The 144,179-nt window shown below is 36.7% G+C and overlaps 2 protein-coding genes across 3 annotated transcripts; both read right to left on the reverse strand.

Annotated features, from left to right (window-relative positions):
• Positions 1–68,048: 68,048 nt before the first annotated feature.
• LOC131060007 (protein TPX2) lies at positions 68,049–94,739 on the reverse strand. 2 transcript variants are annotated; one of them, XM_059209921.1, is made up of 19 exons: positions 94,322–94,739; positions 92,137–92,216; positions 89,900–90,492; positions 87,913–87,986; positions 87,564–87,756; positions 87,294–87,396; positions 86,436–86,567; positions 84,726–84,824; positions 84,531–84,595; positions 84,313–84,391; positions 84,104–84,166; positions 83,922–84,005; positions 83,747–83,829; positions 80,348–80,429; positions 79,951–80,175; positions 69,135–69,214; positions 68,898–68,979; positions 68,574–68,668; positions 68,049–68,475 (listed from the first exon to the last, which is right to left on the reverse strand). In XM_059209921.1, the coding sequence occupies exons 1-19, from the start codon at positions 94,470–94,472 to the stop codon at positions 68,391–68,393; spliced, it is 2,448 nt and encodes an 815-aa protein (XP_059065904.1). In that variant the 5' UTR covers positions 94,473–94,739; the 3' UTR covers positions 68,049–68,390. The 2 variants fall into 2 exon arrangements, with proteins under 2 accessions (XP_059065904.1, XP_057849071.2); XM_057993088.2 differs by having other exon boundaries at positions 83,747–83,832.
• Positions 94,740–119,255: 24,516 nt separating this feature from the next.
• Positions 119,256–120,418, reverse strand: LOC131060025 (uncharacterized). Its single transcript, XM_059210313.1, has 4 exons — positions 120,239–120,418; positions 119,945–120,169; positions 119,500–119,647; positions 119,256–119,311 (listed from the first exon to the last, which is right to left on the reverse strand). Exons 1-4 carry the CDS (start codon positions 120,416–120,418, stop codon positions 119,256–119,258), a joined length of 609 nt encoding a protein of 202 aa, XP_059066296.1.
• Between the last annotated feature and the right edge of the window lie 23,761 nt (positions 120,419–144,179).

A 144,179-nucleotide genomic window follows, 5' to 3' on the forward strand; every position in this document is an offset into this window, starting at 1 on the left:
AGCTTCCATTCTCTATTATGTTGCTCCCCTTATGGAGTAGCATCCTTCAACACATCAATCCTGAAAGATTTGACACTATAGTTCCTAACTAATGCAGAGCACACAACTTTAGTTGACTTCATGAAGGGGCAGAACCCCTAATTCACCTCTTAAATAGGTAAATATAGTCTTCGGTAAGGGCTTTGTGAATATGTCTGCTAGCTGCTCCTTATTGGAAACATGTTGTAGTACAACCTCCTTATTTTGAACTTTCTCTCTCAAGAAATGATACTTAAGCTCAATGTGCTTAGTTCTAGCATGCAATACCGGATTCTTGGAAATATTTATTGCACTTCTGTTGTCACAAAATATATTCACCGGTTCAGATACAGGTACTTTGAAACCTTCCAATACATGTTTCATCCAGATTACTTGAGTGCAGTTCATAAATGCTGCCACATATTCTGCTTCAGCTTAGACTGGTAAATACAACTCTTCTTCTTACACGTCCATGATATTAATCTTCCACCAAGAAAGAACGCTCCACTGGTTGTGCTCTTCTAGTCGTCCACATTACCTGCCCAATCAGCATCGGTATACACTTTGAGATTGAAGTCACCATTATATGGTTACCACAATCCATAGTCAACTATTCCTTTTAGATATCTAAGAATCCTCTTGACTGCTACCAAGTGGGATTCTCTAGGACATTTCTGAAAATGAGCTACTATGTCCACTGCATGAGCAATATCTGGTCTGTTGTGCACCACATAGTGTTGCTTAGAGATCATTGACCAGTACTCCTTTTCATTCACCAACGCTGAATCATCTTCCTTAGTCAGTTTACAACTAGTCACCATCGGTGTACCAACTGGTTTGCTCTCCTCCATGCCAAAAGTCTTCAATACCTCTTTGACATACTTGGACTGGGTAATAAAGACACCCTCTTTCATTTGCTGAATTTGTAGACCAATGAAGAATTTTATCTCCCCTATTAGAGACATCTCAAACTCTTTCTTCATTACATCTACAAATGCATGGCTCATTTCATCATCTCCTCCAAAGATTATGCCATCTACAAATACTTCACAGATCAGAATCTGATCACCTTCTGATTTCAAGTAGATGTTGCTATCTTCACTTGTTCTCTCAAATCCAATCTTCACAAGATGAGAGTGTAATCATTCATACCATGCCCTTGGTGCTTGTTTTAATCTGTACAGGGCCTTGTGTAATCTACACACCATGTCACTATCTTCTGATAGGGCAAACCCATCAGGTTGCTTTATAGATATTTCCTCTTCAAGGATTCCATTCAAGAATGCAGACTTCACATCCATCTGATATACCTTGAATCCCTTAAATGCTGCAAATGCAAGTAACATTCAATCACCTTCTAGTCTAGCCACAAGGGCAAAGGTTTCTCCATAGTATTCTTCCTCTTCCTGAGCGTATCCCTTGCATACAATGCTAGCCTTGTTCCTTATAACTATACCTTCTTCACTCAGTTTATTTATGAAGATCCATTTGGTACCAATGACACTCTTGTGTTCAGGTTTGGGTACCAAAGACCATGTTGCATTCCTTTCAATTTGATCTAGCTCCTCTTCCATTGCCTTAGTCCAATATTCATATGTAAGCGCCTCTTTAATAGTCTTAGGCTCCAATTTGGAGATCATGCAAGAGTTCTCCTTCACCTTTCTTCTCATGAGTATCCCTACATCTTTATCTCCTATGATCTACTTTGGATCATGATGTAATTTCACATATCTAGGAATGACTCTAGCTAGTTCTTCTTGCTTTTCCTCTTCTCCTTCTTCTCCTACCGCAACTTCTACCAGTACAGGAACACTAAGATCTTTTCTTGTTTCTTTTGTAATCATTTCCCAGAAAGTTATTCCCGGTTCACCTTCCACTTGCTTGCTATTGGTTCCCTTAGATTTCTTAGGAGATTCATCAACCTTGACATTGATGCTCTCAACAATCTTCTGAGTTCTGTTATAGAACTTGAGGGCTTTGCTCTTAGTGGAATATCTTAGAAATATTCCTTCATCACATTTAGCATCAAATTTGCTCAAATGCTCACCTCTCTTGATATAGCCCTTACTCCCAAATACCTTAAAGTAACTCACAGTGGGAGTCTTCCCGGTCCAATACTCATAAGGGGTTTTATCTTTGCCTTTCTTGATAAGTACCTGGTTCATTGTATAGACTGCAGTGGTCACCGCTTCTCTCCAAAAAGTGTGAGAAGCCTTTCCTTGGATCAGCATTGTTCTTGCCGCTTCAACTACAGTCCTGTTATTCCTTTCTGCTATGTCATTCTATTGTGGTGTCCTAGGGGCAGACAATTGCCTCTTGATGTCATTCTCTTCACAACACTTTTTGAATTCATCAGAAGTGAATTCTCCTCCTTGATCACTTCTTAGGCACTTGATCCTTTGGCCACTTTCCTTTTCTACTAATGCTCTAAAGGCTTTGAATTTTCCAAATGCTTCAGACTTGTCTTTCAAGAATGTGACCCACATCATTCTTGAGCAGTCATCAGTAAGAATCATAAAATACCTATCTCCCTGAATACTTCTAGTTTTTATAGGACCACACAAATCAGTATGCACAAGATCAAGTAAATTCTCTATTGAAGAGGAAGACATCTTCCCAAGTTGACATTCTCTGCACAAAGAATTCTCAGGTTTGTTCAACAAAGGCAATCCTCTTACCACCTTGATCTTATTGGCTTTAATAATATTGTCAAAGTTCATATGACAGAGTCTCCTATGCCATATCCAACTGTCATCAAACTTAGCCATCAGAAACTGACTAATCTTGGCATTCAACTGAAATAGGTTACCTCTGGTATGCTTACCAGTGACAATAAGTTCACCACTCTTTCCAATTATACTGCAGATTCCACCTTTGAACTTCAGAGTGAGTCCTTTGTCATTCAGCTGAGCAACACTTAAAAGGTTATGCTTCAGACGTTCTACCCAGTAGACATCATCTGCACTGCTTTTTCCATTCAGTGAGATGGATCCTTTGCCTTTTACCAAGCATGGTGCATCATTGCCAAACCGGACAAAACCTCCATCATATTCTTCCAGAGACATAAAATTTCTCTGGTCACCAGTCATGTGGTGAGAACACCCACTATCTATAATCCACTCATTGGAGTTGTCAATGCGAGAGACAAGGGCTTTCTTGTCAGACACTTCTTTCTTTACAGCTACAAACACTATAACTTCACTCTCTTCATCCTTCAATTCTTCATCAGTAACACCTTCATCCACATCAACAAGACAATTTCTTCTACTTCCTCCTTTATACTTTCTAAACCTCTTCGATTTATCCTTATTATCACTATTAGGACAATTAACAACTATATGTCCTATCTTGTTGCAGGAGAAACATTTTAAAGGAAGCTTACCTCTATATTTACCAGTTCCTTTTGGAAGTCTTTTAGCAAGAAGAGCTTCAAACTCCATCAGAATCTCTTCATCGTCCATATCTCTGCATTGTCTGGATTCATAACTAGTACTTGCTTCTTTTCCTTTTCTGGTTGGTGCATCAGATGCTCTAAAAGCTGACTCAGTATTCTGAACATTTCCATCATAGCTATTCAACTCATATGCAGTCAACTTTGCAATGATAAAGTCTAAGGATACCTTGGTTTTATCAATAGACCTTAGTTCCTGGATAGTAGCAATTCTGATTGCATAGATCGGTAACAATGATCTCAAGACTTTACTAACAATGGTGGCATCCTCAATCATTCTACCAACACTTTTGATATCTCCAACCACAATCTTAATTCTAATGCCATATTGTTGAATGGTCTCTCCTTCAACCATCCTCATGTCTTCAAATTTTCCTCTAAGGCTCTCTTCCTTAGCTTTCTTTACATGCTCATCACCACCATAAATGGTTTCCAGTGTGTCCCATACATCCTTAGGAGTTTCCTTGTCTTGTACATCAATAAACTCAATATCTGACAGGATGCTGATAAGGGCTTCCATGACTTGCCCATTTTCCTGAATCTCTCTCTTCTGATCATCGGTCAGAGTGCCAGTGGGAATCACATAGGCATTCTCAACATAGCTCTAGTGTTGAGCACCCATAATCTTGATGTAAATCTTCATTTTGTCCTTCCATATCTTGAAGTTATCTCTATTGAACTTAGGACCTTCCCTCTTCATCATTACAATAGGATATTTTACCTCAAGCAGTTAAGCTTATATCACCGAGGACCTGGAGTTGCTCTGATACTAATTGATGAATAATGATGAACAAAAAATACCCTAATCAGTACTAAGAGGGGGGGGGGGGTGAATCAGTATAGACAAAAACTTTCTCAACAACTTATCAAGTTAAAACAATACCAATCGGTTGTCTTCATCACTGAACTTAACCATGGCAATACCGGTTAAACACAATAAGACTTCAGACAACATAAACTGATAAGTCTGATCACTTCAAATACATTCAATACTTGATAACAACTTCACCCATAAACATATGCATGTGGTATACCAGTAATACCATAACCTATTAGCTTTGCATGCATAATCACTAAAACACAAAATACTTAATCATCACATGAAAAATGCACAACTCATGACACACAAATTTTTCACTTGGAAACCCAAATGGGAAAAACCACGGTGGGGATGAATACCCACAAGCTTGTTTTGAACTCTTTTGAAGCTCGCTTTGTTCGGAGCCTAGTCCGGTTAAAGACTTTACAATAAGGTTTTGTTAGGAACCAATCCTGTTAAAGATCACCCGGTTAAGGGATAGCTATATACCTTGTTAAAGGTTGAAACCCTGTTAAAGGTTACCTCGCTAGAGGATTTGAAGAACTCAATGATCTTGAGTCACCCAGTTAAAGGATTTACAATAAGCCTGTTAAAGCTACCCAATAAATGGATTTTCCAACTTTTGAAATGGTTAGAAGACAACAGGTAAAACTTTGATCTGATAACAACACTACATGCCAAGGCAGATCCTTTTCATTTCCTCTCTTCTGCAATCACACTCTACAGTTTTCCTCTTACTAGTCTGGCAAGTATCTCATCACTCGGATACACACACAACATTTTCCAACAAAAAACAATAACAAACATCATCGACCTTATAGACAACAATTAGGTCAGTAGCATAAACCCTAAACCCTAAGCATTTAGGTTTACAATACAAGCGGTCCAATCTTGACCATCCAAACACTTTGCATAGAGCAATACAATCTTAAACAGATCACAAGACAATTTGCATTGTTCATTCTTCACTACATATGGGAATCAGTAACCCATCATGCTCTCTTCTCATACCGCTAAGAAGAATGATCATTCCCAAGGTAGACATTTAATGCAATCGATCTTCACATGCAAGATCCTCAAGGAAATCTTTCACGCACACAAAAAATGACGTGACACCTCGATCTCATTCACATCTCTTAGCTAACTCATCACAGGATGTCTTCGGTTGCATTGCACAAGCTGGATTGCCAAACCAGAAACCCTAGAGCTGGGACTACCAACCAATAGTTACACTTAGTGAAACCCCGACATCGGTTCACTACATATCTTCATACCGGTTCACCGTCTTCTTCCAATCTGCATACCGGTTCACTTTCACTTATTGACATCAATGACAACATGCATTATCATCATATCATCATACCGGTTCATCATATGCCAACAATATCCAATAGTGAAACACAAAATAATGGTTTTAGTTATACATAACCCGTACGGGTTTTGTGAAACACAAACAAATGGTTTTAGTTCTACATACCCGTACGGGTTATGTAGAACTGTGAATAGTACTTTTTGTTTTTCAAAACCCGTCTGAGTTTTGGCTTGGTAAGAGGGTTGGAAAACTACCCCAAGGCTTGGAAGCCCATTTCCCCCCCATTTTTGTCCCTTTACACATTTTTTCATTGTCCAACATGGTTTCTCGACTTCGTCGTCATCAGGTTTACAAATGATCAAGTGGGTATCTCTAAAATTACCACCATAATCTCACACATCTTCTTAGTTTTTTGACCATATAAATTTTTCTATTTTTGGACAACATTAGCATAGTAAACTTTAATTTTCTTTATCAGTGCCTTGACAGTCCTCATAGACATACATCTACCATTTTTTAAATAAATTTTGATATACATGACCAAATTCAAAATAAATTACATATTATTGTTCTACACTAGATTCTATACACTTAATTTTATTTTTTTTGCATTTTCTATTATTTTGATGCAAGTTATGCCCAGTGCACAAACAGGTACCAAATTTTTCAGGATGCAGTCACTTCAAAAAATTATAAGAAAAAAATACTCAACGAAAAATTACAAAAAAATACACAACTTCTGATCTCACTCTTACCTATCATCCTACCAAAGGGTTTTGCAAAATACTAAATCTAACTATATATTTTGTGCAATGCACAAAAACAACTATGTTATGTTTTTCTAAAAAAATCAGGAATAGTTTTTCGTGCGTGAAAGGTTTGACCCTCTTAATCTTATCCAATTTTTTAAAAAGTTAGTAGTTTAGAAACTAGATTCAAAGTACTACAATTCTTATTCTTTTCTCAACTCCTATTTTTGAGTGCATGACCTTCAAATATCTCTTTGAAGTCCAGGTTTACCTATTTTCGAAAAAAAAGTGGCCACTTATACCCCCCTTTTTGTTCACCATCTTGGTGCACTTACCTTTAGATCTCCATGAATCTGACACTGCTTGCATTTATTAATAAATTGGTATGAGTCTTTCTCCATTGTAGGCTAGTAGTAACCAGTCCTCGTAAGTTTCTAAGTTAAGGTTGAACCACTAGAGTGAGCCCCACATATACCTTCATGGACTTCACGCAATACAATTTGAGCTTCCTCACTCTCTAAACATATAAGAAGAGTACCATCGAGACCCCATTGGTTAAGTGTATCAGCTAGGATGATGTAATGGGAGGTTTGGTTGATGAAGGTTTGACATTGGTTATTGGAGAGGTTAGATGGAAGGGTGTTATCATGGAGGTAGGTGAAAATATCATTGTACCAAGGGGAATCGGGACCAACAACACATTAATTCTGATGGAGTGATCTCATATGCGGGGACCAAAAGGTTATCCACCAAGAACTCACAACGGGTCTCATTCTATGGCATGTCGATCAAGGAAGCAATGGTAGCCATAACATCTGCAGGTCAATTGTTATCTCTTGGTATTTGCTCAAAGACTATCTCTATGAAGTATTTTTTGAAGTCAACCACCTTTTTCTTGTAAGGCATTAGTTTTTCATCCTTGGTTTGATAGTCATCGTTTGTTTGACAAATGTCCCCAAAAGCATGAAGTTCTTGGATCTTCCATTGAACAACAATTCGTAGACCTATTGTCAATGCCTCATATTCTTCAATATTGATCGTGTAAGGGAAGGATAACCGATGTTATTTAGGGATAGAATCCCCTTGAGGTGTGATGAAGAGTATGCCTACTCCTGCTCCATGTTGTGTAAATGAGCCATCAAAGTATTGTAAGAAAACATGTATCCAACTTTATGACAATTTTCACATAACCCAATTGAGCTTTCAACAAAATAATCACATAGAATCCACATACAAAGAATAGACAACATAATCATAAAAGATAACATAAGATATACCCTAGGAAAACCCTCACGAGGGAAAAAATCAACCTCCAAAATCATTCATCATCCATGTATTATTTAGCAATGCAACCATTACAAATACAACTATGAAAGCTTTGGAAACCCCAACCATCAACAAACACTCCATGTGAACAAGCATGTAACCGCACATCCCATGCCATGCTTCCAACCTCCATAAGTGCTAAACCTAACTAATTGGCTTTCCCAAACAACTACCCTTGTGGTTGCTTTTATAGACACAAGCTCCCACAAAACCACCAAGTGGTATTACATCAAAACCATGTGTAAATACTATGGGCTAACTACCCCATTGACCCCACATCTAATATTGGGTACTTTATTAAATTACTTTCCCAAATATTAAATAAATAAAATATAATAATCCCATGTTACAATACAACTCATTAAGTGGTCACGAGAATATTACCAAGAAAACTCTACATGTTACACGTCCATGTGCAATATCAAATAAATAAATATCACATTACATGTCCATGGGAAACTCACATAATAAATAAATATTACAATTATAAACATTATTATGCAAGGTGTACAACACCTATTTTCCCAACATTCTCCCACTTGTTGTATACATTGCATAAGGGACAATAAGTAACCTTAACATGAACAAGGGAACAATCCCTCTAGCACATATACCATCATGGAATCAAAGTCTTCATGTGCTCCATCAAGATACCTACAATGATAAACAAAGTGACCACCATCTCATACATGAATGCTCTCACCCTCCACCATGCCACTACCACTAAACATAGAAAAGGCCATCCAAAGAGAAAGCCACACAATCTATCACAATGAATGGTAAGTTCCATCTCAATTGATATCCAAACACAAACACTCAATCCAATGGTTCAAATGCAAAGGTAATGCCAAGAACCAATAACCATAGTTGAAATAACACCCACAACAAGTGCTAACACATCCAACTATCCATATCTCCAAGGTATACAAACATATCAAGTGAATTCCATATCATCAACATATACAACTTGTAACATGCAACCATGAGCTCCAAATGCAATACCTGTCATATACACACCTAGAAACTCCCACTGCATAGGTAATGTCAAATTTGAAATGAATCCACTAACAAAATATCATAGAAAGTGTAATAATAACCATGTAGAATCAAGGAACATCCACAACAATATGAATAACATGTAAACCGATAACCTGCAAATACAATTCTCACCACAAGTCTCCATAACTCTTCCATGCTCTCCACAACCAACAAAAGAAAGAGATAAAGGAACCTCCATGTCATCTCCCACATGGCAACACATGAACACAAACTAGTGAACACATAGCTCCAAACAACCTCAAATCTAATGTAATGTTAAACTAAACATTCAAGAAGATAACCAAGACCAAAGAGAGAAGCACTACAAATCAGAACCTGTAGCATGTCCTTCTATATACACCTCTAAATGCCAACTGTGTCAAGTATGATCTCCTCCATAAAACCCCAAATGAAAAGCCATAACAACACCCAAAATCATTCAACCCCTTGGACCAAATAAACATATATAACATGTAATCAACATGGATGTAAGCCTTGTTATCCATTTTATATTTTAAATGACAAATTGTATTACTAGGGGGGTTCGTGTTTTGAATTTTATGTTTGCCTTAGTTTTTATCCTAGGTCTATAGGTGGATGCAATTTTCCCATGAAAAGAGTTTTAAATTATTTATTTTATGACTTTGAAGTCTAAGGCGAGGGGGGGGGGGGGGGTACTTTTAAGGGGTTTTAAAAGGTACTCATATTATATAGATTTTTTAAATTAAATTAGGATTATATTTTTTAAATATATATATATATATATATATTTACTATAATATTTATATTATATTATAACTAATCATACTATTTTATTGAAGTGTTCGTTATAGTTAATATTATATAAATATAAAAAAAAATTTATCGGTAATAGTAATGTATTTGTATTAAAATATCAGTTAAAGTAATTTACATTCAAGTTCAACAACAATAGAAATTACTACTTCCTCCCTAGTAGCCCCCAACTTTAACACCTACCATTACCAAAACAGTGAGCATAGGCTCCCCATTTTCAAATTCAGAGACATGCTCCAACCTCCATTTCATTATTTACTCCTACCCCATACAAACAAACTAAATCTAAACCCGTATAAACTAGGGTTCATAAAAAAAATCTAAATAGCAAATTCACATCAAAAAACCTGTGAACATGACCATGCCTTGTCAATTACTCATCATGTTTCACCACCGGACTACAAGGCTCTAGGAACGCCTACCCAAATTTGGGCTTTCTACCATGTAAACTCTCTCGCTCCACTTGTTCCGTCTTTCACTCCAGCTCTCGAGCATTCAAATACTCCTTCAAAGACACCCAACCCATCTGGGCCTCTACTCGACATTCATCCTTGATCCTGAAATCACTCCAAACTAGAAAGGGCTGCACAAAGGTCTTCACATACCCAAACTGCCTCCAATCTCCATAGTGCGCCCACAAACCAACACTAGGCTTTGGCATCACCAAGATGACTATCATACCACCACACCACTTTGACCTCACACATTCATGCATAGCTCTTAGAACCTCCTCTTTGGTCTCCAATTCCAAGCCCTAGACCATAAAGGTTGAGGCAATGTTGATGTTGGAGTGATAATGATGTTCTGCCTTCAAGAATCCCCCCCCCAAAAAAAAGAAAAAAGAAAAAAAGAAAAAAAGAAAAGAAAACCCACTCCATAATTTGCCACAATATTGGGTCATCAATCTTGAACACATTGTGAAGACTCCTCTCTGTATTTTTTCCATGGAAATATTGTTGTACTACCTCATAGTGACTAGTGTAAAGTTTGCCTCCATGACACCTATCACCCATTCTTTCTCCAAGGCATTAACCCTCACAGTAAAAATGATGTTGCCACAAGGGATATTAAGGGATTTGATCACCACCTTTGTTATTCTGTTAAATGATGGTATGAGCCGTCACCTCCAAAATTACCAATTCTTGATTGTGTATCCCCCTAAAATACTCAAAAATCTCGAAGCCATTTAATGATAATGATGACACAGTTGTCTTAGACAGTGTGTCTGCCACTTGATTCCCACTCTGTTTCATGTGAACACTTTGAATGTGGAAAGGATCAATAAAATTAATTTAATAAATTTATTCAAACTTCAGGCTATTGCTTCCCCTTTCACTAGATCATTTATCACCAATAGTGAATCCCCTACCAAGTGTAATTGGGTAACATTCAAATTTTTTATCATTTGAATGGCTTCCCAGGCAACCTATACCTTTGCCTCATTATTGGTCCCATCAACAAGTCGTTTCACACCAATAGCCAACAAATTTCCCAAAGAATCTCTCACCATGACCCCCGATCCGACAACCCAAGGTTTCCCTTTGAGGCCCCATCAAAATTCAATTTCGTCCATCCGACATAGGATGTTCCCAATGCTCCTTCAATTCAGAATTCTCGGGATTAACCCGAGAAGGCCCATAAACAAGCCTACATAAATATAAATAAAGTGATATAATTTTAAAATAATAATAATTTAAAATTATAATAATTATGAATTACAATGAATATGTTTATTACAACACCATGAAGGCAAGCACTCGTTAGTCGCCACAACATGGCACTTGTCATATTATCATATCATTATATATATTTTATTTTATATTCATTCTTATCCTTGAGAAAAAAGTGGATTTTATGTAGGGACAATTTCAATCCCCCATAATCAATAATATTAAATTGAGGTAATGATGAAGTTAACTAATTGCATGATGGAGATAAACAAAATTGATTGATCAACTAAGCTTAAAGTGAGTGGTAGTTGAGAAGAGAAAATAAATAAAATATCTTTTTTGGCTTTTCATGCATTTAAGTGTCACAAATACGTCAAATTAAATGCTTCTAGTTTTTTTGACAGATGTTTTTGCATCCATATGTGAGTTTAATATGTCATTGACAAAACTATTAAATAAAAAAATATAATTAATTTTTTTATTAAAATATTAATACAAAAGATGTTAAGTCATAATAAAAGATAATTTATTTAAATTGAGAGATTAGAGATACATAAAATTATTCTACAATAAATATATTTCTCTTCCAATTCTCATGGTTGCAACACATTACTATTTTTAGTAAGTGTAATCTTAGTCATTCATCTTCAGTAAGATTAAATACAAACTCTTCATTTTTCCCTTGATCTTATGAAAGTATTCACATTCACTCTCCACCATAGATCTCATCCTCAAATCTTAATTGTCCACCCCCCTTCCAAAAATCTATATAGTGACACATTACTATGTGCAAATGAATCATTCATCTCTTGCATAGATATGTTGTAGGATTTTTGAATTAAATCCTAACCCCTCAGAACAAAATTCACTTTACCATGGAATTCACATATGAAAAATTTATTTTTCTTTGTATTATTTAAATTTGATTGTTTGTTGTTTGTCAATCTGATCCTAACAAATAGGGCCAACAAAGAGATATATATTTTTTAAATTCCTTATCAGTGGAGTCTAAAAATACATAAAAATATGCTACAACAACATAAATACTAATAAAAATCCCTTGTTAATGGGATTGGGAATGTTCTGTACTATATCAATCGCAACATAGTAAGGTAGAAACCACTACAATTTGGGTGGTTCAAACTTAATTTTCATGGAGTGCAAGAGGTAATCTAGGCATTTTTGGTGTGGGTGTATGGTTTGGGATCACAATAGATCAGTTATTTGCATGACATCAAGGATGCTCATCAATAGAATGAACAAAAAAGTGGAACTACAAGCCCTCATCTTTGGTATGACATTGTGTCTAAAGATTAAATTGCTAAATTAAAAATTGAAGAAGGCTTGGAGGTTATAATAAATGCACTTAGATGTAAAACATTTCATGGATGAAGCATAAGGCCCTTCTTGAAATAGCTCTCAAGTTGATCTCTAAATTGGAGGGTCATATTGCAAATTACACATACCACAAGGATAATATTGAGGTGGACAACCTCACCAATCTATCTACCAATGAGCTCGATTAAATCCAAATGGTGTCTAGTTGGCATACCCTCGATTTGCATTCCTTTTAAGAGGATCATGCAGAGTGTGGAGCATTTATATCAAATTATGTGGTCAAATGATAATTGGGAATGTGCACTTGACACATGCATGTTGGATTTCTCTCATTGTTTGGTAGATGTTAGTTAAAGGCAATAAATCAAGCCATGCGATGTGGCCTTTGCATGTATGATTATAATACAATTGATTATAACATATAATAATATTCACTTTTTATCCAACTTGAGCATGTAACATGGTTGGCATAACAATTTAGAGGATGCAACGATATCATTTTGCATCCTCAATTCGGATGGATGGCAAACAACCTACATCAACAAGGAATGTTAGGAATAAAGCTATATATCAAGTACTATAAAAGATTAATTGTAATTTCAGAATGGATAGCTTATTAAATTTGTATGCTCTTAATTGAAAATACCTTTCTTAGTGAAATAATGAATAAAAGGTTAAAGATAGTGTTTAAATCCACCCATAGCCTCATTTTGATGATGGTAAAGTGGGTGCTTGGAGATGAATACATGGTCATTGATAATCGTTATAGGGTAAATACTAATATTTCCTCTCATTTCATAGCTTCCTTGTTGGATCTGGGTGAGTTAAAGGATATTTTCCAAGCTCTCACCCAAGTATTACTTAAGATTTTTTTGGAAAATTTGGAGGATGTGCTTCAATTTATGAGGCTTGGGGTTGTACTAATATTTCTTCTCATTTTCTATATTCCTTATTGGATTTGGGTGAGTTAAAAGACATTTTCCAAGCTCTCACTCAAACATTAATTAATAATTTTTTGGGCAATCAAAAGGAAATTTGCTTCAATTTATAAGGCTTGGGGTCAATATCCCTCTATCAAGGGACATTTAAAGGCCGTTAGAGGTAGAGGTTACCATGGAATGGTTTCCTTTTCTAACAAACTCTGGGACCACTACACCGATGTAGCATCTATTGGAAACTTGCGTTGTTGATTTTTGTTGTCATTGATTTCAACCTATCTAGTGTTCTCATTGATGTCACTATGCAATGTGGATGGTCTAGAAGTGAGTGTTTAGATGTTGATGTGTGGTCTAGTGGTGATGTTGAGGTTTTTCCAGAAGACTAGTGTAGTGGAAATTTTAGTATGTAGGAAACATTATTTATGCATAAAAGAGTATTTAATGTCCCATTGGAAGAATGCTTTGTGAAGATTATGGAGTGCGACTATGGATATAATGTTTATTATCTATGTACATTACACTATCAAGTTTACAGGTCCTTTTCTTCTCATATGGTAGAGTCAATAATTGTTGTTTCTAATAGTGGGGTGTCTATCATATGTGGTCCAAAGAAGGTAAAAGCACAAAATTGTGTGACGTTTCAAGCCAACTTATCAGCACAAGTGAATTTAAGTAATTCTAACTAAAATTAATTTTAGTCAAACATATGGTCTAGAGATTCATTATAGCTATCTTATAAATGGGCCACAACTTTTCCAATTGAAAGTGTCTACTAAATGTATATTTTATACCACTTTGGGTCTAATTACCATTTTTTTTTTGAAAAACTCTATGTTTCAACAACTCCTACTCTTATAAATATATATTTTTTGAAATGTGAAAATACCCTTTTATAGATCTATAAGTGAATTTTCCAAAATATATATATTTTAATATTTTAATTATTTTTATATTATATATATATATATTGAAAGTAGGTCATTAACACTAAAATATTGTAAAGGAAAAATACTTATATTTATTTTATTTTTTTGAAAAAAACTGATGCACGAGAGAAAAGATTCTATGTCAAGATGATATAATTCTTTACTAATCTGGATAAATAAATAAGAAATAAGATGACGCCAAATGGAAAAAGATATTTTAGTACACAACTTTTCAAATTTATTGAAAAATATATACATAAAAAATACTAAAATATATATATATGCACTAAAGTTTCAAGTTATCAATATACACAAAAGAATTGAAGGAAAAAAGATGGACTTTACTATATAAAGTGTGATGCCTTGTGTAACTTCAATTTTAGTATTTTAGCAACAACTAAATTATAGTGTCTACTTTTAAGAAAGCATATTCAAATATACACAAAAAAATATACATTTTATTAGTTTACATCATTTCAAAATTGAAAACATATATTTCACTTTCTATTGATTCAATTTAAAAAGTTGAATTAGCATTGGCCATTTCCTTTATAAAGGTGTGACACAACTTTGTGCTTTTACTTGAGAATGCTTGGCGGTTCTCTAATATGTGGTTTTCTAGTGTTGTGGCTTGGATAACATGTTCATTTGGTTTGTTTATTGTTCCAATTCAATTCTATAGTGATGGGTTGATTGGCAAGTGAAGTTATGGTATTCTAAGTTTTGTGTTGTCAGTTAGTCTGGTTTCTGGTTGATTGTGGTGGTGTATCCTATCTGGATCGTGTCTTTTTGGTCTGGATATGCTTTGGTGGTTGAGTTTGGATGTTGATATGGGTCTCACTATGGTGTGTGTAGATTTGAATTAAGCTATATGCATTGAAGAATGTTTTGGGCCGATTGGTTGGCATGCTTTATTGTTTATCTACACGTTTTGTTTGATGTTGGCTTTGGATCATGTGTTAGCGTGTGTGATTTGTTGAAATCATTTGGGAAGGATGTGTTGTGATGTGTTTGGTTCCCCTTTATCTCCTAGAGTGGACCGCAATTGATGTTATTAGTCTAGGTGGCCAAATTTATGCAACATTGTATATTTTGTTTGTGGTTGACCTAGTTAAGGGATTTAATGAATTATCTTGAATATATAGATGTGTGGATGTGTGAGTTGATGTATGGAGTGTGTGTGAGTTTATGTGAAAGGGATGTGAATGGTATGCAAGTAAATTTGGTTTGAAAATCATCTTGTGAATAGCTTTGATGGTGATATCTTCTGTATGATAGTGTTGTGAGGCAATGATTGAAGTCAAATGTATTTATCATGATATTGGTCACTTGACATAGAGGTTCAAGAAAAATTTCATGATTAGGAGATCTTGTTCATTTCAATTCATTGATACTTTACACCTATCGAAAGAAGGTGCCTTCCTTTTGGAAATTATTGCATTCATTTGTATCTTCCCTAAAGTTGTGTGCCTTGGTATTGCAAGTCCTATCAAGTGTTGTGAACTCCTTGGCCTTGAGCCTAAAATATTGTAACTAGTTATTCATATTGTGAGTGTGATTCTCGTTATGGTTTTCCATGTAAATTTGGTCTTCATTTGTTCAGTGGGCTTTGTGGTTTCATGTTGATTAATTATAATAATAAGGTAATTTTAATCTGAAGTTTTAAAGATCAAAAGTAAAGTATTTTGAGGTCTAGACTGATTCACCCCCCTCCCAATCCTATGGTGTGTTCAACAATTGGTATCTATGATGGTGAAAAATGAGATCGGGTGGTTTAGGAACTTAGCCCACTTTCCTCCACACATTGGAATATGAAAGAGCCTAAGGAGATGATTCACTTTGACTACTTCTTGCAAGAGAGAATCAAGGAATATCTTTAGGGTTTATATTCCTTTGCAACTATGAAGAGGAGATGTGCCAAATGTAATGCAATGATCAACTATGCTAGGAGATGAGCAAAGATGCAGATATAAGCTAAAAATACTAAAAATTGCAGATCGAAAACTAAGAGATTTAGTACAGAGCAAGAAAAGGAACTTAGAGGTGCACCTTTCACTTAAATTGGAGGTTGAATGAGCAGGACTAGGATGCCACGCCCTGGTCCCTGATATCACAGAGAGTTGTACTTTTGGAAATTGTTGTCTGAGAATCTGCACTGCTGAACTACCACAAAAAGTTGCAAAATTCAAAGGACTACGGTGCCACACCTTGGTCCTGGACCAGGGCGCCACATCTTAGTCCTTGAAAACTGGGATCTTCTTCTAAGGTTGAGTCTACACTTATGTCTTCGACCAAATCTGAAGATTGTGCGTTTGTCAGATTCCTGCAAATGTGCATGCAAGCTATAAAATGGTGTATGGGTGGCTATATAGGGTTTTGCCTTATTCAAACCCCTTGTTTTGGTGATTTCCACCTCCACAAATAGCCAATGATGTATTGAAAATGTGTGTGCAATAATCTTGTGCATGTGCAAGATCCTAAAATGAACAAGAAAGTAAATCTAGAGTTCTACCCTATGCTTGAGAGTAAACCCTAAATGAATGTAAATGCTTAATATCACAAATGCAATAATGGATCTAAATCATGAATGTAAATCTAAAAATAAGTGTTATAAAGCTCATCCAAAGATATGAAAATAACATGAAACCATACCAAACCCTAAGGGAGAGGTACAAGTGAATCAACTGTCAGTGACCTCTTATTAGTCTTCAATATCTTCAAAGCTCCAATTGATGATGATAATAGTTGATTAAGACTTGATAGATGCTTGATTTGTTGATTGAAGACTCCACATAACCTACACTTTCACTTCATGAGAGGCTCCTTCAATTGATTGTAGATGTATCTCTCAAATGAGGAAAGGAAAGGCTATATGTATGAAACCCTAACTTTGTTTTTTTTTTATCATAGGCTGACCTAGAATCAATATAATTTCAGAATCATTTGGATTTAAACATAAAAATACAACCAAAACATGCTCCTGAAATTTGGGGAAGAAAAGTAGGGACCAAGAGGCATCACCCAGGTCCGACCAGCTTTTTTCCAAATTTTTAGGAAAGTAAGGTACCGTGATTCTAAAGTCAATTCTAGAAGGATGCAATGATTCAAGGTGTTTATATATGCAAAATCAGGCCTTGAAGGTCGAAATAGGACATAGTTAGGGATTTTGATGAATTAATTAATTGAAAGAATAAAATAAAAAGGGGCACACTTAGGGTAAAGGCCCCAATTTTATGATGTATGGAGGGATAAAATGAGACTTTAGATTAAATTAAATTAAATAATTAAATGTTTAAAGGGAATTTAAAATACAACATGCAAACACACTAAGGCAGGTGCTAACCTAAGCATGGAATTGTACCACCCAATTAAGGGTTAACAATTTATGATGCTACAACATCAGAGGTTGGTTCCTCTTCGAGAAGTTTAACCACTTGAGGAAGATTCAGAATGATGCAAGAAGTTAATTTCAAGGCACTCAAATTTGATAACACAAATTACTCCTATTAGAAGGAAAGGATGGAATGCCATTTGTAATCTTTGCCGATTGGAATATGGAAAATTGTCTAGATTGGACACATTGCTCCGGAAAATGGTCCCCAGACTCTGAATGAGGTTAAGGGACATGAGAATAATGCAAAGGATAAAGTAGTTATTATCAGTTGTTTAAGTGATCCAATAATTTCTAAAGCTATGGGGTTGAAGTCTACTAAACTAATCTGGGAGAAGTTGAGTAGTGTGTATTCAGTTCCCTTCCTCCCCCCTCATCCTAGGAAACATGTTGATAGGGAGCCTAATATTATTGAGAAACTTCATGATATCTTAATTAAGATTTCCCTTTGGGATTTGATTCAAACTTCAACTTCACATTATAAGTTAATCTAGAAGGAGCCTTAAAAAGGGTGGTTCCTCATTCTTATTCTAAACTAAATGATATTACATTCTCACAAGACAAATTGCCTTCTATAGAGGTTAAAAATTGAGATGATCCCTTTATGATTACTCCTTGTATTTATGAACAAAAGATAAGAGGTACTCTAATTGATAATGGGTCAACACTTAACATTTGTTTTTCTACCTTATTAGATAAGATAAATTGGGAATATTCTTCTATTCAACCCAATACTCTTTGTGTTCGTGGCTTTGATAATGTTCCTAGAGAGTCACTTGGTATGGTCATATTACCTATCAAAGTAGGACCCATAACTTTACCTACTCCTATTCATGTCATGTCCAACAATCTTAATTAAAACCTTCTTCTAGGTAGATTGTGGATTCATGCTACGAAAGCAATTCCTTCTACCCTTCATCGTACAATCAAATTAATATATAACAATAAACTTCACACAATAAAGGCTTATCCTAATCCTTATTGTTTCATTCTTGATTAAGTGAGATGCATTCCCCCGTTTAATGCTATGATTTATTCCATGACACAATCTTCTATCAATGATGCTTCCTTAGCAAGGAATTGGGGTACATTACACTTTACACCCTCCTTCAATGGGTAGAAGATCCCTCAATATAAGAATGAAGCCTTGAAGGAGCCTTGTGTGTCTTTTATCCAAGCTTATTCTAAATAAATTCCCACCTCTCCCTCCAATATATGTCTTGATAATGATGGGGGACCTTTAGATTTTGATACTAAGAATGAACCCTCTCCTCTATACATTTCAACATCTACACATGGATACAATGGACATGGTTTAGGATGTGTGCAACAAAGTTTTTATGAACATAAGAAATCTACATCACACTTTTCCAAATAAGGTATAGGTTTCCAAAGTCCCCCTTTGTTGGAATCCCCTCCTCCATTATCTAGTGAGTCCATATCTTCTTATTCCAATATGACATTACCACAAGATAATGTTTTGACCAACCTCCTTCATGAAAAATTAACTTCTCTTCTTTGGCCTAAACAAAGAATGAAATGTAGACAACATCTTGAAAATTCTACTTTTTGCAAGTATGATAAAATTTGTGACCATTCTACTAATGAATGCCAAGATTTTCAAACTAAAATACAACAATATATTGATTTAGGTATCATAAAAGTAACATATGACAACAAATGACATATTTATTATGATAATTTCAAATAACATTCAAGTTCCTATTATGTTTCTCCTCACTATATGACATTGTTAGCTTACCTATCAATTGGGGGCTAATTGCCATTCATATTGGTACAATTTCAGGTGCAATCATACTTAGTGAGTAGCATAATAGTTTATTTATTCTTGTCTCTACACTTGGGGGTCAAGAATAATTTTCTCTCTCTTTCCTCTTTTTAAGGATTCACTTTTTCCTTTATGAGTTGCATTTTGTATAACATGGAGTCCTTTCTTGCATAGAATTATCCTTCATGTGACTACATGTGTGTTCCTTGGGTAGGACCTATTCCTTGCTTGAAATGGTATATCTTTTATGAATAAATCTCTCCTTGGAGGTTGTGAAATCCTTCTCATTTTCCCTATGCTTGAAGGGAATTGATCTTTCTCTTATCCTTTCTAAGGATCCACTTTTCTTTTGTTGAGTGGTGTTTGCTTACGATACGACCTCATTCCTTATGTGAAGTTGTTTGTTTTCTCAAGGATTCTCTCTTATGAAACAGATGTGTATCCTTTTCTAAAACCTCTTCTACACTTGGAAATGCATATATATTTTAAACAAACCCTTCATTTTGGTTCAAAATTGTTTCATCCTTCATCAAGAATCCATTTCACTTAGCAATAGGGGGAAGCTATGCATTCTTGTTCTCATTTGACTCTTTTGGTCGATGATGATATTTTTGTTCAAGGACTCTTCATGGAGGTAGATGTCTTTTGAGAAGAGATCTCTTCCCCTCCAAGGATTCCCTTTACACTTGTTGCAAGATATCTCTTTTTCAAATAGCTTTTCCTTTCTTATAAGAGTAATGCCTCTATAGCTTGGATTTATGAACATTTTTTCCTAAAAGGATATCTCCTTAGTGTTAAAGGTGTGTATCCTTGTTTCTAGCTTTCTTAAGACATCAACATAGGGCTATGTTGACATCTTAAGGGGGGCATAACATATCACCCTCTTTGTACCATATTGTACTATATTTTTTAATGTCTTGTATGGGGTGTTCATACTCTAAACTAGATAGAACAAAGTCTTATACAAGATGCTACATGCCTAAATCCAGACAAAACATTTATATATGTATTATATGGGGTACACATTCTCAAAACCATACAAAAAAAAGTATTATAGGATATTTTATTAAACTAAGGCATATATTTGTCTTATATGAGGTGTTTAGACTCAAAACCAGACAAAACAAAGTCTTATACGAGATGCTTCATGCCCGAAACTAGACACATTTTTGCATTTTCAATTCATGTCTTATACAGGTTGTTGCATGCTTGAAACCAGACAAAATAGTCTTATATGAGATGCTTAATTCTTGAAACCAAGCAACAACATATGCAACAGGATGAGTGGAACTAGCAAAACACAACTCGAATATTCTAACTCTCCTCCCCAACATGGATCATCTAGAATAACACAACTTGCTAGCTTGTGGAATCCATGTACTCTCTCTTTTCTCTTCCTCATAAGCTCATAGATTTTCTATTTATGGAGCATGGTTCATCTTTTGATTCATGCTCATGCTCTTTTTATGTGATCATTGGGTTCTTGTGATAGCTTTCCGAGAATGATATTAGTGGCTAGGACATTTTGATTAGCAAGATCTCTTCAACTAGTTGACTTGAAGCCTTTTTGTGTTTTGTGGTGTGTGTCTTTTGTCTTTGTTTGCCTTTTTTTTTTTATCTTTGTCTTGTTTTGTGTGTCCTTGCATAAGATTTTGTGAATTAAGATCCTAAGGTTGGGGGCTTGGTTCCTCGAAATCAGTGATGTCTTATCTCCTTGTGATCTCGCTCCTAATTTCTTATTTCTCATATTTCTACTTTACCACAAGTATTTGCATAGGCTCATACTCCTATTAAAATTGGGACTAAATGTAGCATCTTAAATTGTAACCATTCCAATTTACACCTCATGTTTGTGTTCCCACTTTAGCGTTTCTTATCCCCATCCCCTTTCTAGGTCTAGTTTGACCCTATTCTCCAACTTTGATGTCTTGAAAACCCTTTGGTGGGTTCTATCATGGGATACCTTCCCCCCTAGATATTTATATTGGTCTTTTCTGTAGAAGGACCAGGGGGTGGGATGCCCTGGTCTAGACCAAGGCACCCCAAAATGCCTCAATCCCTCTCAAATGGGCTCCAATTTGAAATGGGGCAGGTTCTATATCTCCCTAATAGCATTTGATTCTCAAGGCTACGATTTTTGGAGGTTGTCCTAATTGATAATTTACCTAGGAAACCCTATATAAATAGATCTATAAGCTACCTAAAGTATTCGTGCATCCATGAAGCCTTCACCATCAAGCATTTTTCAGAGATTCTAAGGCTACATATTCATCATTAAAGCATCATGGAGCGAAGTTACATCAATATTCATGCAAGCATGTCTGTGTGATTAGGGTTTTTCATGTTCATGTGTTTTTCATGCCATTACATTCAACATTTGTGATTGCATAATCATCAATAATTGTAGATTTGATGTATATCTCTTTAAGATTTTTTTTAGTATTCACAAACCCTTATCCCCAACACTTTTTCCTCTCTTTTTGTGTGTAGGAAACAAGTGCAGGAGTTGTACATGGGAATTTTGGTAGAGTCAATAGTGAGGAACAGGTCAACTTTCAGTAGAGAAAAATTTGGAGGACTAGGGAAAATTTGTGCAACTTGGTCTCGAAAAATTAGGTTGAACTTTCAAGAACATGTTCTAAAAATCTTCTTTTTCCCAGACCTCAGTTGGTGGCTTCGTGGGACACGTGTAGCTTCCTATTTCTACCAGTTTAATTAAAGTATCCATGGTTTTGCCCGAATTTCACAATTTATAATCTATTTAAATCTAGAAAGAGGGAACAAAACCCTAACTAGTGAGTCTAATTATATTTCAACTCTTTCCTTATTTGGATTGAGGCTAGATCTATTAGGTTCATCCCTCTTTCAATGTATTGTATAATTTGGTTAGTTAGTGGTCTTATCCTAGTTCCAAATCACACCATTACAAGTCATTCATGGCTAGCAATTGTAGGTGCTTTTATAACTACTAATCTAGGGCTATGTCAATCTTTAATGGTAATGTGACAAAGCAACTAGTCTTGTATCACCTACACAACCTTTCACTGAGATAAAATAACTAGTTTGGCTAGATCTTGGTGATAATGATTTAAATCCTTACAAAAATTAATGACCATGGAATGGAAAGGACCCCCATGCTTAAGAAATCCAAGGATATAATGATTTCTAACATCATTCAAAATAATTATTAAAGGGACCAACAACAAAGCTCTTGCTTAGCCTACTTATCTTGTCCTCTACACATAATACTTCTAGCAACATTATTGATTAATTATATTTTTTGTACATGCCTACTTCATAAGTTGTAGTACCATAGTTGTAACATCAATGTATCATTCTTAAATGTTTCCTCCATGATAGTCCTAACTAAGAAACTAGAGATAACACCAAGTAGATTTCTCAATATCAACAGTCAACTAAACACAAAATAGGAAACAAAGTTTACCTCTATATTATAGAATCATAAGGTAAAAAATTTAAGGGGCTATCATGACATGAAAGGTGTAGATCCTAGCTCATGTACCCATATGATATAAATAAAGGAGCAATGCAAAGTTCAATCAAGCAACCCTAGTGAAGGATGAACCCTTATGTCCATGAAATAGTCAAGAATCAGTTACAAAAGCTCTTAGATGATGGCTTCATTTACCAAATTTCATATAGTCATTGGGTCTCACTTCTGGTATAATACAAAGAAATGAGGTAAATGATGATGTTGTGTCAACTACAAAGAATTGAATTCAACAACAAGGAAGTATCATTTTTTGGGCTACCCTTCATAGACCACTTGTATATGATTCCCTAGTAGGTAAGAAGTAATTTTTATTTTTACATGGATTAAGTGGTTACAATCAAATTAGAATTGTACCATAAGATCGAGATAAAATAATATTTACTTGTTCATGAGGCACATATACTTATGAAGTCCTTCCATTTGGGCTATGCAATGCCCTTGCTACATTCCAAAGGGCTATCATAGGAATATTCTTTGATTTGGCTTATTGATTTTATGGAAGTCTACATGGAAGTCTACATGGATGATTTTATCACATATGGTATACTTATGAGTAAGCATTGTGAATTTTGTAAAGAGTATTGAAATGACACCAATATCTTAAATTGTTCCTTAAAAATGAAAAAATGTTTCATGATGATGGAAGGATTAGTCCTAGGACACTATGTTTTACAACATGTTATTTAGGTAGAACCCAAAAAGGTTGAAGTAATTATAAACCTACTAATTTCATTAAATGAAAAATATTTTAAAATCTTTCTAGGCAATATAGGATACTATAGACATTGTATTGAGAATTTTAGCAAAATTGCATCACCTCAGTTTGTTCTAGTGACCAAAGATTCTAAGTTTGACTTGACAACAACACGTCTAGAAGCTTTTCAAACCCTTAAAGATTCTTTCACAAAAGTACCAATTCTAGGATAAACTCATTAGAATTTACCATTCTGTATACATACAAATTCCTTTGATTTTGTTCTTGTGGAAGTCTTGGGCCAAAAGGAACAAATGGTGGAGTATACAATATATTATGCTAGCAAGAATCTCTAGCTAGTAGAGTTGAATTACACTATCCCAAAAAAAAATGATTGTTGTAATCTACACCATCAATAATTTTATGCATTATATTACAAGCTATCCAATATATTTGCACACTGACCATTCAACAATTAGGTATCTTATGAATAGGCCTATTGTTAGCGGTAGGTTAGGTTAAAATTACTCCTATAAGAATTCAATATCACAATAATGGATAAAACTAGGAAAGCAAATGTTGTAGCAAACTTTCTCGCTAAGTTGTCTACCTTGACATTTGAACCTATTATAGATGACTCAAGTTTCTAGATGAACATTTGTATGCATTAATAGTGTAAACACCATGGTATGTAGATATTGTTGATTTTTTGGTCTCAAGAAAGGCATCGCCTCACTTCTAACCAAGGGAGAAGCACCGTTTAGTTGAAAGAAGTTTTTCTTTTTCACGGATGTTTTATTACCTTTTCTACAATAGCCTTGACAATGTTATGAGAAGATGTGTGAGAGAAAATGAAGTTTATGACATTCTAAACACATATTATGATTAGCCTTGTCGAGGACATTTTTTTGTGAAAAGAATTGATTTGAAGATATTAAGAGTTATTGTTAGCCTACTTTACATAAGTATGTAGTTAAGTACACTAGGTGGTGTGATAGATTCCAAAGGGTGGGCCTCCTAACCTATACCGATGAGATGCCTTTGCAACCACATTTGGTTTTCTGACCTTTTGATAAATGGGGGCTTGGTTTTATATAGCCTCTAGATCCTCCTTCAAACAATAGGGAGTATATATTGGTCTACACTGACTACCTCACCAAGTGGGTGGCAGTTCATGCCATGATGCATGCTAGAGATACTAAAGTTCCTAAATTCTTGTACGAAGAATTTTTACCAAATATGGAGTACCTAGAGAAATTATTTGTGATTGTGTAACTTAATTCACATCAACATTGATCCAAGTAATAAATACAAAATTAGGAATAAGAAGTCTACCCCTTAGTGTCCCTAATGTAATGGCCAGATTGAGGTTATCAATAGAGACATTGAGGCCATCTTAACTAAGATAGTTTCCCTACACTAGAAAAACTAGGTAGCTAGATTTCCCAAATCTATACTAGCCTATAAAACAACTTGGAAGACCACAGTAAGATTAACATCATATTAAATGGTGTATGAGAGGAAGTTGTCCAGCCTATTGAGTTTGAACATAAAATGCTATGGACTACACTAGAATTGGGGATGTACTTATCAGTAGCCCAATATACTATTACTTCATTAACTTAAAATAATTCCAAAAAGGTGTATGAGATATCTTATATGATTCTAGGTATACAGATCACAAAAGAAAGTTGCAAATAATATGGATAGGCCCAAGTAAGATTGGTGAAGTATATACAAATGGTACAGTCCAATTGGCCACCAATGACCAAATATTGTTTTCTCTTTTGGTCAAAGGTCACTGATTCAAGTTGTATAAGAGGCAACTGAACAAAGATACTTTCATGGCATAATTCACATCAATATCAACAAACAAGGTCCTTGCAACCTCTAGGTTTGAGTGTAATTTCTCACACCTCAATGCGTTTTAGGTATGATTTCTACATCTCTCATAATACTAAAGTTATTCAATGTTTCCTTCTACATTATGGGGACCATCCATTCTCACAAAAAATTTAGTAGCACTAGCCTCCATTCCTATTGAACACATAGTCATTGACCACAATATTAATGGGATATGATCATGTAGCCACTAGCACATGTGACTTGTGTAGCAATATGAAAGGGCATATTTTCAAAGTTGTCACATAACCAAAAATACCACATTATCATTGTCATTAAATATATCTTTTACATTGATCCATGTAGTATCTACTTTTTATAGGCCACTCTCTTCACTGCCACGACTACTTCTTCACACGATCATCAACTTTCACATCACTTCAACTCATCAAATATATGACTTAAGTAAAAAATTTTGGGAACTTGATCCTGATACATCATTTATCATGCTTTTTTTATTGCTAGACAATTCTCATTTGTTATCAAGGGTACACTAGTTCTAATAATGATAATTCATGATTATTAGTTCCCGCCACAGTAGGATATTAATGCATTCATTGAATTCACTTTTCTAATTAGTTCAACCAATCATTTTATAGTATTAAATTTTTTGAGTAACAACTTTTTAGTTTACATGTAGCTAGTCACATAACTAACATGAAGTGATGTCATTGTATGACATCAATAATTCAAACAAAGTGTGATTTGCAACGAAAAGTACAAAAAATTGAAGAATTAAAATTCTCAAAGAAGGTAAAAAGGATTAAAGAGTTAGTATAGGCGAAAGGAAAAAATAAAATCATTCAGGAAAGAGTGAAAAAGAGAGGCATGCGAGATAGAAAGTAGAGTAAATTTTGAGTAAAATAGGTGGAAATCTTTTTAAGAAGGAACCAACAAACCATTCTACAATATTAAATGAACAAGATTGTGTGCCTATCCTTTGAGAAGCAGGATGGTTGGATAATTTCTAGAGATTGATGAGTTACAATAAGTAGCCCATTAATTTTCTTAAACATTGAAAGATAATGTAGCCACTATTAAAGATAATGTAGCCACCATGAAGGGCCTATGTGTGGATATCTTAGTAGTGACCATTATCAAGTTTATAAGGTTAATAGCTAAAGGGGAAGCATTTCTAGAATAACATTATGTAGTCTCTACTCAAGTAAAGTTCACAAGATTAGATGACTTGCAACTAGAATCTTCCTCTCAAGGAACAATTTTTTTTCCTTACCATGGAGATGGGCATGTGCTACTATCTATTTCATTGAATACTTGACTTGTGAAGGGATAATATTTATATTATTCTTGACCCATTTAAAGCAACAACCACTTGAGGAATACTCACCATGTCAATATTCTTGATTACCTCTATCACTTATTATCTCATTTAGCCCTAGAGTTTCAAAAATATAATGCTACAACTTTGTCTTATTTTTGTTTGATTCATTTGTTAGTAAACTAAGTTTAAACATTCAATTTCGTAGTATGTCATGGGATGAATTTTTGGTAAAGAAGAAAGTAAAATGGGTGAATATGGGATCCCATGGTCAAACTAAAACATTTAAACAAACCTCTAGAATGAGTGTTTATGGAATGGGTATAAAGAAGGGAAAAATAGAAAACCTATAGCATCCCACGATCAAACCTCTAGAACGAATGTCCATGGAATGGGTATAAAGAAGGAAAAAATAGAAAAACTATAGCATCCCACGATCTTGAAGTTTTTTCCTCTCACATTGCCTCTCCCATGTGGGAAACAACCCCTAAACAAATAGAATCTATTGATTCCATGACTCCTAGTGAGGATGTTTCTCAAGAAAACCCTAACTCTAAAACTAAGTCATCACACTCCTCTTCTTGAGCTTCATTTACTTTATACCTATGGCTGTTACTAAAGCAAGAAGACATAAAGTAGTCTAAGTTTTTTCTAAAAGTAGCAAGAAAATAAAATGGGCCAAATCTCCTGAAAAACCCAAAAGAAAAGAAACTCTACCTCACCTACTACCACAAGAAAGAAAATGAGAAGGGCTTCCCCAAAATCCTCTAGGTGATTCCACTACCTAAAAAATAATGGGATAGCTGAAAAAAAATCTACTACAAAGATGTAAGCATTGCTTATGGATTCAAAAAGTAGTTTCAAAAGGGAAGATCCCTTTGTTTGGCAATGTGTGTCAAGCTCAAAAAATAGAAGCTTCTTCCTTCAAAACTATTGAGGAGCATTCATTAACAAACCAATTCATAATTGGGAAGATCAACTTAAAGTTGGAAAGTAGGAAAGTAGGGACTAAATGTGTAGCAGGAAGAGTAGGGGAAGGGTGTGAAACAAGAAGAACAAGAGCTAGAAACACAATAGGAAAATAAGGAAATCAACATGTATCAAGAAAATGGGATAGAATAGCTAGCAAAAATGGATGTTATGGAATCAAAAGAAGAGATTAATCTCCTAAATTCACTTGGTCGACCATCACCCTAAAACTGTGGAAACAAGAGTAGCAATTGAAGTTGTAGGAAGAAAAATGGAAAAAAGAAAAGGAGGAATTAAATGCAAAAATTCAAAAAAAGATATAGAAATAAGTAAATTGAAGGTAAGAATTGAGTATATCACTCTAATAGTTCGTAAGATCATTCAATATAGACCACTTTCAAGGGTATATGTTCTATTTTAAAGAGAAAAATTTCTCAATTTTTAGATTATGCAAATGTATTGTGATAAGCCATTTTCACTTGTCATCGCAAGGTAGTTTTTTAACATTGTCCAAGAATCAAATCCAAAACTACAAAATTTCCTGTATAAATTTTACTTCTATACTTTTGTAGTCCTCTATGATACGTATGGAATCCACTTCTTTATGGAGGACATTTGCAACTACAAGACCTATCTTTATTCACTGAAAATGAAATTAATAGAGGGCAACATATGAGGAGTTATAAAGAGATGGATAAATCAACATCATTGACTCTTGAGACAAAATTAGGTAGTCCATATCATATATTAAACACTTGGTTTGCAATCAATGGACAACTTGATACTAAAAAATGTGTATGCTAACCAAATGTTTGATTCATATTATATTTGGGAAATTAGCACAAACTATAGGAAGGGAAGCCTTTGGATTCCTTACTACAATGTGACATAAATTAATAGACAAGTTGAAGAAGAAGGAGTCACACTATGTTGAAGAGGAAGGAGTCACACTCCCTCTACAACTATCATTCCATAGTACAAATGACATTTTCATATACATTTGGCTAAAGAAAATGAGGCGTTATAGGTGCCTATAATGTTTTAGCCACCATTGGTGTGGTGGCTTGTTCACATTGGTAAGGAGTATCACCTTACGATATAGAAACATAGGAGTCTCATGGGAGTAGAATAAATAAGATGAAGGGGTTCTGATGGAGCTTTAGAACCTATATGATGGTATCACCACCCTGGTGATCTTTGGAGAGTTGGCATTAATGCATAACCAAATGCCTCTTCCTACTTGAGGACAAGCCAAAAATTAAGTTGGGGGAAAAATGATGTACCTTTTAATGCATTTTAAATTGGTATGTTCTTTTTTTAATCCTCCAAAACTACTAAACTTTCATATGAATTACATAATACTTTCTTATGTTTATAACCTTTATTAAGTATTATGACATGATTATTAATGGAACAACGAATACTTATATGCATGTATATTTTTATTGGTAAAACATACATTAAAATGTTATAATTATATTGACGTTGAATGTTTGTGAAGGCTAACATGCATTATCGTAAGCAATGATCAAGAAAATAATGATGCAGACTTCTTCGTGTAGAAGCAACAATTTGTTCCCGTAGCTAAGAAGAGCATATGCCTACAACAACACAAGCAATGAAAGTTGAGTCAACCGTTGAAGTAGCAACACAAGAACCCTATTATTAATAGATGGCGAAAACATTAGGAACTCATTTTTTGCAATTATTAATGTTATTATTCTATTGTACACTTGTCTTGATCATTAAGCCCCATTTTATTATGATTAGAACAATTTAGGACTCCTTTTCCATCTTTTAGGCGATTCTCAAGATCGCAAGTCTACTTCAAACTATTGCTTCTCACTTGGTTCCAATCTAGTTTGTTGGTGAAGCAATAAGTAGTCTACAATTGCACTTTCATTGACATAGGTTGAGTATTGAGGGACAATTAATGCCACCACTAAGGCTATTTGGCTTTATATTGTTTTTCACTAAGCTTGGTTTTCCAATTAGAAAGCCTACAATCATATTTTGTAATAATTAGAGTGCAATAAATATCTCAAGGAATCATGTTCATCATCAAAGGATAAAACACAATGAGATTCATAGGTGTAGACACCTAAAATTGTTCAGTCTAATTAAATAAATATTTTATTTCTTTAATCATTTTATCCTAATTCTTCTATTAATTAAATAAATCCTTATTTATTTAATTAATTCATTTATCCTCTTCTAGCCTTATTTCTCATTTAAATAAATAGATTTATTTATTTAAATTATCCTTTTCCTAAATTAAATAAATATCTTATTTATTTAATTGATCCCACTTCTTCTATTAATTAAATAAATCTTTATTTATTTAATTAATTCATTAGCCTTTTCCACCTAGGACACATGTTATTCATCTCTTAATTCATACACTACCTACCCCTTTCATTATTTTCTTATTTTCTCTACCTACCCTCTAATCATAGCCGACCATTTATCTTTTACACCTCTTTATCTTATCCCTCTATTTCATATAATGTCTTCTATATAAGGAGATGCTTCCTTCATTATCAACCCTAATCAATCTATGCATCTTAATCAATTGATTACACTCACTATGCATTCAGCCCCAACTATGCCTTTGCACTTTCATATGCGATCCTACTTACAACCACATTTCCGTTCTTTGTTGAGCTCTTGTGCACACATAAAATCTGAGAGCAAATATATCAAGCAAGATCAATGAAGATAAGAAGAATGGAGATTCAAACCCTATTGGACATGTGATGGTATAATCTTTGTGATTTCATTTGATTTGCATTGTCTTAGGTAATCTTCATATGTTATGGTGGATCTTTGTTGTTGTTAGGCTAGGGTTTTGTGGTTGAATTCATTTAGTCTTTCATCATTGTTTCCATTTTCACCATAACATTTTGGCATGCCCGGTGGGACATGGATTTTTGTTAGATCTGTATTTTTTGCAGATTTTTCTAACCCTATATTGCTATTTTGTAAAACAATTTGGAGAATAACCTTGTGCAGCTAGGGTTTTGGACACAAAATCAAGATCTTGGAGAGATTTGATCATATCTCACAAACAGCTTGGAAATTTTGCACCAAATTGTTTTTGCAGGTTGAAGAAAGGATCAGGAGCTCTCAATCGAAAATTTAGAATTTTTGGAGTACATTTTCATTTTCAATGAATTTTTTATGATTTTTCATAAAAAAATAATTTTGAGAGAAAATGAGAGAATTTTTTGTATTTTCTTACATTTTTGGAAATCTCTCATAATTATACACAGGATCTGTTCTTTGTGATTTTAATTTTAATGTAAAATATTTCTCTAAAAATTAGATCTTTAAAAATTAGGGGTTTTCCTTATTTTGATTTGTTGGTGTAAATAATTATTCATCATGGATATTATTACACTTACTTAAGTTTACTTAGGATAATGCATTACATAGTAGTTTGGATATGAGACACTTGGGTGTTTGTGCCTCATTGGGATAGTGTGTGTAGGAGAAATTCCACCTCTTATGGTGTTGATCTTGTTATTACACTATCATATCCACTTATTGTGGAGTGATAATTCCACCTTCGGTGGGTGATCCACCTCATGTGGAATATTATATTATTTCTCCTACCTACCCACACCTATTTCCTACCTACCCTTGTTTCTCATTGAGCCACTTGTCATATTTGTGTGCTCATACATCCATATGGCCTTGCCTATATAAGCGGGCCTCTATTCATTGTATTGGCTAATCCAGTTGATCATTTTTATATTGATGAGAATACAGTTTGTTCTTGTCATTCTATTGTCTCTTTTATGCTTTTCATTGTGCCCTTGATCTTGGCAAAATCCAACATGGTATCAGAGCTATTGGGGCTTCGTTGATCAGTTTTTGGAGACATCGTGGAAGGCTTCTATTTTCGGATTTGGGGATCTTCATTTTTTGGAGGCATCTTACAGCGATTTGGACATCACCGTTGAATCCGGGAGGCCATTTCCATAAATTTTGACTATAAAGTCGACCTATTTTGGTGAGGAAAAAAGTTTTCCCCAATTTTGCTTATCGTACGGATTTTTCGAATATTAACATATATTTTTCAAAAAAAAAAATTTCCATTTTTCTGAAATATTCTTTGAAAAATCGAAAATAAAAAAAAATTAAAAAAAAATCGAAAAATTGGAAAGCAAAAAAAAAAACAAAAAAAAAACAAAAACTTTGGTTTTTGGGGGGTCCGCAGACCCCCCCCCGTACACACGTGACCTGCAGGTTGCAGATCCGCAGTGTACCCTCCGCCACCGAAGATCCTGCCTGTGCGCCGCGTGTACCCTGTCTGCCGCAGATCGTACCTCGACCCCGGCTTCCGCTCCCGGCTGTACCGTCACCGCGCAGCCGCCACGCTCGCCTCTCCGCCAGCGCCCCCGGCACTGTGTCTGCAGCAGCTTCCGGCGTCACCAGCGGCGACCACCGCCCGCCTCCCGGGTCTGCAGACGCTACCTCCCGCCCACCGCTAGCAGCTACCGACCGCCTCCCGGCCTACGGCGCCGCTCCCGTCCCTGCTCTGCTGCAGCGCCTCCTCGGCGCCCCGCCTCCTGGCCTACTCCGCCTCCTCCCCGGACTCCGGCGCCTGCGGCCTCCAGCTTCCGGTAACACTATGGCCGCCGGCCTCAGACTCTGGCGAAGACATCTCCGGCAGCCACGTCACCCGAACACGCGGACAGAGACAGGTGGACCACGCCCGCCACGTGGCAGGCGGCCATTGGCCCGTGGATAAACACATCCGTACGCCACGCAGATCACCGTACGCACAGTCAGCAGTACGGACAGCCACATCACCCTACACAGTCAGCATTCCGTACAGTACGGACTGCACAGTCAGCAGTCCGCATCATCCGTCCGTACGGTACGGACGCCCAGTCAACCAGGCAGCGAAGTTTTCATGACGGTCATACGGCCGTCAAATTTAACACAGTGTTTTTCTGACGTCAGCGCCACATCAGCATTTTTTGAAAATTTTTAAACCCCTCTCCATTGGGCTTTTCAGTTTTGCAGTCCAACTTTGGAAGGCCATATCTTGCTCATTTTTGCTCCTTTTTTGGTGCAATTTTTTTTGAAATGGGCTAAAATTTCGTGATCTTCGCAGTGGTGTGGTTATTTTCTGATTTTGATGCACAGGTTTTTCGGAATTTGCGGATTCTCTCAGCTGTACCTGTCCAATCCTCAATTCTGCAACTTCAAAGGCCTCGTTTGAGCTCATACGACCTCCTTTTCAGGTGCCGTTTTTTTTGAAAGTGCTTATTTTTTCGTCTACTTTCAGAATCTATGATCAGATTTCAGAGATTTTGAGTGAAAATTGTACTTTCAGATATTGGTCTTATTTGGCCTATTAGGTACTTGTAAATTGCTTGGATCTTAGTTAGATCTCTTGCATTTTCAGTTGAGTCTCTTTTGGCCTTCTTGAGGCAGTTGTAAAATTGTAAATCAGAAGTCCACTTTGCCATTTTTTGCAAGTGGCCCATTGTATACGCACTACTTATAAAGTGCCAAAATCATCACATTTGGGGGGGTTCTTTGATTGAGTGAATTTGGGTGGGGTGTCTTGTGTGATTGTGCCTCTTTTGTGCTCTTTCCATTCTTGTTGCAATGAGTCCTAATAAGTTTCCACCATTAACTCCACATAATTATGCATCATGGAAAATTAAAGTATGGAGTAAACTAATGGAAAAGGGTCTCACACACTACATAGATGGAACAATAACAACACCACCTGATCCTAAGGCTGATCCAAATGCTCACTTAGAATGGCTCACTAAGAATTGCATGGCTCTTGGAACCTTACGCAAGTATGTATCAGATGACCTCATTTTCCACATTGAGAAGTGTAAAACAATTAAAGAGGCTTGGGATATGTTTCAGAAATTGTATGGACAAGTTGATGAAATCAGAGGCTATCAGATTGATAATGAGCTCACCAACTTAGATCCCAAGAATTTTGATACAATCCAAGATTATGTAACCAAAGCAAATGAGCTAAGAGCAAAGCTAAAGGATTGTGGAATAGACAAAAAGGATGCTCAATTGATATTCAACTTGTTGGACAAGCTTGCACCAGAGTATGCAGCATTTGTATCAAGCTTCCAAACTCATCGTTTGACAGTGGGGAGTTCTTATGTTATGCCTTCTTTTGAAGCTTTCACAGAAATGTTGATATTGGAACAATCCAAGTTGTTGAACATGGGGCTTCTCAAGTCTTCAAAGTCCAAGGCTTTGGTGGCAAATCAAGGAAATCAAGGAAGTCAAGGCAAAAATTCCAACAAGAAGAAGAAGCAATCTAAGTCTCAACCACAACAAGAAAAGGGACAATCATCCTCTCCATCACAAGGCAATCAACAATCCTCTTCCAAGAAGGGGACAACACCTAAGAAGGATAAACCAACTTGTGCATATTGCAAAAAGTATGGTCATGATGAGCATCGATGCCACGCAAAGCAAGTTGATGAGTTAACCAATCTTCTCAAGAAAAACAACATCAACTTGCCATCCGCCTACACAAAGAAGGATTCATCTTCTTCCTCCTCACAGTCAAAAGGAAAAGGGCAAGCATTTGTGGCTAAAACAGGTTCTTCACAGCAATGGATACTTGACTCAGGTGCCTCATATCACATGGGTTCTAGAAAGGAGCAGTTTTCTACATTAGAGCCATCTAAGGTACCTCACATTTACATAGGTGATGATACACAAGTAGAGGTTGAAGGGAAAGGTTCAGTTGACATGGATGATGGAACATTTGAGAATGTTCTCTATGTTCCTAACTTGTCTACCAATCTTCTCTCCATCTACCAAATCACTCACTATGGGAATGGGAAAAAGGTTGAGTTTACACCAGATTCAGTTGTGGTAAAGGAACTTGATGATGATGCCTTGGTAGCAGTGGGACAAGTCAATGACAACTCAAGGCTTTATTCATTTTCTCACTTTGTGCCAAGTTCACCTTCTAGGGCCTTGCTTACTCATTCAAATTCAGAAAGTAAGCTATGGCATGAGCGGTTTGGTCACCTCAACTACCGCTATCTACAGCAGCTCAGCACTAAAGACATGGTCACAGGTCTTCCTCGAATCAGCTTTTCAGAGGGTGTATGTTCAGGTTGTTCCATGGGCAAGCATCCCGAAGAGAAATTTGATAAAGAGAAAACTTGGAGAGCTTTGGAAGTTCTTCAACTTGTTCACAGTGATGTAGCAGGTCCATTTCCAGCACCTTCATTTAGTAAGGCCCGCTATGTTCTTACCTTCATTGATGACTACTCCCGCTTCACTTGGGTCTACTTTCTCATTCATAAGAGTGAAGTATTTGACAGATTTCAGGACTTCAAGGCTCGTGTGGAAAAGCAATCAGGGAAAGTGATCAAGATTCTTCGTACAGATAATGGCAGGGAATATGTGAACAAGAGACTTGAGGACTTTTGTACATTTGAGGGGATTGATCTTCAGCATTCTGTTTCATACACTCCACAACAGAATGGGGTTGCAGAATGCAAGAATCGAACTCTCAAAGAAATGGCTAGCTGTATGATCCATGCACGTTCTCTTGATCCCGCCTTTTGGGCAGAGGCTATCAGTTGTGCCACACACATCCAGAATCGGGTTCCTCACAAAGCTTTACAAGGTATTACTCCTTTTGAAGCTTGGGTTGGTCGGAAACCGATTGTGAGACATTTCAGAGTCTTTGGGTGTCCAGCATGGGCTCGCATTCCTCCACAGAAACGCAAGGCATTGGAACCACAGAGTCGGCCTTGCATATTTGTTGGATATCCTGAGGGTGTTAAGGCATACAGATTGATGGATCCAGAGACACATGAGGTATTCATTGAGAGGAGTGTTCATTTTGAGGAAAGCTCTCCTAGCTTAGCCTCTCTACCTCCTCCACCTTCCTCCATTGTGGATGGTGATGTTAGTGATTCAGATGATGAGACTCCCTCAACTCCGACTCGCAGGGTTACACCTCCGCAGGGTCCATTTGTAGTTGAGGTGCCTCATTCTCCACCTCCACCTAGACCTCGTTGGGCTCGACAAACACTTGAGTCCGCGGGTTCTCTTGTTGGGGATCCTTTGGATACACGGAGAACACGATCACAACATCAGGATCATCCACATGCATTTATTGCTACCGCTTCCGATCCACAGACATTCAGGGAAGCCTCAGGGGTTCCTGAGTGGGACCAAGCTATGGAGGAAGAGTATCGTTCCTTGATGAGGAACAACACATGGGATCTAGTACATCTCCCTAAGGGGAGAAAGATGGTTCGATGTAAGTGGATCTATCGAACTAAGTTTGCAGCGGATGGTAGTGTGGATAAGTATAAGGCTCGGCTTGTTGCCAAAGGTTTCTCACAGGTTGCAGGTGTTGACTATACTGAGACCTTTGCACCCGTAGCTAAGATGAACTCCATTCGTTTGACACTTGCTATTGCTGCAGCTCATGGTTGGGCTGTACATCAGATGGATGTGAAGAGTGCCTTTCTTCATGGTGACCTTGATGAGGAGATTTATATGGAGCAGCCACAGGGTTTCATCCAGGATACTTCCTTGGTTTGCAGACTAAGGAAATCTATCTATGGCCTTAAGCAGGCCCCCAGGGCTTGGTATGCCAAGATGGATTCCTTTCTTCTCTCCGCAGGTTTCACCAGGTGTCATTCCGATCCAAATGTCTACATTTTGCGACAGGATGACTCTCACTTGATACTAGTGCTCTATGTTGATGACTTGATCATTACAGGGAGTACTGCATCCATCATTAGCAGGGTCAAATCTGCTTTGCATGACAGATTTTCTATGACTGACTTGGGTCTTTTACACTACTTTCTCGGGATTGAGATTTCACAGTCATCTTCCAGGATTACTCTATCGCAGCCCAAGTATGCTCTTGATCTACTTGCACGCTTTCATATGGCTGATTGTAAGCCTGCACCGACTCCCTTTCTTTCAGGAGTCAAGCTTGAGGCTCAGTGTTCTTCTCCACTAGTTGATGCCACTTTGTATCGTCAGCTTGTGGGTAGTCTCATCTACTTGACTAATACACGCCCTGATATTTCATTTGCAGTTGGCATGGTTTCCCGCTTCATGCAGGAACCACATGAGCTTCATTGGAAAGCCGCCAAACGCATTCTACATTACATCCAGGGTACACATCACTATGGGATTCACTATGCAGCAGGCATAGGACTTCGCTTGGTTGGTTACACAGACTCCGATTGGGCTGGCGATCTAGTTGATCGTAAGTCTACTTCTGGTTACAGTTTTCACCTTGGTTCGGGCCCCATTTGTTGGCAGAGCAAGAAGCAACATGCTATTGCTCTCTCTTCGACTGAGGCTGAGTATCGAGGCGCTGTTAACGCAGCGACTGAGACCATTTGGCTCCAGCAGATTCTCACAGAGTTTGGATTCACTACTCCACGGCTGACAGTCCTATACTGCGACAATCAGAGTGCCATTGCCATCTCGAAGAACCCGGTCCAGCACCAGCGGACCAAACACATCGAGATTCATATGCACTATATCCGAGAGCTCATCCAGGAGCAGGTCATTGATTTGCAGTATTGTTCTACAGCAGAGCAGGTTGCTGACATATTCACCAAACCTTTCACCGAGAGTAAGTTCCAGCAGTTGCGAGCTCTCTTGGGGGTGCGGGATGTGTCATTAGGGGGGGTCAGCTGACTTCTCCTTCCTCTCTTATGGGGGGGACTTTTTCCTCTTTGAGGTTTTGTCCTTCTTCCTTGAGATTCTTTTGTACATTCATCTCTCTTTTGGGGGGGAGTTTTTTCCCACTGGGTTTTCTCCTTTTCTCCGGTTGTGAGAGATTGCATTGCCTTGTTTTGCTTGCATTTGCATGTTGTACATGGGTACCTATCATGGCCTCGTAGCCGGGACCCATCTTGCATTGCTCAGTTGCATTGTAGACTTAAGTGCATTCCCCTAAGTTGCACTTAAGGGGGGGTGTTGGTGTAAATAATTATTCATCATGGATATTATTACACTTACTTAAGTTTACTTAGGATAATGCATTACATAGTAGTTTGGATATGAGACACTTGGGTGTTTGTGCCTCATTGGGATAGTGTGTGTAGGAGAAATTCCACCTCTTATGGTGTTGATCTTGTTATTACACTATCATATCCACTTATTGTGGAGTGATAATTCCACCTTCGGTGGGTGATCCACCTCATGTGGAATATTATATTATTTCTCCTACCTACCCACACCTATTTCCTACCTACCCTTGTTTCTCATTGAGCCACTTGTCATATTTGTGTGCTCATACATCCATATGGCCTTGCCTATATAAGCAGGCCTCTATTCATTGTATTGGCTAATCCAGTTGATCATTTTTATATTGATGAGAATACAGTTTGTTCTTGTCATTCTATTGTCTCTTTTATGCTTTTCATTGTGCCCTTGATCTTGGCAAAATCCAACATGATTAGATCTCACAAACAGATTTGAATTTTGGTATCACATTTTTTTTACAAGTCAGGAAAAGTATTAGAAGGATTCAATAAAAATTTTAGATTTTTTGGATCAAATTTTCATTTTATATGAATTTGTTATGAGTTTTAATAAAAAATTAATTTTGAGAGCAAATTAGCAAATTTTTTAGATTTTCTTACATTTTTGGAAATCTCTCAAAATTATACACAGGATATGTTGTTTGTGATTTTAAATTTGATGCAAAATAATTCCTCAAAAATTAGATCTTTAAAAATTAGAGTTTTGCATTATTTCACTCATATCTCACAAACTGCTTGGATTTGTTGTAGAAATTTTTTTATGTAGGTTTTAAAGACCATTAGGACTCTCCAGTAAAATTTTCAGATTTTTTGGACCGATTTTTCATTTTATATGAATTTTTTATGATTTTTCATAAAAAATTAATTTTTGGAGCAAATTAGCAATTTTTTTGGATTTTCTTACATTTCTGGAAATCTCTTAACATTTTACAGGTGATATTTTTTTATGATGAATCAGATCTTTGAATCGGTCAACAAAATGCATTGTTGAAGGCCCCAATTTCACAAAGTCTTTTGGATCTAAAATTTACTTAACTTGTGTGCTTGCAGGAAGGGGTGATCATTTGAAACAATCCAAACTACTAACAAATCTTTGTTGCAGGACCTTGGCAAGGGTTTTCGATCTTTATTGTGTGTCTTGTTCTCATAGACTAGCAAACACTTCAATTGGTGCACTAAAATTGAACCATTGTCTTTTGTGTCTTGAACAATAGGCTCTTTTTGTTTCATCTTTAGAGGGCCTGTCTCCCTGTGTGGTCATTAGGACTACTAATGAGGAGAGAATGACCCAAGTGGTAGCAAAAGAAAAGCCATCTTCTTCCAAACCACTATAAATAATTGTATTCATGGTGAAAACTATGAATAATGTGTGTTGATTAGTTCATACCGACACTATGTCTCCCCATAAACCCGTTTGATCAAATGTATTTGATCATTTGTAGGGCATAACCCCTACCGGCTGGGAGCCTTTTTATTTATAGAGCTGAAAGTGCCACATTTATGGCCACACGAGCGGATGCCCTTACTAGCACCTTTTTGTTTTAGAAGCCAAAATTCTTCTAATTGTTGGGGCAGGAGGTCGGACCTCTGGTAGCGGCCCACACACATACGGTTCTTAGTAGAGATACAAAGTTCGCCACGGGGAGTTTTCGTGGGGACTGATGCTTGGCTGCCCTGAGAAGTGAGTGCCGAGGGTAGAGCCAGTTGGCTCAAGCATCTAAGTATCCGCTCTGAATAGCGTAGGCTCGGGGGAAACTCCATGTGGGGTCAACAACTATTGGCCTGGCCAACCATAACAATTGTGCTTGTCTTATTTTGAACTATCAAACATTCAAGACCAAACATTAAAACATTGTGTCTTTTGTGTCTTCAAGTGTATGCAAAACAATTTTACATCAAACAACACACTTTTCTTGGAGTCATTTTGAGTCTAAACACTTGCAAACATTGAGTCTTCATCATCATTGTGTCCTCTTGTCATGAAATACAGTCAAAATTTCAGATTGGGTCACAACAAAACAACTTCACAAATTGCAAAATTTTACAGTCCAACAAACAAGAGCAATCAGTTTCAGAATTCTTGAGCTTCCTAAGCTATCTCTTCAGGTTTTCATCTAGCATTCAACCTGTCTTTGGGTCTCATAAAATCCATCATTGCTTTACATCTTGCATTACATTCACATTTGTCTAAAATTGAGTCAAAAGGTCACTTGCTTGTCCTCATCTTACTTTGTCAACACACTACATACAACAACATTTTGCTAAGTGGTCCCTCATCAAGGTCTATTACCTTTGGGTCTCATTTGGTCCTACTTAGAGTCAAGGTCAACTTGCCTCATCAAGAGAAACTATCATCTCTTTGGAAGCCACACCTACTCTACTACATACATACTTGGTCTTACACTTTGCACATTGCAAGTACACCTCAGATTCATTTACATTACATCCAACTCTTGGTCTTCCATACTCTTTTCATTTTCATCTAGTCTCCCATCTTGGTCAAGACCTAGTTCATGGTTGAAACCCGTTCCCAAAAATCTAAGAGAGAAACTAAAGAGGCTCAAGAATCTGCAAACATGAGTGCCTATGAGTATGACAATGATGTATTTTTCAATTCTAATCATACTACATTACCTAACATGGATGCCTATAGAAACATTCCAAATGTTGAGCACATGGACACTATAAACAACAATGATACACACAATGACAATATGGACAACATTTCAATACATTCAGCAGAAGTGGAAGACTCCATTATGGATCCCCGTTTCAATCGATTGGTTGAGAAAATAATGAGGAGGGATAGACAATATTTCTTACAAATGATGGCACAAAGTGGAGCCAAGATACCTCATGATTTTGACATGTCTCAAATAATGGAAAATCAACCTTTGCAACAACCCCACCTCAACATGGATCACAGAAGGCCTAATAGTGGAGGCAATAGAGGACCACATATGGTGCCTGAATCACCATCATCTTTGTTTCAAAAACCAGAGGTCTCATACACACATGGTCAAGCATATGATACTCACCTTCGCAAACCATTATGGAAGTCTTATGCAAAAAAATATGCTCAATCACATACAAATGCTAAGGATCAACCACCAAAGCAATTGGATATTCAAAGGCATGCTCAAAATTTGGACACAAGGAAACCCCGTGTCAAATTTGGGGCAACACACTAGAGCAAACTCATGACATGCCTATAGAGTATGGTATACATGGACAAAACAAATATTCCATTCCTCACCATGACTCTATACCAAGTGGTCCATATATGCAACATCATTATAGACCTCCTCCATATGAACATGTGTATGATCAATATCATCCATATATGCAACATGCTCCTCCTCCACCCAATGGTTCAGGCATGGGGTATGGTCCAAGAAGTTGGTCTCCACTAAAGAACAATTTGGAGCAACAAATCAGGGACTTACAAAAGAAAATGGAGGACATAAATACACAGAAGCCAACATACACAATGAGAGACATATGTCCTTATCCATTTGACAAGAGCATTCCAATGCCTCTTTTTCCTACACACTTTGTGACACCTAAGTTTGATAAGTATAAAGGAAAAGGGGATCCTAAGGCACATATAAGACAATTTTTCACAGCTTGCATTGAGGTAGCTTCAGAAGAGACATATTTGATGAGATTATTCCCACAAAGCCTAGGTGATCAAGCTATGGAATGGTTCTCCCAACTTCCACCTGGTATTAAGTCATGGGGTGACTTAGCAGAGGCATTTATTCAACATTTCTCCTACAACATAGAGACAAACATATCAGTCACTACTTTGTGCAACACCAAGCAAAAAGATGGAGAGTCTTTTTCATCATTTTTACAAAGATGGAGGAATCTAGCTAGCAGATGCTCTTGTGAAATTCCACAAAAACAAATGGTAGAGATGTTCACCCAGAATGTTAACAAAGACATTGGTTATGATCTAAGGAAAGCTTGTTTTTCCACCTTCAAGAACGTCATTGAAAAAGGCTTAGCGACAGAGAAGGTCCTAATTGAACAAGGAGTCATTAAGATATTCAAGGAAAACAAAGATGACTTTAAAGGAAAAGACAAGCCAAGATTTTGGAATAAAAACAAGAACACAGTCAATGATGGTGTTGTTGATGCCAATACGGTACGACCCAAAATCATTTTTTCTGGATCAAGCTCTACAAACAATTAAGTGAATACTCAAACAACTTCAAAGTCACAAATGAAGTACACTCCATTGGGAGAACCACTTGAGTCAGTTTTCAAAAAACTAGTGGCAAACAAGATAATCACAATTTCAGATTTGCCTCCATATGAGCCAAAGGTTAAACCAAATTGGTGGAATGATGATGAATATTGTGAATTTCATAAGAGTAAGGGTCATAAAACAGGAAATTGTCATCGACTGAAGAACATCATACAAGATGTCATTGATAGAGGTGACATTGAGATTGAAGGACACTCATCCAATCAAGAACATGAGATGTTTAAGGAACCATTCCCAAAACATGACAAAGGAAAAGCTAAAGCCACAGATGACCAAACCAACTATACAAGAGCATCCTATAACTATGATTCAACTATCAATCACATTTCAATGGATAATTATGTCTCTACTATTATCATCAAGGATAAAACCCCTGAGAATTCTACCCAGAGACCCAAGATCGTTCTAAAAGGAATTGGATCTTCTTCCGAACCTACCTTTGAATGTAATGTTACAACTCGTCGAGGTAAATTCACTTTGCAAGGTGCTCCAGCTAAAAACATCGCTTCCTCATCAACCAAGCCTAAGTATGACCTTGTAGAACAGTTAGGGAAGACACCCGCACTCATCTCCATCCTTGAGCTTTTACGCATATCTCATGCACATAAAGCCATTCTTGATAAAATCTTGAGAGAAACTGTTGTTCCTACTGATCTGAACGTGGACCAGTTTCAAGCCATGGTGGGATACCTTTCCATTCCACACTCCCTTACATTCATAGAAGCTGATGATGCCTCCGTAAGTCAGCCACATAATGCACCTTTACACATTGAAGCTTTCCTACACAAACATCGAATAAAATGAGTCCTAATAGATGGAGGAGCAGGTTTGAACATTTGTACATTGAGCACTATTAAACAATTGGGATATTCTGACAAAGATGTGAATTCTACAAACAAAATTACCATCAAGGCATATGATGATGAAGAGCGTTCATCCAAAGGCACAATCACCTTACCTCTCAGAGTTGGGCCAGTTACAAAGGATGTGGTTTGTCAAGTCCAAGACCTTGATCTCACATACAACATATTGCTAGGACGTCCATGGATTCATGAGATGAACACAGTACCATCTACATATCATCGATGCATCAAGTTTCCACACAATGGAGTTCAAGTGATTGTCAAAGCTGACCCAAATCCATTCATATATTGCAACAATATGTGACCTAGATCAGAACTAACAGTCCCAGTCAATAGAGAAGCAATTCCATCATCATCATATGTGGATCCAGAATCCTTGAAAGCTTCTATATCAAAACAAGCAGAGCTCAAAGAAAAATTCAAGATTAAAGACCTGGGATGCAGTGAGTATATCTTTCATGTTGATCAACTCCCACTATCTCCTAAGGTATTCAGTCAACATGAACAATTTATAAACAATTTGAAAGGAATTGGGTGTGAACCACCTAGTGTTTTGGCTACTAAGTCTGAATGCAAATCTCCTCTAGTGGTGCAAGCATCTCTTGATATCAACAGTCCTAAGAGTGGTTCCAACAAAGAATCTATTGAGCGTATTGCCAGCCCTCTTGAGAACTCACATAGCCTTACCATTTCATCCACTCATTCCATTTTCACTCCATTTCTAGACTTGGATCAACAAGAATTACAAAAGCCCTTACTCATTGGGGATCAAAAATCAAGCTTTGAAAAGAAAAATCTAAAAGTCAAAAATAAAGATAAGGCCTTTAGTCCAAATCAACATCAAAAGCTATTGGACTCTGCAAAAATCAAAGTCAAGGATAAAAATCCTATGAACAAAAAAGAGCAAGAGTTGATCTCCCTTAATACCAAAATAACTGGGGGCAAAAGTTCTACAATTTCAAGTAAAAAAGAACACTTGTTGATCCTAAGTCTCCATCATGCTATCCTACTTTCACTTCTTTTCACAGTCATAAGCCTTCATAACTCATCCACTTGTTCCACACATCCATCCCCTTTTGGCGATACATCATGGACCTTTAATGGAGCTTCCTTGAAGGACTTTGTTATCAGGGATGCCCAAACTTCTTCAGGTGACACGCATACGGGCCTGTGTAGTCCACACACTAGTAATTCCATCTCAATTTCTTCATCAAGGAAGACAGTCACTCGAGATACACATCATTCAGTCAAAGAATGTTGCAATTACAATCATAAGGTTAAGCCTCGCACATTCGGGGTAGGTGACTTAATTCTCAGAGAAAATTTTAAAAATCAGCAAGACAGAGAGAAGAAAGGCAAGTTCAAACCAAATTGGCTTGGTCCTTACATCATCACAACAACATATGGATCTGGTGCATATCAGCTCTCAACCACAGAGGGTGAACCTTTGGAGGATCCTATCAACAACATGCACCTTCGTAGGTTTTACACATAGCTCTTCAGAGTATCCTAATTCAAAAATACAAAAAAATCAAAAAAAATCAAAAAATTCAAAATACAAAAAAATAAAAATAAAAACATAAAAATCGTTACTTGGTGAAAACCTGGCAAATAGGCGCCTTGTGACAACAAATTTTTTTTTAAAAAAAACATTTCGTCCAACGGTGAAAACCACTTTGGTGGTGCCCTGGGCAAGTACCATGGTGAAAACTGGGTCACTGGCGCCATGTGTAGAGACATTGCTCCTCCCTCCTTCAGGATTCCATTTCATCCTTCACTTTGCACACACTCACAGCATATACATTCATAATAAACTTTACACATTCCCATCATGGCTTTTATTGATCTACCCAAGATTGGTTCACCATTCATAATAAACATTCATTTTCACCCCTTTCCATCCATAATAAATCAGCTCCTATCTGTGGCTAAGGCAAATCCTATGTCTAGTAATGGGTGTGGAACTGAGAGCATCACATGTTTCGAGGAGTACAATTCTTCCAACTTTTCTTCAGTCTATCCATGCACAATCCACAATAAAGCAACACTTTCATCGCCGATCCGCAATAAAGTTTCATCTTCTCCGCAATAAAGTATCAGTTTCATGGATTTAGCCAGTTTTAGATGAGACACAACAGTAACAATAGGCTTCAACAAATCAAATCTTTCAACAGACTCAGACAACATTATGGTTCAATGCTATCTATCCTTTTTGTGAAAGTAAACATTGTGACCACAATCAAATAAGACTTATACAAGTGACAAGAGACACTAAACTTGAGGACTACAGTGGATGTTGGTGTCGAGTCTTGGTTTTCTTTTGATTTTATCTTTTTGGTGACATGTCTTTTAGCTTTTCCAGGATGTCTCTGACTAGAGATTTTTATCTCCAGGATGTCTTTGACTAGAAAGGCGAGGATGGGGTATTGTCACCTATTTTTCTTTACTGTCTGTGGATTGTCTCTTAGTAATGCTATGACTTGTCCAAGGATATGAGGACACTGTGAGTCTAGTGTGAACTGGGGCATTCCTTGTTTGTGACTTTCTTATCTCCATGCAAACTGGTACAATGACTTTCTGGGTCGAACATATGCCTCGATTGTCATAACCTATTTTCCCATAATAAAGCTCAATGATGATAATGCACAAGAAGCTCTTTCACTTTCATATCTTCTATCTTCCATCCCCATTTCTTGATTGACTTCCATTGTCCTTCTTGAGTCCGTATAGCCTGCTATCACATGACTGAGTATAATGACACGCCAAAAATGTCTGCATTTCATGTAGTTGCACCTGCATTATCACATATTAGCATTTCATACATACATATAGATATCACAATTGCATCACATCTTGCACACAACACATGTCAGCACATTTTACATTCTCATCATGAAAATAATCATTTGCATTATCATATTCATCTGCATTTCATACATTCACATTTGCATTGGCATAACATATAAAAACATAAAAGAATAAAAAAAAAAATTGCATTTCATCATGTACATATTTATATCCATATCATAACCATCACATAGAAACATACATCATGAAACATCTCATCACATAGGTATGCATGCATATAGCTGCCGCAAAGATGAATCATCTCATATATATAATCATAAGTGTCATGATACAATGATGTCAAAATCATATGGCTACAATCACCCGAAGGTGTCTACATCATCATACAAAATGGTACAAAATTGATACATAGGGAGCCCTCTATGGCTATGATGAACTCCCTCCCTCGGAGCCGGTTGGCCTCGACGGAGTCTAAGCCCTAGAAGGACCTACCCCAAGATCATCCCTCGTGGCCCCTGTGTCCTCTGCAGCCACCCCTCGTGTCGCCCTATCCAGACAAAGGAACCCACTGATCACTCCTACCAGCACTGCCGCTAGCGCTAATCCTGTCTATGTTATCGTGTCCCAAGCCACGTGTCCAGCCCTCATCTCCAGTCCCAGATCCTGGAACACTCGTCTCAGTGCATCCCTGTCTCTGTCTCGATCATAGGGTATCAACTCCCCGTCGATCGGTATCCTCAAAATCCTGTACACATCCTCTAAGGTGATTGTCATCTCACCCATCGGCAAATGAAAACTACAAGTCTCTGAGTGCCATCTCTCAGCTAATGAAGTCAGCAATCCCATGTTCGCCCAAATTCAAACACATACATAATGTATCGCAAGCCCATGGCCTCAACTGTCGCTCTATCCTTGAATGTCATCTCTGCTCACAACCTCTGAGTCGATGGGAATCGCTCTCGAGACTCCAGCATAGGTAGGTACTCCTGCAGTCAAACAAATCAACTGTGTCAGTCAAAGTGGAATTCCCTGTTCATCACAAAATGTTGCTTATTATCTTAGTGCTTATATCTATCATATGGCGCTTTATCCTAGTGACACTCATTGTTCATCACAAAGTGTTGCTATTTATCCTAGTGGTACTCCCTGTTCATCCCAAAGTACTACAAGTTTTGCACTCCCTGTTTATAACAAAGTGTAGTCACATAAATCTGTCCATTTTAAATTAAACGAATATTTCATATTTATTTGATTAAAAATCCACTAGCCACCAATTAATTAAATTAATATTTAATTAATTCATCCCCAAACATTCTTCTATTAATTAAATAAATTATTCAATTTATTTTAATTAATTCATTAAATCAAATTCCCATTAATTAAATAAATAAATCTATTTATTTAATTAAATCCCCCTTTTCCTCTTTTAAATAAATTAACATTTATTTAAATCATTATCCTCCCCCCCCACTTGCATTTTCCTACAAATGCAACTTGCACATATTTATTGAAATAAATGAATTTTTATTTCAATAAAATCCTATTTTCCCTCACCCACCAAATCCACTTGCAAAATCTAATCCCCTTCTAGATTCTTCTAAACCCTTCCTAATTAGCCTAAACCATTTCCTAAATATTGTCACATTCCTAAGCAAAATGGAGTCACTTCTCAAATGGCCCAAAGTCTTGGATAACCATTGAAGGTTTTCAACCTTCAACCACCAAAAACCCCAAAGTCTTTGAAAACCATTAAAGGCTTCCAACTTTCAACCACTTAATTCCCCAAAGTCTCCAATAACCATTAATGGTTAATTCAACCCTCCCACATGGTTAAAACATTTGTTTGACTCAACCTCTACCCAACCACAAAGGTCTCATCAAGCATTTAATACTTTGACCATGATTATCTCTTAATCATTTGCACAAAGGTTTATCCTGGGATTAACTCCTAATTCAGTGGGTAATCCTAATTTAGGCTTGACCCTTAGCCTTTAGATAACCATGAGGTCTTCTCAGGCCTTTAATGCCTCCAACCTCTTCTTTCAACCCAATCCTGTGTTGACACTTGTCACTATTTTATTGGTGCCAATTGTGCACATGGATCCCCAACTTTCAAGCTTGACCCTTGATTAAACCATTCAATCTTGGCCATCCATTGCTCCATTTTTCCTATAAATAGAGCCCATTCCTTCATAATCCAGATCCTGAAAACTTGTAAGCATTTAGACTATAGCCATTTTAGAGAGCATTTAGCATAGCATAACTAAATCTTTTCTTTTTGGTAAAATACTTCATTTTAGCATTAAAATAGCTTTTCATTTCATGTTTGGAGCTATTCTACAATCTCAATCCTCCATAAGCATCCATAGTGCAAAAAGCTGCTGAGAGCTACACTATTTTGGAACTTGGAGAGGAGAGGAACAAGGGAGAAAGGAGCTAATATCATGTTAAGAGATAGTTGGAGATATCTCATTGTCTTACTTCTTTAGTTAGATTCATTAGCATGTGTTTTTAGTGTCTCCTTTGGAATGCCTTCATTTGTGTTTAGTTTTTGATTGACTAACTCTAAACGTCTTGTGTGTTTTGTGTTCTTTGATCTTAGACTAACATTGTGCCATTTAGGAGGGCGTCATTTGGTGAACCCGACGTGAATCGAACACGCAACCTTCTGATCTTCATTTTTGAAATTAACATTTTTTCTTGTTGAAATTGCCACACAGGTCGCGCTTCGTCGCTATTGAACGCGTTTTAGCGCTATTGAAAAATTTCTTTTAGCGCTATTGACCATAAAGTAGCGCTATTGAAAATGTTTCAGCGCTATTGGAAACATTCTAGCGCTATTGTCACAGTTTCAGCGCTATTGACACACTTCTAGCGCTTTTGTCTTCTCGGATTTTTCTCTTCTTTCAGCGCTACCGTTTAAATTAGCGCTTCTGCTCATGCAGACTAGCGCTATTGCATTCAGGATGTTTGAGAGGGGTTTCAGACCTCTAGGAGTTGAAATGCAAAATCTAGTTTTTGGAAGATCCTCCAAATTTCAGACTTAGTCAAATTTCAGGGCATTTCAGGATCAGGATTTGTAAAATTTGTAACCGAAAAATCAAAAATTAGGCTTGTGGAAGCCCCCCTTTGAGCATCGATTTTATTAACTTGTTTCTTTTCTTTGTGCAGGTTAAACAACACAACAAAAATCACAAATTTTTTTATTTTAGTGCTTAAAAAGAACTTAAAAACACAAAAAAAATAGTTTCATTGTTTTCTAGTTAGGGATACATTTTGTTTTGGTGCTTAAAATCAACCAAACAAACTTTATTTCTTGCATCAATTGGGACTTAAAAATCACAATCCACACTTCAAATTTTTGGTGCAAATAAAATACACAATCTACTTGTTTTGATTTTTGCAAGCGATTTTTACTTCATGCAAACGTGTTTTCCATTAAGTTGACCAGGACTTTCAACTTCTAGATTACAAAACATATTGCTTTGAAGTTAAAATGAACACCATGGCTGTTGGAGCAACATCTCCAAATAGTTAGATCACATTTGCAAATGCTGGATTAAAAGGAACAAGTGTTTTACGTGTTTGGCACGCTTGTGCACAAAAGTCAGTCGAGTGGTCCTACCTCTAACACACACTATCCTCTCCCTTGGCTCTCGTGGTCCTAGGTGCAAGAGAAAAGTGTTAGTAACACTCACATTTTATCTTTTTAAGAGAGGCCTGCCAAGGGATCGATACTCTTGGGAACGACCTCGAGCGGTAAATCCTTCGAGCCGCTATAGAAATCAGGTGAGAGCGAAAGCTGTAGCCTTGGGTATAGCTGTTCCTACAGTGTAACTGGCCGAAAGGACAAATGGGCCCCACCACCAGTTTCAAGGCTCTTAAGTGAGTCACTGCAGAATGAACTTATGTCCAAAGCCATCGAACATGACTAAACACCTTTAAGTAGTAGCCCACCTGTTCTATTGATTGAGGATATTTGAGATATAATTTAGTGCAAGAGCATAGACGGTTTTGCTCCCAAGATACTCACCATACATATTTCCTTGAGTAGAAACATAGCTTTTTGAAAAGTCACTTGTGACTTGATAAAAGTGGTGACTCCCCTATCATAGGGATCATCTATTTGTTATGCTCGTGCAAGACTTAGTATATCACATCCTTACCTGCCACGGCGGGATTCATAAGGTATGTAGTACCAAAGTCGAAGAAATATCAAGATGTGGGCTAAATTTATCACAACTGGCCATCTGACCATAGGGATAAAAAGTGTTTGAAGTGTGTTCGTTTTACAGACCTAGTGCAAATTGAGCCGACTTCAGGCTTTGGAATTACACCTTAAAATAAATCTAAGGGAAGGGTCAAAAACAAGTCCAAGGATTGGGTTGATCTAGACCCATACTCATTTGTGCCTTTGAGGCTACAATCTTGTGTTTGTGTGCTTGCTTTGTTTTCTTGTCAAAGAAAAAAAAAAAAATCAGAAAATCAATCCCAAAAACAAAGTATTCATCCAACATCTGTCAACACAACCAAAAATACCAAAAACAAAGTGCAAACAACACAGAGTCACAACTTTTATGACCATTCTTCACATCTTGCGAAAGAAGAAGGGTCATCAGAATATTACCTTGAAAAGAAGACCATTAAGCTCAAAGGCTTTGATCAAAAGGAGGAAATTCTTCTATCTCAATAGACAAATCTTTGTCTCACATAGAGTCTTTCTACATCGCATGCATCTATACCTTCAAGGTAAAACAAACGAGTTTGATTCCAAATCATTGAACCACAGAGCTTTTATGCAATATAGAGCTCTGAGTTATCACAAAAATCAAGGAGGAAAGATTAATCCCAACTTCTTCCCAAACATCTGTATCACCTACAACACAGCTCGAGAAGTGCCACCAACGCCCGAAAGGGAAGAGATAGAGTTTGTCCCATTTGTGACACAAAGTTTTTATTGAAAGATTGAAGTTGAAAACAAAAACATCCATCATCTCATTCATACATCATCACTTCATCATCAATCCATCCCAAAACTCTCAAAACATTAAGAGGTTCTTGTCCCAAGATTCCCTTTTAGATATTGCTTGAAATCAAAACACATCACATCACTTTTTAGATTGTTTCTACATCTAGGATAAGCTCATCCTAAGAGACACATCTACGCAGGTTAAAACTAGTTCATGAGTGAATCCTCTCATTACTAGGTAGTCAAAATCTGTAACACATCTCAGATTTCTCTACACCTTATCACATCCAAACTCCTCAAACAAACAAGCAATTCAAAGAAGGAATTTCGGTTGCATCTACCTTAAAGTGCTAGAGATCTACATACCACCAATCCACTAAAATCATCAATCCTTCATCAAACAACTCATCATCATCTTCAATCAACTTCAACACAAAACTTGTAAACAAAATGGCTCAAACTCGATCACGGTCAAGGCAACGAGAAATTGGAATTGAAGGACATGACCCAAAAACAACCAATAATGATCATCAGATGTTCAAGGATCCACTTTCATCGCAAGATCAAAGGGGTCCTTCCACTTCCAGACGAGGTCCTGATACCACTGATTATACGCAGGCTGCGTATAATTACACTGTAAATCACCTGTATGATGCCAGTGAACAAATTGCAACCATAACCTTCAAAAATCCCACCTCAAATTGCAATGTTGTTACACGTCGTGGCAAGGTCACCATCAAGGCAGCTCCACAAGGCACCACCTCCGTCCCAAAGCAGTATAATCTTGTGGAACAATTAGACAAAACCCCTGCGCTTATATCCATTTTGGAGCTTTTGCGTTTGTCACCCTCTCATAAAACAATCTTGGATCAAGCACTCCAAGAGGCGTCAGTCCCTGCAAACTTGAATACGGACCAATTTCAAGCCATGGTTGGAAGTCTAAAGTCATCACCTTGTCTCACTTTTTCTGAAAGTGATAACTCTTCCTTCCAGCAACCTCATAACGCCTCACTCCACATTGAAGGCTTTGTCAACCAACACAGGATCAAGCGAGTCTTGATTGATAATGGAGCAGGCCTAAACATTTGCACACTACAGTTGGTCACAGCATTGGGCTATGCAGTAGAATCAGTGGATCCTCGCAAGAAGATCACCATCAAGGCCTATGATGATGCAGAACGTTCATCCAAAGGAGCTGTGGTACTACCAATCCGAGTGGGCCCTGTGGTAAAGCACATCACTTGTCAGGTTCTGGACCTTCCTCTGCCATATAATCTATTATTAGGGAGACCTTGGATACATGCCATGCAAGCTGTTCCATCTACCTACCATCAATGTATCAAGTTCCCACATAATGGTGCAGAGATCACAATCCTGGGCGATGCAAATCCCTTTGCATTTTGCCATAATATCAGCCATCAACCAGAGATTACTGTTCCTAATAATAGGGAAGCCATTTCCTCCACATCATATGTAAATCCCGCCTCTCTTGCCAGTTCGAACACCCCTATACCCAAGCAAGAAAATCTTAAGATGAAAGTCGCAGAGGAAGGTCCTGGAGAATACAACTTGAGTCAGCTCTTTTGTGTGGGACAAATGCCCACTTCTCCAAGAACACATGGTAAACCACAACAGTTGCTCCAGCAACCACTAATCACGCCTGCATGTGCCTTAACGCCTTTCATCCTTGGAAAGAGTCAAGAGGAAGAGACACAAGATGAGGACCTAGCGGACTGGATCTACAAAGATCCCATCACCACCGACATACCGCGAGCTACACTTCCTACGGAACAATATGGCAAAGGCCTCCTCATTATGCAAAGAATGGGATATGATGGTCAGAGTGCTTTGGGATACTGCAAACAAGGACAACATGAACCGCTGCTGCCAGAGTTCAAGCCCAAAGGTAATACAGGCCTAGGCTTTGAAAAAGAGATCCTTCCTAAACTCAGATTTAAAGGAAAACCTAGCAAACCATTTTTCCCACCTACTGTAAAGAGGACACCTTTCATAATCAAAGCACCATCAAACACTATCCCCACTGCCCCATCGAGGCTCACAAACCCACCGCAACCATCACCAGTGCCAAACATACCACCAATCGAACCAGTAATCCCGTCAATAACACCAATAGCAGCAGCAATTGTATCCAAACCCGCAGCGACATCTATGGCACCAGTAGTTCCAACAAAAGTCACTGAGTCACCATTACCAATACTTCCAGTGACAGATCCTTTAAACCCCATCACGGTTCCTGCAGCATCGATCACCACAAAAGTACATAAACCAATCACGCCTGCAGTATTTAACTCCAAAGACATCCCAGTATGGTATAGCAATCGGATGCTGGAAAGTGATTCAGAGACCGACTCACATGAGTGGGAATTCGATTCAGTGCAACTTAACACTTCAGATGAGGAAGACACATCACCACCTCCACCACGCAAAGACATCCCTGTTTACGGAGAAGCACAGATAAAGACCACTTGGGTACCTGAGCTGGAAACATCTTCCACAGACCCTACGTCTCATCCTACGCCTGATTCTGACAGGGAGAGTACTATCAACGACCTTCATCACACCGTCTTAACCCTCACTGATACATCTCCCGCACTTAACTTAATCGATGAAGTAATGCCCATTATCCACCCTGAACTCATTGAATGGAACCAACCAAATCCCCCATGTCTTGACCTCTTCCAAAACGATGAGGCTATCATTGACTTTTTGGAATTAAGGGATAATCTACCAAGCGGGGATCACAAAGCTGGATTCGCCATTGAACTTAATAGCGCAGCATACTTCGGGGCGGATGCCAAACCCTTCAGCTGCAAAAATATAACAATAAAACATGGATCTTCCAGTGAAAACCACACTGTGGCACTGTTTGATCCAACAAAAGTAAAAAGAAAGAGCGTATCCAACGGTGAAAACCTCTCTGAGGCGCCTGAGGATGAAGGGTTTGACATTCTCCCTGCGAGTACACAACAGGAACGATCGACAATTCTCATTGAGGAGACTAAAGAATACAATGTGGGGACTCCTGAAAACCCTCATATCATACATCTGGCATCTCTGCTCACTCCAGAGGAACAGCCTCAATTTATAGAGTTCTTCCAACAGCGTCAGATCAACTTTGCATGGTCATATGCAGACATGCCTGGGCTTGATCCTGATTTAGTCATGCATCATCTCACAGTAGCAAAAGGAGCCAAACCTGTCAAGAAAAAGCTTCGTAAGATGCATCCTCAGATTGCCGTGCTAGTCAAAACTGAACTCAAGAAACTCCTGGATGTTGGTTTCATTAGACCAATTGATTATGCAGAATGGATCTCCAACATTGTACCAGTTGGCAAACCAAAAGGGGGCATCCGCATTTGTACAGACTTTAGAGATCTGAATAAGGCATGTCCTAAGGATGACTTCCCTCTACCAAATATCGACATCATAGTAGATTTGACAGCAGGACATGCCATGCTTTCACTCATGGATGGCTTTTCGGGATACAATCAAATAAAGATCGCACCAGAGGACCAACATAAGACAGCCTTCACATGTCCATGGGGCACATACTGCTGGAATGTAATGCCTTTTGGTCTAAAGAATGCAGGAGCGACCTATCAAAGAGCAATGACCACCATCTTCCATGACATGATGCATACTATAATGGAAGATTATGTGGATGATTTACTAGCAAAATCACTTACTAGAGAAGGACATCTTCACATCTTAGATAAAATCTTTGATAGACTGGAACAATACCATGTTCGACTCAACCCAAAGAAATGTGTCTTCGGAGTGACCTCCGGGAAGCTTCTAGGATACATTGTCTCAAGCAAAGGTATTGAGGTCGATCCAGCAAAGGTTAAGGCAATCATGGACATGCCACCTCCAAAGAATATCAGCCAGCTAAGGACATTACAAGGACGGCTTCAATCCATCCGCAGGTTCATTGCACAATTAGCCGATAAGTGTCACCCATTCACACACCTGCTACACAAGAACATCCGCTTTCAGTGGGATGACAAATGCCAGCAAGCATTTCAGTCACTCAAAGACTATCTCATGAATCCACCATTGCTGATGCCACCAGATCCAAGTAGACCATTATTGCTCTATATCTCAGCAACAAGTACAGCATTGGGTGTACTACTGGCACAACATAATGCAGAAGGAAAAGAGTGTGCTATTTACTACATCTCTCGCACACTGGTTGGCTATGAACTCAATTACACACCTATTGAGCGAGCTTGCCTAGCAGTAATCTTAGCAGCCACTAAACTGCGGCACTATCTATTAACACACAAGGTACAACTCATTGCAAAGATTGATCCACTCAAGTACTTACTCAGCAAAGCAGCATTGACAGGCCGCTTGGCCAAATGGGTGATGATTCTAAGTGAATTTGACATTGAGTATGTGGACCGTAAAGCTATCAAAGGTCAAGTTATTGCAGATCAGTTGGCCGATGCACCACTCATAGGCGATCATCCCCTCATTTCCAATTTTCCAGATGAAGAGATATTCATGCTCACAAAAGTACAACCATGGAAGCTATATTTTGATGGTTCATACACTAGGTACGGCTCGGGGGCAGGCATTTTGTTTATCACACCTCAAGGTGATAGCATCCCGAAGTCTTATAGGCTCACATTTCCATGCACAAACAACATAGCAGAATATGAGGCTTTGATCACAGGACTCAGATTAGCCATACAATGGAAATTAAAAGAATTGCAAGTATATGGCGATTCCCAACTGGTCATTCGACAAGCAACAGATGAGTATCAGACCAAGGATGATAAACTCATGCCATACAAACAAATGGTGGACACTCTAAAGACATCATTTACTATTATCACTTTTGAGCAGATACCAAGAGATCAGAATAGAGCTGCTGACGCTATGGCTACTATCGCATCTCTCCTAGATCTTCCCCAAAATTCAACACGCTACGAGTTCTTGGTAGAACAGCTTTGGATTCCCGCTTATGATATCCCCGAATCCGAAATAATATGTCGCCTTGTCGGTTCTGAATCCCCATGGTACGGTGAGTTCTACACCTATCTTCGCGATCATACCCTTCCTCCCAACCAATCAAATAACCAACGTAAAACCTTTATTCGCCAAACTGCTCGATATACCATTATTGCCGAAACCCTATACCGACGCGGTCTTGATGGTACTCTCCTTCGATGTCTGGAACAAGATGAGATAACAAAGGCTTTGGAAGAGGTACATGAAGGAATTTGTGGGACTCACTCAAGTGGTCCATCACTAGCCAAGAAGATCATGCGAGCTGGATACTATTGGCCATCTATGGAAAAGGATTCCTACTACTTTGTCAGGAAATGCAAGAAATGTCAAGTTCATGGCGACCTGATACATGCACCGGCCCAGGAACTGCAACCAATCACCACACCATGGCCTTTTTGTCAATGGGGCCTTGACCTTATGGGTAAGATTCATCCATCTTCATCCAATGGCCATAAATTCATTATTACCGCCACCGAATATTTCACCAAGTGGATCGAAGCTGTTCCACTTACCCAAGTTACCGGCAAGCAGATCGCCTCATTCATCCTCAATTACATCATCTGCCGGTATGGTGTGCCCATGTCCATTGTCACAGATAACGGTCTTCCTTTCAAAAATCAGGATGTCCGTGAACTTTGTGAGAAATTTCATATCCAACACCGCCTTTCCACTCCCTATTACCCACAAGGCAATGGTCAGGCCGAAGCATCCAATAAAAACATATTGAGAATCCTAAAGAAGACAGTCAATGATGCCGGTCGTGATTGGCATGTTCAATTGAATCCAGCATTATGGGCATATCGAACTAGCATTCGAACCCCTACAGGTGCAACTCCTTACTCATTGGTCTATGGTGCAGAAGCTATCTTACCTATTGAGGTTGAGATACCATCATTACGAGTTTCATTGCACAATCTCATCGATGATGAAGCATACAGAGTATCCCGTCTTCAAGACTTAGAGTTACTAGATGAGAAGCGACAAGCTGCATACAATCACCTCGAAGCCTATCAGCAGCGCATGAGCAGAAGCTACAATCACCGAGTTAGATCTCGTACATTTGAGGTAGGTGATCTTGTTCTTCGAGAAAATCCTCGCAACCAACCAAACAGAGAACATCAGGGTAAGTTTGAATCAAACTGGCTGGGCCCATATGTTGTCACTGCTGTATTCGGGTCTGGGGCATATCAGTTGGCTACATCAGACGGAGAACCGCTCGCAGATCCAATCAACAGCATGCACCTCAAACGGTTTTATACCTAAGGTATACAGAGCATCAGGCTCCCCTTACATATCAAGAAAATATCAAAAACATTCAGAAAATGTCCTGAAGAAAATACAAAAACATTCAAAAAAGTAAAGACAATTCATGCATCCAAACGGTGAACAAACACTCCGGTGGCACCTTGGGTAAGTGCGATGGTGAAAACCTGGCAAACAGGCACCACTCGTAAAGGCAATGGCTCCAGTATCTTTCAGGCTCGTTGCGATCACATTCATGCACACACACATCCATCCATCAACCATGGCTTGTTATTCCTCTGCAATTATGATAGTACTCCATGCGTCTAGCATCCCACCTTTTCATAGTCAGGTCTACAAACTGGGGGCAATACCCTTACCCTCGTAATGGAAGTGGATTCTACATTTTCTTATATATCATTACGCTCTTCATTCAAGCAATCATCAGAAAATATCAAAAACATTCAAAAATGTCTCGTAAAATCCAAAAACATTCAAAAATGTCTCGCAAAATCTAAAAACATTCAAAAATGTCTCGTAAAAATCCAAAAACATTCAAAAATGTCTCAACAAAATCCACAAACATTCAAAAATTGTTTCACAAAATACAAAAAAACATCAGAAAACATTGAAAATCACACAAAAACATGACAAAACCTTGTACATATTTATCCAATCAGATACAAAACCAACATTAACACAGTACTCACACAATGACCATTTATCACTCGACCACTCAATCCACATCCAACAAATCACAAACTGTCTTTTCAACAAGGATGCATCCTTCCTTACCAAAACAAAGACAAGATGACATTTTCTTTGACAAGAAAATTCTGTTAAGCTATCAAATACTTGGTTGATTTGTGAGTTCAATTGTTTGTTTATCTGTATCGGAATCTTTTAGCATTGTTTTGTATCGTTTGTGCATTATTTCCGATGAAGTTCTGGGGCATGTACTAATGGTGTCTACGTGGGAAGTTCACTAAGCTACGTGATCCTATGCAAAATGCAGTCATAGATCACTACGGCTTGCTGACTACAGCGTATACCTCGACCATATGAGCATGAGCCATTACCAAGGATCCTTATTCTTTATTCTTTATGTAAATATGCTGTTTGGTTGCAGGTACAATGCTCATCCTTTGGTTCCTCTTCCTCCAAATTGGATCAAGGTTTTATTTTTTAGTACGGTATGCACTTGTCTCAGGATCTGATCAGCCTAAGATCAAGGAGGACGATCCAAGTCATGCACGAAAGGAGATAATCCTTGTCTGTTCCGCAAGCAATACTCAGGTCAACTTGATCCATTATATCAAGTTGCTTGTATTAACTTGCTATATAAAATCCATGAAAGGAATACTCAGGTCATCTTGAATCATTATGTCAAGATGCTTGTATTCTCTTCCAACATTTTAAAAGCTCAATGATGAAAATAGAGCACTATGGATCGTCATTCCATCTCATCTGTATATATTGCATTTCATTGCATTCCATCCATCCATACATTCATAAATAGCTGCATATCATGCATACGTAGTCATAATAATGCATACTCTATTTTCCTCTTCTTCCATAGGAATGAGTCATAGGTTTTCCATATCCTCTATCTAACATCAAATCCCCCCTCACCCTCCCCATCTCGATAATCACCATCACATACCCTACATCGTTTCTCAATCAACCTAATCAAGCCACGTTCATCACCATCCATCTCTAAATAGGAGGGATTGTGTTTCCCATCCTCAGTCATCCAATAAGCCAAGCAAGTTACTCTGTCTGCATAGGTACATTGACTCACACACACCTAGACTATCAACAGATACTCTGATCAAGTATCTTCGGGTCTCAACAGGTAATCGATCATGGTAATCCTAGACTACAACAGGCATTTATCATAATGACCTAGTCTCAACGGGGCTGCTATGATTCACCACAACCATCCATCACACGCACATACTATCAATTGATCAACCAATCAAACACAATCCATCGGACAATTACATCAATTGTCTAAGTCTCAACGAGTATTTTTGTTTCATATACCTTGACTTCATCGGGCAATTGCATCAATTGCCTAAGTCTCATCAGGTCACTTTGCTTCACTTACTCAGACTTTATCTTGTCCAAGCGACCAACTGACATCAACTGTCACGCTTTGACTTGACCGGGGCAATTAAACCGATTGCACCAGATTGTCCAACCAATTTTGATCAATTGTATAGCATCAATCCAAACCCCACACTACATCTACTATGTATCTCTTGCATGACCTCAGGGTACTCACTGGCTTGTTGTTTCTTCATATTCACTCCATTTTCTCCCATTCTTTCATCATTAGTTCTAATTTCTTCTATTCTACCTCCCCTCCACTTTTCATTCTTTTTCGAGAGATTGCCCGATTTTTCAAAAAATTTCGGCCCATCTCTCGAGGGGGCATACCACCCATTAAATTTACATTTTATGAGGCATTTCTTCACACCAGTTTTTCTTTCTTTGAAACGATGCGATAAACCGCACCGTCTCAAAGAGGGGCAAATGTAGTCACATAAATCTGTCCATTTTAAATTAAACGAATATTTCATATTTATTTGATTAAAAATCCACTAGCCACCAATTAATTAAATTAATATTTAATTAATTCATCCCCAAACATTCTTCTATTAATTAAATAAATTATTCAATTTATTTTAATTAATTCATTAAATCAAATTCCCATTAATTAAATAAATAAATCTATTTATTTAATTAAATCCCCCTTTTCCTCTTTTAAATAAATTAACATTTATTTAAATCATTATCCTCCCCCCCCACTTGCATTTTCCTACAAATGCAACTTGCACATATTTATTGAAATAAATGAATTTTTATTTCAATAAAATCCTATTTTCCCTCACCCACCAAATCCACTTGCAAAATCTAATCCCCTTCTAGATTCTTCTAAACCCTTCCTAATTAGCCTAAACCATTTCCTAAATATTGTCACATTCCTAAGCAAAATGGAGTCACTTCTCAAATGGCCCAAAGTCTTGGATAACCATTGAAGGTTTTCAACCTTCAACCACCAAAAACCCCAAAGTCTTTGAAAACCATTAAAGGCTTCCAACTTTCAACCACTTAATTCCCCAAAGTCTCCAATAACCATTAATGGTTAATTCAACCCTCCCACATGGTTAAAACATTTGTTTGACTCAACCTCTACCCAACCACAAAGGTCTCATCAAGCATTTAATACTTTGACCATGATTATCTCTTAATCATTTGCACAAAGGTTTATCCTGGGATTAACTCCTAATTCAGTGGGTAATCCTAATTTAGGCTTGACCCTTAGCCTTTAGATAACCATGAGGTCTTCTCAGGCCTTTAATGCCTCCAACCTCTTCTTTCAACCCAATCCTGTGTTGACACTTGTCACTATTTTATTGGTGCCAATTGTGCACATGGATCCCCAACTTTCAAGCTTGACCCTTGATTAAACCATTCAATCTTGGCCATCCATTGCTCCATTTTTCCTATAAATAGAGCCCATTCCTTCATAATCCAGATCCTGAAAACTTGTAAGCATTTAGACTATAGCCATTTTAGAGAGCATTTAGCATAGCATAACTAAATCTTTTCTTTTTGGTAAAATACTTCATTTTAGCATTAAAATAGCTTTTCATTTCATGTTTGGAGCTATTCTACAATCTCAATCCTCCATAAGCATCCATAGTGCAAAAAGCTGCTGAGAGCTACACTATTTTGGAACTTGGAGAGGAGAGGAACAAGGGAGAAAGGAGCTAATATCATGTTAAGAGATAGTTGGAGATATCTCATTGTCTTACTTCTTTAGTTAGATTCATTAGCATGTGTTTTTAGTGTCTCCTTTGGAATGCCTTCATTTGTGTTTAGTTTTTGATTGACTAACTCTAAACGTCTTGTGTGTTTTGTGTTCTTTGATCTTAGACTAACATTGTGCCATTTAGGAGGGCGTCACAAAGTGTTGCTCATATTTTAGTACTCCCTGTTCATCACAAAGTACTATGTCTTGGTACTCCATGTTCATCACAAAGTGCCTTGATCTATCCTATCCTAGGGCCTCTGCTTTAGTGAATCCTCTTGAGTAGTTTCCTAATTGGCAACGTATGTTCTATCACAGAATTGTCAATCCTAGCCCTATTTGCTATCCTAGTCTTCCCTAGAGGACCTGCTTGAGTGTATCTTCTCAGCAGCTTATCCAATCGACAACATATGTTCATCACAAAACTGTCAATTTGGCCTAGAAGACATAAACGCGCTTACATATTGCACATACGCGCCTGGCACAAACACAGACGCACCTAATCATTTTTCGACCTTGTTTGACATATTCTAAAATGTATTTATTACGCTACCTAGCATGCATTTATGACAACAATAAATGCGACAAAGTACAAGGAGGTTTTGTGGTACTCAACAGCTCTCCTGCATCTGCTGGCCTCTGAAATCGGTGAACGCGATTGAATCTGTGAACCAATGCCATCGCAGCTGACTACTACTGCTCTATTCTCTCTCTACACTCTGATCTCTTAGATGTGTGGATGACAATGAGGATGTTTTTCCCCTCGTGGTCTATCTTATAAACTACCCTAGCCCTAGCCCTCGCCCTCGTTTCCCGAGTTAGTCTTCATTATCTCGTGACTCTGTCACTCTATCCTATCCGGTCAATCCATTCTAGCAATTCTTTCTTATCGAGAGATTGTCTACGATCTTTTCACACATTTTCATCCAATCTCTCAAGGGGGCATATCATTCCCATCTTGGGGCAACTTTGTATCAGTTCATCTTATCTTCTTTGAAACAACGCAACAAGCTGCATTGTCTCAAAGAGGGGCAAAATGTAGACACATAAAATTGTCCAGTCTAATTAAATAAATATTTTTATTTATTTAATCATTTTATCCTAATTCTTCTATTAATTAAATAAATCCTTATTTATTTAATTAATTCATTTATCCTCTTCTAGCCTTATTTCTCATTTAAATAAATATATTTATTTATTTAAATTATCCTTTTCCGAAATTAAATAAATATCTTATTTATTTAATTGATCCCACTTCTTCTATTAATTAAATAAATCTTTATTTATTTAATTAATTCATTAGCCTTTTCCACCTATGACACATGTCATTCATCTCTTAATTCATATGCTGCCTACCCCTTTCATTATTTTCTTATTTTCTCTACCTACCCTCTAATCATAGCCAACCATTTATCTTTTACACCTCTCAATCTTATCCCTCCATTTCATATAATGTCTTCTATATAAGGAGATGCTTCCTTAATTATCAACCCTAATCAATCTATGCATCCTAATCAATTGATTACACTCACTATGCATTCAGCCCCAACTACGCCTTTGCACTTTCATATGCGATCCTACTTACAACCACGTTTCCGTTCTTTGTTGAGCTCTTGTCCACACATAAAATCTGAGAGAAAATATATCAAGCAAGATCAATGGAGATTCAAACCCTATTGGACATGTGATGGTATAATCTTTGTGATTTCATTTGATTTGCATTGTCTTAGGTAATCTTCATATGTCATGGTGGATCTTTGTTGTTGTTACGCTAGGGTTTTGTGGTTGAATTCATTTAGTCTTTCATCATTGTTTCCATTTTCACCATATACAATAGGCACTATTTTTGTGAGCTAATTCAAGAAGGTATCACTAATCTTAAGTACTATTCTACATCAAACTAGGATGTAGACATTTCACCAAACCCTCTAGTAACAAAGTTCCTTCTTCTATGAGCTTTGCTTGGGGTGCCACAAGTTTTTACTTCAAGAGGGGCTTCTTAGTCCTTCATTTTCTCGCTCTAATTTGGGGGACATTTTCTCTCTGTATTTAGGGGGTAATCCCTCTTATGGGGGGGCTTCTTATTTTGAGGGGATCTCTATGTACATGGTACCTAACATGGCTTCATTTGGTAGGACCCATCTTTACACCCACCTAAGCTATGTTTAAGGTGGGGGGGAGTTAGTGTAGGTTTTTTATTTCCCTTATGTTGGAGGGTATTTATTTTTTCATACACATTATTTAAGCATGCTTGGGTTATTAGGAGTGGTTAATATGAGGACATGTGGTGAAATACTTTAGCTACATGTGTCACTCTCCCACACATGGCTGGTTGAGTTACACATCCTCTTTTGGCTTTATGTGCAACCTTTCATAACTTTTTTTATGTCTTCATTTAACGAGGTTATGTGACATGTTTTGGCATTTACCAAGTAGGTCAATCCTCCCATATTTTATGGGAAGTATGAGTTAATGCACCTCTTGGATATGCATGTTGTTATTTTTCTATATAAAACACTCTCCTCTCACCTTTACTAGTTATGTGATAGCTCACTAAGAGTATTGAGAGTATTCTCGAATTCTCATGTATTGTCTCATTTTTTCTCATTTCATATTTTTCTCTTCATTCCACAATTTTTATCTTTGATCAGTTGTTGAGTGGAGTTGTATGTGATCAATGACCTACATCAAATATTGTCTCAGTTCTTGCTTCTCACAAAATCTAACAATATGAAAACATACTCATGTTTCACATTTCAAGCCCTAAATTATGAGATAGGAGATTCACCTATCATGCCACAACCATCTCCTAAGTCAATCATTAAGGAAGAGGGGAGGAACACTATTGGAGAAAAAAGCACTTGTTTGGTTGTAAATATGCCATAAAAGCAACACCTACTATGCACATTACTCCAAGAAGGTGGGGAATGGATGAGGGGTTCTCAATAGTGCATTATATTTATTAAACGATTTTAAAAATGTCCATAACCACATTGACCTTTCATTTTTGCTATCCTTTAGGGTTCAAAGAATTTCTCCTATATTGTTTCAACCTTTTTTGTTGATGCATCTACTTGTGTCTCCATTAATGGTAAAAAACCAAAAAAAAATTGGAAATTTCAATCCATCAAAAAAGGTTGTCCTCTTGTAATTTTTTGTTTATGTTATGGTTGCACAAACATTTGACTGTATCCTAGTCCACAAAGCTACACAAGGTCTCATTAAAAGGATTTCCCTTCCCAATTCAATTAGCTAGCTAATTAATTATTTTCCCTTTGCATGAGTGACTTAATCAAAGTGGAAATAGGTCTCAACATATTATAAATTGAGTATTTTTCCTCTAAAAGTGCATCTCCAATCTTTACAATATGTTCTACAGTGAGTGGCAAAACATATTTCTTGTTAAATAACCAAGTCTTTTTGTTTCCCTAGTAATCATTGTTTATATCAAATTTCTTGTTGCAACTAATGTCTATTAGTCCTCTTCCTAGGCTCTATTTAAAGTAGCCTATGAAAAATTCACCAAACTCATGTGGTGGGGTTCAAAGAATTTCTTGTCTATTGTTCAAATCTTTTTTGTTGATGTATCTACTTGTTTCTCCATTACAGTCATAGTCATAGAAAAATTCACCAAAGTCATAGTCTTGGACTATTCCAATCCATTACACATGTTTGTTCCTTTGTCCCTTCTCTTTATATTATTATTATGCTATCCTATAAAGTTGTATATGGTCTTGTTAATGAGATTTTCCTTCTTAAATCAACTACCAAAATAACTAATGACACTTCACAATTCATTATTTTCTCACCCTTCATGAGAATGAAGTCTCATTTAAGAAGACAATGATGTGCCTCAACCTTTTATAAAGCTTCTAGTTTGAGATTATAATGGAGTAAAATCCAAAGCATTTTCCTTCTATAAGAGTGGCTTAATAATTACTTTAAACGATGGGAAAATATTAAAATTTCTTGTTATTCCTTAAGCCTATGCAAGCTCACCTTTCACTCTCTAACAATACACTCTAGAATGGTTGAAGTTAGTTTTCTTACTAAATAACCAAGACTCTCTCCTTTCCTAGTAAACTCCATATTTGCATCTCACATCTATTATTTCTCTTTCTAGGTTTTATCCAATGTCACTTAAGATGAACAAGCCAAATTCATATGTGATCTCCTCTAGGCTAATACCAAGCAAACCCAAGGGTTTCATAAAGCCGATTGGCATATATATTACTTATGAAAGATAAAGAAGGAAAGCCTTAAATGCTTGAGTTTGGATTCATAATCTTTTCTTATCCTTTCATCATGAATCTTTCTCTTAAATAATTGCTTTGTTTAGGGATATAGGTCAATGGCCTTCTTAAAATGCTTTTGTGAAATTTAATTAGAGCTTATGTTCTCTTTTACGTTTGAAAGTAAAAGAATAATGTTATTTTTAAACTAGAGAACATTTCTTTTTTCTTGTAACATGAAAGTTCATGTTATCTTCTCTACTTATTTTCATATCTAGAATCAAGGCGAGAAGGTTGCTCTAGAATTTTAGTGCACATTACATCTTGGTAGATTTTTATGAAAATTTATTCTAAGACCTACCAATACCTATACCCAAATGAACAATCTAATTACAAGGTCACAAATGTTTATTGCTTCCTCATTACCAAAGGCACTAGATTCCTTTGCGACTTGACAAATATATTGGGCCTTGCAATTGGCCCTTTCCAAACCAAGGGGCATTAACAACATTATCATCATGCATATACTACCTAGGTAAGGAATGCTTCTACCTCTTGTTATCCAGTACACACAAGAGGGGTTGATTGTTTGTGATACTCTCTCTAAATAACCCTCCACAGGGCAATCCACCTCCATCTTTTGTGTCAATATATGCTTAGTGTGGTGGTCTTCTTTTATTTCTAATCTTTTTCTTGTGTTTCTTTTATGTTGGTCCATACCGACCAACCATCTTTTCCTATAAACCCTCGTATGTACTTTATCTATATTTTTTTATTATTAATGCATAAGGTTATGAACCATTTCTAATGAAACTTATAACAAATTCTATGACAACTTCTTTCTTTATTCATTTTCCAATGTAGGAGTTGATTGGTGAATCCTCAACACTCCCAAGAATCCTACAAGACCAAATAACTTCCACAAGAGAGAAATGACAAGAATCACTTGCTTGATTATGAATGTACATGAAAGATCTTACTTATAAAGGCAAGGTGAGAGGTAGGATTAGATAAGATGTTGAAATGTGTCTTAATCTTATACAATGAAATAACTAAAGTGAAAAATATTAAATATCTAGGTAACTAAAAGTAGTTGTCAAAATATATGATCATGTGACAACTAATCAATCTTCTAAAATGACACCTAGGATCTAAGTAAACTTAAGTCGTGTGAGTAACTCCTCTACTAGGGATTTATAAAAGTTTGGGAAAACGCCTTTACTCTCTCTATTATCTTGAGGGCTATCGAAAAATTAAGACATTCCGTCAAGGTAATAAATGATCTCGACTACCTTAGAAACCTTAAATGGTTACGTGGATCTCCCTTCCTGAATCTCAAAGCCAATTGTCTATACAAAATCCTATCATACTTTAATGAAATATTTGATCATGTGAATGAAAAATGCAATTCAAACTTGAAACATAAAGACTAGTAAAAAAATTTTTTTTGGTCTACTAGAATTGATCCTAAGAAATGTTGCTTTAGATGGCAGTTTATCATTTAGAAATTGTCATAAACATAAAGCATGTATAAACCTTGTCGACTGTATGTTATGTGATTGCTTGGAAAACTATTTTCATATTTTTTATAGTGTATCATTTAGAAATTGATCCTAAATGTTAATTGCATCAATTAGAAATTGATCCTAAATTGGTCTACTAGAATTGATCCTAAGAAATGTTGCGATGGCATTTTATCATTTGGAAATTGGTCATAAACATAAACCTTGTATAAACCCCTGTTGAATGTATGTTATGTGGTTGCTTGGAAAACTATTTTCATAATTTTTACAGTGTAAATATGTTGTTGTCGAGTCCCTGTTTATGGGAAATATTGTTGGTTGGAACATCACAGATAAGGTGTCATGGTTTGAAGACCCGGTTTGATCCTTTTAGTTTATTTTGACTACTAAAATCTTGTGATTTTTGTTGAAGAAAAGGAATGTGTAGGTTTACCAATGTAAGGAGAGAATCCTAATTGTAGACTAACAATATTAATGATAATAGTCAACTTTCAAATTTTTTTTATGTTTTTTAAGTACTCTACTAGGAGCTAGCTAGGTGCAATGCCTTACCAAGTACAAAACCTTATCCACACCAACAACCAAATAATAGTTGGTAACATAATTTACCATTTCATTCGCTAAACTATCTGCTCAATAAAATCTAACATATGACTAGAACAAGCTCCACTCCATGTAATAAAGTAATGAACCCTAGTTTTTGTCCTGGTTATTTTAATTTAATATAAATGTCCTTCATATATATTACATCTTAGTATTTATCATTCATATATTTTTTCCTAATTGCAAGATAAAAACAACAATTCATTCAACATTATGCATATTGCCAAGCAAGAGATAGGAAACCAAAATAGCATACAAGACCATTAAGAAAAAACAATTAAGTATTCAAACTTAGAATTACTCTTAAATTTTTATGGCAGCTTGTTTGGTAACTTCCCTTCTTAAATCGAAGGTTGCAACTCCACATTGTCAAATATGATGCCATATCAACATGTTTTGTTGAGGTGTCATAAGAGATCCCAAAAGAAAAGTTAAACGGATAATTAGACATTTAAGTCATATTTTTTAGATAAATTGATGTGGCATTATATAATTTATTCCTTTTGTATATAATGAACATAAATCGTTCCATTATTGATAATAATAACTATTCAAACCTTAAAATCCAACCTAATAGTACTATACTATTAGAAATATAGATCTTTAAATCTAGGGTCCATCAATGCCCTCAATCAAACCTCAAACGATATTTTTGTAGATTCAATGCAAACAGAAATATCACAGAAAAACGGAGCTATATGACAAATAGAACCAAATGAGCAATGTTGCTTTGCAAAGCAACTAAAATAATAAATAATGAAATACATGATTAAATGTGGTGAAATCTTATAGTAGACATTTCATTAGAAACGTTGGAAATTGAAAATCTAAAGGTACATCTCTGGATATCCATTTGGTTGGCGTATGTTTTAGTCGCTTACAAGCGACAAACTTTTTACTTAAACTGAATGTCATCTCATATATTGAGGAACTGACAAGGAGGTCTGACTATCTTGCTTTGCAGCATCTTTTATTTGCAGAGACTCCTTCGGATACCTGCAACAGAAATCATACTATTCCTTTGAGACACATGCCAAACTTTTTACTTAAACTGAATGTCATCTCATATATTGAGGAACTGGCAAGGAGGTCTGACTATCTTGCTTTGCAGCATCTTTTATTTGCAAAGACTCCTTCGGATACCTGCAACAGAAATCATACTATTCCTTTGAGACACATGCTAAATCATAAATACCAGTCTTTTACAAGCTGTCAATTAGCATGACATTGAAATGACTTACCTAGAGAAAGAAAAGTTTTGGGCAGATACTGGAGGAGATTGATCGCAGAAAGCATTTCCTTTCAATGTAAATGGTGCAGGTTCACAGTTATTTCTCTGCCAGTTTTAAACCCACAAATGAGACAATAACCAGAAAAAGGGTTGGTTGCCTGTATATTTTCAAGCACCGCGATTGGTTCGGATTTATTTGCCTGCCACTTTTGAAGTCCTTCATGAAGTTTTTTAATCTTTTCATATTAAATTAGTTTTTGCACATCAGTTTTCTATATTTGAGTTCAACATGCTACCCATGTTGAATGAAAAATAATTAAACCAGAAAACATGCCTTTGAGCCAAATTGAGTTGGTTGGGGAGTAGAAATCTCAGAAAGGGGTTTTCTTTTCTTCTCAGAAATATGTGCGTTCTCCCTGCATAATGAATCACAATTAAACGTAAAAAAAAATTATGACAAGATGACTAGTAATAAAAATTGAGTTGCATTTAATATTTCCATATTTATTAAAAGCAAACTGACCAAACAGAGTCATTTCTAACCCTATTTGAAGCGCACAAAATAACATACCTGGAAATTAGAGACATCAACTCAGATTTAATTGTTGCTTTTGACAACGTTTTGAGTTCATGTGTTGAATCTGGGACGATCTGTACAGCTCATCACACATTTAATCGAACATTAAGCCAGCTCCACATAACACAACAACATAAAAATAAAAGTATCACATTCTTCAACAAATGGAACCCATCAAATAGAACATCTGTGATTTCTTTCTTTTAAGAGGGTCTTTATTACAAACATGCAAAATGATAAGTTCCATGTCTAAAATTTCCGTATTTCTAATGTTACCAGGACAAGAGTGTGCAGAGAAAGTTTCAGGGACATCCCAAATTTTAGCAATGACGAGGGAACAGCTATAAAAAGAACAAAGTAAGAGCAGCTGAATTTGTTGAAGTTGCAATGGCAATCCTCTCCTTTTAGCTTATTAACAATTTTTCCTTTGAAACGCTAGTTCTTTTTATTTATTTGCCAAATGTTGCAGGCTCTCTAGTTTTTAAAAGGGGGTTGTCCTCTCAAAGTCTCTAAGTTAGTGGGACGTTTGTAACATTAGGGACGTCAACCAAACTCCGAGAGACTTGTCCCAATGGAACACTGAAAATTTGAGATTTTTGATACCAAAATTCAGCAAGTTGAGAATTCTATATTCTAATAAGGCATTCCACAGAATAATTGACTACAATATGTAAGCCAATGTGACCCCAACGTTAGCCTACAAAGATGACAAAGGAAATAATTATTGGCATGGCTTGAGGAATGTCTCAAATTTGTGCCACAACATACGAAACTCCAAGTTGGTGTGATTACTTCTCTTGCTGAAAAAGATCCAAAAAATTGCCTCAGCCCCGTCAGCTTCAGCATGACTACTATCATAGTCATCTTCCTGTCCATGGCATTCAATGTATCACCAAACAAACCCACCTTATCAAGGAAACAACCCAATGTGCAATGCATCTGTATGTGAATGAAGTTCTTTTGGCAAACAATTGGCAACCTTAAATGGTATTTCATTGCTATGCTAACAAATATCTAAAATCCAATCATCATGCATTCCTTCCACTATCCGATGGTTAATCTTTCCTCTCTCACCTTAATTCGATTTAATGGGCCACCAAATTCAGAAAAAGTTAAAAAAACTGCTGCTAGATAACCCTACTGTTTTGCAATGATTGTATTGATTGAGCAACAAAATTCAACGAAGTGAAAAGAAAAGCTTCTCTCCATGCCTCCAGGGATAGGGCATGAATGCAACCTTTGGAGGAAAGTTCATCTGATAAGACTATTCATCAATCCCGTGAATAGTTGAAAATATTCAATAAGTACTAAAAAAAAATTCGAGCAAACCAATCAATGTCAAAGCATTGCAAGAAATTTGGCTTCTATTCCATCCAGAGCTGTGCTCCATCTTACTAACTATTCACATTTATCATTAACATTGTGAACTTGAAAAATAACTTTTACACAATTGTAGTATTTGTTTTCCATTTTAAACATTGCATTATTTATGTACAGCTTGTCATATAACACAAGAAATAAGGGCAACAAAGAAGTGACAATGATTATCACCTTACCCATTATAATTGACCATTGATCCTCACCCAAATCTGCTTCGAATCTTCAATTGTCTTGTCCATCTTGGCTACACATCTATCAAATTTTTCTCTATTAATCTTGAGATAATGAAGGCATTGAAGAAATCTCTGACTAAGACACTCTTTCTGGGTAAAAATTCGCTATGTTCAAAGCTGGCCTCTTGAATATTTGATTTCTAATGCTCTTTTGGTTTGCACACACAAATCCAAACATGTAAAGAGCATTTCTATATATTCTAGTTTACTTAGCTCCCATATGAAGTTTAATATTTTTCCTTGAAGTGAAACTACATTTACTTGCCAATCCAATTTTATATTTGGTCAGAAAGTTCAACAATATATAGCAACCAATTTTTTTTTATTGAAAACATTATACCCCAAAGTTTAGAACTGCTTCACATTCTTGACAAAATTTTTACCATTTTGGCCCAAAATTAAAAGCAACATTCTTAGGTATAATACTTTATAGTTTCAGTGTGCTTGTAGTTATAATACTGCTTAACATTCTTCTAGAGCTCTCTACATAACATTTTAGATTGAAAAGAATCAATCAATTGCATCATGTCAATGGAGAATTCATCTTATCCAACTTCTTTTGCATTATAGACAATTAAGTAAAGCAACAATTAAACACGACTCCCAGGAAGTCCTAGTATTTGATCTCATTGAATGCTTCAAGGTAAAAAATTACAAGGAGAGAAAGGGAAGGGTCTGTTCCAAAGACAACATTAGAAGTAGATGGGTCCACTCATCATGGAATTATGGCCATAAAAAAAGAAATCATAAAGTCATAAAGTGCCAGCACATGTCGACCTAAATGTCATGTCCCCTACTTGGAGTAGGCACCATCTACTCAGCATTATATTTAGCACAGGCTGCGTGAAAAGTCCTTTGTAATCTGTGCTAAATATAATGCTGGATAGCCACAGATTTTGGAGTATACCTGATTTTGCCCAAAGTAACAATTCCACAACATAATTTGTTTTACAAATATAAAGCATTTAATTCAATAATGAGCTTTTAAGAGTATATAAACATTTACCATCCATGAAATAATAAATAATGATGACATTTGAATCCAATCCCTAATTTCTTCTTAAATTGCCAATCATAGTAGAGATTAGAGACGAGAGCATGTTAGGGCGCCTGGAAAAACTATTCATCACAAGTAAGCCCAAGGGCGTGCTCATACCCTCTTGGAGTAACTCCCGTAAGCCCAAGTGGCAGGAACTCCAGTCCATCCAACATGGGGTTGGAGTACTTACCTCGTGAGAACCTATACCGCCTCTCCCTAACTTGTTTCCCTGCCAACCCTACTCATAACTGCTATTTGGAAAGTACAGATTAAATCAAACATTATATTAATATAGATAAATCCAACCATTCCCTTATTTACTACTTAGTATATATGCATTCATATTACATCTTACACTATATATGCTAGCAATTGCTGTCTGTTTATATGCTCAATCTGATCTGATCGATTCCTTGTTAAACACTGAGTTTCACCTTTTGATAAATACAGATGCTGATATTCCTTCAATGCCTCTTTGAAGTGGTTGATATGCTGCTTGTATGTCCTTTATTTGGATGGAAGATTATCTCTCTTCCTACAGGCACCCTCCTTGCAAAGTGGCAACTCTTGATCATATGTCCTTTGCCTTTGACTAATAATGGCTATTGTGATCGCACCTCATCATTGGCTATTAATGACATATTAATGTAAACACAATTCTTAATCACATCCCCAATTCTATCACTGCCATGTTAACTTGGAAATGGATCGCTGTGCATGCTTGATGTAGAGATTAAGAAATCATCACCGCCTTCTCATCTTTTCTTATGAAGACTAATTAATGGCTTAATATATTAATTCCTACAGAAAATCATGAAGTCTTATAAATAAGACGGCTTTCTGAGCATTGACACCTTCTTTAATGGCGGGGGCATGACACTAAACTTATCATATGTCAATCTATGATGAACCTTCTCGATCATGGATACATTGAGTTATGAATATAAATTATAGTTGTTGTCTCAAAATACATCAGCATGTTAAATTCAAAAGATTTTTGTTATCAAGATTGAATTAGTGCATAAAGAGCCCAAGTCTCTTAAGGTAGCAAAGTGCTTTCCTGCTTGTATCTTAGCATGGAACCTGATTTCTGCTCCATCTATAGTTGTGACTTGTGTTACATCTTTTTCAGCAGTTTTTGTTTACCATTATAATCATTGATAAGCCACAAGTACTCCCATGATTACTTTCATAAGTTTTGTGCCATATCACAAGAAAAAATACCATAGTGGATAAGTAGCACTGAGATTGTTCAAAAAGAAATAATGGATTGATAATTGCCTATCCTTGCCCAAGTTTTGCTTCAATTCTTAATCTTTTCCATCATAGGTAATCATTTCCTAGATTGCAAATATGATTCTTTACACCTGTGGGTATTGATATCATTACAACTTGGAAGGGTATAAAGGAAACAATGTTGGACAAAAGAGATGATAATCATAATTCCATAGGCTTAATTTGAAGTTACATACATTTTGCATAAGGCTACACTTATATAACTCATTCCAATTTGTAGTCATATGTAGAGCTTTGAAAAATGTATATCACAATCATACAATGATATTCAAACACCCAACATTACAGTACCAACCTTTCGTAGTTTTGGTCACAATTTAATGAACAAATTCTTTAGGGCCAACATTCTAGGATCGATTGTCTTAACTTTATAGGTTGTAATGAAGATTGGTTTCTGCAACAAAGTTATTAGTGCTTTTAGTCTCCAAACACTTTCCTTTAGAAATTTCTTTGGATGAGCAATAAAAAAAAATAGAGGAAAGGTGAAAATACAAAAGAATGAAGGCAAGAGGAGAAATTTTGCATTATGACTTCATTAGCACCATAACCATTAAGCATAATAATGCATCACACAACTCAGAATCATAATTAATCAGTTTGGAATATTCCAATGTTAGTAAAAAATTGAAATGAATGGCAAATTCGAAACATGAACTATTTCAGGTTTTAAATTACTATTTTCTAGGGTAACTTATGTATTATGCAATTTGATAGTGATTGCAATCAACAAGATAACTAATAGAAGTATTCCCAAGCAAGACAACTAACTTGTAGTAAAGGAGTCTAAGATTTATATTGCATTAATTTCAGACCATTGTCAAACCATGTCATTTGTGTATTTGCTCCATAGTAGAGTTCTACATGTCTTGAACACACATTTGAATGCTATTGATCTTTGTATTCATTGAAGTTAACTTTTTTAAACCTAGCACTAATGTATGCCTTCTTAACTTGTTAAATCTCTTCTAATATTAGGTATCTTGAATAGTGACAACATTGTTAATTTGCTACGTGTTGTGACGTTTTCACACATCGCCCCATTGCAAATGGGGACCCCTGCTTTTTGCTTTTTAGGGTTTGTTTTCTAGGTCTTTTAGGGTTTTGTCCGTTAGCCTTTGCATTTTGAGTGTCGCCCAGGGGATCACATGGATAGCAAGTCCGGCTTGAGTGAAGTCCTGATCCTGAAATTTGACTAAGTTTCTTATACTTAAATGTTATATTCCATAAAAATTATCCTGATAGAGAGTTCAAAAAGTCAAATTTCGCTCCTGTCCTTCACTGAGGATCCAGAGCGAATTTCGCTCCTGACCCTCTCAGGAGGTCCAAGGCGAATCGCTCCTGTCCCTCACCAAGGGTCCAGGGCGAAAAAGCTTATTGGAGTCATTCCTGACCTTGTTTGGTCAAGTTGAGACATCAAAGGCATGGCGGAGGACGAAATGAACGTGATAGAGCATCCGGACTTGATTGAAGACAATGAAATGATGGAGTTTTGCCTAGAAGGGTAATTTCGCTCCTGTCCCTCACTAAAGGACCGGAGCTTGATTTTCAAATTTGCACTGTTCTTGCAGGATCAAGACAATTTTATGATTTGAAGAGACCAAAGAAAACATGATTTATCCATTGAATATAATTTAAGTGGTCCACAAAGGAGGAAATCAACCCAAATGACAAAAAGCGCTCCTGTCCCTCACTAAAGGACCATGGCATCTTTTCCAGAATTCTCCTCTTTGTTTAAGATTTTGAGGCAAAACCTAACTTGGATAGGAGGGAGCAATGATGTTTTATGCCTTAGATGCGATTGAGGGTTTAAAGAACAAAGAAATACACCAAGATGTAAAAAGGCGCTCCTGTCCCTCTCTAAGGGTCCAGAGCGATTTTCTAAAAAGTGCAAATTTCTTGCAAAAGACAAGGCAAGTTTGTGATTGAAATGAATGGAATAAGGCATGTTTAACCTGTTGAAGATAATTTGGAAGGCTAGCAAAGGACGGATAGACTTGAATTTGCAAAATCGCTCCTGTCCCTCTCCAAGGGACCAGGGCGAAAAACATGTTATCTAGCCTTTCTCTCCAAGTTTGGACAAATCTGAGCCAAGGTGCAAGTTTGAAATGATGTTTAAAATGCCTTGAGATGGAATTAAGATGCTATGATTACAAATTTTGATGACAATGGGGAAAAGCGCTCCTGTCCCTCTCCAAGGGTCCAGGGCGAAATTTCCAAATATGCCCATTTAACTTACATTTTGAGATGCTATTTTTGTTTCCAAGGCTCAAGAAGGAGTGAAATGTGATATTCTACGCCTGGAGGGTAATTTGAAGATTAATGTGATCAAGAATTTGCACAAGGACTCAAAAGCGCTCCTGTCCCTCACTGAAGGACCAGGGCGATTTTTATGAAATCAACAATTTCCCTCCGAGATTATGCTAAGGCAAGGTTGTGCGAGATGGGAAGGATCTTCTAAAGCATGGTGAACAAAGATTTGACTTCAAAATTTGAGAATCCTAGCCTAAAATACAAAAAGCGCTCCTGTCCTTCACTGGAGGACCAGGGCGAAAATCTTGGGAGAGCCTATTTTGCCTTGCAGTAACAAGTTAAGCATGCATAGAATGAACGAAGGGGATCATCACTTACCCCACAACGAGAATTGGCAATTAAAAATTAGGAATGCAAGGCCTAGATTGAGAAAAGCGTTCCTGTCCCTCTCCAAGGGACCAGAGCGAAGTCATTGGCACTCATTTTTTACCATATTTTAAACATTAATATCCTCCAAATCGCATGAGATGCCAAACTTGCCAACTTCGAAATATTTGAAAAAAAAATTAATTAAATTGGCATTTAATAAAGAACATATTGGCATTTAATAAATTAATTTTGAGCCTAAAAAATAATCGAATTTTTATTATAAAGGCATTTAAAATTAATTTTTGAAATCAAAATTAAAGGTTGAGCGCACAAGGCATTATTTTGTCTTTATTTATCAAGTCGGCCTTCTTCTTGATGGTTTTTTTATTTTATTTTAAGGCTTAATTGCTAGGTCGGCCTCAACAGGAATCAAGGTAAGCGCTCTATATAATGGGAGAGGTTCTTTGGCAAATTCAAATCATTCTTGCATTATCTCTCATGCGAACTTGAAGAGCATATTTTGAGGAGCGAAATCCAGAAGTTTGAAGGTGAATTTCCAGATTTTGGAGAAGCTAGTGGAAGGTGAAGCTCTTTTGAAGGCTAAAGGAGGCGTACTTCATCCAAGGGAGGGCTATAAATCTTGCCCAACAAAATCCGGTCCTCTTCCTTCATTTTTCAAGGTTTTGTGCTTAAATACTCAAGGGGAGGTATGAAGAATTACTTTTTTGAAGATCTCATTCAAGACTTATTGTGATCCCATTGCAATTTTGTAAAATCTAAGTCTTGAAAATCCAATTTCCATTCATGATTAATTTGAAAATGTATAGTTCTTGATTTATCATGACCTTTTTTCAAATTAATATCTTAAGTTTTACCTTTGAAAGGTCTTAAATTTCATGCTTTAAGGTTTGATGCTCAAAAGACTAACTTTAATATTTTGTGTAGGCATCAAATGGAGATCTCGGAGTTGGAAAATCAAGCCAGATCAAGCAAGGATATGGGCGACCTTCTCCAGTCTAGCATCGACAAGGACAACCTTCTTCGATTCAGCATCATCAGGATAAGGGCAACCTCTTCCAGTCCAGTATTCCAAGGCGAGGTACATCATCATCCTGCACATCAAAGACACAAGAAGTCAGAGCAAAGGGTTCGTTGAAGAAGCAGATAGTTTCAGAAGAGTTAATTAAAGCGAGCTTCTCAGCAACATCAAGTTGAATATCTACCAAGTACCAAGTGTCAGACGAGGTGGCATCCCAGTCATCACTTCTCTAGTCGGATTGATCCACCTCAGCATGTCCAGATTCAATGCACCTAACTCATGGAAGGTGGCACAAACTTCGATGTACCTACCCCAGCTATCCATTGGTCGAATTTTCCAGAGAGGACATGTGTCCAGGCAATACAATTTTATCATTGGTCAAGCATTAAATGTTATGTAATGGTTGTAACAAACCCTAATTAGGGTTTTCATTGTAAAATTTTGGCCATTGATCTCGAATTGATCTAAGCCATCGAATTGTATTGAGGGCACTATATAAGCCCTGGCATTTCATTTGTAAAGGCAATAGAATAGAGTTAGTGAATAGAGAGTAGTTAGAAGGTGATTAGCAGTTGATAGAATAGCAATTAGAGTAGAGTAGAGAGAGAAGGCAAAGATTGTTGCCAAGATGTTGTTGTTAGAGACTTGTAACTTCATTGAAGAAATGGTGAAATTTATGGGTCGATTCGACAATTTGCATGGTCTCTATACTTCTCATATTTGATTTCGTGTTATTAGATGAGTGGAAGAAATGTGCTTGATTGATGGTGAAATTCGTATATCCATACTACTAGCAGTTTGTTGATTGCAGACTTGCCTTGTGTAGTCAACTGGAATCATTCAACTTAAGCTTAACTTCAATTGTCGCTTCTTCATTGATATGCATCAACCTGGTGGTGTCTATGCCTGCAGTGATGATTTGAACATCATAAAGCTTTCCTTCAAAGATCGCACTAACCTTGTGGAGATGGTCCTGTGATGTCAAAGCAAGACTTAGTTAGAATTTCATCTAAGATCATTCATTGCTCCTACATTCTTAGTATTAGGATTAGATCCTTTCCTCGCCCTCGTCTTTTTTCCTTTTTTTTCAAATCTAAGGTAGTAAAATCCTGTGTTCCAGCAATATTCAAAGCAAATCAAACGTTCAGTCATCAAGTGTAAGTCCCCTTGTGATTCCAGCAAATCACATCATACCAGAGAGAGCTTATCCACACGTAGAGATCCTACATACAGAACCTTGAAGTCATCTTGATTGATCCTTTTCGCGATATCTTCAGCATTCAGAGGCTTTACTCAAGAGAGGATAAGGTACCCTCGGGTATTTTATTCTGTGTTTGATAGTGTACAAAAAACACGTCAACACTACGTTATCGGGTTTGCATCTTTGGGTCGGCACACCCACTGTGGGTACACTCGAGGGTCCGCTTGATTGCGCCTAGGGTTCATCCTAGGCGACTTAGGTATGCTATGGGTATGTGCGTGCACCCACAACATACTCAGGGGGTACCCTGGCCCACTCTAATGTACCCAAGGCAAACCCAAAGGGAACTTGCGGGCCCTAGCTAAAAAAATACCCAAAAACTTTATAAAAAGCCCAGATGACATTTAAAAACATTTTTTTTACTTTTTTGTTTGACTGAAACCCTAATTTGCCCCTTTTATTGCATCCAAAAATCCTAAAATGCCCCTAAAAGCATCATTTTGCCCAATACAAAGATCATTTTTCTCGTCATAGAAGAAATTTGATTACAATGAGGGGGACTAGGAGTGGACACCAGAATCAAGAACTTAGACAACTAAAATGACTCACTAATAAATGCCAAATGATAAAGATATTTAACTATCAATTCGCATTTAGTATTTATCTTTATCACTACCATTTTGGCATTTGGCATTGATCAATGATGAAGTATCATACTGTCAAATGTATTTAGTTTTACAATTCTGTATATTTCTTCAATTTTTTTTTTTTTGTGTATATGTAATAATATATATACACACCCACGTATGGAGGTACCCAAACCCACTTACCCAGGGGCCGAATAAATGCTCGTACCCAGTTTTAAATTACAATTTTCTAAGGCCAAAAAAATAGGAATACGGACAACTTAGTTAATTTGTGAAAGAATTTTTTTTGTTGATACCAGCAACTTGTAAAATTGTTCTTTATGCTTGTCTACAAAAAAATCTAATCATAGATTTTAGGCTTTCAAACACAGGGTAGGAATTTTGGCAGCACCATGATCAGATTCGGGCCTCATGATTGTCAATAAACATATGTGCATTGGATTTCTAGGGGTCACCTCTGTCCCAAAGCCCCCCAAACACACCCGAGCATAGAAGAACATCCATAGTACCCCCTTGTTGCCTGCATTATAAGAACTTCTCAGAGGCAATTTTGAAGTGACATTCCCAAGACATGGGAAATGTAGGGAATATCCCAGAAAGTTCCCTAACAGTTCAAAAATTAATTATTTAACAAATTCTAGCATAACACTTCTTGTATAATAGGGCACATTGTTATAAAGATAACATGAAAATTATGGATCAAGCCCACAAACATTTAAGTTTTACAGATGTACTGACAGCTCCACAATAAATAATAAGGATATAAGACTGCATCAATGCATGCCATTTATAATATTAGAACTGAAACTGAATAAACAAATAAGGTTAGCCACTTTAACATGGAACACTTATGTTTCTTGGGTTGAATCCTTTCAGATATTACTGTAAATGAATCTCGGTAAGTTCATCGGTATTGGTTATGTTTAGGCATCTAACCTTAAACCAATAAATAGTGAAACCTTTCTACTTTGTCCTTTCTGTATTATGTTTTTCCAACTTATGCATATTACTCTTTTATTCTTTATGATATCTTTCCAACCTACCATTTCCTTTCCATCTGAATGTCTTGTAGTCCTTTTCAGGACTGAATGCATGTTTTCCAACATTAAAGGACAGTAAACTAACAAAGATCCAATGCTTCCCATTTACCAGTAGCTGAAAAGATCACATTGGCAATTTTTTAATAAAATGAAATTCGATTTCTTCTCTCTTCCTATGATTTATTTTCTTTTGAAAATTACTTAAGTCAACCAACAAAGATAAGATTTAAAAGTGTTAGATGGAAACATGAACAATCAATAACATTCAATCGGAAGAAGCAAAATAATTAAAAAGAATTGAAGATAGAAGGCAAACCTGGGAAGGATGGGGGATGTTTTCCTTCAAAACGACATGTTGGTCATTTCGCGATCCCATTGAATCAAGCACGTCCTCCACCACTTCATGTGGAAGTTGCTTCCCATTAATTTCAGTGGTGGCACTTGGGAGCACATTCATGCCAGATGACTGCAACAGACTGGAATTTTCTTGTTCTGACTTTCGAAGATGGCTTACTTCCTCGAGTCCAAAATATGGCATTGACTGGCATTACAACACAAATTCAATTAAAAGCCTTAATAGTAAAGCTGGGATAAAATGTAATCATTAAATTAATTTCTAACTCAACATAAGAATGCTTACAAAATTTATTTTTAATTTCTTCTTAAGTGTATGATTCCAGAATCAAATCAAGGCCATTAACAAACTATCTTACCTTTGTGTCTGAATAACTTTCACAAATTTTGAATCTCTTTCGGGGTCCCTTTTCTTCTTCTATCCTTTCTATGGTTCTATGTCTGAAGCATTATAAGACATTAGAAGTTAGACTACAAATTCCACATGTGAGAAAAATGCATAGATGCTAAATAATGAGGAAGCTTTAAACATCAAAAACCATAATGTTATTACTCAGTTTACCATTCATACGTGATAGAAAGGCCATCTCCGAACAAAGACAGAATATCAAATGCCTAGTTTAAAACTTTAACGCAAATCAAATAAGCACCCAAGGCCAAAAATGACGTTAGGGTATGCTTGTTCTTGGAATGTTGTTTGACTCTATGTAACAGCTTTTTAAATATAAAATGCTTACAAGATAGTCCTTCCACAAATGATATGTTCACATACCATAGCCTAACAAATGAAATGGATCAGTAGTTGCATCATGCTTAAAGGAACTAATGTTGGTTGAATGTTATGATTTAATCAGACTCTGAGAAAAGTATAAATTCAGATAATGTTGTACTCAAGTTGGAAATTGGATAAAATTACCCATGGCAGTGAAGTCAAAATAATGCTAAATTAATCCATTTAGTTGCTACCTTTTAAGAGACATTTAGTTTTGGGTGGCCTAAGATAGAGACAATGGAGATGATGAGGAAGAATCAAAAGAAGGGAACAAGGATAATTTTGGAGAATCTTGATGACAGGGCAATCAAGAATATGAAGAATAGCACAAGCAAGTATCTTAAGGAGAGAGAACATGATAGAATCAAATAAGTGTATGAGGACTTAGATACTTGTTAAAGATGCTCAGATCCTTCACCTACTCAATAGCTCAAGGAACGGGTGGAAGACAAAGTTGAAGAGTCTAAAGTAAAGAAGAAGCTAAGGACCTTCCATATCACAATAAAAGGCAACAATTATATGAGAATAGCATGGAGAATCAAAAACTAATTATTACAGTATACATGAAATCAGACAAGAAACTACAACAAATATGCTTGGCACCAATAAGAGCAGTGATTGAAGAGATATATTGAATCAACAAAGAACAATTATGATCAAATACAACACAAGAGAGCATCAACTATGGAAAAGACTGGACTCATGGTAGCATCAAGGAAGCATGACATAATCAGGGACCATCATCTATCAAGATCCCATATGAATGGATGGGTGATCTGAGCATGGTGTCAAATGTACTTAAATTTGTGTATGTCTTTCTACTTGGTCTCTCCTTATGTTTTATTGGAAGTGAAAAATGTAAAAGGAGTGGAATTTTGGGATGTAAAGGGACCAGATTGTTACACATCTATGGCTATAGTATTATGATGTATGAGGTTTTGGTATAGCCGACTTGTGGTGCACATAGCCCTTGGTTAACCATGAAGATCTAAAGTATAGCTTGTGAATTATGTTATGTGGATTATGGATCACTTTTATTAAATAGTAAGGATGAGCAATGTAGAAGCTTGGGTCTCATAGCAAGAAATTTCTTGGACTCCTAAAATTATTATATAGCGTAACCCCACCTCAAGACTATTTTTGTTTTTTACTATATTGAAGATAATGGCACAATAACCCAACATAGAAATTGTGTAGTGTATTTTGATTGTATTTCAACATTATCCTAAAAAGTGGATATGGTTCTTTGAATCCTCAGCATTGTATTTCAACGTTATCAAGGCCTTCTCCGTCCAAATGGGTCATATAAGGATAGACATAAATAAAGGTGTCAATGTTGTATAGATATAGGACAACCTACGAATCATTAGGCTTTTCTTAAATGATAGTTGATCTTCAATTATCCTATGAAGTTACAAATATAGTGTGGGGAATTCAAGGGATATAAATATAAGTTGGTGCAATAAAACCCTATTGTTATTCCTTTTTCAATCCCACTAATGCAAGAGCATGGCCTCATTGTTTTAAGCCTGACTTACACTAACTTTTTCTCATTTCAATGAATTTTAAGAAATGAATAAAAAAAACAAGAGGTGTTGGAGTAAACAGCTGATCAATCCCTTATGGCCCTTCACAAAGATGAGCAGATCTAAGGTAAACCTTTGTTTCTCTTGATTGTAATTGACTTGAAATATTTGGTTTCCAAAGTGTCTAAGGTTTGGAATTACAAGCAGTTCTTTTATGATCTATTTTACAATTGCTTAATCATTTCTAAGGTTGGGGATGTATATGGAAGGGAATTTAGTAGGACTCACTAACCTAGCATTTGGTATTTTAGTTTTTTGTGGTTTGGGGGTGTTTGAAGAAGTGATTTTTTTTTAACTTGGATGTGTTGGAGATTTAAATTAGATGAAAAAAATTTCGCCTTTTGTTGTTGGTTTTCAAACTGATCCCTCTTTTTTGTTGTTCGATTTGGTGTATGCTCTATTTTTCACCCAAAAAATATTCAAAATTTCCTAGGAGAAAGGTAGGGACGTACGATGTTAATATTTGTTCTTTGGTTGCAATCCAGATCTACTTGGCACTCCTTTTATGGCAATCTAAAATGGAATATGATAACCCTATAAAAAACAAATAATCTCTCTTTGTGGAAGCATTGGAAACACTTTAGGGACTTAATATGTTGATATTTGTTCTTTGTTTGCAATCTAGATCTCCTTGGCAGTCCCTTCATGACAAGACAAATTGAATATGATAACCTTCTCAAAAACAAATAATCTCTCTTAGTGGAAGCATCCATTCCTCTGCATTCCCATTTTGCATACATTAGAATAGTTTCTATTTTCCTTCAAATCTTACAACTTTTGTTGTTATTCCTTTCAATGAACTGATGCAGTTGTTATAGGGTTTCTAGCATCTTGCATCTTTATGTTGGCTGACATATTCGTATCAAATTGTTTCTTGTTACCAATAAATCTGTAGCTAGCTCTAATTAAGATTGCAGCTCATCTGCTTGCTAGTTTATGTTTCACAAAAGTTATTACTCAAATGCCTTAAAAAATTGGTTCCATAAAAGAACAATATCCTATGCTTATTTGGAATATTACTTGAGGAAAACTCAGGAAAAATACATAAGGAATAATTGTAGAGACTTTTTATACGTATCTCTTATCAACTTCCTTTACTCATGCTATGGTATTAGTTACTTCTTCAGTGAAAAAGCCACCTACAGATTTTGCTTCAATTTATGTCCCAATCCATAGTGGCTTAAATGAAGAAAAGAAAACATAAAAAAAATCTAAAGGTGCACACGGTTCCTCTTCAATTTATGTCAAAGCAAGTCTGTTTCACTAGATCAACACGGTGATAATAATCACTCAAAGCAATTTAATTGGTCTTTATCCCACATCTTACTCCTTTCCACATTCCAGCCTTTTCACAAATTATGATATGGGCTCTCCATAGCACTAAAAATGAAAATACGTACTTGATAGATGTTGGAATATAATGTCCATAGGATGTACTGAATCTACTATTTAACATGGAGCCGCATTTATTTGAAGCAGATACCTGCTGTTCACAAAGAAACATTAATAATACACAATCATACATCCATCAATTGCTTGTTATAGCTACAAAAAATCAAATTCAGAGTTCCTTACAAATTTGATCTCAGGTCCAGAGGCAAGTTTGGCTAATGTATTGGGATGCAGATGTGCACGTTCTTCAGTTCTCAAGTTGAATTCCTGCCATGCTAAATTTAGTACTGGGAACTAAATCAAGGGGCAGTATGGTAACAAAGAGCTTATAGCCACAGGTATTATTATTTTAATAGAGTTGATACCTGAAATTCAGGTAGCTGAGGTGTACTCCTTGGCAAGGGAGGCAAAGTTGGAGCTTCAAGAATCTGCAAGTCATTTGAAATGACATTGAAGCATTACTGCCTTTGATATAAAACAGAAGGACAAGGCATATTCACTGAATAAAATATTCACTAAAATGATCCTTCGAGATAAATGGCATTCTATAAATCTTAAGAGCTGGTCGAGATACCTTCTTGTTCAAAGGCCTTGCTTTGAACTTAGGTATGTTAGCAAGCATTTCTTCTTCAAGTTCTGCAGAACTTTTAACCCTGGTACAATCAAAGTCCTTTAAAACTCAAAATGCAAATATCTTGATATAGATTCTATACCTCTCAAACAGTTAAGTTTAATGGTAATAAGTGAACATAAAACTAACAATATATCACAAAAATAAGAATATCACCAGACCTTGTTGGTCTAGCTCGCTGTGAGGTAACAAGATCTGGTTCCTTTGGCCTTGTCAACTTTAGAGGCTAACAAAATCAAATATATAATGAGATTCAATCAATTTCTACATCCAATAAAAGTATTTGACCCAACTATTTATTGCTGATACTACTTGAAGACAATCAAAATTTACATCATATGTAAATATTTGCTTACTTGATTCTCAATCCGAGTAAGCAGCCGATTTGGATCATTAAATTGAAATTTGAACACTCTTTCAGCTAGAGGGACATATGGGGAAGCTGGATTTCCACTCTAATAAGATCAAATCACACATTAGTTTTCCCAATAGATGAATGAAGCTGATATAGAATAAATGTATGAAGGATAAAACAGAATCTAAGCATAACAAAAACTATGAATTTATTGACACTAATATTAACATCACAAGAGCACATAAGAATGGCTTAGTCCACTGATTCACCAGGGACGAGAATCTTCATGTAATCACTTTTTTAATATACAATCATATTACTGGGTGAGGACCCCAGCCCTCAATTGACTGATCTAAAACCATATTAATATCACAAGGAAATCAGATGAACATCTGAAAATAACAAATTATTCTTATAGTCATGAATATAAAATGCCAAATCATACTAAAACCTCACTGAACCCCCACCAAACTCTTGGATAGTGTGTATCTATCAAGGTTCCTCTGATCTGTTCCTATTTTGTAACATTTTTTCAGGAAAAATCACAATATCTGATATCATATTATGTAAAAACAGCTCAATCAATGGTTGAATTCTCAACAAATTCATCCAAAAACTTGTATGCAGGCAGGGGGTGCAGTATCTGAATTGGCTTTTACGATTGAGATAAACAAAAGAAAAGGCTAAAAAGTTAATAGATATAGATCAATTGCAATTAAGTATAACAATAAAGTGTTATGTTTTAGATTACTTCTACAAAAAAAGTTCCTAGCTAATCTTGTAGGTGCTGTTAGATATACCACAAGCACTACTGGATAAGTTATGTAGTTTTTGTCTACTATAAAAATTAAAAAATGAAAGCTTTCTACATGCATTGGTGGCATATTGAAATCTGACAACTTTACAAACTCAAATGGCCATACAATTGTTGATATTAGAAAGCCAATGCAAATAGAATCTGGGAAATCCTTACTGTGTGGATTTGGGGGTTAACATAATTCTTCAAATAGATCTTTCAAAGTCAAAATAATATTATAAAATTGTAGAGAATACCACCACCTATTCATGGAGTCTTTTTTAGAGCATTCGAATTGCTCTTTATAAAAATTTAGTCATGGGCCACTGCATGAATATACACTAAAATTCAGAAAAATGAACATACATTCATGGGGGTTATGTTTGTTCATTATATAAAATATATGAAAATTAGTTAAAACTTACGACAACCATGCAAGGGAAGCTTCCTTGAAATAAAGTGTCAAAGTAACATGAGAAATAATCAAAAGAATGACTTCGCTGATAGGAATGCTGTAGCCTATAAAATTAGGCTGCAGGGAAAATCTCTATGTTTAAAGAAAACACCCTCCCCATCCCCAGATTTATTGTGGGTTATATGTATCAGCACATACAGCTGATATGAGATTTCAGGATTTGATAAGTTGCATGTTTCTTATAATGACAGAAAAAAGTCTTTCAACATGAAACAAGCCAGGAGACAAGAACATGAGTGCAATGCCAGATTCATAGACTGTGCTTGACACACAAATTCACAGTCCATGCAAACCCACTCATCTATGGGGTATCTTGGATTCAAAGGGTGAAAAAAACGCACTTCTTGTCACAGACAAAAATAAATAATTTTTCAATCTGAAACATACTAGGAAAATACACATATGCATAGAACATGGATGCAATTTGAACTTCACAAAACCTGTGCAAATGCCTGACAATGTGTTCCTCGATGAGTCTGAAAGCGTTCCTCTGTACAAAAGTGAAATTTCTGCGGAATTGTCAAAGTGGGGATTGCCTTGGCAGTCGGAATATACTCCCTCAAATTGCATACCTGCCAGACAGAGCACAACATAACCAAAATTTCAACTTCTTAATCAAACAACTAAATTAAAAAGGAAAATAAAAGAAACTTGATCCTTGTTTTTTTGATGTGTCCCAGAATCGTAACGTCATTGACAATTCAAATATGAAGTACTGAATGTAAGACCAAGCAATATCGAAGAAGTTATACAGCAACAGTTTCAGCAAAACACTTGTACCAATAACAAGAATGTATCACAAACGCCTATTTGTATCATTGTCTAAACATTTAGTCACAAAACATTAAATTTCCTCACTGTGATGACAAGTGCATACAAAAAAATATATGAAATCTCGCCCATTATCCACCCAACAAAAGGCACCTCTCCACTTTAATCTAATCCAAAAGCACAGATGGCATACACAATTATTTTCAGAGTAGACTGAAAGTAATAAGTATTAATGCAATAAATAAAATTGTAAGAGGAAAATATATTGAAGGAATAAATCAGATTTTGATTTAATTTTTTGCAGAGCTGCAAACTAGTACTATATGTGCTCACAAGCTTTAGATTTTATAGTAAACGATGAATGGCCTCAAAAAACATGGGCAGTGCAGGTTCATTACAAACAGTCTGGGATCTAAATTTAATTCACTGATCTGGATAAGAATTTAGTTTTATCAATAAAGTCATATTATGTAAGAGCATCCTACACAAATACCATTAAAACAATACAGAGTGTGGTTTTTCTTGACCTGTTTTGCCTGTCCTCCTTCAAGCTTTTGTCTTTTGTTAGCATACTGATTTTCTGTGTGGATTTGGCTTGCACCTGGAATTTTGGACTTAGGTCTCTGGCTCCTACAATCAAATGCACCCAAAAAGATATAAGAAATTATTTCCCTTCTCATAGACTTTAATTATTGTCCGTGTACAGGGAAAATTTGGACAGTTCAACATTTAGAGTTTGCCAAGAACAAACAAATGTAAAATAAGTGTAATAACGCTTCCTCTTCAATTATATCAACCTGACTAGGGATCGCTTCAATATTTTCTTCTGTGCATGCCTTCTGACATTGGCTTCATGTTTCTCTACCTCTTGACAGTCTCTATTTGTATTCGGGTTTCCAACTGCAACTTGTATTTCAAATGATGCGACAGATTTCTTTGAGTCCTCATATACATTGTGGCTATCCTTCTGTTTGTTTTCACAAACAGTTGCTGCAATGAGAAGGATTATCATTACTCGACTCATAACCTTCATTACATAAAACATTTATACATGCTAACTAAGGTACAAACAAAAAAGATTTCTTTGCTCATTTCCCTTTGCAGTGTTTCTTCATCTGTGGACAGTTGCCCAGGATGGTAACTCACATGCATTAATTGTGGTGTCCTTGGCAATCTGAGCAGCATCACTGTGACCTATCAATCTTCCAACTTCAAAAGAGCTGCAAGAAGATCAATTGTTAAAAATTGATATAGAAAGATGCTACTCACGCTAAGAAATTAAAAATTAGTACCAAGAAACATAACAGGATAGTTCTGAATGCAATTTTTTCCCTTGTTCTCCCAAGTTTTCTCATGCAATGCTAGGAGCCTCTCTTTAAATATAATATTTTTAGTGGGAAGGCATATTGTGGACTTTCAAAATTACATGGACAATTAAGAAATGAAATTCAGATTAAACCTGCCACCGCATTCTGTTTCTAAACAGTGTCCTAAAGATATGATGTCTTATCAATTAGCATGTTCAAATGTGTAAGTTGTAATTTCATCTTCATTCCAATCTCTTTTTGCTCTTTTTTTCTCCCAAGTTAGCATTGCAGATTTGTCATTCTAGCAGTATTATTTTAAGCTACTAGAATACCTTTCTTGGACCCAGATGGGAGGGCAAGGTTATAGGCACGAGGAAGAGTTAAATAAATGAAATCCAAAAAAAGTTTTACTTCATTCTAAAACTCTGAACAACAGAATTTATATAAAGTGAACATTTACAAGAATCATGCTCTGTTGAATTAGTTATTAAAATGCATAAACAACCTAAGAATATTCATAAATTCAGTAAATAGGTAGAACTCATTGCCATCAATGAGTTAATTATATGGTTGACAATGAATCTGAAATATTATGCCACTAGCCTACCCAATTAATAGGTGTACCTGAGATATTGAAGCCACTAACTAAAGAGTACATGTAAGTACTTCCAGATGATCTCACCCCACCAACATTGCCTGCTCATAGGCAACTGATATTACCACCCAGATAAAACTAGTCCCTAAGTAGAAAAAATGGAATAGAATCTGTAAGGTTGAACATTTTATGAGTTATATTACTTGGATTATCAGAACACCGTTCTTATCAATGTTTGAAGTTCTAAACAAGTTAATACTTGTGAAATACAGTTATAACCCTTATTAACAGGAAACAGGGACTGGGACTGGGACTGGAATAGAATCTGAAAGGTTGAACATTTTATGAGTTATATTACTTGGATTATCAGAACACCGTTCTTATCAATGTTTGAAGTTCTAAACAAGTTAGTACTTGTGAAATACAGTTATAACCCTTATTAACAGGAAACAGGGACTGGGACTGGGACTGGAACTTGTACAGCATATTTCTTTAATTACCATAGCTCTTGTCAACCAGATATGAGCACTTAATTTATATGATATAATTAAGAAACTTTTATTGTAAATTTACCTATTCTCAAGGGAGACATCCTTGAAACAAGCATATTTAGATGCTAAGAAACTTCCTCTGAAGTCTCCTGACATCTGGATACATCCCCATATGAATCAGAGACATAGCAGGTACCAGGGTTCAGGTGTCTGGGTAGCCATGGTTGCAAGTTGCAACTAATCCAGAAGTGCTAAACAGGATAATACTCGTTATAACAGACAATAAACTGGAATCAAAATAGGGTAACATATGTGGAACCTTAAACTAAATTGGTGTCTACTTTTGCCAATTGTTTCAAAATTAGATGAAGTGAAAAGGCTCTACAAAAAAATTATAATTGGTGATGCAGATAATGGCTGGTTTTTAGATATTATTCTTTAGTGGATGGCAACTACATATACCAAAGCATAGCAATATTTCCTTAAACAAGGACCGGGTACTGGTACACGATAAACCAAGCCAAACTGGTGACTGTCAAATCTGGAAATTCTTACTAACTATCATTGCTTTTATGACATTGAGAATCAGAACACACTCTTTCAGATGCCATTGTTAATTCATTGACTATTTTTTGGTGAAAGAATACATGGTGTTTGCCATTAAGAAAACTAACTGAGATAAACAATGCTCAATTCTGCACAAAAATAAATAGTCCAATAACAAAAGTCTGCACACTCACCTAGAAAGAGATGCTTCACTTCCAATCTTTGGCATGCTAGCTAGCCCATGCTCCTCCTGAGATGTAAATGCACTTTCGTCTATCTTTCTATTTGAAGAGTCATGGGCAAGTACAGATGATAAGTTCAATTGTTTTTTTCCAGATGAAAACAAACAAGCTGTCACATAACTTTCTGTTTCTAACTCAGATGAAACTGATTGATAATCACTAACTTCAGGAACTTTAAGAGTATCTGAAGCGTTCTTGACAACTGTTGCAGTGGCTTCTCCTAATTCATCAGACGTCTTTGCATCCTCTTGTGCAGATGCATTGTTGGAAGCCTTTAAAATCTTGGAAGAAACTGAAGGACCTATGTTAGTCATACCAAAAGCTTCTCTGGATTCAGACGTCTTAGCATCCTCTTGTGCAGATGCATTGTTGGAAGCCTTTGAAAGCTTGGAAGAATCTGAAGGACCTTTAGTTGTTCCAAAGGCTTCTCTGGATTCAGAGTCTAAATTGATATCCCCTAATGCATCGTTTCCAGTAGGAGTATCATTAGAGCCTGAACATGATATTTTAGGTTCTCCATGTTCAAAAGAAATCCGTGCTGTTAACTGCAAAACACAAATGCGAAATTTTACACAACTATACTCAATTTGATTCAAGAGTTTAATACATCAAAAACTACAACATGAAATTTGCATTAACAACAAGTGTAACAAAAGATATGTAGCAGATTTTGAAAAAGAAGACACCTAATATTTTTTCAAATGGAAAAAAATATCGAAATTTGTGTACATATGCACAAAAGCATCTCCATAAGTTCTCTATACCTATTAAAACTTATTGAAAAAAATATCACAAGCAGTGTAACATATAACACAAACTGCAAAGGTCACAGTAGAAAATAGTAAAATACATAAAATAGTGCAGAAATGTACTAATATTTTACAAAGTCAAGGGTAATCCATCTATATTTATTATAAATGCCATATAGTTCAATTGAATTGTCAAGATGAATAGAATGACTCGTCAACTTTCATGACTAATCAGAGAATTAGAAAAGGGATTCTAATGTCAACAACTAATCAACAGATTAACAAAAGCCAAGACAATAAAGAATGGAAGAAAGCATGTGAGGTCAGGAATCCCAAATATTTATTCTATTTTGTAGCTAAGTTTATATGGGAACAAATTTCATGACTTATTTTCAACCCATCAGATTTGCAGCTGATATTGACTCCTTATTTTGTAGATTGTGTTGAGACATTCACAAGATGCATGCACTACATAGTTTATGGAAAATAGTATACACCAGAATTTCTCAAATTACAGCCTATTGCAGCTGTAATTTTGCCTAAAGAAAACTGTAAGCAGGTTTCTATAGATCTCAAAAAAATTAATTTTCCAGATTCTATAAACATATACCTGGTTCAGACCCTCCATCAAATAAAATATTTTGGTACAAACAAGTTGAATAACAAATTTTAGCTTATTTCTTGCCCATCCTGATAGGATATAAATTTATAGTAATATAGCATACAAAATCACTTGCAAAAGTGCAAAGAATCTTTTATCCATGTTCAGGCATATTTTATACGTGGTTTACTTGAAAAAACAACAAAATAATCCTCCCATATCAAAGTGGTATCTATGTTTGGAAGAAAGAAGAAAAGAGAAAATTTGTCAACAACAGCAATGGCAATGACAATGAAACAAGAAATAGTGTGGCAAAACTTGCAGATACTAAATGATTCACATTGATGATGGGAAAAAAGTCCTGCAAGGACCTGAAACAGCCTGAAATATCTACACAATGGCTGAGAAACAAAAAAGAGGGAAAAGAGAACAAAAACTGACGGGGAGTAAGCCTTAAGAATTGTGTGCATTTCCCAAATCGGGAATGCAACCTCAATTTGCCTAATGTGGAAATAAAGCATCTTGGGCATGGCTGCATACCAGGTACAATAGGTATTTTGCGGGGAAGACAAACCCATGTAAACCTTAAATAAGAGGCCCATATTCTTAACAGACAGCCACTGAACCCAAGAAAGAAAACAACCCATTATTACTAGGCCAATGAATAATGACTGAAATCATATTGATGACAATTATAGATGTAATCTATTATATGGTTCCCTGGATCCGTGCATTAAGGTGTATAGTGAGTAGCAATAAGACATTTTTAGTAAAATTCACACCATAACGGCTACACAGAAAACAAATATAATTCCCAAGCATTTCAACATTTAATTTACCTTCTGTACTGCATTGTAGATGCTGCTATCACTGGAGCTTTCTTTGGATTCCAACAAAGATTGAGATTTTAGCACCAAAGCTGTCAGCCAAATCCAACATAAAAACATAAGCAAATTAGTTGACCAAATTAAAAAATGCTCACAACTTTGAGGAATAAATAGCAGCAAATCAATTGGATCTATAAAAACATGCCAGCCAAACATAAAAAAACAAAAAACAATATAGTTTCTATTTCCTTCAAATAACATTACTCAAAGTCATTCTCTGCATCGATCTCCATGCACATAGTATTTCTTTAGGGCCATTTTATATTTCAATCTAATCTCTGAAACAGCAATAAAAATTAATAAAAGTAAACTGAGGGCTGTGATCCAATGGTAGATTAGTGGAAGTTTACCATACATGGCCAGGGAACTTTCGAACTTCCTGACCCCCTTCAAAAAAGAAGTTGACCCTGAAAAAAACAAATAGGCTGGGGGTGGGGGGTGCTGACTCAGTGACAACTGACAACGATAGAGTAATGTCACTAGGAAGATAAGGGTGCATTTGAAGTTTTGAACTGCAGTATTGAGACTCGGACTTGGTGTAGACTCATCAAGTATTTTAAACTTGGACTCAGACTCAGCAAAAAGAAAATTGGTAAAAACCTATCATGACTCAACAAATTTAACTTTTTTCAATTTATGATCGAGTAAAATACAAAGTTAATCCTACTTATCTATTTCTAGTGCAAAAACAAGCTAAATTGCTTAAGTTTTTACCTTGTGTATCTCCTGCACCTCTTGGTGGAACTTCAATGCAGACTTGGCGTAGATTTAATGAAGTATAAGATTTCTTTTAAAATTTAATCAGAAGATCAAGAGCTGCTTATTTACTAAATCTAATGGATTTGCACTACACCACAAAGTGATGGCAAAAGCTTTAAACAATATTTCTTTTTTTCATCAATATGGTTTGCTGCTTTTTTTTAAATCTCACCTATGACCCTGATAAGAGGCTTGATATTTCCCATATGTAACATGGAACTGTAAAAAAGCATCGCCAAAGGAATTTGAATAGTAAGTGTAGGTAGCAACAAGAGGATTAGTGAAGGAAGCATCCATAGTGAAACTAACATACTTGTCTAGTATAAGTGCTACCCATGCTCACCCCACACCAAAATCCAAATATAATAATAAAACTATCGATAATGCTACTATAATAGAAAGGACAAGCTATTGTGGCTAACAGATGGATGCAATGAGATGCATAAAATGCATTGTATGTCAATTAAATTTTAAAAAAAAGCTCCAATCTGGACATTGATGAAAACACATATATTTAGCTGGGACTAAAAACGCACAGGAGTGCAAGTTCTACTGGCTAAGTTGAAAAAACTTCACTGCAGTCTTTTGTATTATGATACCTTCTGTTAATTTAATTTTGGATGAAAAGAACTTCTAAGTAAAACATAAAGGTGTGAAAACCAATACAACTATAGAGACTTAGCCGACTCAAACAAGTAAAACTCGTTGTATGTAGCTCAGGATCCTGCATGTCTCTGTTAGGCTCACGTAGTCTTAATGCTATTGTTTAGCCCCTATCGAAGCCTGACTTAGTGGCAAAGGCAGAGTGAAAAATAGTCCAGGGGGGGCTGACATAGTGGCAAATGTAAGAGCAGGTTCAACCCTTGCCTAGGCCTGACTTAGTGGCAAAGGTAAGGGTGGTTTCAACTTCTGCCTTGGCCCGAATTAGTGGCAAAGGCGAAGTGATTCCCACTAACAAGGTTAGCGAGCCCTGCCAAGGGTACATCCCCGGCATTAAAGAGGAACCGCTGTTAATTTCAGTAAATATGGTAGCTTCCCAGCATTTAAGCAGGCCCAGTGTTATATCCTAAAGTCACTCGAGGTCTTCCATCCATGGTAACACAGTATGTCAAATGGAGATCCAACTGCCTGTATCATCGTCCATACATGTCATGGTAAGCCAATTGGAGAGCTGTGCATGTTGGGACTCCAGATGACTTTCTCTCTCTCCCCCTCTCTCTCTTACACACACCAAAAACAGAAAGGAGGGGTACTATAAGCACTTGTCAAAAAACATTTGGACTGATACACCCCAGGAGATCGCTTGGGTTTATTTCCTTCAATTAAAAACAGAAAAAAATATTGATGAAAGCAAATTAAGATCATGAAATTTACTTACGAGAAGGCAAATATGCTTTAGGGGTTTGGAGCCAGCGCTCGGCCTCTGCAGCTTCCTCCGGTGTCTCTCCCCTAGAGAAGTCGAAGTACATAGGTGCACAAAACTCATATTTTTCGTCTATATAATTAAGGTTCATATTGTTGTTCGACATGGTGGAAACCAATCCCTGAAAACAAACAAATGAAATCGCGGAGCGAAGGTGCTGCGTGTGCTAATAAGATCTAATGCTCTGTGCGCGGCATTCAGTTTGGCTACACCGACCAGGGTAGAGGACAATTTTTTTATTTTTCTTGCTGTCTGAAAAGGGGAAAATCACAAACCCTTGGAGCGGCTGGACCACTGATTTTCAAAATTTGAATTGCTACTCCAACGGTTAAATTCCATTTGTACTTGTTTAAACATTTATTTAGTAATCGGGACTATCAAGGAGATTTGTATGACCAAGAGGTATAGTCGTTAAATATGACGGTCGTACATTCTTACCCCCACAAACACAATCAAAATATGAAAATTGCTTTTTTTCTTTTTTCTTTCTTTCTTTTTAAAAAAAAAATTAATTTATTATGTTTTGGATTCATTTTTATTCCAATGATCTTTTGTGTAATAATGAATGTATAAAAGGTATTTTTTAATTGAAAAATGGTTATGCAATTTAATCCTTATTTCTAAATGTACTTATCTCTAAGAACCAATCTTGATTTGCAACTGATCTCTTTTCTACCTCAAGTCAAATCTACAATTATTGATGTTAGATTTAAAGGAGTAGTTTCAGTTCTTTTTAGACCATACAATCACCAAATCTAAGTTTGTTGCATTCTTGAGCTATCATTGGCTGTTGCATGCATTATCAAGAGTGTCCTTCAAAGAACTTGCATTTCACTAACATCTAAGACATGTTAAATCATTATTTGTACATGGTTTGACATAAAAGAAGCAATTATACTTGTCATGTGTAAACCACTAAAATCAGTGATACTATCAAAATAGACTAAGAACATCAAGATGATCTAAAAGTAGCATTCTAATAGTTTGTAAAGATTAGATCTATGAGCTCAATTTAGATATGTGAGACAAATCAAATCTACTTTTTGGGGATCTAATTGATAGTCACAAAAGTCACTCGAAGCAATAAACAAAGCACTCATCTAATCTTCATTGGTATTTATGCACTATTGATGAATTATATTTAATCATTTGTCAAAATTGATATAATAATTGTTTTACTCAACTTATAAAAATATAATTCATTTATATTTTTTTAACATTTTTCATAAAAAAATTTCTAAAGTAAATTTTGAATGCTTATGTTACCTATGTATTTACTCTAGATTTATGCAAAAGGGGTATTATTCACCCTTTTAATTACGAAAGGATTGCATATTTTTCCTTTCAAGATTGTATTAGATGAAAAGGAAATTTTTGAATAGAACATCAAAAGTTCTAAAGCATTATAATTAAAGTATATTTTTTCATGTCCTTTTTACTATGAATTGTCATATGAAGGATAATGTTGAATAGATAATTATTACCAAAAAATTACATGATAGTAATTTGTACCAATATTTATAATTCATAGATTTCATGTTGATAAGTGGTGATTAATGTCAAGATATAGTGTAGCCTAGCTTATGGATAAAAAAAAATCAGGATATAAAGTGTTTTTACTTAACTTTTCTCACAGTGTTTAATTAAATGTTTATTTATGCTGAATTAAATATAAGAAAAGGAATTTAAATTAAGAACAATTTAAGTGATAAGTTAGGTGATAATTTTGATATGTTATAGGAGGTGGAGATTGATGTTAATAATATTCTTCTAGTGATCTCTTAAGTGTACAAATAATTATGAAAGTAAGATTTTAGTGCTACATGCAAGAACCTAACAAGAAAAACATAAGTGTGTTAATGGTGTTTTTTAAAGTGTGTTGTGTGTAATTTAATGTTTCACTAAGGCTATTTCCAAGTAGCTATCATCAATTACTAATCACGAAGTTGAGATTGACAAATTAACATGAGATAATACTAGAAAAATGATAAAAATGGAAACACGCATATCATAAATGGAAATGAGGGAAATGGTAAAACATAAAATCAATAATAGTTGAAAATGGGATAAGGGAAGCACAAAGAGACACAAAGCCAAACCTCCTCATATTTTGAGCTAAGGACTTGGCCATATGGAAATCCTATGTCCAACCTTAAGAAGATGGCCTAAGGTGGTAGCATCATCCTTTTATGTTAGAATAACCAATAAATTTTATACAATGTTTCAAATAAACTACTAATTACTTCTTAGTATGGACACTTGTCATGGAAATAAGTAGAGAATCGAGTAAAATGGTAAAATATGCCCAAACTAAACCAAAATACAATGAGAGGTAAAGAAAAACGTAAAATATAAGAGAACATTTAGAATAAAGACATATTTATACCAAATCTCAGTTGTACAAATCACCAAGAGGTTTTCATTCTAGTTTGGAGAGATTCTAAGCTAAATATTTGGTCATTTGAAAAGCCTATGTCCAATCCTCAAGAGATGTCATGCCCTAATTCCTAACTCTAAGATGTCATCTCATAGTGGCCAACTCTAGGGAGGTGTTCAAGGAGTGTCCAAGTCTAGTATGTCAAATTCAGTTTAAATTTTACAATAAAATCCATCTTGTCATTCCAAACTCACTTTTATGTTAGCACTTTTCAAGGTTCCTCATAGATTATTTTGTATTTGACATGCAAACACTATTTTAAAGAGTGGACCCTACAAAACATAATGGTTATTGGTGAGTCTACCTTAATCAATGGCCTTGTGGGATTTCAAGCATAAATCCACTTGTCATATAGCTATCAAGGCATAATCAAGGAAAAAACCTAGTAGTTAATGGAAAATGGCAATAAGGGTAAACCCACGTAAGTGAGTCCCAAACTTACAACATCACATTTTTTAACTCACACAGAAGTGAAAAGTTAAAAACACCTTTATTCAAAGGTACATAAAAAATACCTTCATTCAAAGGTTTAAAATGTAAAGAAAACTTTAAATGAAGGTAATTTTGGAAAATATAAAAAATGGGACCTTTGTTCAATGGGGCTCCCTTTTTCCCATTTTTTTGGAAATTTAATTACCTTCTTTCGATGGTTTTGTAGCGTCCTAAAATTGTGACACTTGCAATTTCGACTGCATTTGGGTCTTCACGATGGCGACGCAACACTTAACCTAAATGGAGACCCCGAAACCTGTTTACGACACCAAAAACTGCATTTTTCAGCACCCTGGCCTGATCCCTCCTTGCACCCTATTATCCCAGGAGGTGGGACCATGGCGCCCAACGCCCTGGTCCCTGGCCCTATTTTTGGGCCCGGTCTCTTTTGGGTCTCGGGTCTTTATGTTTGCAAATTGGAAAATAACATTTCCTGGTCGGCCTAAGGTCGGGAAAATCAGTCTATCAGCCCTAATTGACAAGTATATAAACTACATTTCCTCTCCCATTTTGGAAGATGGAAAAAAGCCGAAAATGATATTCAAGCATTCAAGCATTCAAGCATTCAAGCATTCCTTCAAGCAATTGATCATTCTAAGTCTCCATTCAAGGCTAAGTGTTGCATTCAAGACAAGGATTCAACCATTGAAGAGAAGATCACATACAACATACAACATACTACATACATTACACCTTCGCATGTAAGAATACAAACATTCTTACAACAAGGTATTAGTACTTGTTTACATTACAAACATTTACATTTACAACATTCTCATTTCTTGGTTAATTCCAAAACCGGGGTTTGACCTAAAGGCAAACCCCTCATCCCTAACCCCCCAATTGTCCTCTCTTTTCTGTGTGTAGGTTGCAGGTACGCGGCTGTAATTGAAGATCTGGAATCCTTGTGCAGAGACGAACAGATCCACCTTCGTTTCGCGGATTTTTCGGAGGACCGTGTGCACGTCGGGCGCCATCGTCCCGTCAACTTTCGCTCAAATTTGCAGAACGGCACCGTCTCAACATTTTACTGCTAATTCCAGGTCCGCAGCTTCATCCCATATCCCTATCTCTATTTATAAGCGAATCTTTCCTACTTTACATGCATTCCTAGTTCAATCTTTCTATCTACATTCTTTACAAAAGAGGGTATCCTTGATGACTTAACCCTTGAAACTCATTTAGAATCCAATCTTGCATTGTGTGGGATTGGATCTTGTGGGTTTCAACCCCTCTTTTGAATGTAAAGTCTCCCCTAAGTGAAAACCATCAACCCTAGTGACTCTCCCTTCTCTCTCCTTGGAGTTGGGGAGGGGAGAACAACTAGGGTTCGATTTTTCCGCTTTACAAGTTTTTTGTGGAAATGGAATACCTTCAAACAAAGGTCCCTAAATACCTTCAAATAAAAGGCCCTAAAATTGACCTTTCCATCTTAGGCCTTAAATTTTTCTAAATATAACTCTAGCATAGGAGATAGGAAATCATCAAAAGCAAATCAAAATACTAATCTAGCTCAATCACAAAAGCTCATTGCAATGATAACAATCCTAATTACATCCAATAAAGACATGAAAATGAAACATTCAAAACTAAAGACTATGCAAACCAAATGTAGATCTAAATGCTTCCTTCATGCAGCTCCATTGTCCTTCTTTCTTCTCCAAATAGCTTGGTTGTGGATCTCACCTACTAGTGCATGATCATGATATAAAAGCAAGTAGACAAGATGGTTGCTCAAGAGTACTCAAAGCGTGATTGATTCGACAAAGTAATTCAAAACAAGCGATTATTAGATTAGGATTGAAGAAATTCATCCAATTTATAGATAAATTGGAGAAAAGACAAGATTAGCATGAAATTGATATTAGAGGCAATTGATTTCAAAATGGGAAAAATGAGTGGAAAGAAGAAGGTTATGACACCTTCTATGTCATGAATTATGACATATTGCCAATGCAAAGGTTAATAGACTAGAGGCTTATGACATCTTGCTATGTCAAAAGTATGACGCATGAGAAATTCATGCTTCCACCGAAGCACAAAAATAGGGAGAACTAGAGAGACATTTAATTAGGTGGAAATTAAATTTGACAAATTAGAAAATAGGTGGAAATTAGGAATTAGGAAAATTAGAAAATTAGAAAATCAGAAATGAAGAAATTAAGAATTTAGTGAATTAATTAATAATTTCTCATTTATTAATAATTCACAAAGAGGGAATTTTAGGAAATTAGGTAAATCAATTAATAATTTGTCATTTATTAATTAATTCACAAAAAAGAGGAATAATTAGTTAGCCAATTAAATTAAACATTTAATTGTGACACGAAGACCTAGGATAAATAAATAAATTTTTTAACCTAGATGGAGAAAATGGAGAGAAGATGACAAACAAGGTTAAATGAATAAATCATAAAACCCTAAAAGATAAATTAGAAACGCAAGGACGACAATTAGGTCTTGATATAAAATTGATTTGATGTTGATTCGATCATGATTTTGAATTGATAAATGATCAATGCTGATGAACGATTTGATTGATAAATGCGCCAATTGACGAGGAACAATGACAAATTGATCCAAATTGATAAAGACGACGATCAATGGCAAGTTGATTGCAAAACGACAAAATTGACAAGAGGACAAGGATCGATGACAAAATAGATTGCAAGACGACAAGATTGAAAATGACCACGATCGATGACAAATCGATCGCCAAATGATAAGATTGATAAGAGGACAAAACCCTAATTAGGATTGACGGTGTCCAAAATGATGACAAATGAGCATGCACATTGATGCGACAGGATAAGATCGATCAAAATCATGATTGGATAGTGTTGTCGACAAGACCAAATTTGAGAGCGAGACGAATGAAGAATGTAGAAGAATGACTCGATGCTCGCAAATGATAAAGACCAAGTGCGAATCATAGGAGAAATGTTAATGCGATGCAAAAACCTAAAATGAGGCCATGCACAAATGTTAAAGTATGATTTCGCAAGCGTTGACCATTTTTAGGTGTCTACATTTTGCCCCTCTTTGAGACAATGCGATTTTAAGCGTTGTTTCAAAGAACAATAATGAAAATGCCCCAAACAATAATAATGACATATGCATGCCCCCTTGAGGAATTGGCCGGAAACATGCACAAAAGAGGCCAATTGATCGATAAAAATGATAGAAAATGATAGGAGCAAATAGACTGACAATCGGAGACCAAATGCACGAAGGACAAGCAATCAAAGACGCAAAAGACCGTAACCAACATAAGATGGAGAGGGTGCACGTCCATCTATGCACTGACAAAGATCTATAAATGAGGCAAAGAGAATGAAATTTGCTCATTTGCACTAGCCCAAGAGGATAATTTGTTGCTCTGGAAAAGGACACTTGCAGAGAGATGACAAACATTCCAACGGCAGATCACCTCGGAGAACGTGTACGCACATTCAAACGATCGAACGACGCGGGAGAAGCGGTATGTATCTCAAAAACCCATGTTTTCAATTTTATGAATTTGATTTGCTTGCGGGACATTGCGGGGCCCACAGGGGATGCAGAAAGAGACTCCTACGCTTGTGTAGGGCGAATCCTGCACTTGTGTAGGGGGACACAGGTGCAGGACATGTGACACAGGCGCAGGACTCATCATACAAGCGCAATTGTGCATTGGCAACTCAATTTTGGTCCAAAACAGCATGCAAATGATCTAAAAAGGGGGGATAAGGGTAGGATAGGTTAAAATGGCTTAAAAAGATCCTGATTTGTGGATGAAAATGAGGAAATGCAACCCGTAGGAGCAAACCCTAATACTGACAAAATATGCCCCAATTGTGATGCAGAGTCGACAGTATCCATTGATCATGCGAGAGAACCGACCAGATTGCTTCATGCTACGACATAGACTCAGGAGCACAGACAGAGATACCTTGGCAGGACTGGGGATATACTATGTTACATTCATGCCCGAGATTAGGGCAAACACAGGACTGCTTACCGCATTGGCAGAGCGATGGCATTCAGAGACCTCCTCTTTCCATCTGGCGACTGGAGAGGCGACGGTGTATGCATGGGGACCATGTGTACTGGCTATGCTATATTTTCAGTTGCATCAGATAGCATATCAGGGAGTGCAGACTTTGAGCTGTGGAGTCACATTGCTATAGGTATGGGCATTCGAGCACATAGCCATATGTCGACCAATTACAGAGAGACAGGTAGTACGACACCGACCATATGTGTACTGCTATGGGGGAGCACTGAGATAGGGTCCTTTTGGATACATATTATATTGGCAACACGAGCTAGACAAACTGAGAGAGTTCACATGGAGGCCATATCGTGATTGTTCAGGATGGTCAAATGATAGTGATGAGCTACCATATTGTAGACAAGAGAGGTACCTGATTGGGTGACCAGTGAATCACCAGAGAGTGATTGAGTTGTACCTGCCAGAGAGAGTCAGACGACAGTTTGGAGAGAGGCAGGATGTACCTAGGAGGACTACACACTTTGCCCGATCTCACAGAGAGACGAGTCAGTGGGGGAGTATGATTTAGCCACACATAGCATATGCTGACTTCTCACAGCTACAAAAGAGACTGTGGGATTGGAGATCAGATGTAGTGGACGCCGGGACGACAGAGGAGTATGAGAGACGGTTTGCACGACAGCGGCCAGTGCCATTGACAGATCCGGATATTCCAGTACCGAGGCGACAGGAGGACTTCCCACATGCTGGAGAGGAGGAGGGAGATGATGAGGATGAGGAGGATGAGGTCAGTGATGAGGATGAGGTGGATGACGAGGACGGAGATGAGGATGGGGATGATGAGCAGGAGGCATTGCATGATATACCCATAGAGCCAGAGGCAGCTAGCATAGAGGAGATGGAGATGTGCAGGGCTACCATAGCGAGTCAGCAGGATCACATTGCGACTTTAGAGAGAGAGCATGAGCAGTTCAGAGTGGAGATAGCCAGACTCACGGCGGCTCGAGATGCAGCAATAGCTCAGGCACAGCAAGAAGAACAGAGAGTCAGTGAGTATATTGGGTCGATTCGGGATGCCAGTGCACGGGAGATGGCACAGATGCTGGTAGAGACTCGAGAGGAGATACGCCATTGGAGAACACTATATGAGAGTGTAGCTCCACCAGAGCAGAGAGCACCTTCATATTGGGCACGATCGAGGACAGAGAGCAAGGCACGCACTCAAAGGTCATTGAGCAGCATGGGGGTGAGTGGACCTATGAGACCACCACAGTCAGGACCAGGAGGGACATCATCCGCGAGACATGGTAGGGATGAGGAGGACAGAGGGAGCACCCAGTGACAGAGGCACATGCTCCTTATGACAGACAATGGACATTATGTAGCTTGATATTTTGTAGTCAGCCTGCGGGCCATACTTAGGACAGACAGTCCAATTTTGTACTCCGATATTATGATGATATATGATATGATATGCATCGATATGATGGGATGCAATGTGTTATGACTTATGTGATTTTCCATGTATGGATAACTTATGCACTATTTATGTACCATTGTGGAACATGTATGGATGCATTTTTTTTATGTGTTTTTGATGTAGTTATAATATGAAATGGATAAAATGCTTGATGTGATGCTTGGTGTAATACAAATGTACTAACCAAATGGATGCAGGATGCAGCATATGTGTTTGGGGAAATCGGAGCACTAGACTGAACTGACTATCCGAACTGATGAAAGAAATGTTAGTAAGAAGAAATGAAATAGAGGACAGTTAGAGACGAAGAAAAACTTGCTTTCAGTAATGCACTTTGTAGGTGAGAACCTTTATTTTAATATAGCAAAATGGATGCGTAGCATCATGGCATGGAAGGCCAGAGCTGAAATGCAACCCTTTTTGCAAAAGACAGACACATCACAAACAAACAGCAATCACAACAAAAAAGAAAAGAACCATGAACCATCCCAGTCGCTCTAAATCACTTAGTGACATCATCGAGCAACATAGGAACATGATCGAAGCCAAAAATAAATCAGTAAAAAGATAAAATACACAAATTCCAACAAATCAAACAAACATCTTGATCTTCATTGTCAAAAGTTGAAAGTGCTGATAGGACGATCATGCTGTCTGGTTTCAGGACATGCGGTACCCCGTCTAAGACAGGACTCAGTCTAGTTTTGAGTATACCACACCCTGTATAAGACCCATGATATTAGTGACAAGGACAAACGATTTGGAGGTTGATTGATATGACAAGTGCGATCAGTTTGAATGTCTGGTTTGAGTGAAAAAGTTCATCTGTTTACGCATGATTTCTAAAGCACAATGTTGGATTGCGTGTCGTTGGATGTATACTCAGTGATCTGTCAATGCACAAAGGGGATATTTATTGCAAAATGCTTTTCAAGTTTTCACAATTTTTTTGTGCTCATTTTTTTCAGGACTTATTTGACTTTTTAAGGATTATTTCAGGACATTATTCGATTTTTTTGGATTTATTGCAAGACATTTTTCAATTTTTATGAGATCTTTTTCAGGACATTTTTCAATTTTTATGAGATTTTTCAGGACATTTTTCAATTTTTATGATCTTTTTCAGGACATTTTTCAATTTTTATGAGATTTTTTTCAGGACATTTTTCAATTTTTATGAGATTTTTTCAGGAAATTTTTCAATTTTTATGAGATTTTTTCAGGACATTTTTCAATTTTTATGAGATTTTTTCAGGACATTTTTAGATGTAAAAGGTCCAGTGATTGATCATGACAAGGGGAACGCACCTAATGCGCATCTGAAAGATATACAAAGACCGGGACCAAAACATATGTACAAGAAACCGGAGTATGCAAGACAATGATGTTGACCAATAACAGGCCTGGAATAGAACATTGGGTCAAGACAAAGATAGACATGATAAACCGACCAAGAGAAAGCATAGCTAGAGGTCATGACAGATGGCGGAGCAATGATCTTATTACTCATGGCACCTGTTTGCCAGGTTTTCACCATGGTACTTGCCCAAAGCACCTGTTTACCAGGTTTTCACTAGAGGGCGAATCATTTTTCTTTACTTTTTTTGCTCTTTTTTCACTTTTTTGTATTTTCTTTTTTTCACTTTTTTTTTATTTTCTTGTTTTTTTGATTTTTTTTTGTATTTTCTCAGGATCATACTGGAAGAAGTGCTGATAGAAATTTATGCCCAGTACTTGCGAAGATGCATGCTGTTTACAGGATCATATAGAGGCTCACCTTCTCGTGTGGCCAGCTAATATGCCCCCGAGCCATAGGCTGCAGTCACTATGAAAGGCCCAACCCAATTAGGTTCAAACTTACCTTTTATGATGTCAGTAGACTGTACATTCTTAGGGTTTGCCTTTAAAACCAGAGCTCCCACTTTGAAGTGTCACCCTTTGACCTTCTTATTATAAGAGCGACGGAGACGGTTTTGATATGCTTGCAAATGTGTCAGGGCTGTCTGATGTTTCTCATCTAACATTTCAAGCTGATGCAACCGAGAGACTCTATGCATCTCATCATCAATCAGATGTTGCAAAGAAACACGCAAGGAAGGAATCTCCACTTCCAAGGGTAAGATGGCTTCTGCACCATACACCAAGGAATAAGGTGTTGCACCAGTAGGTGTGCGGATAGAAGTGCGATAAGCCCATAGTGCTGGATTCAACTGTACATGCCAATCTCAACCAGCGTCATTGACAACCTTCTTCAGGATCTTGATAATGGTTTTATTTGATGCTTCGGCTTGACCATTCCCCTGTGGATAGTATGGACTGGAGAAACGGTGTTGGATATGAAACTTTTCACAGAGTTCCTTGACATTTTTATTCTTGAAGGGCCAACCATTATCTGTGACTATGGCAAGAGGGACCCCGTACCGGCATATGATATAATTCAGCAAGAATAAATTTGGACACCAGTGATATAGGTCATGGGGATAGCCTCGATCCATTTTGTAAAATACTCTGTGGCTGTAATGATGAACTTGTGTCCATTTGCAGATGTCGGGTGAATCTTGCCAATAAGATCCAATCCCCATTGGGAAAAGGGCCATGGAGATATGATAGAATGAAGCTCTTGGGCTGGTGCATGAATGTAGTTTCCATGGATCTGGCATTTGTAGCACTTCTTAACAAAATCGTGAACATCTTTTTCCAGAGTGGGCCAATAATACCCTGCACGAATCAACTTTTTGGCTAAGCTAAGACCATTGAAATGGCCCCCACATATACCATCGTGAACCTCGTGTAAAGTCATTTGTGCTTCATCAGAATCCAAACACCTGAGGAGGGTATGGTCAAAGGAACGACGGTAAAGGGTGTCGGCGATGATGACATATTTGGCTGTCTGTCGAATGAAGGCTCGGCATTGGTTAGCGGAAAGGTTGGGTGGTAAGGTTTGGGATTTCAAGTATTGATATACGTCATCATACCACGGGGAGTTGGGACCAACAAGAACGCACATCACATCCGCTATCGAAATGTCAAAAGAAGGAACCAGCAATTGTTCGACTAAAAATTCACATTTGTCCATATTGTGGGGCATATTCAACATGGAAGCAATCGTAGCCATCGCATCTGCCGACTTGTTTTGCATTCTTGGAACTTGACTGAAATGGATAGCCGTGAATTTGGTCTTGAAGAAATCTACCATATGCTTATAGGGAATAAGCTTTTCATCTTTTGTTTCGTAGTCATCATTCACTTGTCAGATGACTAATTGAGAATCTCCATAGACTTGTAAACGCGTGATGTTTCAGTGGACTGCTACTCGGAGTCCTGTGACCAATGCTTCATACTCTGCAATGTTATTGGTACAATGAAAAGTTATTCTGTAGGACTTTGGAATAGCATCACCTTGACGGGTGACAAACAAGATGCCTGCTCCGGACCCGAACTTGGTATGGGATCCATCAAAGTATAACTTCCATTCATTAGAGGATGTGAGAGCAAAGACTGATTCATCTGGAAAATCAGTCAACATGGGATGATCATCATAAATAGGAGCCTCTGCAAGTTGATCTGCAATGACTTGTCCTTTTATCGCCTTTCGCTCCATATACTCAATATCAAATTCACTGAGGATCATAACCCACTTTGCTAGGCGACCCGTCAAAGCTGCTCTACTAAGCAAGTATTTTAGGGGATCAATTTTTGCAACCAGCAATGTTTGGTGATTTAACATATAATGTCGGAGCTTTTGTGTTGCAAATACCACTGCTAAGCATGCCCTTTCAATAGTTGAATAATTTAGCTCATAACCTACCAGTGTTTGGCTGATATAATAAATAGCGCGCTCTTTGCCATTCTCATCTTGTTGGGCCAAGAGAACTCCTAATGCCATTTCAGTTGCAGAAATATACAATATAAAAGGCTTTCCTTCTATAAGAGGCATTAGAATAGGCGACGACAACAAATAGTCTTTGAGATCTTGAAAGGCTGATTGACATTGCTCAGTCCATTTAAAAGCAACACCTTTATGCAATAGATGCTGGAATGGGTGACATTTGTCGGCCAACTAAGCTATGAAGCGGCGGATTGATTGGAGCTTTCCTTGCAGACTGCATAATTGACGAAGATTAGAAAGAGGAGGCATATCAATTATTGCTTTAACCTTGGCAGGGTCGACCTCAATGCCTCTATGAGAAACAATGTACCCTAGTAACTTGCCAGCTGTGACACCAAAGACACACTTCTTTGGATTGAGTCTGAGCTTGTAGGTCTCCATTCGGTCAAAGATTGGGCCCAGGATGGCTAAATGACTATCTCTTGTGACAGATTTGCATAACAAGTCATCAACATAGTCCTCCATCAAAGTATGCATGAAATCGTGAAAATTTGTCGTCATTGCTCTTTGATATGTTGCGCCTGCATTTTTAAGACCAAAGGGCATCACATTCCAATAGTAGGTACCTCAGGCACATGTGAATGCAGTCTTATGCTGATCTTCAAGAGCAATTCGAATTTGGTTATAGCCGGAGAAACCATCCATCAATGAGAGCATCTCATATCCAACAGTCATGTCAACTATGATGTCGATATTTGGCAATGGAAAATCATCCTTAGGGCATGCTTTATTGAGATCCCTAAAATCTGTGTAGATTCTGATGCCCCCAGTTACCTTGCTAACTGGTACTAAATTTGAAATCCAATCTGCATAATTGATGGGTCTGATAAAGCCCACATCCAGTAATTTTTTCAGTTCTACCTTGACCAAAAGATCCACCTGGGGATGCATCTTTCTAAGTTTCTGTTTGACAGGCTTGGCATCTGCTTTTAATGGCAAATGATGAAGGACTAATTCTGGATCAAGGCCAGGCATATCTGCATAGGACCATGCAAAGCTGATCTTCTTCTCAAGAAAGAAATTGACAAAGTCTATCTTTTCCTATTGTGATAGAGAAGCAGCAAAATGAATGACCTTAGGGTTGTCAAGTGTACCCAAATTGATTTCCTCGATCATTTCCACAAGCAATGTTGATTTGTCCTGACTTGATAGGGGTATGTCCACTCTTCCACCTTTGGGCACCTCAGAGAGGTTTTCACTTGCAGGTACGTCTTTTATTTTTACTTTTGTATGATCAGAGAGTGCCTTACGGTTTTCACTCAAAGACCTATTCTTTTGATTTTTTACTTTTTCTTTTCTTTTTTCATTTTGATGACTGGAAGAGGGAGTTGACTCCCCAAAATATGCTATGGAATCCAAATCGATAGCAAATCCTGCCTTATGATCACCTTGTGGTATGCCTTCCCGTAGTCCAAGGAATTCTGCAATTGCTTCATCATTTTGAAAACAGTCCAATGTGAGTGGTTCTTGTTGGTCATGTTGGATAAGCTGGGGATAGATGAGGGGCATGTCATCATCAATTTTCAGGAGAGAGAGAGGGCTGATATGGTAAGGATGTGAACATCTGTGGTGTCACTATCCAAATTGCTTGTATCTAATTCGAAGCTTGGATCCCAGAATGACTCTATCCAAGCATGAGGACATGTTTTAGGAAGAGGAGTTATTTCATGTTTGTCTTCCATAGTCAAATTATCAGGGTCAAGGAAAATATTGTCAAGGGCATAAGAGCTAGAAGAAAAGGAACTCCACTCCCATTCATTGGAATCAGTTTCGGGTCGGGTATCCTCAGGTGTTATTTCATCGTCAGAGTCACGCCCTTTTCCACGCGTGGTCACTTTGGAAGATGAGGGTCCAATTCGTAACGGTACAAAACCTAACCCTAAAATTGGAGGTCGCATCTTGGGTATAACAGGTTCTAGCCTTCCATTATTGTTTAGGCCTAAGGCACTGCAGCCGTCATATCCTTTCTTTTGCAGCATAGTGAATCCTTTGTCGTATTGTTCCACTGGCAACCTGACAGGTGGGGTCTCAGTTGGATCTTTGTAAAGCCAATCTATGACATCATCATCTAACGTTTCTTTGTCAAGTTCACCCCATCTTGTAAATGTAGTGGGAGGCTGATATTGAATAATGACCTTAGGCTCCTTTTGCAATAAATGCGGTTTGCCATATGATTTTGGAGATACTGGTAAATTCCCGATGAGGAATGTTTGATCCATTGAATATTCTCCGCATCCTTGGTCTTGTATCTTCAATTTTCCTTTGATAGCATATAACAATTCATTAGGATCCACATAACTATGTGATTTGGCCTCTCTATTGACTGGGACTTGCTGCTAAGGGGTACCCTTTAGAGTAGCACAAAATTGAAATGGATTAGGATCTCCTGGAATTGTTATCTCAGTTCCATTGTAAGGATATTTTAAACATTGATGATAGGTGGATGGAATTGCTTTCATTGCATGGATCATATTATAAGGGAGATCAAGGTCTAGGACCTGCAGGAAAGTGTTTTCTGTCACTGGACCGACTCGGATAGGCAATGTAATTATCCCTTTGGATGGGCGCTCAACATCATCATATGCTTTGATTGTTATTCTTTTTGAAGCATCAATGTCATTTTCTATATATCCAAGGCCAATGACCACTCTCAAGGTACAAATATTAAGACCCGCTCCGCCATCTATCAAGACTCATCGGATTTTGTAGTTATGGACAAAGACTTCAAGGTGTAAAGGATCATTGTGAGGGAGCTTATCAGGTGAGATATCATTATCAGAAAATGCGACATTTTGGGAAACAGCTAGATGTCCAATCCAGGCTTGAAACTGGTCAACATCAATATCTGTCAGGATAGTGGACTCAATTAAAGCTTTATCTAGGACTACACGATGCATGGGGGACATTTTCAACAACTCAAGGATTGATATTTGTGCAGGTGTCTTTCCTAGATGATCCAAGAGATTATACTGACTTGCAGGAGTTGGTTTGGGAGGAGCTACAGGAGCTCCTTTCAGGACTATTTTAGATCGACGAGTGGTGACTGCGCAAGAAGGATCTTGTCCCTTTACTCTCAGGGTAGAAACATACTCATTTGACGCATGAAAACAATTAATGACATTATTATAACCAGAACTTGCATAATTTGCCGTTTGAGTAGAGTTTGAAGAAGACGCCTTCCCCTTGTCATGATCAAGCAAAGGAGTTTTGAAAATGGTATGATCAGTGTTAGAGGTCGCATGGGGTGGGTCTACCTCAATTATTCCTTGCTCTAACAGGTCTTGAATCAGATGTTTCAATTGAAAACATGATGTAGTTTTATGTCCTTTGGACTGATGATATTCACAATAGGCATTATCATTCCACCAATGCGGCTTTACCACAGGTTCTGCCTTGATATCTGGTAGCTTGATAAATTTTGCTTGTATTAATTGTTTCATTACTGATTCAATAGGCTCTCCCAATGGCATAAATTGTTGAGGAGGCCCATCCCTTGATCGGAAAGGTTTGCGCTGCTGGTTTTGTTGTTGGCCTTGTTGTTGATTATATTGTTGAGTATGTTGTTGTTGAGCAACATTGCTCATTAGCGTTTGATTTTGTTCCATAGTTGACATATTAGGAACACTCAATTTCTTGATCGTGAATGGAGGTTGATTTGTATTCACTGCTCTTGCATCAACAACTCCATCATTAGTGATATTCTTGTTCTTATACCAAAATCGATTTCTGTCCCCTGAATTGTTCGTGTTGTCACTGTCTTTGTTAAGCTTAATGATTCCCTTAGCTATAGGAGCAGTTTCAATGTGCATCCCCTTCTTAATGAGTTTCTCTATAGTACTGGGACTTTTCAATTTTAGCTCATACATCATTTCTGGGACTAAATTTTGGATAAATAGATTCACTTGTTGTTCTTCAGGTATATCGAGGGAAGAACGACTATACAAGCTTCACCATCGTTGCAAAAACGTCACTAATGGTTCACCTTGCTTTTTCTTAGTGTTGCATAGATCTAACATAGTCACATCACTGTCGATGTTAAATGCAAAGTGAGATATAAACTTTTGAGCCAATTCAGACCAAGTCTTTATATTTCCTGGTAGATGCGAATACCAATCCATGGCTTGTCCTGTGAGACTTCGTGCAAATAATCGCATTAAATATGTCTCCTCATAACTCACTTCAGTACATGCCGCAAAAAATGCTCGAATGTGATCTTTTGGATTGCCATTCCCTTTATATTTTTCAAAATTAGGTGCCTCAAAATGTTTAGGGAATGGAGGCATGTATAAACTCTTATCAAATGGATTAGGACATAAATCCTGATCTGTATACAATTTTTTTGTTCCTTTAGTTTCTAATGCGTCAACTTGTCGTTGCAATTTCTCAAGTTGTTGTGCAATTGTATCAGATTTTAGAGGTCCATCATTAATCCCGGTGGGTACTCTTTGTCGATACATCGTATTTCTGATCGGTTGTTGATGTTCTGAAATGGTCGTTTTTGGTGTCTCCAGCATATAAAGTTCTTGGTACATCTCTTGTTGTTGTGGTTGTGCTATGCCTTGATATCGACCTTGTTGTTGTGCTTCTTGGAGCCTAGGTTGATATTGCAATTGAGTAGGTTGTTGATATTGCACAGGTGCCAATTGTGGTTGTGAAGTATGATAGCTTGTTTTCCTTGGCACATATTGAGGCACATATTGATGCTGACGACTCAGAATTTGTTGACTTTGTGCCAATTGTTGTCACGGTGTATATCCCATCATTTGCAAAAAACTTTGTTTAGGTGGTTTTCGTTGCTTTTCCTTAAGATGGGGTATAGCACTTGCATTAACTTGCTGTGTTGTTTGTCCAACCCACTGTGATGGTTGCAAGTTTGCATTAACTTGTAATGGTGCCGAAGGCGCTACAATTTGTTGTCGAATGCGATATTGTTGTTGTTGTACATTGCTTGTTTGCACATTCGATTGTACCTTTTGTGTATTACTCAATTGTTGTTGGTGCAAAACACTATCCGTAGCTCTTTGTGTCGCCATTATCGAAGGATCTGTCGCAACAGTGTTTGATAAATATATTCAGCTTAACGGGACATAAGAACTTTGTTGCATCATGGTATTGCTTTGGACATTAGTGATATCAGGCATTCCAATCGTGAAACTTTCTTGCATCTTAGATTTTGATCCAATTTTATGCATGAAAGGAACCACTTCTTGTTGGGGGACAGCTGTCAATATTGGCGTGGTCTTCATTTGATCTTGTGTTACAGGTGTTGTGTTGAATAATGGATTATTTATTGTTTCAAATGGTGACTTTTGAGGAATAGTCACTATCAATGCCTTTGAAGCACGTTTTCTCATCAAGGTAGGCTGAGTTTCTGGTTGCACATTTTCTTCATTTGGATGCGGAGAGAAGCTTAACAACTCACCGCCTTGTTGTTTTTGCTCACTGACTTGATCACTTGGGGAGGTCACATTACTCATCATGTTAAGATATTTTTGTGGGAACATTTTAAAGACCTTGTTCAAGAACTTATCCATCTTTTTTGTCACCTTAGGATCTTGAAGGAACATATCAATATCATTAGAAGCATCAAAATCTGATGAGGAATCTGGTTGGACATTTGGATTCGCTTCTTGTTGAATGCCTTGATCTGAACCAAATCCTTGTGAAAGAGTTTGTTCTTCATATAATGTTTGAGTTTGAATGTCATGTTGCGGGTGTGGTTGATTCCAATTGAAAGGTGCACTTCCTCTTCGAGTTGGTGGAACACTCCCATGTCCTGGTTTCATAGGTACAAACACTGGTTCATATAATGGAGGTGGTCCAAGTTGAACCATTCCATATGGTGGTAAAGATGTGTTTGATGAACCTTCAATTTGCACTGTTTGACTAGTTTGAAACTGTGAATTTGCTATGTTGTCAATGGGTTGATACGTTGGTTCACCCATCTTTTTAGATTTTGATCTTGTTTCAACAGGCATGTCACTTATGCAAATGCAATATTTTTGGGAATTTTTCAAGGATACTATATGATATGCAACTAAATGCAAACTGAATAGATGAAAATGCAATCTATGGCAAGAATGCAATCTATGTTTTTGGTTGTCTTTGAAGATTTTTGACAAACTTTTGAATGCAAATCTAAAAGAGAAACCCTTAGGAAATTGGAATGATGCCTAGACCCCAAAGGACAAAAGGACCAAGTGACAAAAGGACAACATGACAATGTCTCCCCTATATGCTTGGATACTAAGCTAGGTTTGACGAAATGACATTGATGACAAAAGGACAAAAGGTTTGATAAGGTCTAGACTTCCTAACAATGACTTAGGGTTTATCAAAGATTTAGATTACTCAAGTATGACAAAAACTAGTTTTGACACTATATGCAAAGGGACAATTACTATGAAAATGACTCTAATATGATATGATAATGACCTAAGCTTAATGAAGAAACCTAGGGTATGCAATGTATGACAATGGTATGACTTTAATGCAAGAGGACATATGCAAATGGATGACCCTTATTGATATGCAAAGGAGTATGACTTAGGTGAAACCTAACCTTGGTAGTTGACAATGACTTTGCAAAATGCAAACCTAGGATGAACCTAAATCTAAGTGACATGAATGTTGAGACAAGATTTTGAAAAATGTTTGACAACCATGTTTGAAGGTGTTTCTTGAACTTTGTTGGATGAAATGTTCTTGTGTTTAACCTTGTTTTGAATCAATTTGCCTTGTTTTTGAAATGAGATGCAATTCAACTTTTGACAAACAAAGAAGACAAGATATTTCAACGTAGACTCAAGACAATCATGCTCATTCACACATTTCTTATGGTAGGCAAGGACAATAGGTACTTGAGAGGTAGACTCATTATGAGATTCAAGGAGAATACATAGATGCTTGACCCCACAGGCTCCCCTCCACGGCACTCACTTCTCAGGGCAGCCAAGCATCAGTCCCCATGGAAATCTCCCCATGGTGAACTTAGTATCTCTTCCAAGTATCCGTACTTGTCCTTCTCTAGAAGGGTTCTTGGCCTCTAAAAACAAGGTGTTTAGTAAGGATTTATGTTAAGCGTTACTCCTTGATGTCACGCAAGCGTGATTGAGACATTAAGCCCATCAAGATACCAAACAAATGTAGTCGCGCAAGCATGATTTAGACCGTGAGGCCCTACTTAGATGTTGATATGAGAGAGAGTTCAAGGGTCATCACTTCCCAAGTAACTGCAATTCCCACGTAACCCTTCCTTCAAAGCTTTCACCCATCAGGTATTTGTTTATAGTGAGTTAGAATGCCAAGGTATTCTAGCCGTACTCACTTTGGGTCGTTCCCTTTTCACGATTATCACTTGCTTGCAAAAGCAAATGGTCGAGAAGGCAGGCCCTCTAAAGGTGACACACAATCAAAGACATGAGCATGGTATTGAAGATCTGGATTTCTGATCACCCTAAGAAGGATGAGAGCATACTCTCCTACTACAATGTCACACTCGACAATCAAAGCAAACATACATTCATTCCATCCTATTTAGAAATCACTAGGTGCCTAAATATTAATTGCAAACACAAAGTTTAGTTGTAGTCCAAGGCAACCTGCAAAACCCAAGTCAGAAGTTTGATATGTTTAATCTTTGACTATCGAACTTGCATAAAACGTGTTAGTAGTTTCATTTATTGTCTTTGCCATGCGTATGCCAAGGTGCTGCATAAAGAATCAGTACCAACAACCAAAAAGCAGAAAACAGAATGCAAAATAAATAATTTTCAAGTAAAACACTGCTTCTTTTTTTTACCTCTGTTTCTGGACTTTACACAGGTGCAGAATTCATAACACAGGCGCAGAATGCATGACACAGGCGCAGGTTGTCTTTAACATAGGCGCAGGTTGTCTCACACAGGCGCAGAAGTCCCCAGAAAGCCCTGCATTGCCCTATTTTTTGGGTTTTTGACCTGCAAATCAACTCAAAAGCACTCAAAAACACAGTTAAGGAGTTAGATGGTTAGTGTTCATGTCGGGTTCACCAATTAATGTAGCATAGGAGATAGGAAATCATCACAAGCAAATCAAAATACTAATCTAGCTCAATCAAAAAAGCTCATTGCAATGATAACAATCCTAATTACATCCAATAAAGACATGAAAATGAAACATTCAAAACTAAAGACTATGCAAACCAAATGTAGATCTAAATGCTTCCTTCATGCGGCTCCATTGTCCTTCTTTCTTCTCCAAATAGCTTGGTTGTGGATCTCACCTACCAGTGCATGATCATGATATAAAAGCAAGTAGACAAGATGATTGCTCAAGAGTACTCGAAGCGTGATTGATTCGACAAAGTAATTCAAAACAAGCGATTATTAGATTAGGATTGAAGAAATTCATCCAATTTATAGATAAATTGGAGAAAAGACAAGATTAGCATGAAATTGATATTAGAGGCAATTGATTTCAAAATGGGAAAAATGAGTGGAAAGAAGAAGGTTATGACACCTTCTATGTCATGAATTATGACATATTGCCAATGCAAAGGTTAGAAGACTAGAGGCTTATGACATCTTGCTATGTCAAAAGTATGACACATGAGAAATTCATGCTTCCACCGAAGCACAAAAATAGGGAGAACTAGAGAGACATTTAATTAGGTGGAAATTAAATTTGACAAATTAGAAAATAGGTGGAAATTAGGAATTAGGAAATTTAGAAAATTAGAAAATTAGAAATGAAGAAATTAAGAATTTAGTGAATTAATTAATAATTTCTCATGTATTAATAATTCACAAAGAGGGAATTTTAGGAAATTAGGTAAATCAATTAATATTTTTTTCATTTATTAATTAATTCACAAAAAAGAGGAATAATTAGTTAGCCAATTAAATTAAACATTTAATTGTGACACGAAGACCTAGGATAAATAAATAAATTATTTAACCTAGATGGAGAAAATGGAGAGAAGATGACAAACAAGGTTAAATGAATAAATCATAAAACCCTAAAAGATAAATTAGAAATGCAAGGACGACAATTAGGTCTTGATATAAAATTGATTTGATGTCGATTCGATCATGATTTTGAATTGATAAATGATCAATGCTGATGAACGATTTGATTGATAAATGCGCCAATTGATGAGGAACAATGACAAATTGATCCAAATTGATAAAGACGATGATCGATGGCAAGTTGATTGCAAAATGACAAAATTGACAAGAGGACAAGGATCGATGACAAAATAGATTGCAAGACGACAAGATTGAAAATGACCATGATCGATGACAAATCGATCGCCAGATGATAAGATTGATAAGAGGACAAAACCCTAATTAGGATTGACGGTGTCCAAAATGATGACAAATGAGCATGCACATTGATGCAACAGGATAAGATTGATCAAAATCATGACTGGATAGAGTTGTCGACAAGACCAAATTTGAGAGCGAGACAAATGAAGAATGTAGAAGAATGACTCGATGCTCGCAAATGATAAAGACCAAGTGCGAATCATAGGAGAAATGTTAATGCGACGCAAAAACCTAAAATGAGGCAATGCACAAATGTTAAAGTATGATTCCGCAAGCGTTGACCATTTCTAGGTGTCTACAATAATTATTTCTAACATTGGGGTGGACAAACAAATGGAATGAATCTAAAAAGACAATTTGCAAGATCATAATGAGTAATCTTACCAATGAGTATAATATTCAATGTATTTAATTTGATTAGTATATTTATTTTCTATGTTTTAGTGAAGATAGGTTTTTCAGCAATCGTGAAGGACTATATTACACATGCATGAAAAAATAGTAAAATAGATAATTAGAAAATTAGAAAATAATTGTAATCTAGATATTGATATTCTTATTTTAAAGAAAAAATAAGTTAATTTGGCTTAATATAAAAAAAGTTATGCAGTACCAAAGTAACTTCTGTAATAATTACAATTAATCTCACTTCAAAAAGTTATAAAAATAAACTATATAATAGAAAATTGTATAAAAAATATGTGCACTAGATATTGGTATTATAAATCCACATTTAAAATTTTATAATTTTATCCTTCCTACAAATAAAGTTATGTCAGATTGAAGTAACATCACTTTTTAAAAATATTCTTAACTATAAAAAATAAGCTATTAAAATTTATGTAAAAAGCTCACAAATTGATTCTTAAAAACTAAAAAATATATATTTATAATTTAGAGACAAAATCTAAAAAATAATTAGTTCATGTCATCTTCAAATTCTTAAAATTTTATTTGCTATAGGTGTCAAAAAATCAAAATTTCGTGAAAATTATTGATTTTAGTATCCTACTTTGACCAAAATTATGGGATCACTTGAAAAAGGATTCACAAAGGCAAGATTGGAAGAAAGAGAAAATCGTGTTAGCATTGTATTGGCATTGATGTCAACATGTAATGTACAGGGCTGATTTGGTGGAGTTGCAGAAGAGATGTGTTGCAGGAGAAAAATATGTTGCAGGTTGTAGAGTGTTGGCAGATATGCATATGGGTTGGATCCATGTGTTTCAAAGTTGGCATCATATCCTACATTGGTCTAATAGACTGTTGGATTCATTGGGTTCATTATATATTTGTTGCAGATCAAAAATAGTGAAACCCTTGTGTTGTCCATTCTTTGTATAATCGAGTCATCATGTGAAAATGGAAGTGTGACAATCTTTTGTTTTGTGCCCAAAACCCTTGTTTCGCCCGATCCCCTGACCTCCTATATGTGTTATATCTTATGGGCTTCTACTTTATTGGTTAAATTTGTATCGGATTATTGTTGTTCGCTGGTAGCATGTCGCTTTTTGTTCTTAAGTATTTGTTCCATCTTCTGCCCGATCTCCGATAGTGGTCCCCACTCGTGCTTCATTTTTTCTATCTATAGACTCCTTTGTATTATTGGGTCAATGCGTTTAACTGGAAGTATGTCGCCATGTATCTCCTTGTTATTGATAAACTTATAAGGCACTAAGAGGGGGGTGAATCAGTGCAAGAAAAAACCTTAAGAATTTGATTACACCTCTTAACAACTTTAAAATCTATAGACATGCAAGGAAAATAATCACATAAGTAAACACTACATAAAACATGCCAACCATAACACAATGATTTATACGTGGAAACCCAAAAGGGAAAAACCACAGTGGGAGTTAGTACCCACAAGATTCACTATCTACAGAATAGAAACCTTTGACCGGTTAAGGTCTTACAAATATGCCCTGTTAGGAGTCACCCGGTGAAGGGATTTGCTATGATGAGCCCTGTTAGGAGCAACCTCACAAGAGGATTTAAACTCAGATGTTGAGCTACCCTGTTAGGGGATTTACATAGTAAGGCTTGTTAGGACCTACCAGGTTAAGGGATTTTGTTGTTGTAACTATTAGGATAACAACAGTTCAATGATCTTCATATAACATTTTTTTGTTTGATAAGATCCACTTCAATTCCTCCAAAACTTCAACAACACATCAATACAGAGCTTCACTAATCATCGCACAATCAGAATCTCAATATTCACCTTTGATCTCATACATGCATTCATAACACATCACACTTTTTATAGACATCAACTTAGTCGGCTCATAACCTTGGAACAATTTCCTAGGTTCAATGAATCTAGACAAACTTACATTATATGCCGAACTTATGTCGGCCACCGAAATAACAAACCAAAAATAAAACAAAACAATACCGGTTTACCGATCTTAGTGACTTTATCACTACCGGTTAAGTGTTCTTCCAGATAGCCTGCTTTGTACATCAAATCTTGATCATCCTATTGAATCTGCTAATGCGGTTATGAATATAGCACCAGATACTTGTTTCCATCACACCTATAAAACCACATCATCCATCTCTTCGTCAATCGCCTATACTGGTTGCTTGAATGCAACTCTATTCTAGTTAACCGATTGAGGACCTATTTGTTGATTCATTGTTAAACTATCTTCTCTACTGGTTAAGCTTTACCGGTTGGCTTACAAGACATATGTGACTATAAAATCATAGTTTCCATCAATGACAACATAAAACAAGTCACCAATCAACTCTTTACACCAAAACATCATCATCAAGCCAACAATATCCCCCTTTGGCATTAATGACAACACTTAGGAAAATTTTTGTCTAAGTGTGCAATACAAAAATTGACTCTATTCATGACACACACTCCCCCTTAGAAATTACATGCTATTACAAAAAATTAAACCATTACAAGACTCATACTACTACTCTGAATAATGATTACAACAAAATTTTGACTGACTCTTTTCAACAACTACTCCCCCTTTGACAACAATGACAAAGGAAAGTAAATACATGAAAATATAATACATTTACATCAAAATTGCATAGCATATATAGATATAAGAGTTCAAAATGTTTTTACAATGCAATTTTAGAAAAAGCATCACTAAAATGAGATTTCAACTGCTCCAGATCATTATGCCAGGTCTCCAAAATAGTGTCGGTTATCTCCACATGTGTCTTGATCTGCCCAACAAGCTCCTCCATGGAATCTATATTATTCATCTCTGGGGTAGCAAGGATAGCTTATGACTCTTTATACCCTCTCTGCAAGATTTCAACTTTTGGTATCAACTATGTTTGTAGTTCCTACAGGGATGTTGTTCTCTTTACCTGTCCAGTTTCATAAGCTTTCAACTTATGTTGAAGTTCAACAACCGACCATCCATAGTATATTGTAGAATCATTCAAGGGCTTAAATGAATCACTTAGAAATTCAAGCTCTTTTTCTTCTTCCTATTTCTTCTTTACCAAACCATCACAAAATAAAGAAAAATTTGCCACAATAGAAAGGATATTACTGTCAATCTCCAATGCTTCCATCAAGTGGTCCTTATTAACAGTCAAAGCAACTTTAGCTTGATCAATATCTTTCATTAACTGCTTTGTCCTTTGCTTCTTATACTCCTTTTCTACACAAACATATGTCGCATCCTCAAATGTTTTCATCTGTTCACCAACATCATTAACCAATTGACCTAGCTTATCAATCAGTGTAGCAAAATTGTTTGTATCAGTCTCCGGTAATAAGATTGACAAAATTTCAACTGTATGTTTGATTGTCTCATCTTCTTTCTGTTGTTCCTTCATTCTCTTCTTCTTTTCTCTAGATTGCATTGCAGTAGCAATCTCCATTAATTATGTAGCACTCAATATATCCATATTAATGGGTCCTTGTATACTTAATGCATCATCGTCCTCATCATCATCAATTTTCTTTTTATAAGTAAAGGATAGAGGTGTCACTTGAGGTTCAGATTTCTCTATTTCCTTCTCTTCTTCCTCTTTCTTCTCTTTAGGTCCATCCTCTATCATTTCTTTTATCTTTTCTTCTTCCTTATTCTTTTCACTGTCATTTATCGATGGTGGAACAATATGTGTATGTACTGATGGATCTTCAGAGTTCTTGTCTTCTCCATCTTTCTTCTCCTCATGTCCCTGTTGTTGTTCATACATTTGCACATCATCAACCTACACATTTACACTATCAGTTGCATCAACATCATTAGTACCGGTGCAATCATCAATGATGAAAACTACCTCTGTTTGTGTATTGACCGGCTGATCATCTACCAATTGGTCTCCCATAACAATCTCATTTGGTGTAAAATCACATATATCAATATTGTTTAGAATATCTTCTGTCTCAAACTTCTTCAATTGCTCTTCCTCATCAGGAATCAAACCCAGTAATTTCTTCAATATCAACTCAGTTTCCATATGAAATGATTGGGTCTCACTAATTAACATTCTTGTCAACCTTTTCTTAGATCTGAAAGATTATTTTACCTTTGCAAGAATTTCATCTATCTCCTCTCTTGTAGCTTCAGGTTGCATATTTTTAAGAATGAATTCAATACATTCTTTGTCTTGTTTAATAGAAGCATGCCATCTTGCATCAATCTTATTATATAAAGAATTTGAAATTAGCCCTTGCAATTCAATTAGGGCTTTGATGTATTTATTCATCATGAAAACAACTGCATCCTCTATCTGTCTCTATTTATCCTCACCAAAACTATCATAAAGTTTCTTCACAACAGTTAATAAACCATACTCCTTAACATGCATTATTAACTTTTCAAAATATGTAAGCTTTGTTACCTATTTCTTTACAGTCTTGACACTAAAGTTCCAACATCCTTTGATCTCTTACCACTAGCTCTTAAGGATTTCTTCTCACCTTCTGATTTGGTTTCTTCTTCATCAACAACTACCGATTTCTTTGCTTGTTTATTTTTCCTTTTCCCTGTAGTTACCGGTGCTTTAGGTGCAAGGGGCTCAATGATTTTGCCTTTTCTCTTGAATTGTATCTTGGAAGGCTTCTCCTTCTTAGCTTTAGCAGGTATCTCTTTCTTAATCTTTGCATCTTCACTTCTTGTTTTCATACAGGTGGAGGTACTGATTGGGGCACTTGATGCACCTTCCTGTTGTGTTGCATATCTTTCTCTTGCTTCTGCAATGGCTTCCTTTGTAAAACTTTTTTGTTCAACAAATGCCTCCACTTCCTTTGTCACTTTCTTAGCAATTACCGATTTATTTAATTCAGAGTGCACCTATAGAGATTTCTCCTTGTAGGTGCCAAATCTTTATGCAATTGTATCTACCGGTTGAGTTAACAAGTGATTATCATATGCCAATAAAAGATCTACCTCGACTTCATAACCCATAGGCATCACCCAAGTTATCTTGGGATCAACTGCCTCCATCATACAGGTATCTGTATCAACCATGAAACAAATTGTGTCCTTATATTTCTGGACAATACTCTTTGGTAACCTTTCTCTTGCATGCATCTTCTTTTGAAAATCTTTAAAATATCCCCATGCATTCTTATCAAAATCATTACCCAACATTATAATGTTGTTCTTCATCTATAATAGTGTCGGATGTGTCCTTAGACCACTAAACATCACTGTTACTAGGAAAATAGTTCTGAAAGTAGAAAAATAAACCAATGATCAACTGTCCAAATTTAAACTTCAATCTCTTATCCTTCTTGATGGACTCAAGATTCAACATCAGTTGACTTCGCAATGCCTCAGACAAATCATAATCAACATCTTCCTTTATCATCCGGTATGTGGTGTGAATGGCTGCAGCAGGGATGATGTTCATCCTGCTAGAATGATATATCTAGTAACAATTAACCATTGAAGCATATTTAATTATCGGATCATTAATATTATTCATTGTCATTTCTCTTCCATCCCATCTTGAATTAGTCAGCCTTTCAACATCCTTCTTAGGAACAGATCTCAATACTGGAACCTCACTGGTGGGACAAAGTCTGGTGACTGCATGAATAGCTTCTTTTGTAATCTTATGTGGTATGTCAAGCCACATAAATTGGTCGTTAATCCTGCTAAGAACATATCTGACATGTTCACCATCAAAATCATCAATGGAATTTAGCGCATGGTGAAAACCTTTCTCGGTAACCTTCTTAAATAGTTCCTTCACCACTCCATTCTTATCACATAGTAATTTATATTGGTCAAATATTGCAAACGTACCAAGATCCTCCTATTTGCAATGATAAAAGGATATAGCATCTTCTACATGTAACACTCCATAGGGAACTCTAGATAGGGCTCCGATGGGATCAGTTTCAATAGACTTAAACGGGTGCCTTTTAAATTCAGGATGAGGTCTATCTATAACATTTACTGGATGTGGGGTATCCATTTTCAAAGATTCGGACTTCAGTTATAGAAAATAGGATTTTCTGGATAAATACCTTTTACTGCTTTCACGACTAGGGTTGCGACAATGACAATGTTCTCTCGCCGATTACCGATCGTGGATCACTTCAAATCTCCTCAAATCTTTGTCAAACCGGTTAGATGTTGCAAACACAAACTTTTATCTGCTCTTCTCGCTCTCCAAGTTCTCACAAGAATCCAAAGTGGCAAATGGCATTCACAAGGTTCCTTTTATTTTCCCATTATTTACCGCATTAAATGCTATTACAGGTAAAACCCTAAAACATCTTTAAACATACTACTGGTTCTCATAACACATCAAACCTACTGGTTTGATCATAAAATCACTTCTCAATATCATAATGCATCAAAGTATGCAGATTTAACTTACCTCATGGTCCTTTGGGGGGTTCTGAAATAGATCTAACATTAAGCTCCCCCTAAGCTTTTTAACAACTTAGTTTGCTAGTGGAGGGTTTTCCAGATTTTATTCATTTGAGCTTTGGTCTCCTCCACATCAATTTTCATCTTCCCTTTTCAGTCATCAAATTGATTTACCAGTTGATTCACCTTTGCTCTGCAAAACTTTGCAATATGTCCCAGTTGGTGACAATGATAACAAGTCATACCAGATGCTCTCTAAGGTCCAGCATTGCCTCTACCAGTCCTTCTTCTGTAGTTCATAGCTACATGACCGTAGTTATGATAGATTGTGCAAACCACATTCATCCTCTTTTCCATCTCATAGGGGCTAGACCAATTAACATAGGGTACTTCTTCGGTCATTAAAGATTCTTTGCGAACCACCACCAGACCTCTGACTCATGTGAGGTGCCGGATTATTTTCTCCATACCTGCACTCAACAACTCTATGCCCATGCATGTTGCAAGTGTAACAATATCCATTAAAAGTTCTAGGCTTATATCCTCAATATGTATTAGGTCTATAACCATTAGTAACATTAGATCTACTTTTACAAACATTAGCAGTATGTCCTAGCTTGTGACAATTGAAACATACAAGTTTATAAGGTTTCTTACCAGTGGGTTTCTGAATTTTAGGTGCAGATTGACCTTCTTCCATGTTGTCCTTTGTACCAAAAGACTCACCTTTCTCAAATGTAGTATAACCCAATCCAGTTGTGTCACCATTCATCCTTTGTGATTGAATCTATTCATAAAGCATGGTATAACTTTTGTTAAACTTAGCAAGTTTTTCATTAGCATCAACAAGTTCCTTTGTAAGATCTTCATTCCTTTTCATAAGAGTCTCTCTAAGAGACATTGCCATATCCAGTTCTGCCTTTATTTCTTCTTTTTCCTCATGTCAATGAGCATATAGGGTACCGACTTCCTGATTTAGCTTAAAGATCTCATGTTTTTTCTCTTTGATCTTGTCTTCTGTTGACCTCCTTGCTTCAAGTTCTTGACTCATTCTGATGGTTAGGACTTCTATCTCTCTCCTCAAGTTAGCCTTCTCATCATTCAGTTTCTCCACTTCATCAACTAATGCATCTATATTTTCTTCATTAGAAGAACTGCTCTTAGAAACCTCCAATAGTTGTTCAATTAGCTCTCTTCTCTTAGCAAGAGAAGCTTTATACTTGCCTTTCAATGTTTCTAGGGCCTCCTTAGTTTTTGCAAGTTTATTAGACATCTCTCTATAACTCATTCCTTCCCCCATGTCTACCTTAGGGATCCTTCCCAAGATGTTAAGCCTCAAGGAAGTTTGGCTCTGATACCAATTGATAAACTTATAAGGCACTGAGAGGGGCCGGGGGGGGGGTAAATCAGTGCAAGCCAAAACCTTAAGAATCTGATTACACCTCTTAACAACTTTAAACTCAATAGGCATGCAAGAAAAAAAATCACATAAGAAAACACTACATAAAACATGTCAACCATAACACAATGATTTATACATGGAAACCCAAAAGGGAAAAACCACGATGGGAGTTAGTACCCACAGGATTCACTATCTGCATAATAGAAACCTCTGACCAGTTAAGGTCTTACAAATATGCCCTATTAGGAGTCACCTGGTGAAGGGATTTTCTATGATGAGCCCTGTTAGGAGTTTTTCCTTGTTAGGAGAAACCTCACAAGAGGATTCAAACTCAGATGTTGAGCTACCCTGTTAGGGGATTTACAGATTAAGGCATGTTAGGATCTACCCAGTTAAAGGATTTTGTTGTTGTAACTGTTAGGATAACAATAGTTCAATGATCTTCATATAACACTTTCGTGTCTGATAAGATCTGCTTCAGTTCCTCCAAAACTTCAACAACACATCAATACAGAACTTCACTAATCATCGCACAATCATAATCTCAATATTCGCCTTCGATCTCATACATGCATTCATAACTCATCACACTTTTTATAGACATCAACTTAGCTGGCTCATAACCTTGGAACAATTTCCTAGGTTCAATGAATCTAGACAAACTTCCATTATACGCCAAACTTATGTTGACCACAAACATAACAAACCAAAAATAAAACAAAATTGTATCGGTTTACCGATCTTAGTGACTTTATCACTACCAGTTAAGTGCTCTTCCTGATAGCCTACTTTGTACATCAAATCTTGATCATCCCGTTGAATCTTCTAATGCGGTTATGAATATAGCACCAAATACTTGTCTCCATCACACCTATAAAACCACATCATCCATCTCTTCATCAATCGCCTATACCGATTGCTTGAATGCAACTCTGTTCCAGTTATCCGGTTGAGGACCTATTTGTCGGTTCGCTATTAAACTGTCTTCTCTACCGATTAAGCTTTACTGGTTGGCTTACAAGACATATGTGATTATAAAAGCATAGTTGCCATCAATGACAACATAAAACAAGTCACCAATCAACTCTTTACACCAAAATATCATCATCAAGCCAATAGTTATGTCATGCTATCGTGCTTGAATAAAAACTCAACCATTTGTTCTCTCGTGTTTCAGTCTTCCTAGAGACATCGATCATCCAATACTCCATTAGATACTGACCATGTGGCAATATAGGATTTGATGTGACACCTACATTGTCACATCGATAAATGCTTTCTATTGGAACCACCTTGGTTTATGCACACGCAGATGTCTAGCTGGCGATTATGTATCAACTATGTCTGGTGGTGGCGTGTTCATGTGGGCCCAATCAAGGTTACAAGGCTTTCTAGTTGGTTATCGCGCTATCCTGTCAAACTAGAAGAAGTTCTCATTTCATTTGTGTTGTTCTTGTCTTTCAATTTCCTCTGACAACCCGATCCTCCAATAGATGAAGACTTGTGTGGTGAGGAAGATACGTTGTGGACCCCAATCGACCAAGCAGTATGTGGTGTTGTGATGGGAGGAAATGTTAGATGTTGATATAAAAGTAGCTCCACGTGGCCATGGACCAAGGTTGACCTGATGATGGTGGGCATATTGATGATGTGCCAGATTATGTGGCATGCATGGAGTGGAAGTGAAGGGAAGAATAATGAATGTGCATTGGATAGAGTAGGTACAGAGAATGATGGAGGAGCATTTCTCCAAGGTTCTTAAGCCTTGTGTCTTCTATCAGACAATCGCTCCTCACAATAATTTGTGCTCACTGTGCTTTATGTTCCAGTTTGCTAGAAATTCCCAATAGTCTGACTATCTAATTTTGTCAGTGGAAAGAAAGGCTCATGTGGTCCCCACTTCATCTATGTATCTGTTGAAGTCTTGGTGGTGGCAGTTGAATGGTCCATGTTGGTGGTTTCATATTCTTGGGGGATGCAAGTGCCAAGTAGGAAGGCGGGGTAGCAGAGTTAGCCTTAACTAGCTCCTTGTTTTAATCACGCAATCACACAATGATCCCGACCATCCGTTTTGAAGGTGATAAAAAGAAATAAAGAGGAAAATAAAAATAACGGTCAATCTCCCCGCCAAAATGCAACATGAAACATGAAACAAGGAAGACCCTGCGCGTAACATGGAGGCTAAGAATGAGGTCGCCCCCATTATCTCACAGCAATGGCAACCAAAGTGAAATGGTCCTGCAGGGCAACATAGAAACAAAGAGAACAACGGATCCTGCTATCCCGCACCAAGGAAAACTTGAGAAAGATGTGTCTGTGGGATAAGAATGCAAGGTGAAGAATGGACCATCCTTCCAGCCCACAAGAAGAGTTCTTTTCACGAGAATGCATATAACATGCATGTTATATGATCTACAAAACACATCAGTGCAACCTGTGAATCCACATGGACATTGACCATATGAATTTGATGGAAGATTTTGATGTCATAGATGCATGTCAATAGGCAAATCGATCCACGTGGTGGTTGACCAACATTGACCGAATGATTTGGAGATCGAGAATGAAGACAAGTGGCTTCCAGATGATCAATTATGAAAGATATGCAGAGATCAATGATTACAGAGCTTGTGCATTTAATGGAGGCAGTTGTTGATTCAATTGGGGCAGATCAAGAGAGTATGGGAAATGCATTAATGGCATCTCAGCAACAGATGGTTGCAAGGCTCGAGATGATCGACAGAGGCATAATCAAATCTTTTAGACAAATTGAGTTTACTAAAAATAGCAACCCAGTACAGAGAACATTCACGATTTCTAAGAAGAGGCATTTAATGTTGATGTTCAAACCAAGAAAGCGAATCCAATATGCTATAGACCAGATCTCAAAAAGATAAAAATGAATTAATTTTAAATGCAGAATTGGAGGGAAAACATTCTCTAATACATAACTGATTGAGTAGGGCAATAAATGTGATCTGACTGAGGTAACTGGCTGGTTGAGACAATGATAGAGTTGGAAATAGAAAAATCTTAATGAGACTATGAGTTTGGAGTTGAGGTATTGAAGTGAGTTGCCTCCAAGAGTAGAGGGAAAAGTTGCAGAAGCAAAAAGTGTGAGAACATAAAACAAAGAGTATTCAGGAAGGTGGAGTTGAGGCCGAGAGAAGAAAACAAAGAGAAGAGCAGAGAGGTGGTGAGCAGAATAGCAAAGATCAGAGAGTAGTTTACCGAGACAAGGGAGAAGACAAAGAGAAAAGGTCAAAGATCGGAGATCAAATGTCAGAGCTCGTGAGTAGAAAATAATCAAATCGATTTTAAGGGCATAATTTGTAAGTGTTACAAAACACATTTTGTTGGTAGTGGTCTAGTGTCCCTCGTGATGATTCACGACATGGTTTAATAGCCTCCTGTGGATTCTATAAGTCTAGTGGTTGTATCAGGCATTAACAGGGTTGATATTTTGGTACAACAACAACCCTAGCTTGTAACACATTTGTAACAAGGTTTTTCACTGTTTTGTATAAATTTAATATTATTGTAAATCTCTGAGTGGGTGCTAGAGTAGGGGTAGGTGCTCCTTTGGGTTGGATCACATAAAGCTAGGGGTTGGTGCTCCTTTGGGTTGGATCACATAAAGCTAGGGGTTGGTACTCCTTTGGGTTGGTGCCCATAAACTTCAGGGGTTGGTGCTCCTTGGGTTGGTGCCCTAAACATTGTAATCAGTTTTATTTGTGAGGCTGGATTGGAGTAGTAGACTCCAGCAAAATTTCTCATCGAGGTTTTTCCCACCGTGGGTTTTCCTCGTATATCTTGTGTTATGGGTTTTCCTTTTATGTGTGTGTATTGATTAGTTTAACATCTTCACTCATAGTTTATTGGTTTCTGTTATTAAAGCTTAGATAATTTAGAAGAGTTAAAGTTTTTGAGGACCACTGATTCACCCCACCTCTCAATGGTCCATTGTGTTCATCAAATTGGTCTAATGGAAACATAAATCTAAAAATTTGATATGGTCATAAATTTATCTCAAATTGAGGAGGGTGAAAAACATGATTAGGGAAAATAATGTGGGTTGGTAAATAAATTAAGAAAATATAAAATAAGGTTTTCCATGGTTTGGAAGGAGAGAGGGTGAGTGATAGAAAAAGTAGGCAAGATGGAAAGAAATGGAAACAAGTCTAATATTGGGATAAAAAGGACTATAATGGGAGAGATAAAATAGTATTTTGGATATGTTACAGGAGAAACATGTAGGTTCAGGAAAGAATGAGAGATGTTTCTGATCAAAACCAACTAGAAACCTAATTCAAAAACAAGGAAAATTGTTACCCAACTAAAATAGATCTATTATAGAAATTGTTATCAAGTGAGGCTCCAAAAAATATTGTAGAATCTAACAAGGAAAATAAATTAGTACTACAATATAATGATCACTAGAATAGCCTCGTTCCTTCAAGAAATATACCTCTATAATATCTCTTGATTGAAATTATCATTTATATGTTAAATTGAGAGATTGAAAGCCTTGTTTAATAAATTTTTGGAAGGAATTCATGTTGAAAATTTAGTGGTAAATGGATGAAAGGACTTCACATTCTCCTATGCCCAAGGTAGTGGTGATGTATTGAAGCTTAAGGAGGTCCAATTTCCAATGATCACTTGAGGGAAAAGTTGATCATCTATAGGTGGTGGTTATAATCAACACCTAATCAAGCTTAGCACCGTTAAATGATTAGATCCATTTAATTAGGAGATAATGAATAGTGTTTTTGATGCTCTGCAAAATGGGAGATGTTAGACAAAGAACCTGTGGTTGTATAACACAAGAAAACACAAGAAACCAAGAGAAATGTTAGTGTTAATCAACCAAAAACTAGTAGAAAGAAGGCATACCAAGAGAGACACTAAAAATAGAGCAAAGCATTTAACTATGAAAATGAATGAAAGAAGACATCTCCAAATGTCTTCTACCATGCTTGTAGCTCTTCCTCCCTTGTTCCTCTCCTCTCCAAGTTCCAAATAAGTGTAGCTCTCAGCAGCTTTTTGCACTATGGATGCCTTATGGAGGTTCAAGATGAAAAATGATTTACTTATGCAATGCAAGTGTAAACAAAAAGCTAATATTAGATGATATGGAATGAAAATGGTTTATTTTAATCCAAAATAACAATATATTAATTATTTATGCTAAATGCTCTCTAAAAATGACTATAATGTAAATGCATACAAGTTTTCAGGATCTGGATTATGAAGAAATGGGCTCTATTTATAGAAAAAATGGAGCAATGGATGGTTGAGATTGAGTAATCTCAACAAGAGTCGGGATTGAATGATATTCAATCCATGAGAGGGATTTCAACCCAATCCCATGTTGACAAGTGTCAACATGAGATGAGTTGAGAGGAGAGGGAATAAGCATTAAATGCTTGACATGACCTGAGGGTTAACTTGTGAGATAAGGTTAAGGTTGAGCTGAGTTGAGTTAAGGTTAAGGTTGCTTTTATCCAATGGATAAACTCTTGTGCAAGAGTTAGTGAGGATAACCATGGTCAAATCAATAAATGCTTGAGAAGACACATGGGTCACATGAGGGTTAAGTTAGGGGTCAAAGTCCCTAACCATGGATGCAAGTGGATTTAACCATAAATGGTCATGTAAGAGCCATTAGTGGTTTGGAAGACTTTAGAGGTTAGCTTTTTGGAAACATAAAGCATTAAATGCTTTTCAAAGACTTTGGAGTCTTTGAGAAGTGACTCCAAGTTGCTTAGGAATGTGACAATAGTTAGGGGATGGATTAGGATAATTAGAAAGGGGTTTAGAAGAATCTAGAAGGGGATTAGGATTGCAAGTGAGTTTGATGGGTGAGGGAAAATAAGATTTTTATTAAAAAAAAATTCATTCATTTCAACAAATAGGTGCAAGTTGTATTTTTAGGAGAATGCAAGTGAGGGGGATTTAATGATTTAAATAAATGTTTTTTTTTAATTTATTTAAAAGAAGAAAGGGGATTAAATGAAATAAATAGGATTTGTTCATTTAATTGATTGTGAATTTGGTTTAATGAATTAATTAAAATAAATTGAATAATTTATTTAAGTAATAGGAGAATGTTTTGAAGATGAATTAATTAAATATTAATTTAATTAACTGATGGCTAGTGGGTTTTTAATCAAATAAATAGCAAATATTCATTTAATTAAAATGGACAGATTTATGTGACTACAGTTTCTAATATAAATCCTAATCAAGGGTAGCACCATTATTTAATTAGATCCATCTAATTAGGTGATAATGAATAGTGCTTCTAATAAATCTATCTTTTTCATCTAATTTGAAAAATTGTAATATAACCCTAGTTTTTGTGTTATCAATAATATGATAATTTTACACAGTAATATAGAGTTTGTAAACCAAATTAGAAATACAGAGGGGCAAGGTGAATTAGTATTTCAAATACTTTTAATATAGATAAAAATAAATCAATGGAGTTGAGCCAATAAACACTAGGAGAACACAAGATTTATCTCGTGGAAAACCCTCTTGGGTAAAAAACAATGGCATCAAAAGCTTTCAGAAAGAAAACTCAGCACAACCCAAATACAACAGTGAGATGCAACTCACATAAAGAGAACCATCTCAACACAAAAGAGGCACTGACCTCAAAAAGAGCTCCAACTCTATCAATAACACAGAGGCTCCAACCTCTTAATATAAGAAATAAAATTGAACTAATAACCTCTCAAACTTCAAACATTAACAAATATATCATACTCTATAAATTTCTTGTAAATTGAGAGGAATATATCACAAACACCCTTTCTCTTCCAAAACTTTTTAAAAATCACATTGAAGTCACCTATGATATCTTCAATTTAGATTGAAAAATATTTCAAAACATGAGTTTTGGATAAGTCACCTAGCCATCTGATGTACTTGCATGTTTATCTTTGTATATCATCTTCATGAAAATTTGCAACAAAAAATATGCGTATTATTCTTCAAGAAAGACTTTGCATGTTGTTCTACTCTGCAACCTAGAAAGAACTATGAAAAACAATTCTCACATCAATATTCACTCTTTAAAATTGCTCTCAAACTGATATCCCTACACATCACCACCACACTAAAGAATGAAGCACCTTTTTTATTATCAAACAAAACTTTTTCATTCATAACGCCAAAAGAAGCTCCAACTCCATCTAGAAAGAATGCTTCAGAAAAAATGCATAACACAATACTGCGGAAAGAATATTAAACTAACCCAATTAGCAAAGTTCAAAAACAAAAATTGATGCTTTACCAACTAATCACACATATACATGTGTGATACTTGTTGTTAAGGAGAAACAACAGTTACAAATAACCAATGACTGCAAAATTAGAGCGTGGGAACTTGTAACTGATTTGTCCAATACCTACGAACTGACAACCTCAACAACATTATGTTCAAAACCTACAAACAACTCGTGCAAACTTCTGACAAACCACCAAAAATTCTCCATCAAAGTAAATAAACCACCAAAGACAAGTGACAACCTTGACATCCACTGGTGCACATCTGCATAACACGAAAATGACAGAGACTGCACTTCTACAAACCACGTGGCAGCAAGCAAACTGACAAAATATCCCACAAATTTTCACAAACAAAACAAACATCAACCGACAAAACGTGGAGACATGTACACTTGGCATCCTACAAACTTGTTTGATCAAATAAGAGGCACACCAAAGACAGCCAACCATTGACATCAATGACAAAAAAACAATTAGCAATTATTATGATTATAAGTAATTTCTAATTATGAAAAGTATTAATGATAATGATGATTTAGAAGGAATTGAATGGGTTTATATTATAAATTTTATGATTAGGATTGATGTGATTTAACCCCGATGAGTAATAAACTCACTATGTATCTATGGGGGTGTTGTGTGATTATTAGTGCACTTCTATTTCTAGTATTTATAAAGTAACTTTGTTTATTAATGAGAGTATGGTCTCACTATATTATTTCACTTTGGCTATATGTATATATTTATTGATGAAATATAATGTATACATTGTTGTAAAAAAATACAATGTAAATTTAAGAAAAGAAAAAACAATAAACAAATAACACAAATTTACATGAAAACCCAAGTAAAATTATATCATGAAAAAGCCATAGGCAAAGATATCTCATATTTTATTTTTCAAGAATAATTCATTGTTTTTTGTATTAGTTAATAGTTGCTATGGGGAAACACCCTTTATATTAAGCTACAAAGAGAGTTACATCGATAATATTGTCTCAGGCCTTTAATATTCTACCAGCCAAAAAACCATCCTCTTCAAGGCCAAAATACTATACTACCCTTAATCTATATCTATTTTTAACTTAAAATAATGCCCATTACTACAAAATTGAGGATAGTAGTATGCATATAACAATAAGTATCATATAAATACCTAACACATTCCCAACCATAAGAAAGCTTTAGATGGCTTCATCAGAAGACATATCCTCAAACACATCATGATCTTCCTCCCTCATTTTTCTTGTTGTTATTGCTCTAGCGATCACTAGATAGTCAACACCGCATTCTATATGCGCCTCAGAAGTAGCCACCTCTTCAACATCTCTGGAGTCATTAGCCACCCATTCTTCACTGAGACCTAGACCCCAAGAATAATTCATTGTTACAATAATCTTCAAAATGTACATAAAACACTTTGCATGGCATAAGATATTTGAGTTGCAAAACCCTATTGAAAGAAAACTTTCTAAAAATATAAAGAGTGACTCATGCAACTAAATATCGAACACATTTAGTAAGTCCAAAAAAAATCTTTGGCTCGGCCTAATGAGCTTGCCAAAACACTTTAGATGTGTAGGAGGCTCCAGCAGCCCCCCTACAATTGCTTGTCACTCCAACCTTCAATTGAATCATAGGCCTTTAACTGCACTGAGTGCATACCTAGAGTAGACTACCATGTTACTTATTCATGACTACTTGTCACCACTAGAATAACAAAAACTAATAACATGCATTGGCTGTGAAATTAGATCCATGTTTAAATTACCATCCCACTTCACACTGTGGAATAATAGGATTTTGATCATATTATCCTTAGACAAAGCCAAAAATATTAGTCTAGTATGGACTAAGGTCCTTATTCCTAGTGTAAAATTATATGTGAAACTTGAATTTATTCTTTGGGTTATTTTTAAAGGTTTATAAAAACTATTTTCTTAGTGTTTTTTTATGTATTTTCACTCTCATGGGGTTCATATCTTGGGTTTAATACTTTGAGGGTTAAGATTGAGTGTATTAAATGAATTTGATTACTCATTCAATATTTGGGAAGAATATACAATCAATAAGCATGAATGGATTGAGTGTAGGTTACTAATTCAACCCTTTTCTCTTCCCCATAGGTGCACAAGTGGTGAATACTAAACACTTCCCAATGCCTTGACATGGTGTGCCCATGTAGGTGGAGACATGGGAGGTATGGTCTTATATTTGATTTTTGTTAGTGAATTGCTACACATGTGAGTGAAATTTCATGTGCTTCATCCCATTGGATGGATATAAGTGACATGGAACTCTCTTTTATGCCCTCTAGTTTGTCTTTTTAGGATGCTAATTCTTTATATTTGATAAAACAACTTTAAATTTTAGAGAGTTTGAGAGTTCTTGAGAAGATTAGGAGATATTTTGAGATTTCTTGAGAAGTTCAGAGATTTCTTAAAGAATTATTGGAAATCTTGAGAGAAACTAAATTTTAATTGGATCTTGTGAGTGTCTAGAATAATAGTGTAGTAAATGGTATCTCTTTACAATTTCACACTTAGTTTGGACTCACTTTGGTGGTTGTACCTAATGTATACTTAATCTATGTTTGATTGCGCTCATTTTTTGGATTATTTCATTCAACTTTGTGCATTCCTCTATTCATGACCAAAATCTCAGCTCAAAATGCTAGGATTAGGACACCCACCGCCCCTATCTAGGCATTTAAAATATGAATGTCAGCTTTGTAAGTAGTGGGAAACTACCCTCTGATGTCATCCCTTCCCAAAAATTAAATCTAAAAAGGTGTCAGTTACATATAAAGACAACTCCCTCTCTCATTTCAAACTCTTATCTAAGAACCTACCCAATTAAGCATTAAACAAGCATATTTGAGTCGATTGAGCACATATATGTAATCAAGGAGCAAGAAGCATTCAAGTCTACTTCTTTGTTTCAAAAATCATGACCAATCATAATGTATTCCTCCGTGATGAAGTCATGCATTAACATCTTCCAAGAAACATCAAGACTTATATGAGACTTAATGCCAAGGGTTTCATTTTTGAGGTGTTATTTATCAATTCAAGAATTTTCATTATTGTTTTAGCTTCTATCTTTCTGAGGACAATCTCTATTTTTCATCAATAATAACTGATGGTATGATGAATCAATAAGGATCCAGTAAACTACTGAGAGGGGGGGGGGGGGGGTGAATCAATAGATAGAAAACTGATATAAACTTTTCACCAAACAAAAACAACCTCTCAAGACAAACTCAGAACTGACAAATTGCAATATCACTGTCAAGTAAACTGGTTGACTGTCATAACAGAATAACAGTAAAACAACTCTGAAACTCAAAAAACCTATTAACCAAAACATCCAAATACTTTACTAACAAAAGTAAAAGCTCATTTCAGATTGTTGTTGGTCATCATATCATAACTAAGTGGATTTAGTTGTTAACCAAATTAACCATATCAAACATCACCACAAAAACATTCACCACTTGACACAATGATTTTGACGTGGAAACCCAAATGGGAAAAACCACGACGGGGATGAATACCCACAAGTATTATGAACTCTTGTGAAGCTCACCCTGTTAGGAGCCAAGCCTGTTAAAGCTTTACAATAAGTTCTATTAGGGACCACCCGGTTAAGGGATTGACTATAATGCCCTATTAGAAGCAATACCTTGTTAGGAGTAACCTCAATAGAGGATTTGAAATCCAAGCTAATGGATCACCTAGTTAGAGGATTTAGATAACAATAAGCTTGTTAGAGCTTATCCAGTTAAGGGATTTGACTGTTGTAATTGTTAGAGAACAACAAGGGTTTGTTGATCTATTTGAATAACACTACACTTGCTTGTTTAGATCCTTTTCATGCTCCTATCTACCTTTAAACATACTACAGATACATCATCTGGTTCAGCAACCAATCACTCTTACATTCAACCAAAATTTCCAACACTACAACAAAACAACTCATCGACCTTATAAACAAAACAATAGGTTGGTAACACATCACAAACCTAAGATCTCATAGAGATTACAAACAAATTGGTTCAAGTATGACCGTTGGATTACATAACAATCACTACACATCATTCAAGACAACCTCAACCGCTCCTTGATCACCGCTTCATCGAACACTGTAACTCATCACGTGGTTTCCATTACATGAAATGAACTTGCTCATTCCCAATACAAAAACCATTATCTCTATGCACCAAAAACCATTTGAAACTCTTCTCATACAACATGCATATGTGTCATAATCATTACCACTCATCATTTGATCATAAACCAATACAACTGATTCACCAAACTTCATCAGTTAGGGTTTAGCATATCAATAGGTAGGGTTTACCAGTTGATCTCACTTCTTCTCTAGTAATATCAGTTTCCTTCACAAGATCTCATACTGGTTGCAAAACAATATTAATACAACATCATTACCGCTTATAATTGACATCAATGACAACATAAAATTTCATCAATGCAATCTTCATGCAAATGCCAACAATCTCCCCCTTTGGCATTGATGGCAATACAAGTATCAATACCCTTGATTGCAATGATTGTGAATAGGAATCCTGGTTTACATTTTACCATGTACTCTTCTTCAATTGAGTCTTCATGTCTTCAACTGGTAACTAGCTATAGATCTTCTCTCTGTCAATCATACAATTCTTCTCTTATAGATCTTTTCCCCCTTTGACATCAATGTCGAAGTGAAAGTAAAACATGTAGTGTCATACTTCACTGTTCTACAACATCAACCTATAACTTGATGCTCCCCCCATGGAATAACTCCTCTCTACACCAATCCTACTTCAAGATTCTTCAATTAGCTCTGGGACTGATGTATTTCACATCATGCTCAATTGACCTCATGTAGGGGCACAACCCCTAGCTGACCTCTAAGATACTCAAAAGTAGTCTTAGACAAAGGTTGAGTAAAGATATCTGCTATCTGCTCCTTGGTAGATACATGTTCCAATAACACATCTTTACTCTACACTTTCTCTCTTAATAAATGATATTTCATATCAATATGCTTGGTTCTAGCATGCAAAACTGGGTTCTTTGAAATATTTATTGCACTGGTGTTATCACATAAAATCCTTACTAGATCTTTAATCTTCAACTTGAATCCTTCCAAAATGTGTTTCATCCAGATTGCCTAGGTACAATTCATATATGTTGCAACATACTCAGCTTCAACAGTGGACTATGATATACAACTCTACTTCTTGCTGCTCCATGAAACAAGTCTTCCTCCAAGAAAGAATGCACCACTGGTTGTGCTCTTCCTATCATCAACATTACCTACCCAGTCTGCATCTATATAAACCTTTGAATCAAAGTTACCTGCATATGGATACCATAATCCATAGTCAATAGTACCTTTCAAATATCTGAATATCTTCTTGGTTGCTATCAAATGTGTGTCCTTTGGATTCTTTTGAAATCTGGCAACTAGACCAACTACATGAGCAATATCTGGTCTATTGTGAACAACATAATGCAATTTCCCTATCATTGACCTATACTCCTTTTCATCAACAGATGTGGCTTCATCCTCCTTAGATAGTTTACAACTTGTAACCATTGGTGTCCCAGCTAGTTTACAGTCACTCATTCCAAATGTCTTCAATACCTATTTTACATACTTAGACCGTGTGATGAAAATACCACTCTTCATCTTCTGAATTTGAAAACCTATAAAGAATTTTATCTCTCCCACTAGAGACATTTCAAATTCACTTTTCATCTCATTTGCAAAGTCATCGCTCATGTCATCATTACCTCCAAATATGATATCATCCACAAACACTTCACTAACTAGTATCTTGTCTCCTTCAGATTTGAGATATATGTTGTTGTCTTCACTGGTTCTCTGAAAACCTATCTTCATCAGGTGTGAATGTAACCTTTCATACCATGCTCTCGGTGCTTTCTTTAAGCCATATAGTGCCTTGTGCAATTTACACATCATATCTTTTTCATCAGTCAAAGCATAACCATCTGGTTGTTCAATGTATACTTCTTCTTCCAGTATTCCATTTAGAAAAGTTGACATCACATCCATCTAATATACTTTGAATCCCTTATATGCTACAAATGCAAGTAGAGTCCTAAGACCTTCCAATCTAGCAACTGGTGCAAATGTCTCACCATAGTCTTCTCCTTCTTCCTGTGCATAACCTTTGCATACAAATCTAGCTTTGTTTCTGACTACTACTCCATTTTCATTCAGTTTGTTCCTGAATACCCATTTAGTACCTGTAGACACTTAAAAATAATTATTTTTAATTCCTCACATAATTAATTAATTAATTATTTATGTTAATTCAAATTCTCCTCAATATTAATTAAATATAATTAATATTGTCACTATAGTATGTGATTGATTTATTTAATAAATCAATCCCTTTCTTTATTCTTCTAAAAAATTAAATCCTCACAAATCTTCCTCTTGGCTAATTAATTTCAATTAATTAGTTAACCTACATGATTCCTACAAATCATCTTCTTAATTCATCATTAACCTAATAAAGTCTTCTAGAAACTCCCTAAAACCCACTTAACATTATTCTTCAAATTTTTAATTCCCTCCACTCATTCTCTCTCCTAGTCAAATCCTCCTACAAATCGTATCCCACCAATTCTTCCTCTAATCCCCTCTTAATGAGTTGCTAGTGGCTAATCATCATGATTACCCACAAAGTCAACCCCTTGTCCCTTCCATCCAACCACTAGCTTTTAATGCTCTTTTCCTAGGTGAATGTGAGATTTTCAAAATCTCACAATCCTCTAGGCATCTCCTCTCCCAAGGAATTTTTAATTCCTTCTTATTCCTCCAATCCCTATGATTATCCCTTTTTGGAGAATTTTAAATTCCTCCTCCCCATTCTTCAAGGAATGTCACATCCCTTGCTTCTCTCAAGGCACATTGGGAAGTCTTCCCAATGCACCTTGCTCTTCTCAAGATACCTTGGGAAGTCTTCCCAATGTACCTTGAGGAGTGTGGAGACAAGAAATGCCTTTAAGGCATATCTCTTGGTCTCCACACCCTCTCTTGGGCCTTGTGGGAGATCACAAGCAATCCTAGCCCTTCATCTTGAATCCATCCTAGCCATCCATTTTTCCTCTCCTTTTCCTATAAATTGAGGATTCCATCCCTTCATTCTTCATCTCCAAGTCATGTAATCTTATGCTGCCCTTTTGAGTCTAGGAAATCATCTTAGCAACCTTATCATGTCCAAATCACATCTCATCCACACTTGATCATTTTTATCCATATCATCCTCCTAAAATCCATTTCATATTGTGCACAGCATTGGAGAGCCATCCACATCAAACAAGCAAGATGAGCACATCAAGTGGAGAATCATCCAAGGGCGCCTTCACTTCATCAAGCTCCATCCAAAGGAGAAGGTATTGGTTTGTGAGGTATATGCATTTGTCCTTGTTTTGAGCATTTCAAATTATGTCTTTGGATTCCATATGATTATATGTTTGATTTGAATATTTGCTATCTAATCCACCTCACAAGTCTTTTCCCCTCTTCAATACCTATCACATTTTTATTCACCGGTCTTGGTACTAGGGTCCATGTGTTGTTCTTCTCAATTTGGTCAAGCTCCTCTTCCATATCTTTAATCCAGTGATCATCTCCAAATGCTTCCTTAACAGTTCTAGGCTCAATAGTGGAGATCATGCAAGAATTCTCTATGATTCTTCTTTCGGTTAACACTCCAACATCTTTATCTCCAATAATCTGGTCAGGATTATGATTGAGTCTCACATACCTTTGAATAACATGATCATTACCTTCAGGTTCTTCCTCACTATTATCATCTTCTTCTTAATCTACCTATTTCGGTTAAACTGGTACTATAACATTCACTTCATCAGCTTCTGGTTTCATCGGTTCTAGTTCCAAAATCAGCATGCAAGGTTCTTCATCCTTTTTCTCCTCACCGGTTTCTCTTGAGATTTCAGGATACTCGTCCACTCAAACATCAACACTTTCAATGATTCTCTATGTCTGGATGTTGTAACATTTGTAGGCCTTACTCTTGGTGAAGTAATCAAGAAATATGCCTTCATCACTTTTTGCCTCAAACTTATTGACATAGTCACCTCTCTTGATAAAACATTTACTGCCAAAAATCTTAAAATAACTGACATTAGGTGATCTACCATACCAGTTGTAAAGCGGAAAAATCGAACCCTAGTCGTTCTCCCCTCCCCAACTCCAAGGAGAGAGAAGGGAGAGTCACTAGGGTTGATGGTTTTCACTTAGGAGGGACTTTACATTCAAAAGAGGGGTTGAAACCCATAAGATCCAATCCCACGCAATGCAAGATTGGATTCTATATGAGTTTCAAGGGTTAAGACATCAAGGATACCCTCTTTTGTAAAGAAATGTAGATAGAAAGATTGAACTAGGAATGCATGTAAAGTAGGAAGATTCACTTATAAACAGAGATAGGGATATGGGATGAAGCTGCGGACCTGGAATTAGCAGTAAAATGTCGAGACGGTGTTGTTCTGCAAATTTGAGCGAAAGTTGACGGGACGATGGCGCTCGGCGTGCACACGGTCCTCCGAAAAATCCGCAAAACGAAGGGGGATCTGTTCGTCTCTGCACAAGGATTCCAGATCTTCAATTACAGCCGCGTACCTGCAACCTTGTTGTAAGGATGTTTGTATCCTTATATGTGAAGGTATAGATGTTGTTATTTGTTGTATGTTGTATGTTGTAGTATGTGATCTCCTCTTCAATGGTTGAATCCTTGTCTTGAATGCAACACCTAGCCTTGAATGGAGACTTAGAATGCTCAATTGTTTGAAGGAAATGCTTGAATGCTTGAATGCTTGAATATCGTTTCCACCTTTTTCCCTCTTACCAAAATGAGAGAGTAAAAGTAGTTTATATACTTGTCAATTAGGGTTAAAAGACTGATTTTCCCGACCTTAGGCCGACCAGGAAATGTTATTTTCCAATTTGCAAACAAAAAGACCCGAAGTCCCATAGGAGACCGGGCCCAAAATAGGGCCAGGGACCAGGGCGCTGGGCGCCATGGTCCTGGGGGACCAGGGCACTGGGCGCCATGGTCCTGGGGGACCAGGGCGCTGGGCGCCCTAGTCCTGAAGGACCAGGGCACTGGGCGCCATGGTCCCACCTCCAGGGATAGCGGGGTGCAAGGAGGATCAGGCCAAGGTGCTGAGAAATGCAGTTTTTGGTGTCGTGAGCAAGTTTCGGGGTCTCCATTCAGGTTCAGTTTTGCGTCGCCATCGTGAAGACCTAAATGTGGTCGAAATTGCAAGTGTCGCAATTTTAGGACGCTACATTTAGCCCCCACTTTAGCGGGAGTATAGGCGTATGCTCATACTTCCGGTAAAGTACAAGGAAACAATATTGAAAAACTTTCACCACGTCAAGGAGGCAAGATACACCAAGCCCCGAGTGGACTAAGGATCTTATGACTTCGATTGACAAAGTAAAAGGGAAGATCACGAGGGAGAACCATGACTGTCAGTAGTAAGGTTCCCTCACTATGAGTCATGCAAGAAAGATATCAAAAATTTTCAAGGCAAGGCTAAATTTGCCAAGAAATTTTCAAATTATCTTGAAAAGATATGAATGGGATGTATGCCCCCCTACATTAAAGCAATCGCACACGCCTCACCGGGGGTGATTGCTTTAAGGTAGTGATACATATAAGAAATGAGAAAGGAGCACGTTATCGCAAGGATTTAGCCCCCAAGTGTGAGATAAGCCCAAGGATAATAGACACAAAACACAAAGCACAAGGTGACTTCGCTTTCCTCGGGGTCAGTATGTTGTATGATAATTCATGTATATCATATGTATGTATGCATAATTGTTCTTCATTCCCCAATCAAGGAAGGTCACCTAGAAGAAGGGAACACATGTGTCTTTTGAGTCAACATGAGAGAGACCAAAAGAGATCTCAATGTTTTGCATCGTCCTCAAGTAGACAACACTAAGGACAACAAATAGAAGAATGAGAATAACATATAGAAGAAGTAACAAAAGAAATAGAAGAGGAGAGAATCTGCTATGCTAATGAAACTAGTCTAGCACGTCATCTACCCCCCGATCTTGCTGATCAATGTTTTGGGAAGGTAGGGAACACGCTAGAGGAGGAACATCCAACACAGCAGATGGAGCTATCACAAGATCCAAACAAGGGCTATGTTCATATCCCAAGCCACGGTGTTCTTGTCTAGGAGCTAGGATAAGTGCTTTAGAAAATTCATTAGATAAATGGTTATCAATATCAACAAGTTCATATTCACTATCAGAATGAACAAGAGAAGTAGCATTTTCATCTATATCATCATCATGATTTATAAAAATAGGATCTTTAACTCGCACGGGATCAAGACCATCATGCATCTTATGTTTAGGAGATTTCGGCTCAATCGTCGGCTGAGGAGAAAATGGAATAATGCTTGTTGAAGGTGTTTTTGGGGATTGAAAAGTTTGAGAGGCAGCTGCCTGAGCTCTAAGACGACGCTTTCGTCGGCGTTCACGTGCAGAACGATTTCGTCTAGTCTTAGTAGGAAGTTGCGAAGATTGAGGAGGAGGAATGTTCTCATCCTTATCACTTGGGTGTTTAGGTTGTGGTCTCTTAGGTTGAATAATACGAGAAGAGGAAGGTCTCTTCTCTCCATAAGAGGAAGGAGGAGGAACTGCTCCATACAAGGGAGGAATATTTGGTTTAGGAAGGAGACCAAGTCCATCATGACGAGGAGGTATAGGTCTACTCTTAGGAGGTTTATTAGATATAGGCATAGTCACATCCATAGGAATGGGTAGGGAATCTTCTTGAGGAAAGACATTGGTTTTATCTTTCAAAGGAAGAACTTCCTTCTCAAGAATGATAGGAATGTCAAGTTTGGGTGTTCTAGGTTCACTTAGAGATAGGATCATATCTTTTTTCCACTTTTGATAAGATTTGAAAAGATGATCACTTCACGGAGGAAGAGATTGGAATTATTTAGGCCAAAAATAATCAATAGGAACACTAGGAATTCTTTCAGCTGGTTTAAAGAGACTATGATTGATAGTAACAACTTCACCATTATGGGGAAATTTCAAACACTTATGAATAGGAGAAGCAATAGCTTTCATGGAAGATAGCCAAGGATAGCCTAGCTTCACACGAAATTGTTCGGATGATGGAATAATAGCAAAGTCCACATCAAGGGATTTATTATGGACCTCAATAGGTAATGTAATAGAACCAATTGCAGGAGAAGAAAATGCATCAAATAGTTTCACAACCACATTTGTTTCATCATAGATCACTTGATTCAATTGCAAAGTAAAAAGAAATTCTTCAGTAATGATATTAACCATACAAGAAGGATCAATAAGCACTCCACGGCAAGGTGTATTTTTGACTTTTGCAACTATATATAAAGGACCATCAGGTGCCCTGATAGTTTCACTAGAATCAAAGGTGATGGAAGGTTCTTTAGGGATTTTCTGTTGCTCCACAAAGTTAATCACATTCGGAGTCATAGACACGAGATCATCAGGTGAGACAGAGGAATCAGTAGTATCAATCGCATTAGAGGTATGAGAAGGCAATGGATCAGTAAAAATCTTAAGATTTTGGTTAGGAGGAGCTACAGATGTGTTGCCTTTATCATTCACTCCAGAAACAGAGATAGTATTATTATCAATCAAATCTTGAATTTTACCTTTTAAAGCAAAACATTTTTCAGTATCATGCCCAGGTTGACGATGAAATTGACAAAAAGATTTGTTATCAAAATAAGGTGAATTAATCTTTGCAGGATCAATTTGCCTTATAGGAGGAAGAGTAAGCACATTTTGTTCCAATAACTTATTCATAATACTATGCAATGATTCATTCAAAGGAGTAAACTTTATTTCTTTCTTGAAAAACTTAGAAATAGGAGGCACACCTGATGCTGCATTCACATTGTTGTTGATGATGTTTTCATTGAATTTGATGGAATCTCTTTTCGGTTTAAACTTTCCAAATGGTTGTTGACTACTATCACCCTTATCACTCGGAGCCATAGGATGTGATTGTTCCATTTGACTCACAGTCAATTGATAATTGTGAAGAGTTGCACACAACTGTTGGAAAGAAGTAAACTCAGAAAATAGAAGTTTGTCTCGAATATCTTTTTGTAAATTAGAAATAAAGATTCTTTGAATATCATTGTCAGGCACTGGAAAAGAAATTTGAGCATACAAATGCTTATATCTACCAATGAAATCAGTCACTTTTTCTTTAGCACCTTGTTTACAATGCATTAAATCAATCAAAGTAACTTTAGGACTTATATTGTTTTGAAATTGTTGAATGAAAGCATTTGCAAGTTGTTCGAAAGAAGTAATAGAATAGGAAGGCAATGAGCAATACCATTGTAGGGCTTTATCTCTTAATGTTCTAGTAAACAGTTTTGCAAGCAACCTTTGGTCATAAGCAAAATCAGTACATATTGTTTGAAAGGTCTTAACATGTGTTAGAGGATCACCCTTACCATTATAAAGCTCCAAATGCAGAATTTCAACATGTTTAGGGGGAATAGCTCGAACAATGTCAAGAGAAAGTGGGCTCGGGACATCAAATGTGGGCACACTAAACTTAGATTGATTCATAGAGGCAATTTGT

The sequence above is a fragment of the Cryptomeria japonica genome, chromosome 8 (genome assembly GCF_030272615.1).
Source record: "Cryptomeria japonica chromosome 8, Sugi_1.0, whole genome shotgun sequence".
Classification (NCBI taxonomy): Eukaryota; Viridiplantae; Streptophyta; class Pinopsida; order Cupressales; family Cupressaceae; genus Cryptomeria; species Cryptomeria japonica.

Excerpts from the sequence above, each read along its gene's own strand:
- LOC131060025 (XM_059210313.1), bottom strand. The coding sequence starts at position 120,418 with ATGGAAACTGAGTTGATATTGAAGAAATTACTGGGTTTGATTCCTGAT. Across the intron at positions 120,170-120,238 it reads CGGTCAATACACAAACAGAG|GTTGATGATGTGCAAATGTA; the intron begins GTAGTTTTCATC and ends GTAAATGTGTAG. Across the intron at positions 119,648-119,944 it reads TAGAGAAATCTGAACCTCAA|ATGAAAACATTTGAGGATGC; the intron begins GTGACACCTCTA and ends GTTGGTGAACAG.
- LOC131060007 (XM_057993088.2), bottom strand. The coding sequence starts at position 94,472 with ATGTCGAACAACAATATGAACCTTAATTATATAGACGAAAAATATGAG. Across the intron at positions 84,392-84,530 it reads CAGCGAGCTAGACCAACAAG|GGTTAAAAGTTCTGCAGAAC; the intron begins GTCTGGTGATAT and ends TGATTGTACCAG. Across the intron at positions 69,215-79,950 it reads ACATCCCCCATCCTTCCCAG|ATCGTCCCAGATTCAACACA; the intron begins GTTTGCCTTCTA and ends TGAGCTGTACAG.